We start from the raw sequence: 140,151 nt of genomic DNA on the forward strand, positions 1-140,151 counted from the left end.
AGGGTTTTCCACTTGTCATCGGAGCCGAGGGTGACGCAGTGCGCGCTGAGGCTGCACCAGTGCTCCCAGCTGGGGGCAGAGGCCTGTGAATGTGTTTCTGGGCCCCGGGCAGCCCGGCCCCAGCCTGTGATAGAGTGTGGTGTCCCCTTCCCAGGCAGCAGCTCAACTCCCAGGAGAGGGAGACAGCCTTTGGACAGCTCTCCCCACGGCCTTGAAAATAACGTGTGACTTTGAAGACAAGGACCCTCACGGGAACAGTAGTGGATCAGATGTGCATACCCTCTGGAGTGTCTGGTGGTCTGCTGGTGACCTCTCAGCTACCTCCCTTTAAAGGAAGGAGGTTCCTACGGATAACGTGATGTTGGCCCCCTCCTGGGGCACTGAAGACCCAGCCAGACTGCAAACCAGTCTCCCAGGAGGGGAGGCATGCTAACCTTTGATTCTTGTTTACATGGAGCAGGGAGTTAGTTAGCCAATCAGATGGTCTCTCAGTGAGAGCCGCCACTGGGAGGAGGGTCCCAGCGGGGGGAAGCCTGGGGTCTGAGGCTTAAGGGCTGGGTCTGGGCAGGGGAAGCCATGCACGGCTCTAACACCAGCTTCCCTGGGCTGGTGGGGAAGGGGCTTATATGCTCTTGGGGGCCAACAAAGAGAAGAGTCGCTGAAATGAGACACTTGAATGGTTGACGCTCCTGCCACAGTAAAGGTTTAGGTCCTGGGACTGTGTTCTCTCCTCCCCCAGATTTGGGGGCGGGGATGTGGTCCTCATCCCGGCTCCAGGCACGTGGGCTGCTGGAGCCTGGCTCCACTGGGTGGGCTGGGTTTGGGCAGGTTCAGAAACAAGTGAGGACAGGTCGTGGCTGCAGGACAAGGGGAATCGATACTGGCTTGAACGGCGACAGTGTGACAGATTAGGAAGAAAAAGGGACTGACCAGCTCTTCTGTACTCACTTCTGCAGGGCCAGCCACTGTACAGACAGTGCGATGATGATCACATGTGCGTCTGAGTCCCCTTTTCTCATCCAATAGAGTCTCTGGGTCGAGATCAGGCAGCTCTTTATTAGCTGTTTAACCGGGCAGCTGTGTACGCTGGCCATCAATTTGCCATCCTTTCGTCCCGCCTTCCTCTCTCCTTCCCTCTCCCCCTCCTTACGAAATGTCCTGACGTCGGAGCTCACCCTAGATCAGACCAGCCTCCTGGCCTCGTGTCTGACTCTGCAGGCCGGTGTGGCTGCAGGAGATGTGCCAACACCATGGCCAGCATAAGCTGGCTGTCCTTACAGCTGCGGCCTTGCTTATAGGCTTACCCTGTGGGTCCTGCACTCAGGGCCTGTCATCACTGAGGGAAGGGCCTGGGAGACCACAGGGTGCCGGGCATGCTGTGGGCAGTGCTGAGAGTGGCCTCGTCCTTTCCCGGAGCCTGGGGCCTGCACTCTTGCATCTGTGTCTTTGCAGGATGATGAGCCAGGTCCCCAGGACAGTCCCATCTGGGGCAGCCATGGAGGGGGAGGCCACAGCCCTTCATGAGGGGCTTCAGGGTCTGAGCCTTTGGGGACACGTGGCTACCCATTTTCACCCACTGCAAGCCCAGGGTGGAAGTGTCCCTGGTGATGGCAGGAAGCAGCCATCTTTCTCTGCGGCAGGGGGCCTCTGCGGCAGGGGGCCACTGCAGCGAGGTCAGGGCCAGCTGGAACCCCAGAGCCAACTCCAGAGGCAAACCGAGCCCGGCTCAGCACTGCCTCCCAAACATAAAAGCTGGGAGGCCGTGGGAAACCCCTGCTCGGGTCAGCCCAGAGAGCCCGGCATTCAGGCGCGTTCCCGTGCGTGGAGGCCTGGAGAAGGTTAATTAAAGTTAACTGAGTGAAAAAATAATTACAGAGACTGTAGAGGGGAGAAACCCAAACCTGCAATTTAACTCTCCTCAGCCTCAGAGCTTTGCTGAGAACTGTCTAGTCCTTGGGAATCTTTGTCTGGGCAGAGGAGGGAGGGGCTTCTCTTAGTATCACTTCGTGCTTCGCGCCCCCCAGGTTGGATGCAGAGGGAAAAAAGTTAGGGTTTCCTCCCCCAGCACCTGGGTGCCAGGTCAGAGATGGGTTCCCTGACCAAAGTATTGCACCAAGGAGACCCCGGGCAGGGACCATCCTTGTGCCGAGCAGCACATCTGGTCTGGGGCCCCATCAGCCACCCACCTGTGCCCTTGGAGGCTGCTGGGAGCTGCCCACCTGGCCTCAGCCTCCCTCGGGCACTGCCCTGTGCCAGGGAGGGGCAAGTTCCCAAGGGCTCCTTGGGTGGAAAGAGGGTGGTATCCCTGGGCCCGGGCGGGTAGGACCCAGTGAAGGTAAGGGGACCCAGTGACAGCTTACTGGGCGGATTCCCCTTCCGCACCTGTCCCACCCCACCAAGCCCCGCCCCACTGCAGAAACTTACATCCTTCCCTTGGGCAGATGGCCTTGGGGCACCCCCATCTTTTTTTTTTTTTTTTTTTTTCTGGCCGCACCGCTCGGCATGTGGGATCCTAGTTCCCTAGGCCAGGGGTCGAACCCACGCCCCCTGCAGTGGAAGCGTGGAGTCTTAACCACTGGACCACCAGGGAAGTCCCGGGGTACCCCCATCTTGACCCACAGCCTGGCCCAACCGATGTCACTTGGTTGGTACTGGTGTATTTGCAATTTCTTCTACTTCAGGAGGAACGAGGGTTGGGACAAGCCACGCAGGCATGCTCTGGGTCTGCAGCGGCCAGAGCAGTGGGGGTCCATCTGCAGGGACACAGCCTCTGAGCCTGGGGTCTGTCAGAGCTGGGTCTGGCTGCCCCATCTCAGCTCCAGGCCCCAGGGCTTTGAGAGCAGGGACAACCGTGATCTGGCCAGAGCTTCAGCTCCTGCAGATGTGACTATCCACTGCAGCCTCCATCCCACCAGCCCATCCTTCAGTCTGTCAGGGAGAGAGAGCTCTGGCTGGTGGGGGTGGGGAGTCACTCAGTCCCTGACATCCTCTGGGCCTGGGAGGCTCCTTCTCGAAGCCTCCAGTTTCATGGAGACCCTTGTCCCCAGCACCCTGTAAACAGGAGCCAGGGCAGAGAGAGACCCAAGAGCTTTTCTGTCCAGCAAGCCAGTTGCGAGGGAGAAGGACCCAGATTCCTGCCTGGACGTTGCAGGGGGGTGGCCGCTGTCCCTGGCTGTGGGTGATGGGGCTCCACCCTGGGCTTCCCTGGGCAGGAGCTGGGCAGTGTCTCTCTCCATGGTTTTTCTAGGGGTGCAGATACAGGAGACCCTGGCAGGAAGCTGGTGTCTTGGCCACAGGTGGTGACCGGGCTTCCCTTCACCTCCTTGGGCTTGAAAACGTGAAAGGGACGCACCTGAGTAAGGGTGGAGGGATCCAGGATTACGCTGGTCGAGTGCCGTGACTGGGGCCCTGGGCCTCAGTGATGGACCGTCTCTCTCCTCTGCTGCTCCATAGACCGTGGCCTGATGGACACCTGGTGTGGACGATGAGGGAAGAACGCGCCTCCCACACCCGAGAGGTGACCCCAGAGCGAGCCCTGGATGACCCCGCGAGCAGGAACGATGCGGCTGGCCTGCATGTTCTCGTCCATCCTGCTGTTCGGAGCCGCAGGCCTCCTCCTCTTCATCAGCCTGCAGGACCCCACGGAGCTCGCCCTCCAGCAGGTGCCAGGTGAGCCCTCACTCTCCGCCCCACCGTCTGCTGGCCCCGGCTTTCCCGCCCGAGGGGCAGGTCTCCACGCTGCTCTGGTGCCAAGGCAGGGGTCCTGGCCTCCTCCTGGTGGTCCTCAGCCTCAGTGTGGGAACACAGTGTCTGTTGTCAGACCACCAGCCTCAGGGTTCTGGCCTCTGGCCTCTGGCCTCTGGCCTGTGCGCTCTTCTGGGGAAGGACAGACAGGCTGTCCATCTCTCAGCTGGTCATTGCCTTTGGTGAAACCCAGATTTAAGGAGGATTCTGCCACCTCTCAGGGCCCCTTCCACATGGTCTCGGACATCCGAAGATGAATGCCTTCTCCCTGAGCCCAGGCCTCCCAAATGGGACTCTGATTCTCTGCCCAGCCCTGGGGACCCCTCGAATTCAGCCTCTCCAGCCTGGTCAGGGAGGTCGGGGTACCTCCTGGCTTTGTGAAGCTGAGGTGGCTCCTGCTGGCCCCCCACCTGCTTCCTCCTAACACACTGGAGGGAAGTACCCTCCCTGACTCAGAGGTGGGGTGGCAGTGAGGGGAGAGCAGGAAGGATGGTTCTGGAGCCTCGGGGTGGACAGGATATGGAGAGGGGAGCTCAGGCAAAGCCCCTCTTGCTGGGACACAGAGAGCACGGCAGGGCTGGAGGGCATCCGGCTCGGGGCCAAGGCCTGGGATCACTCTGCTTTGGGGTGAGAGGAAAGCGTGGTTGCCAGGCCCGAGCACCAGCGTTTCCCAGCAGTGGTCCCAGAGGCCTTGTTAGGGGAGGGTCCGTGATGACGGCCCTGTGCTCCAGGACACGAACAGAGAAGGAGGTGTGGAGGCTGGGGAGTTAGGCAGAGGGATTCCTGTGCCATCCCTGCCCGCAGCCCATAGCACAGGAGTGCGGGGCATGGCACAGGGGCCCCTGGCCCTGAGTGCGGAGGGCTCTCAGGCCTGCACCCTCCTCCCCAGCACCCCCTCAGCCATGGCTCACACGCTCAGGGCAGCCTGCACCCAGGCTCAGACTGGGGGCCTGTAGGCAACACGTGGAAAGGCAGAAGGAGCACGAGGAGGCCAGAGCTGGGGCCCTGGGCCTGGCAGCTGCTATCAGAGGCCCTGGTGGGAGAGGCTGATGAGTTGATTCTCTCATCACAGAGAGTCAGCTGGAGGCAGCCCAGGTGCTGGGTCTCCAGGAGACAGTGGGTGAGTCACTGGGGCTGACCCACGCTTGGGCCGGACCCTCCTAGGGGGTGGCTGTCGAAGGTGGTCTGGCTGCTTCCTGGCTTCTGGAGAAGCAAAAGCAGGGCCCCATGACCGAGCTGGTCCTCTGCGGAGACTTTGCAGCCTCATGTGAGCCCCAGAGTAGCCGGCTCACTGTGTCAGCAGCACCGGGCTCCACAGGCAGCGCCAGCAGGGGCGCTAAGAGTTGGTCTCTGCAGTTGTGGGTTATATACGCAGAAGCGAGCTCCCAGAAAAGGGCCCTCAGACAGGGCTTGGCGTTAATGGCACCATGTATCCTCGGCACAGGTCTTGGTGAGTGCGTGTGGTTGGAGCACACGTGGGCAGAGGATCTGCATGTCCAGTGCCTGCGTTCTATGGGACGAGCCTGGGAGAGAAGGCATGAGTGTGTCTGTGGTGTCCACCTGGGTATCCCATCCGTGGTGTCCTCTGGGGACAGGTGTTATTTTCCTGGGTGGGCTCGGGGTCTGGTGGCCACGACACACACACCCCACCGCGCTGTAGCAGCTGGCAACGCAGAGCCCTTGCCCCTCATGTCTTCTGCAGACGTGGATTCCTGTCCCTCCCGCCAGCCAGCACTGCCTTGCACAGCTGCCCCAGTGCACGCACGTGCGGGTCTCCTTGATTACTGGTGGGGTGGGAGCCCACCGGATGGCTGGGGTTTCTGGGGTGGGGTGGAGTGGTGAGCAGGAGAGGAGCATGGAGCCTCAGCTGGCAGGGCGTGTAGGGTGGCAGGAAGCTGAGGTTCCCCTCCCGCTGCAGCCGGGGATGGCAACGGCCTGGCAAACCCAGGCAAGGAGCACACTTGGGTCTTGAGCTCCCTTCCTCGGGCTGTAGATGGAGCTGGACCACCCCCTCGCCACATGCCAGGTGATGGGCAACCTGGACGTCCTACGGAAATCACATCAAACACAGTCATAAAACCTTAAGTAATGCTTACATTACTTTCCCTGAGCAAAGTGTTCCTGACACAGGCTGTTTGTGTTGATTTGTTGCTATTCATTTATTCTTTCCCTGTACTTCTCACAGCAGCCTAATTGTGATTCGGTACCAAGAAAGCAATATCAAAGTAATTTTCCACAACATTAGTTACAATTTTCTTCTGATCTTTCAAGTGAAACAATCCCATCCTGTTGGCTTCTTTGAGCATATAAACCTTGATTACATTTATCTGTTGGAAACCAGTACTTACAAAGTGTATGTATCCAGTTGCATGGGTGGGTGGCCCCAAGGGCCCTGGACAAGTCAGGATTTCTACCCACGGGAGGTGTGGATGTGTGGGGTCTGCCCTGTCATCCGGATCAGGCAAGGCCGATGGTGGGGGGCACCTTCAGAGGAAATTCCACACGGGCTACTCTGGCTTTCCCAGCAGCAGAAACTTCCCTGGGAATGGAGTGTCTGGTATCCACTGTTGGTGGCACTGATCAAGGTGGCAGGGGGAGGGTGGGCAGGTGAAGATCCAGAAACAAGCTTGAGAAGGTGGGCAGAGCCTTTAGTTGTTTGTGGTCCCTTGGGGTTGGGGGTGTCCTTCAGATTTCTCCCATGCAGCTACCAGCTGTTAAAAGCACCTGAACTTCTCAGAGACCAGTCAGCAAATCTCACCTGGTTTGTGCATTAGATGCAATCCTATGGGGCTGCCAACTTTTGTAAACCAAGCGATATTTTCCAAAATGTTTGCTATATTTTAAATCAAACCTCCTGGAACATAAATCACTGCCGGTTAACCTACCTTCATTCTAAGATTAGATTTTCTTGGGTATCAGAGAATCCACCTATCCTACTATTTTTCAGTCTCCAATATTGCCAGGCCCTGAGGCCTCAGGAAACTCACTTCTTGACCCAGGAGACTACACTTGCCCCTTCCTTAAGTGGAAGAGAGCAGACCAGAACCGGGAATAACACATCCCAATGTGCTGGCCCTGGGGGTACAGAAGGTACATTCCATGTGTGTGTTTGGGCACACTGACTTTTTATGAGCTGCCTGTCTTTATTATGAACTTTGTATTATGGAGAGCTTGGAACACACACAAAAGTAGGTTAGCATAGTGCAATGAACCCCATGCACCCAACACCTAGTAGCCTCAAGAGGGCCCCATCCACAGCTCCATCCACTTCTCTCCTTTTGAAGCATATACAATATGGCCTATCAATTCAGCCATCAATTTTTTTTTTTAATTTCTATTGGAGTATAGTTGATTTACAATGTAGTGTTAGTTTCTGCTGTACAGCAAAGTGAATCAGTTATACACATACACATATAGCCAGTCTTTCTTTTTTTTTTAATTATTTTTGGCCACGCCACACCTCATGCGGGATCTTAGCTCCCCGACCAGGGATCGAACCCGTGCCCGTTGCAGTGGAAGCACAGAGTCTTAACCACTGGACCACCGGGGAGGTCCCTATCCACTCTTTTTTAGGTTCTTTTCCCACGTAGGTCATTACAGAGTATTGAGTAGAGTTCCCTGTGCCATATAGTAGGTTCTTATTTTATCTACTTTATATAGAGTAGTGTGTCTATGTCAATCTCAATCTCCCAATTTATCCCTCCCCCCTTGCCCCGCTTTACCCCCTGGTAACCATAAAGCCATAAATATTTCAATATGTTTCTCAGTTTAAAAGATAAGAACTTTTTTTTTTTTAACATTCAACAGTTCTTTAATCTCACCAAATGACCAGTGTTCACATTTCTAGTTGTCCCACAAATATCATAAGCACCTTTATTTCCAATTTGTTTTATCCAGTATCCAGATAAGGTCCACATGTCACAGTTGGTGGATAAGTCATTTAAGTCTCTCTCAGTCTATAAGAGGCCCTGCACATCTTTATTTCTCTCTTGCTATTTATTGGAGGAAACTGGGTTGCAGGTCCTGTAGGTTTCCCGCAGCTGGGATTTTTGCTGATCGTGCCTGTTTTGTATAGCTCAGCACAGACTTCTGCTCTTCCTATTCCCTATAAATTAAGTCAATTTAGCAGCTTGATCAGATGCAGGTTTGGTTTCTTTTTCTTTTTTCTTTTTTTTTGGCAAGAATTCACGTGTGGTCCTATGTTCTTCCGTTGGGAGACGCACATCTGCCCGGCTCTCTTTTGGGATGTCAGTTAGCCACTGACCCTGTGCCTAGACCGTTCATTCATTTGGGGCTGTACAATGCGATGTTCTTTTTTTTTTTAATTATTTATTTATTTATGGCTGTGTTGGGTCTTCGTTGCTGCGCGCGGGCTTTTCTCTAGCTGCGGCGAGTGGGGGCTACTCTTCATTCGTTGCGGTGCACAGGCTTCTCATTATGGTGGCTTCTCTTGTTGCGGAGCACAGGCTCTAGGCACGCAGGCTTCAGTAGTTGTGGCATGTGGGCTCAGTAGTTGTGGCTCGCAGGCTCTAGAGCACAGGCTCAGTAGTTGTGGCGCACGGGCTTAGTTGCTCCGCGGCATGTGGGATCTTCCTGGACCAGGTATCAAACCCGTGTCCCCTGCATGGGCAGGCGGATTCTTAACCACTGTGCCACTAGGCAAGTCCAGCGATGTTCCTTCTTTTTTTTTTAATGTTTTAATTTATTTCTTTAAATTGAAGTATAGTTGATTTACAATGTTATGTTAATTACTGCTGCACAACAAAATGATTCAGTTATACATATATATACATTCTTTTTTTAAAATATTCTTTTCCATTATGGTTTATCATTAGATATTGAATATAGTTCTCTGTGCTATACAGGAGGACCATTCTGTATATAAAAGCTTACATCTGCTAACCCCAACCTCCCCCTCCATCCGTCGCCCAGCCCCCTCCCCTGTGATGTTCTAATTATTATCATTCCTTCTTCATTCTTTTAAGTGGGATGGATTTTGTTTTAATGGGGTGAAACGAAGCATTGTTAGTGACCCATGAAGCCAAAGTGAACAGTGGATTGATTGGCTTATTCACTGATATATTTTAAAAATGTGACCTTATGATACAGATTCTGTTGCTGGCACACTACAAATAGGTTTTTTTGTTTCTTTGGGTTTTTTTTAAATGTTTGGTTTTGGCAGAGTGGATTTCCTTAGAGTGAGCCACCCCACGTTTTAGTGAAGTAGCTCTTTGCTTTCCCCAAAGCCATGTAGTTGTGATGAGGGGGGTCTCTGGGGACTGAGGCCAGTGCTGGGGTGCCGAGGGAAAAAGGCAGCCACCGTGATGGCTCAGCGGCCCCGAGTGCAGACAGGACAGCCTCTGATGACTTGTTGGTCCATAGCCAGGCCCCAGGGCATCCAGGAATAATAATAATAACAAAAGTTTACCACGTGCCAGGTCTTGTGCTAAGCCCTTTACATGTTTTAATGCATGTAATTCTTATAATAAATGAGGTCCTGAGACTTACAGGATGGACACGCAGAAAACACTGATGGGGGCTAACGCTCCCAGCCACTCACTGCGTGCCCACCACTAAGACAAGCACTTCACAAGTACTTAACACTCATTTAATACTTTTGGAACCCCCTGAGTTAAGTACTGTTACGCCATTTGACAGACAAGACTCATGAGGTAAGAGGGGTTACGAGCTGTGCCCAGGGCCATAAAGCTCTGGGCTTCAGAGCCCGGATTCATCCTGAGGCAGCCGGCTGTTGCCCGCGGCACCTACTGCCTTCCCAACAGCAGTGACGCTCGCTCGGGCTGGCCTGTCTGGTCCCAGAGCAGAACCTGGCAGAGAGAAGAGCGTGGATCGAAGAAGCATGAGAGAATGTGCGTGGGAAGAGCTCCCAGTGCATTAGGGGCTGGAGTGAGACCTGGGGATCCAGACTAGTGGCTGAAGACGCAGCTAGGCGCTGGGCCCTGTGAGCCCTTGGAACATTGCAGGGAGCGAGCCTTTGCTGCAGGCTCAGCAGGAAAGCTCTGGGGATTCTGAGGGTGCAGTGGCCATCAGAGAGCCCACTCCAGTGACTGCATGTCGTGGACCTGTGGGCAGGAGCAGAGGAGGAGACCACAAGTATAAGGAGAGTGTCTGGGAGGGGTTGAGTGAGGCAGGCAGGCAGGGACTGGAGAGGGTGGCTCAGGGCCATCATGGGGTCGGCAACCCCAGAGTTGGTGACCACATGGGTGGGAGGATGAGGAGGGTGAGGAGGGCAGCCATCAGGGTTCAGGGTGACTCTAGCTCAGAGTGTCTGTCTCTGGTAGATGGGGGTTAGGGTGCCACTCACCGAGGCAGACACTTCAGACAGGGAGTGGTCAGAGGAGGGAGCTGGAGACCACATGTTCTATTTTGGGCAGATGGCATCTGAGATGCTGGGCAGGGTGTGAGGAGTTGCACTGTGACTCCTCCACCCAGGGTTCCAGACCCACAGACCACAAGAACGGGCGAGAAAAGCAGGAAGCTCCCACCCTGCCCATCCCTCCTCCACCGGTATCTTCATTCACACAGGTCACACACTCACTCCTTCGCTCTCACACACCCGAGGGCAAGGTCCTGGCTGGAGGAGTCAGGAGGGCTTCCTGGAGGAGGGGAGCTGTGGATTGCTTGTTGACCTTCTCCAGGGCACAAGAGGTGACAAGATGCTGACCTCCAGCAGAAGCAGTGAAGTGGATTTGGATGAGACTCAGTGGGAGCCCGTGGTCTCTCTCCCGAGTGCGTGATGCTAAGTATTGTGCCCAATATCTCACAGGTAGAAATTAACAGAGCCAGAATTGACTTAGAAATTGACAGAGCTCCTGCTTCGGTCCCCTGGAGGCAGGGCTGTGTTGGCTGGAGAAAGCGTGGCCCTCACTCTCGGTTCCATGGTTACCAGGTTCACACGGCCCTGCCTGTGCCAATGTGCAGGGGTCAATGTCAGAGGGTTTGTCTTGTTCCTACAATGACTGTCTTTGTCCAGGTGTGACCCCTTGTAGCCCTGAGACACCACCAGGCCAAAAGCCCTGGGTGAGCCAGGGCCACAGGGGTAACTGCTGAGACGCTCTCAGCAGCTCACCCACGTGAGGGTGATGGAATAACCATAAGCGCGGTGGCCGTCCCTCCTCCCCCTTCTCTGGGCAAGGTGGCCTTGGGGTAGGGGCAGCCTGCTGGAGCCGGTGTGCCTAAGCCCACACTCCTTCCCCGGCCAGGGGAGCCAGCCCCTCCAGTTTCCATGGAGCTGTCTGCTTTTCCCAGGCAGGTGGGTTTTACTAGAATCCTCTCGAGTCTGTCTCCTGAAACCTTTTTCTAACAGCATTGTGGAACATCATATATATTTCCTACAACCCTTGTGAAACTGACACCTCCTTGTTGTGACTGTGAATATCAGAAGTGACATGTAATTGCAGTGATCCATCCTGTTAAGTAGCTGGCAATATATCATTGCAAAATCAGCAGGGCTGGGACTCTCAGAACCCAGGGTTTCTAAACAACGCACCTGCAAGCATGTGTGTTCAAACTGTCTTCGCCAAACGCCGCCCAGGGCTCACGAAGGCTGCCTCACCTGCCTCGCCTCGCCTTTCTATGACCACAGCAAAGAAAATTTAACTCTGGTTAAAGCTACCCACTGAGTTTTCGGTTCTCTGGAATGTCCGCTCCTTGTCACAGAACGCACTGGGTTCTCAAAGTCAGGGCTGCGGTCAGGATGCTTGTAGCAATGCTCCTTCCAAGCGTGGCCCTGGGGCTTCCTGTCCCCCCTTTCCTCAACTCCAGAGTGGCTTTGTGGGGTGTTCTTTCTGGTACCAGAGGGTGGGCAGTGAGCTGGGCCAGCCCAGCCATCACTGTGCCAGCCTAGGGAAGGAAACTGGTGGGGTCAGTGTGGACGATTGGAGGGTTGGGGACCAGGGGTGGCTAGAGCCCATGGCACGATGGCTGAGCCCTGCCTTGGTCAGGTGGGAGCACTGAGGCAGGGCCTACACATTTCGAGGGCACCACTCACACTGTGTTCTATGCTAATTCCAGGGTAGTGTTGATTTCAACTGTGGTGTGAAGGGCGCCCCCTGGAGTTGTGCAGAGGACAGTACTGATGGAGGGGCAGACGTGGGACCTCCACGGCAATCGGACAATGAGTGCCAGAAAGGGGGGCCATGTCAGAACACGCAGCCCTCAAGTGTGGGCACCAGAGCCCAGGGGGGCTGGTAGGCCCTGGGGCTGCTGGTTTTGGAGCCTTCTCTAAAGTCTGCTTTGGGGGGAGGACCCTCACAGAGCCCTCCCTGGGACGCCCTGACCTCAGGAGTGTCCACTGCGGGCCCGTCTGCAGTGGAAGTTACTCTGCCCCCATCCTCTCTCACCTGAGACACCGCCCCAGCCTGCAGCCCCCTGGCATCTGCTTCTCTGCTGTGGCCCCCATTTCCTGGGCTCCTCCCTCCCCACTGCGGAAGACGCCCTGGAGGCCTCCAGCTGGAGCCTCACTTTTCCTTTGGTGCGTTAGAATATGCTAAGTGAAAAATAATGAGCATGTAGGAACTAATAACAGGAATCACCTAATTAAATTAGGAAACAGACATCTTATCACTGTAATCTGAAAACTGATATTAATAGAAAATGGTCCCAGCATTGTTATGCTAAATGTTCCTAGGGGTGGAGAAAGTAAAAAGGAGAGCAGAGCAGAAAATGGGGACAATCGTATCCAATAAGAGCAAGACATGTTTTAAAGGAACTAAAGTAAAATGCTAAAAATAGAATGCAGGATCACTCTGAGGCTCTAATGACGTACTGGACAAAGATGCCTTTGAAAACCACAGAGCTCCACACACGTGTACGATGATAATTTTTTAAATGAGACAATGTGATTAAGCTTCAGTGTGCATGAAACCTAGTAATAGTTATCGTTTTTTGGCGCCAGGCACTGTCTCGGGTGCCTTTATTTCATCTTCCTTCACCCAGTGAGACGCAGGCATCATCGTCCTCAGCTTACATTCAGAGAGGTTAGGTCAGTTGCCCAAAGTCCCACAGCCAGAGTGGCCGGAGCTGGGATTCGAACCCAGATTTGTCTGCTCTCAAAGCCCTTCCGAGGCTCACTTTGCCCTCCTCACCTGTTGCTGCTGGTTAATGTCACGGTCAGCAGTTCTCGTATTTTCTGTTTTTCCACCGTCTCCTCAAAGGGCATTTCTTGCCGACACCCAGCAGATTTCTTGGCAGCCAGACTCCCTGCCCCAACCCCAAGGCTCCTCTGGCGTCTTGGTTAATAAAACCCACACAAAGACACCTTCTGAAATTACAGTGCAGCTGGGAAACTGGGGCTCCCATTGTGTCCGGGTCTGGGCGGGGCTGAGCGGCCGAGCTGGGCTGGCGGTTCGTGCCGACCCCGGAAGCCCCGGATTCAGGTTGTGTCTCCACAGCAGCTGATTGTTCCCCCCCGCCAAGCCCCCACCTGGGAGGTGAATCAGGCTCTGTTCACCTGCGATGTGAGTCACTACTCCATGAGCCCAGAGCGGGGCTCAGGTGTGGGGTGACCCCTTTCCCATCTGCCCGGCCCAGAATGAATAGGAGGGATCCAGGGAGGAGGAGGAGGGCTCAAGATCTGTGTGTGAGATGCCCCAGAAGTACCTAGTCTGGGCCACCGTGGGGAGCACACCTGGGCTGGCATTAGCAGGGACATGCACCCCGCACCTCCCCACCTCTGTGCCCATGCACCAACCAGGCACCTTCAGTGGGGGGATGGAGGGGGAGTCAGTCACCTGACATCAGAGCCCAGCCCCCCACTCAGCCCAGGAGCTCTGCCAGGGAGAGCAGGAGGGCAGGGCAAGACTTCAATCCCAAAGTGGCACAGGGCTCTGGGGGTGGCCTCCTGCTCCGGCTTGCCTCCCCACTCAGCCCCACTTGGTCTGCAGTCTCAGGGCTCTGGGAGAGAGGCTGGGGAGACAGTGAATCTCACTGCCAGCTTGGGGAAGGGTCCGGTCGGGTCCTAACATGTGCTTATCCAGGCCCTGCTAACCTTCCAGAAGTCCTAGGTTGCTAACGTGGGCAGCAGAGAAATGGTTCTCTGCCAGAACCTGGTCTAAGGACAAGGCTGTTGCTATGATTGTCATCCTTCTCCATAGCTGGTTCTTGTTTTTTTAAACCCCGAAAATGTCATGGTTGTAGTTATGACAACAGAAGTGCCGGAGGCTGATTCTGGAGGCCGATGCGGGTCCATGGTGAGGTGGGCCGATCAGGGATGCCCTCGGGCCAGGCCAAGTGGAGCTCTCACCTGGGCACCGACTGCCTGCCGGGTGGGCATGCTGGCCCCTCCTATTATGATGATGCCTTTCTTGTAGCCTTCGGGTCAGTGTGGGTCTCCTTCCCGAAACCTTTGCAGGCAGTTGGGTGCTCAGGCAGATCCCATCTAAGCCAGAAGCTCATCGTTACGTGTCTGCCGATGTTTTCATTGTAAAGCTTATCTCCCAGGATTTATGGCTGTACAGTTTTAACTTGAATCATGGTAGAACTCCAGTGGACAATTCTCGCTTTTAAAATTTTTTATTTATCTGGGAAAAATAGCTGAACTTAAATGGGTTCCATTGTCCCCAACAGCTGCTGCTCAGGAGCCCCTGCGCAGCTGGCTGGCTCCTGACGGAGGGGTGAAGAGCCCCGGGGGGGGGTCTTCCCATTCTCCGTCTGGGGTCCAGGCAGGAAGCTGGGGGCTGCCTCTTACCACGCCCTGCGGCCTAGCCATGGCATTTCCCAGCCCTCCTCAGCAGTCCTGAAGACCGGCCACCATAGAGCAGACTCTCCCCGTCCAAGCTACCTGCTCACCCCAGCTTGCTTGTCCTCAAAGCAGGCCAAGGGTCCAGTCCCTGGCCAGTGGTTCTCAGCCCAGGTGGTTTCCAAGCTAGGTTGGACCGAGGGGGTGATCTGTGAACCCCTCACCACGTCTTGGTTGTGTGTCTGAATGTGCTTTAGTCCTGGGAAGAAAAGGCAGCCTGGAAGGAGTCTGGGACCCCCACCCTACCTCTCCAAAGGCTACAAGCATCTGTGGGTGCTTTCGACCTTTGCCCTCAGGGTCTGGGCCTGCCCCGCAGGGAGGGAGATAGGAAAGAGGAAGGGATGAGGGGGAATGTCAATAAAAAAAAAATGGTGTGGGGTCACCAGGCCCATCAGAAAATGTATCAGTGCAGAGCTGCCAGGGCCGGGAGACCACAGGGAACAGGGTGGGGGAGGGGAGGGGGGAACAGATGGTCCCTGGCTCCTGGGGCAGGGCCGCTGCTCAGCTCCAGCCAGGAGCGCCGTGTGGAATGCGGGCCCAGGGTGGCCAGATCCTCCTTTTTATTTTTTAGTTTTTCAAAGAAACAAGGAATCTGTAACATATAATTATATCATTTCTTCTGATTTTTAAGTGGCAGCTCAAACTTTAGAAGGTGTTTTCAGAGTTGGTTGGTCACGCTTGTCACTGCCTGTTGGTTGGATGGGTTGGAAGGAGAGGCTGTGTCCACTCTCCCGCCCTCCCTCAGGCTGAGACTTGCCCCCTCCCACCCTCCCTAGCTACTCCCCCCACCACCACCGCCCCAGGACAGAGAGGTAATGGGTCTCCCTGGTGGGCAGGGAACTTGTTATCTTTCCAGCCCCAGCAGGACTCACTTCAAGCCAGGCCCCAAGCGAGTCCTGGGCAGAGCTTCTCCAGGTGTCTGCTGACCAACGGTGGCTTCACAGAGCCCGAGGGGCCCTTGCCCAGTTCAGGGGGCCAGGAGCCCTGCCAGATCACTGTTCACCATTCAGGCCTGGGACCTGGGGTGCCCAGAAGATGACTGGGTAGTGGAGGTGTCAGGGAGGCAAGGGCCAGGGAATGGCAATGGCACTGGGGCTGTGAGTGGGACCTGAGAGTCCCAATAGCACCCAGGGAGGTGGCACCTGGGGGTGTGTTCTGGGCAGTGACGATGGTATGAGTGCCAGGTGCCTCCTGTGTCCCAGGCACTGCACTTTACCTGCTTTATAGATATTTTCACACTGAAGCCTCACAGCTGCTTGTCTCCATTTTATAGATAGGGAAACTGAGGCACAGAGAGGCAAAGTCACTTGCCCAAGGTTACACAGCCAGGAAGTAGCAGTGCCTAAACTAGAACCCGGGTCTTTGGATCCCAAAGACACAGGGTCTTATGGGTGACTCTGACAGCCACTCAGAGCTGAGACACACACTGTTGGAGGGCCAGCCTGGGGGCCTGCACACAGTGCCACGCTGATGTGTGGGGTGTACTTCATTCCTGTGTGTTGCAGACACATTCTGGTTTGTGCATAGATCTGCTGGTGAAGGACGAGGACCTCTGTGAATGTGTGTGTGTCTGGCTCTCATCCGCGATCCTGTGTACAAGTGTGTATGTGCACAACCATGAGGTGTGTGCACACCTCGGGCTCACAGCTCACATGGGGAACACTTCCCACTGAAGTGTGGGGCTGGGTCCTTGGAGTGCACACTGACGTTGCCATCTGCCACAAGCAGGCGTGGGACACACACAATCAGGGCCTGGGCTGGGGCAAGTGACGTGGGCACCAGGGTGGGAGTTGTCTGCGGGTTGTCACCACAGAAGTGGGTGAGGAATGAATTGCCATTCCATCAGGAACTTGGCAAAACCAGTTATTGTAACCCCCTGCCCGCGACCGGGTCAGACCAAATAATGAAATTACATTCTTAATAGGTCAGGTCGAGTGACTGCTGCTCGAATTAGTTCCTTCCCAGAACCCAGCCAGAGGTAGCAGCAGTAATTAAAGGATTTTCTGGGCTTAATCCAGGTCCGCTCGTCAAGCAGGTACAATATACAGGGCTTGCAAAATGTGTGTGGGCCTTGTCCCTTCCCGGGGACTGGCATGAAAGTCGGCGAGAGCAGGAAGGCTGCTGGCCCAGAAGGAGGTGGGTTCTTACTGCAGGGGGCACTTTTCCACTTTCATTCATTCATATGAGAAATGTTGAGTCCCAACGTGGCCGGGCACTGGGATTCTGCAGCGAACAGGACCGTGAGGTCCCCGCGCTCACGGAACGCAGCAGTGAGTAGGGTGATGGAGAAGTCCTGGTGTTCCCCACCCCGACTCCCGCCTCCTTCCCAAGCAAGCTGGTCCCAGGAGCCCTGTGATGTCGAGAACTGCCTCCTTCCACCTGGGGACCTGTAAATTAGGGTCTGAGGCTGAAACTGGGCTGGGACTTTCCACGCACCAGAGAAAGAGAAAGGAAGGGTATTAGCGTGGCATGACCCCCATCTGACCCATCCTGTGTCCTAGAGAGAGGGAGAAGGGAGCCAGATCCAACACTGGGGGTCAGTTGGAGCTCACACCCAGGCTGGAACATCCCTCCCCCAAGCCCGTTTTTCATTTCTTCCATTTGCTTCACTGAGAGGAACACACAGCCCTCCTCAGGGAGCAGAAAATGCCAGAATCCCAAGAAAGCAAATATCGATAGTGTGGCTGACAGAGGTGATGTGCCCACCCACCCTGGGTAAAACAGAACCTACAACTTCCTTAAAACTCCAGAAGGAAAAGGAAATCCCAGGAGCCAGAAAATGAGACGGATTAGCGAAGAAGCAGAGAGTGCCAGGGGTCGCCTGCCACCGAGCCTGCAGCTAGAGCCTTTTTTACAAAACAGCTTTATTCAGGTATAATTTACATGCCATAAAATTCACATATTTTAAGTGTACACTTCAGTGGTTTTTAATAAATTTACAGAGCTCTGTAATCACCACAATCCAATTTTAGGATATTTCCACTGTCCTCCGCCCCGCCCCCAATTTCCATCCCAAATCTCTCAGGCGCTTTGCAGTCACTCCCTGTTGCCCCAGGCAACCACTAATCTACTTTCTGTCTTTATAGATTTGCCCATAAATGTAATCATACAATATGTGGTCTTTTACATCTGGCTTCTTTCACTTAGCCTCAGGTTTGTGGTCACTTGTCATCATGTAGCCTGCATCAGTAGTTCATCCCTCTTTATTGTTCAGTAGTATTCCATTCCATGGATTCTTGGTTTACCCATTCACCAGTTGATGGACACTTGGATTGTTTATACTTTTGGGCTGTTATGAATAATAGTGCTATTATTGAACATTCACATGCAGGTTTTTTATTTCTCTTGGGTAGATACTTGGGAGTAGAATTGCTAGATTGTGCTAGATTGTTTAGTAACCTTATGTTGAATTTTTAAAGACACTGTTGCCAAAATGGCTACACTGTTTACATTCCTGCCAACAATGTATGAGGGTTCCAATTTCTCAACATTCTCATCAACACTTGTTATTATCTGTCTTTTTAATTATAGGCATTCTAGTGAGTGTGCAGTGGTATCTCATTGTGGTTTTAATTTGCATTCTCTAATGACTAGTGCTATTGAGCATATTTTCATGTGCTTATTAGTCATTTGAATATATTCTTTAGTGAAATATCTATTCAAACCTTTTGCCCGTCTTTTAAATTGAGTTATTTGTCTTTTTATTGAGTTGTTATTTTTATTTTGTAGATACAAGTACTTATTAGATTTGCAAATAGTTTCTCCCATCTGTGGTTTGTCTTCATTTTCTTAATGGTGTCTTTCAAAGTGCAAAAGTTTTTAAATTTGAAGAAGTACAGTTCATTTTTTTTTCTTTTATGGATCATTCTTTTGGCGTTGTATCTAAGAAATCTCTGCTTAACTTAAAGTCATAAAGATTTTCCCCGATGTTTTCCTTTAAAAGTTTTATAGTTTTAGCTCTTCCATCTATGTCCATGATCCTTTTTGAGTTAATTTTTGTGTTTTGTGTGAGGTAATGGTCTTTTGCACGTGGATATCCAATTGTCCCAGCACTGTTTATTGAAGGCTATCTTTTCCCCATTGAATTACCTTGCCACTCTGGTCAAAATAAACTGGCCTCGAATGTAAAGGTTTGTTTCTGGTGTCTTAATTCTATTCCATTGATCTATTTGTTGATCCTTACACCAACAGGACAATGCCTTAATTACCATGGGTTTGTAATAAGTTGTGAAATCAGAAAGTGTAAGTCCTCCAGCTGTCTTTTTCAAGATTGTTTTGACTATTCTGAGTCTCTGTAAAGACAGTGTAAGTTCCCACGTAAATTTTAGGATCAGCCTATCCTGCCAACAAAAAGCCTGCTGAGATTTTGATAGGTATTGCATTGAATCCAACAGTCAACTTGGGAAGAACTGCACCCTTAGCAATATTGAGTTTTCCAATCCGTGAATGTGGAATGCCTCTCCATTTATTTAGATCTTCTTTAGTTCCTATTAGCAACGTTCTATAGCTTTCAGTATACAAGTCGTACCCTTCTTTTGTTTAATTTATTCCTAAGTATTTTATTCTTTTTGATGCTATAGTGAATGAAATTGTTTTTCTTTTTTTGGGGGGGGGTGCTGCATTGGGTCTTCGTTGCTGAGCGTGGGCTTTCTCTAGTTGCGGCGAGTGGGGGCTACAATTCGTTGCGGTGCGTGGGCTTCTCTTTGCGGTGGCTTCTCTTGTTGCAGAGCATGGGCTCTAGGCATGCGGGCTCAGTAGTTGTGGTTCGTGGGCCCTAGAGCACGTGGGCTTCAGTAGTTGTGGTGCATGGGCTTAGTTGCTCTGCGGCGTGTGGGATCCTCCTGGACCAGGGCTCGAACCCATGTCCCCTGCAATTGGCAGGCGGACTCTTAACCACTGCGCCACCAGGGAAGTCCCTGAAATTGTTTTTCTTAATTTCATTTCTGGACTGTTCATCACTAATATAGAGAGATAAAATTGCTTTTTCTATGTTGATCTTGTACCTTGCAACTTGGTGATTAATTCTAGTTCTTTTTGTGAATTCCCTGGAATTTGATAAATACAGGGCTATGTTGTCTGCAAATAAAGAGCATTTTACTTCATTTCCAATCTAAATGCCTTTTTTTTTTCCATGCCTGATTGTACTGGCTAGAACCTCTAGTACAATATGAAATAGAAGTGGTGAAAGTGGACATCTTTGCCTTATTCCTGATCTTAAAGGCATTCATTCAGTCTTTGACCATTAAGTATAATGGTAGCTGTAGGATTTTTGTAGATCACCTTTACCAGTTTGAGGAAGTTTCCTTGTATTGCTAGTTTGTTGAAAAAAAATTTTTTTTACCCTAAATGGGTGTTGGATTTTGTCAAATGCTTGTTCTACATCTATTGAGATGTTTATATGGTTTTATCCTTTATTCTGTAAATATAACATATTACATTAATACATCAACCTTGCATTCCTAAGGTAAATCCCTCTTGGTCATAGTACATAATCTTTTTTATTTGTTACTGGATTCATTTTGCTAGGATTGTGTTGTGGATTTTTTTTTTTTTAATATTTATTTATTTGGCTGCACTGGGTCTTAGCTGTGGTGTGTGAAATCTTCATTGCCGTGTGCGGGATCTTTAGTTGCGGCATGTGAGATCTTTTAATTGTAGCATGTGGGATCTAGTTCCCTGACCTGGGATTGAACCTGGGTCCCCTGCATTGGGAGTGCAGAGTCTTAGCCACTGGACCACCAAGGAAGTCCCTGTGTTGTGGAATTTTTTAAGGGATAGTTGTCCGTAGTTTTCTTTTCTTGTGATGTTTTTTGTCTGGCTTTGGTACTGGATTAACATAGGTCTTAGAATTAGTTGAGAGTATTTCCTCCTCCTCCTCCTTTATTCTTCTAGAAGAGTTTGTGAAGGATTGGCATTATTTCTTTTTTAAATGTTTAGAAGAATTTACTAATGAAGCCATCTGGAGCTGGAAGATTTTTAAATTACTAATTCAATTTCTTTGCTATAGGTCTATTCAGATTTTCTGTTTCTTCTTGAGTCAGCTTCAGTAATTTATGTCTTTCTAGGGCTTTGTTTATTTCACTCAAGTTGTCTCATTTGTTAGCATAAAAATGTTGATAGTATTTCTTTATATTAATTAGTGATGGCCCCTCTTTTGTTCCTGATTGTCAATTTTGTAGATCTTTTCAAAGAACCAGCTTTTAGTTTCACGGTTTTTGTCTTTTTTTTTTTTTCTGTTTTCTATTTCATTGATTTCTACTCTGATATTTATTATTTCCTTTTTTCTCCTTGCTTTGAGTTCAATTTGCTCTTCTTTTCTTTTTCTGGTTTCTTAAGGCAGAAGCTTAGGTCATTTATTTGAGATCCTTCTTTTCTAATATAGATATTACACCTATAAATTTCCCTCTAAGCATGGTTTTATCTGTAGTCCACTTTAGTTGTCTCATTTCCTAGATCTCACTTTAAATTTCTGCATGGTTTATTGCTTCCCTCAACCCATATCACAACCTTGGGCTAGCTGAGAATTTGGAATTATTATTTTCAGCAACATTCCCGGACATGGAATGTTTCAATCTTCTTGGCCTGCTCTACCTTGGTAGAACTTCAACCACCAGGGAACTGAGTCGGGGTGATGGAAGCAGCCCCAGGCTAAAATGCCATAGGCTTACCTTATTCTTCCTAGAGTTCAGTAGAAGTTCTTGAATAAATGTTTCCTAATATGTTGTATACTGTTGGTCAATTTCCAGAGTTCTTAAACAGTTGTTTTGATTTTTTTTTTTTTCCTGTTCTGTCATTTCTTTGGGGGAAGGAATTTGCCGAGCTCCTCACTCAGTCATTCTAGACGTCCCACCTCCAGGACTGGGGTCTTGATGTCTACACAGACAGGAGGTGAGGTCTCTGGCCTGACTAAGGTGCTGAGCTGGAGTGCAGCCTCTCTATAAATAGCACCCTCAGAAGGCATCAAACCCTCTGCCCATGGGTCCAGTTTGCTTGGGACAGCCCCGATTTACACCTGTGGCCTGGTGTAATTATCATCAGCACTCCCCTCACTCCCAGAAGTGGCTTTATTTTGATGATAAGTCACTGTGTAAGTGTAATTCTGTAAGAAGAAAATTTAACCAGAAAGAATGGGATGCAAGAAATAATGGTAAGGAAATAAGTTGTAGGTATGTAGATAAATGTAAATAAATATTTACTGTAAAAAAATAAACACTCAGTTTGCAAGTTTAGGAAGTGCAATAACATGGAAGTGTGTATGGGGACAGTAATTGGATTTAAGCATTCTAAGATCTTAATCTTGTTAGGGAGGAAAACAAAGATAGTAATAAACTTTGGACTTTATTTTCAAATGTGGCTCAGCCCTGGAAGTATAATGTGTATCTTCTGAGTCTCTGCACTGGCCCCTCTCATTGTAGCCCCACTCTTAGAGCTGGGCACCTGTTTAATCACCTCCTGTTCACCTCATTGGTAAAAGAGGATTCCCAGCCTATGGTTATGGGGATGGTGAACCCTCAACACTGGACAGATGAACTCAACAGCCATTGATTAGTCACTCATAGCCTGGGGGAGAAGGACACTGCATGCCTTGCCCCTATGGTCACATGGAGAGAGAACAAGCAGGGGCTGTGGGAGGCAAGCTAGTAGTATCAAGAGGGTGGGGTGCCCCCTGGTTCCCACGGGAGGATGTCATTGATTTGTTTGAATAATTCCATGGGCTGGTAGGGCACAGAAACCTGCTACTCAGGGTAAGCAGAGACTGTGCCTGGTCCCCTTGATAGGTGGTTGTTTAGCTAGGGGACCTCATCTGCAGGAGCAGAGTGGGGAGGGGACTTGCAGTTGGGCCATCGGAGGCCCTCCTGATTTCACCAGGTGTCAAGGCAGCATGTGATACTGGGCCTTAATTTTAGACCTTACTTTAGGCAGACTGACCCACAGAAGCCTAAGAGTGGAAACACCTCACCCTGAGTGGGGGCAGCCCTGAGCCAAAAGCTGGAGAGAGGGCTTCCTTGCTGTAGTCTCAGGACTCCCCTCACCCCAGCTAAGGTGCTGGAACCCTGCTTAGCTCCTGCCCTGGTCACCCTCTGCCCTTGCATCCTGCCTATCTGTATATCCATCTCTCTCTCCACCATCTGTCCAGCCTCATTTATAGGAACATGCTATAAAACCCCATAGCCCCCTAGTTTGTGATTCCTTCAGAAATGATGTAGATGGAGACTGGCCAACCAGTGTGGGCCCTCACCCCATGGACAGCAGCCAGGAACCAGCCATGAGCCCCTGAGCCCAGCATTGGGGTTTCTGGTACTCACAGCCCCTACCTGCCATTGGTAACCCCAACATCACCTGGCGCAGGTCCCTGCATCCCTGACACACGTGAAGGGTCTGTAGCCTGGCCATGCTCGCTGCTGTTTCAGGAACCAGTGTAGCTCAGTGGGTGGGTGAAATGAGGCTCCACTTGCCACCTGTGGCTTCTCCCAGTCTACAGGGATCTGTGGAGGTGCCACATCTTCCAGTATCTTCTCTCCAAGCAGAAGAACAAGGATTGGTGGCCCTGGCAGGTACCGTTGCAGCAGTAGTGAAGTGGCAGGCTCCCTCCTCAGCTGTCTTTGAGGCACCACCTCAAATGCCACCAGGGCGCACTCACCAGCACAACCCCCTTTCCCTCCCCAGGGTCTTCATTCTTTGAGGCATGTAGCTACAAGGCAAAACCCGAGCATTTCAAACTGTTACTGCTGGAGAGGATGAGATTGGGGTTTTGAATCTGCCAGGTTTTTTGAGCCACGGGTTCCAGACAGAGCCTGGCTGAGGAGTGAGGGCTGGGTGAGAGCAGCCTGCATGCCACAGCTTCCATCTACCCTGGCACCAGGAGGGGCAGCCACAACTTCGAATAACAGTTCTCAGCCTGGGCTCCGTGTTAGAGTTACCTGTGGAGGTGTTAAAAAGCTGATGCCCAAGCTGCCCCATGCCTAAGACCAATCAAATCTGAATCTCTGGGGGAAGAGACCCAAGCAGCAGAAGTTTTCAGCGCTCCCCAGGCAACTCCGCTGTGCAAGCGATTTTGAAAGCTATTGGATTCAGAATAGTGTTTCTCAGAATTTAACATAACTACAGATCATTTGGACAACCTGTTAAAATGCAGATTCTGATTCTCTGGGTCTAGGTGGGGCCCAAGATTCTGCATTGCTAGCAGCAAGGGTTCATCATTGGAATCATGCTACTTAAAGTGTGGCTGTGAACCGGCAGCATCCGCAAAGCTTGGGAGCTTCCTAAAGATGCAGACTCTCGGGCCTGCCACCAGATCTACTGAATTAGAATCTGCATTTTGATAAGATTCCCAGGTGGTTTTTTTTTTTTTTAACATCTTTATTGGAGTATAATTGCTTTACAATGGTGTGTTAGTTTCTGCTTTATAACAAAGTGAATCAGTTATACATATACATATATCCTCATATCTCTTCCCTCTTGCGTCTCCCTCCCTCCCACTCTCCCTATCCCACACCTCTAGGTGGTCACAAACCACCGAGCTGATCTCCCTGTGCTATGCGGCTGCTTCCAACTAGCTATTTACTTTACGTTTGGTAGGTGGTTTGAATGCACTTTGAGGTTGAGACACACTGGTTTAGGAGACTTTTATGGCCCAGCAAGCCTTAGAGAGAGGGGCAGGCTGCTTCCAGGCCTCATCAGAGGTCACAGGCAAACACCTCTTCGTCATCAGATGACAAAGCCCAGGCTTGGGTCCTTCCAGAATCTTGACAGCTCTTTCATTCTCTTGCTCTCCTACTCTGGGACCTGACCCAGCTGGGTGTGGCCCTCCCTTTGCCTTCCCCATGCCCCCTGCTCCAGCCCCTCCTTCCCTATCCTGCCTGGTGTGGGATCCTGACACCAGGCTTGCTTACACGGCCCAAAGCCTCAGAACTTTGGCTCCGGCTTCGCAGAGCAGCCTTGCCCATCGGGGGAAAGCACAGCCTGCTGACACACAACACTCTCTCCAGCACAGTGTCCCCACTGCACCCTCCCTGCAAACCCAGCCAGCCCCTCCCTCCACAGGCCCCTAACCCCAGCGCCAAAGACGCTGGCTGCCACCTTCTCCCACACAGCCACTTCTCTCTAGACGGCTTGTCCAGGATGCTTGCCCTGCTGTTTTCATGTTTGCCCTGTTGCCATCTGAGCTGCCCCTCTGCTCCAGCCAATAAAGAACTCCAGCCCTGTCTTCAAACAAGTCACTAGCTCACCCTTGGTCCTCCCCTTCCTCACTCTCCCAGGGCTGCTGTTTGGTCCAAGCCATGGGTGTTCTGTGAATGGCCTCCAGCTCCCAATTCTCTCTCTGGCTGTGCCATCCCATGCCTTGTCCCCTGCATGATCTGAGCTCTTTCAGGAGCTGGGACTCCCATTCCCAGGGGTGGGGAACCTAGGGGTCTTGGCTGGCGTCTTGCAGCTTCTCCTGGAACTGGGGTCAGGGAGGGAAAGCAGACCCAGAGGGCTGGTTTCTGAACTGATAGGGACAGGCCTTGAGGTAGGGCTGATAGGGCTGTGATTTAAGAAATGGAAGATAAGACTTCCTGGGACTGTCAGCTCTGCATCCAGCATGCTTCTGGTTGCCTTGGCAACTCAACAGGTTCAACCTCTTTTCTGGGCATCGCTGTCTGCTCAGACGGGAGGTGACAGGAGTCCTAGAGGTGTGCAGGTCTTCAGCAGGCAGACAGCTCAGCGCCCAGGATGCCCCTCACCTCCTTGCTGGGTTAGCTGACCTCAGTTGTCATCTTGCTACCTGCATGATCATGTGATCGTGTCCAACCAGCCAGCCATCCTCCCATCCATCCATCCATCCGTTTATCCAGTGAGCAGTCACTGAGCGTCTGCTGTGTGCCTGGCCTCATGCTGGCTTCTTCAGGCAGGTATGTGAGTTCCTGGGTCTCCAGGTCAAACACGAATGCCTCTATGGGTCCAGAGGTAACTGGGCAAGACTGGAAGTCAGGAAAGCCATAGACATTTTTTTACTATCACATGTGTGAGTCCATTTAGAAGATATTCTCAACCCATAAACACTGCAAGCCTGTCTACCACCCTCTGCCAGGCCCTTCTTATGTGTGTGTAATTTGCATAAATGCAGTCACATTCTGCACACTGTAATCTATTTTCTTTCACCTAATGCTACATGGTGGACCTCTTTCCACATAGACACACAAAGATTATTTTCACCCTTTTTAACAGCCTTATGGTATTCATTGTAAAGATGTACCATTGGTTTATTTAACCAGCTCCCTACTGATTTATGTTTAAGGTGTCTGCAGTTTTTGGCTGGTTCATGAATTATTTCTATTTCCTCTAGGGTCATCTTTATCTGTTTGCTTCTTTTGGTCTCTCTCGTGTTGGAGGCTGTCCTCAGATGCTTGATGACCCTTAGATATCGATTCATAGTTGAGAGCAGGTCACCAAACACCTGATTGTTTGAAGTAAGGTCGGGGGCAGGGCTTTACTTCATGAAGTGTGGGGAGGAATCAGCCATCCACCTGGAGTCTTCCAAGGGAGAGTGTCTTACCTGCTAGGGCTGCCACAAACTGCCACAGACTGGGGGGTGTAAACAACAGAAATTTATTCTATCACAGTCTTGGAGGTTAGAAGTCCAAGATCAAGGTGTCAGCAGGATTGCTTTTTTCTGAGGTCTCTCTCCTTGGCTTACAGATGGCTGTCTCCTCCCTGTGTCTTCACATGATCTGTCTTTATCTGTATTTGAATTTCTTCTTCTTATAAGGACACCAGTTATATTGGATTAGAATCTACCCGCATGACCTCATTTTAACTTCATTGCCTCTTTAAAGACCCTATCAGTCACATTCTGAAGTACTGAGGGTTAGGACTTCAACATATGAATTTTGGGAGGACACAACTTAACCCATAACAGAGAGATTTGCAATCTCCAGCCTGAGGGGGAGACCCCTGGTATGTGCAGTTAATCCTCTTATTTCAGAGCTGCCCTGCTCCCCTCCCAGCCTGGAGTCCTCAGGCCCTTTGCAGTTTCATCAGAGGTGAGATCTTCCATCTCCTGCTGGGGGGGTCAGGGTGCGGGTGGTGATTAGGGGACAGTTTGCCTGGCTGCTGGGCTTTCAAGCCTACACGTCAACCCTGGCAGCTGTGCTTCTCCAAGTCCTGGCTCCCGTGACACAGATCAGCCCTCCACACGCACCTCTGCAAGCTCAGCTACACATCTCCTTCACCTTGTGGGATCTGTGACCACCCTCCAGCCACTTTCCAACTTCCAAAAATCTGTTGGAATCTGTCATCTGCTGCTGTCCCCCTCCAGGTCTCTGCTCCCATGGGCCTCTATCTCTTTTATTCCTTGGCTGTCATTACACTAGAATCTTGGGAGGACGATGAGATAAATGTATACGTTCAATCCACTGTGTCCACCCAGAAGCCTCCTGGTCTGCAGGGGAGGGCACAGAAGCAGCGCAGACTCAGCCAAGGGCTCTCGGGCCCCATTGGACCCAATGGGGAGGAGCTATAGCCACCTGGGGCTTGGGGGGAGTGGGTTTGGGGTGAGACCACGGCTGTGGGTGAGGCCTATGGAGCTGCCCTTTGAATCCTGAATCCCTGTTGCTGCTGGGAGCGAGGGAAGGAGATTCCCAGCTCTTGCTGTGCGTGACGGTGGGCTCTGGACCCCAGGCTTGGTTCCAGGGCCTGGAACTGCCTTGCCTGCCAGCCCCTCTCCCCCCGGTGGTGTTACAGGTGTGACACTCTAGAGATGGGGGTGGGGGGCGTCTGACACCTCCAAAATAATACATGTTTTCCAAACTGTTGCTGAAGCTGCTAAAATGTTTTTTAAAAACCGTTTACACTTCCCTTGATATAAGGCAAATACCTTCTGTCAGCCGGATGTGGGTCGGGAGGCGGGGCGCCTTAGACTGGAGAAGCAGGGTCAGAGCAAGGCCTCTCCACGGGGGAGAAGGACAGGCTTGGAGGGAGACACAGGCCTGGGGTAGGGGGCCCTGTGTCTGTGAGGGAGGGGGGCCTGCAAGGCAGGCAGGAAGGGGCTGTGCTGAGTTGCCGGATAAGCCATGGTGACAGTCATCTGTGTTTAGTCCCAGTTGAATTTTTCCTTCCGAGTCTCTCTGTGTCCTTGTGAGGGAACGGGTTTGTATCTGAGGAGACACCCCCCACCCCTACTTTTTGCTTCTGTTTTGGAAATCCTGAGCTCACTGAGGAATTGTTCTAGGGAAAAGGAACGGGGAATGTCTTTGAAAGATGTGAGGCAGATTCAGCGTCCAGAGCTGAGAGGAATGGAGTTTGCCCAAGGCTAGGAAGGGGTAGGTGTTCGGGGTTCCCTGGGTAGGGGGTGACAGGCCCAAGGAGGTGACAGGACAATGGGGGACACCTGAGGAGACTGGACAGTGCCTGAGGGTTAGACTTCCACCTGCCTGCAATGACCAAGGAGGACAGAAGGCAAAGGACCTTCCCTGGACACTCCAGACTCTGTGGGCCTGGGGGCTTCTCAGGACCCTCGAGAGGAAGCGAGGGGGACACACATGGCTGAGCCTGAGCCTCCCCTCAGCAGAGTGGGGCCTGGAGCAATTTATTTTGAGTCACAAGAAATAAAGAAACTTGTGCAGGGGAACCAGAACCACGCACAGCAAGCCGGGCTTTCCACGGCCTGTGACTGTCCTGCAAACATCTCTCCAGCCAACCAGAGAGGCCGCCGGCCTGTGTCGTGACAGTGCCAACCGCACACTCAGCGTGTCAGCTGCTGGGTGACGATGGGAAGGCTTAGGGCCACAAGGAGACACTTGGGCTCCGGCTTCCCCGCTGCGGGAGCTTCAGCACTGATTTCTCCACGGGCAGCGTTTGGGAGGTGGGGCAGCCCCGCTGTCTGCCTCGGTGGCTCTCTCCTGCAGTTTCCACCCTCTGAGCGGTGGAAACTCCCAGCCAGACCTTCCCGACCAGAGAACCGGCCTGACAGAGGAGGGAAAGGACCTGAGGTTCCTGGTACCTTGGGAGGGGCAGGGAGGAGCTGTGTGGTCCCTGTGGTCCACACACACCCACACGTGTACACACACACACACCCCGCATCACACAGTACATCACACACACATACATACACACCGCACTCCATCCCATTGGCTGCGGTTCACCAGCCAAAGTCATGCACAGCCGAAGCTCTGCTGCCAATCCTGGTGTCTGCTCGCTGCAGGGGGCAACACTTTTCCCACTTTTAACCCTCTGGGGCTCCCATGTTGACTGCAGCACCTGCCCTGATGAGAGCTGGGCAACATCTCCACTCCAAAACCATGAGGATGCAGCAGGCAGGGAGCTGGGCAGTCAAAGGTGTGCAGGGCCAGAGCTACCAAGGGCAGGACCCTGCCTGCCCATCCTAAATGCCACCCCTTGGTTCCTTTCCCCCTGCAGGGTCAGCCTAGCCTGGGAACTGGGGTCAGAAGTGGGGGAGCCCACAACAGGGATGGCCGTGCTCGTCGTTGCTGTGCTCTGGCTCAGCCTGGACACAGGGAGGAATGGTGCTTGGACCTGGCCCAAGCAAGGGCGGCCGAAGCCATGTTCTGTTCGTCCTCGGCCTGTGCCTATGGCCATCCCCAGGTTCAAAGCCATTTGTCCCAGATGTGACTGGTGTGTAGCACCAGGAAGCCCAAAATCCACATATCCACAAATGAAAACTTTGTGGGAACACTGGTGGTCCCTCAGGACCCTTTCTGGGAGTCCTGTGACCACCCGCTGAAGCCCAGTTCCAAGGTCCCTGGAGCCCGCGTTGGCTTTAGAGCTGTGCATGTGCCTTACCACCAGCAGAGGGCGCCCTGAGCCTGCTCACAGCAGTCTAGTCTACCCTCAGTTCTCCGTCCTCTGTCCTCCAAGACTGGGCACCCTCAGGACAGGGCCCAGGTCTGTTCCTGCCTCTGTCCACCTCCAGCCACCTTCTCACCTCCCATCACCATAAAGGATGCAGGACTTAGCACCTGCTAAGTGCTTAATAACTGTTGAATGGACGGAAGGATGGATAGATGGACAGATGAAAGCAGGAAGGAAGGCAGGGAGGGAGGGAGAGAGAGAAGAAGGAAGGACCTATGGATGGATGGACAGATGGGTGGGTGGGTGGACGGGTGGGTGGTTGGACAGATGGGTAGGTAGGTGGATGGACGAACAACTGGATGGACAGATGGACAGATCAACAGTTGGATGGATGGGTGGGTGGGCAGGTTGGTGAGTGGATAGATGGATGGATGGACAGACAGACTGATGGATGGATGGATAGGTAAATGCACTATAAGAAGGAAGTCAGAGGGAGGTCAATAAAGGCTAATTGATAGACTGAAGCTATAACCCTGGCTGTGGACTAAATTCTTTCAGGAGAAAGAGAGAAAGCTTAATTTTTCCAGCATCTCCAGGAAAAAGGCCCAAATGCTGACATTTCCTCACACCCAGTGGTCTTGTTATCAAGTTTCCCTCTGTTCGCTGGTTACGCCCCTTCCCCTCTCCAACCTGGGCTGGGCCCTCACGGCTGGGACACAAACCTGGAAGGGGCGTGACTGCTGAGATGAGGTTTCTGGGGAGAAAGGACTGTTCCCCACCCGAGCGTAACTGCTGACCCAGCACCCCGCCCCTCACCCGCACACGGCCCTTTCCTTCCCTGCTCCTTGAGTTCTTAGCTCACCCCGGCTCGGGCTGCTGGTATGAGTACACTAAGTGGATCAATAACGTGTCAGCTCTTTGTCAAGAGCAAGAGGCATCAACCAAGTGCTGAGTGACAGCTAGTCATTTTTCACCGGGCACTCACCCTTCCCGAGACCCACGGCTCTCCTCCGAGGCCTGCTGGTGACCAGGAGGCAGTGGCAGGCTCTGTCCCACTCCCCTGCAGGCCGAGAGTGCTCCGCCAGGTCACACTTCCTCTCCCAACACGCAATCCCACCGTGGCTTAGTGGGAACGTGAGCATGCCCTGGGCTCGTGAGTACACATGTGGGTGTGAGCAGCCCAGAGGGTGAATGCCTGGCCTTTGGGGTGTGCCTGAGGGCTTATCTGTAAGTGTGTGCATATGACTGTGAACATCTGTTTGAGAATGTGTGCGTCTGTATGTGTGTGCGTGTCTGTGCGCATATCTCTTGAGTGTCCGTGTGTGTGCGTGCACAGGCGTTTAGAAGCCCGTGTCTGTGAGTGTCTGTGCATGTATGTGTCTACGCATGTGTGTGTCTACATGAAGGTGTATGCCAGGTGCCTCTGTTTGTCATCAGGGTGCTGCTGTACATGCCAGAGGCTGCAGCCCCCTTGGGTACCCCTTTTGAGTCCTCCCTCCGGGAGAGGGGTGCCTGCAGGATGCCCTACCCTGGGCCATCTCATTGTCGCTCCCCCCTTAGCTGGTGCCTGGAAGGGAGGAGTGGTGGCTGGAGCTCTGTTCTCACCCATTGTACCTTTCCTGCTGGAGAAAGCAGGTGCCAGAGAGAGGAGGAGAATCCGTAGGGAGAAGGGTCCTGGGTTGACAGGGACATCTCAGTTGACATGGACGGCATCAGGTAGGGCTGTATTCAGGTGCTGTCTCCGTCATCAGAACTCAGCTTCTCTATTCTTCGCCTATGCTTTCCCTTTATGGGCTTCACTCCCAGGCAGCCTCTCCCCAGGGGGGTGGCCCTAGCATCTCCAGGCCTCCATTATCATCTAGCTTTGTCACTAAGCTGGTCAGTCCAGCTGGATCACATGTCCCTCTTGGTGTGTGTGGTGTTGCCCCATCCAAACTGCAGGGGCTGAGAGTGTGGAGGGGACAAAGTGGGTGTTGATGGGATGGGAACGGGGAGACTGGGTGGGCAGGAACAGGATGTGGGCACTTTTCTCCTTGGTATAGGTCTCACGTCCCGGGCACGAACAGGTGCAGTCTAAAGGGCACTGGGTCTGCCTCCTCAGTGCCCCAGCCCTTCATGGGGGCTCACAACAGCCACTCTGTAGGCCCTGGGTGAGGCCAGCTCCTCTGGCTTCAGGCTTTCCATGACCCTGGCCTTTGGCCACATGCCCTTGACCAAGCTCCCCTGGTTACCAGCCACCCGGGCCCTAAACTGGCTCCTGCCCATGAAACCCAAACCCTACCCCAGACTCCCTGACCAGGTCCCATCTTGTCTTCTGCTTTGTTGCCTCCTCCTCCTCCCTAGAGACCCTGACCCACAGGTAGTATCTGCACCCTGGCGTGCGGCCCCTAACCCCATGCAGCCTTTCAGAAGGGGAAGATGCTGGGCCAGCCCCTCTCTCCCCGTGGACAGCATGGGGGGCCTCGCCTTCCCAGTGGTCCTCCCATCCTGGATAGAGACACCCAGGACCCCTCTGGAGTCCTGCCAGAGGAGCCGGAAGCAGCCCTCCGCGGGTGGCTGCCGGGTTGCTCGCAGCAGACAGGCAGCTCTTCCAAGTGTCTATGAATAATTGAAGACACCTTAAAATGTGCGCCTGCAGCCTGGAGGACGCCCCTCCCCCACTGTGTGCAGGAGCGGGCCCAGACGGTGCTGCTGCGTGGGCCCCATCTGCCGGGGATGGCCCTGGAGATGGTGGAGGCCAGGCCTGGGCCTGCCCCCTGCACCAGTCTCCTTCCCGCCTGCCCCCCTTGGAACCCTCAGGGCAGAAGAGGGTCTGCTGAGGTCCTGCTGCCTACGGCAGGCCTAGCAAGCCTGGAGTTGCCCAGAGCGGCCGCTTGGGGGAGGGGGAGGGGGAGGGGCCCGGGCCATCCCCAGCAGCCGCTCCTCTCCGCGGCTGTTCCAGGGGGCCCAGAGGGAGGGGCCCCACCTGGGCCAACCCCAGCTAGGGGCCAGGTTGGAGCAGAGCCAGCCAGCAGCTGCTCCAAGGCAGATTCCTGGAGAAGGGACCCAGCAGATGATGCGGAAAGGGGGCCGGTAGTGATTTCTCCGAGCTCTGGGGAGCCGTCCAACTCAGCTGTGCGTGTGACGTGCCGGGGGTGGGGAGGCAGATGTTACAAGGGCCGGGAGTGTGTGTGTGTGTGTGTGTGTGTGTGTGTGTGTGTGCAGGTGTGTCATACTGTGTGGATGTGTCAGGAGCTGGGTGGCTGTGGGTGTGATTGAGGGGTCGCAGGTGGGTCTCTAGGTCTACAGCTCTGCATGTCACAGAGCCTTGATCAGGGCTAGGAGGTCCCGAGCCTGGAAGGGCATCTCCCTTTATCTCCAGGCTGAGCCTTCAAAGCCCCAGAGACAACCCCAGGGCATCCCGTCCTGGAGCGCGTCCCCTGGCCGCCGTCGGGGCTCCTCCAGACCCTCATTCTGAGAGCTGAGCCTGAAGTTCTAATCCTTCAAACCTGGAATTTTCGGTAATGAAATTTGTGAAAGGTGAAAATTAAAAACCAAGGGGCACACTCCTTGGTCACTGCGCCAGCCTGGGCTCCCTGCTGGGCCCTGGGTGGGGTCTTGGAGGTAGTGCATGCCCTTCTCTGACAGCTCCTCCCCCCTGGCGCCTTGGTGTCCTCCTTAGTAGAAAGGAGTGACTCTTCCCTCCTTCCCTTCCTCATCTGTTCCAAATGCCGCACGAGTGAGAGGATTTCTCCTGTGGCTCTTCCTCCCCCTGACCCCCCACCTGGTCCTCACCTGGGACTCTGGGGGTCTCCGTAGAGAGGTGTGAGCAGGGAAGGGGTTGGGTGGGAGGAGAAGCCAGGAGAGCCAGGCTGGGGCATCCAGCCACAGGTGACCTCTGGCCCCAGCATTCCCTGTCCCTTTGTGTCCCCTCTTCCGGTCATGGTAGACACTTTGGGGAGGCTCGGCTCAGGGTGGGCTGGGCGGGGGCCTGGGCTCAGCTGGACTTGCCACTTGGGACGCTTGGAATGGGGCCCCTTGGGACTCTCTCCTGCAGGTGGTCCTGCTCTCCTGCCAGTCCAGAGAGAAGCAGCCGGGATGGGGCAGGAGGGTCACTGCTCAGGGGGTGGGGGCATCCTGCACAATCCCTCTTATTCCCTCCCTGGACCTGGGAGAGAGGGTGGTCAGCTGGGGACTAGAGTTGACCTGACTCTGTCCTGAGGCCTTCGTGGACCTGGGCGGAGGGTCCTCAGGCCACTGATCTCTTGAGATGACTGTGCTGCCCACTGGGAGTGCAAGGTGGAGCTGTGGGTAGGGCAGAGGACAGAGCCGGGTCACACGGGCCTGGCCACACTGGGCATTGGGCCGCCTAAATGTGAGGCATCAGCCTAGGGGTGGTAGCAAGGTCTCGGGCCTCAGATCTCCCTACTGGGTGGGAAATAGAATGGAGCTGGATCCGTTTCCCCAGAGCAGAGAGACCCACCAAATACTTGCCTCTCCACAACGGCATCCAGCCCCACTCTTGGCAAGGGCGGCTCTGGGTTTGCATCTTCATCCCAACTGCCACAAAGGAGGGGCTCCCCTGGCAAGGGGCGAGGGAGACGTGGGCCGAGGGTCGTGAGCAAAGGGAGGCGGAAGAAAAAGTGACAGCTGGCCCCGCATTCGGGCCTCCCATCTGCCAGCCTCAGCGCTGCTCCCAACCCACACCAGCATCAGACCTGGCCGCACTCCCCGATGGTTCCTGACCTGACGGGTCCCCCTCCCAGCGTGTGCACCTGCTGGGACGATGCACTCTGTCCAGAGTCACGTGGGAACCATTGACGGCCAAGTGTCCAGCTCCCCAGCCGCGCCTAAGTTATGATGCTCCCACATCACCTCCCTTTCTTCAGAACCGTGTGTTTCCTTGCTCTGAGGCTGAGTCTGTGTTCCTGCCAGGGGAGAGGCCTGGTACTGTGGGCATCCCCTCCTGGAAGTCCTCCATCTTCATAGCTTGGGATGGAAAGGCAGGGCCAGACCACAGTCTCGTGCTAACCTGGGAGGCTGGACCAGCTCCCGTAGCAGCTCTTAGCACCACCCGAGGAGTCCTGCCTATGAGAGAGACCCGAGGACGGGGGGGTGGGGCTGGGGGCCTGCAGGCCTGTGGGCAGGTGCATCCATGCACACGAGTTTCAGTGCACGTGTGTGTGCCACATAGTCCAGGAGTGGGCCTCAGGGGAGCCGAGAGTCTGCGGCTGACTGGGCTCCTGCTCCCAGCCCGAGGAGCGGCGCTGGGGGCAGGGGGCTGCTGCTTGCTGGGGGTCGTGCATCTTGTCTCGGCTGGTTTCTTTATTCATCCATTTGGTGAGCAGACTCGGAGTTCATGTTGTGAATCCGGCCATTTGCTCCTCTTTCCTCCGTGCCTCCTGGGAGGAGGAGCACATGTTAAATATTTGCGGTTTTGCTGCGTTAGGTTTTAAAGTTCAGCTGTAATTACCGTGACCAGGTGCCAAGTGAATCTGCTCCTTGGGGATGCCTTCCGCTGTAGCAGGCTGGTGGCTGCATTCCAGGCCAGCCTCTGTGTGCTGTTTGCAAAAACCTATGTGCCTCCCCTTGCCTTTCCTTCCAGAGTCCCGCTGCCCTGGCCCCACTGAGCCCCGAAACCAGCCAGGCTCCACCACCTGTGGTGGGTCATGGATGGGTGTGTCCTCAAAGGGTCAAGGGCAGGGCCGTGGGCAGCCGAGTACAATGTACAATGTACTCCAGCCAGCCTTAGCCTCATGGCAGGGTCACAGCCCTACCTGTGGCAGTCAACAGAAATTCTGGCTTAGCAGGCAGAACTTTATTTGCAGAAGAGATCTGAATTGTTTTGTTCTAGATCCCCCAGCCCACCTCGTGCAGACTGCTTAGCTACTCTTTCAGATAAATGCAGCCCAACCCATGATTTCCTGGACAAATTTGGGGTAATAAACACGACCCCATCCCGTTCAGAAACCTCTCCTGGCTCCGGCCGGGCCAAGGGTGGTGTCTACGGCCTCCATCTGGTCGTATGCACATGCTGCTTTGGGGGGTGGTTCCTATTACAGGGGTGGTGGTGCCCCTCAGCTTTCTGGGTAGTGTCTGCTTCTTCCCCTGGCTTTTCCCAGGACTACACATCACAGTCCCCAACAATGGATGTCCTTCAGAGTAGCTGCCAGATCCAAAGAAGGCAGGTGGAGAAGTAGTGCCAACTGGTGCCAGGTGAAGAAGGGGCACATTTGGGCTGGACCTCATATAACCATGCCTCATGCAGTCTCAGGAGAGAGCTCCCAGCCTATCCCCTGATACTTGGGTTTGGTTCAATCAGCATCCTGGTCTCTCCTCTGGCCATGCCTGGCCTGGCTACAGGTACCCAGACGTGCACCTGCCCTCAAGAGGCTCACAGCCCACTGGGCAGAGAGATGTGGGGGAGCACAGAATGGGGTGGGGGGGGGAGGGAGGGAGGCAGACCCCACCCCTTCCAGCTGCCTGGGAGACTGTGAGCTGAGGTCAAGAGGAGCTGGGGCCCCCAGGGAAAGAATGCATCCTAAGGCAGCCTTGCCCCCGAGGGAGCTTTGGGCCTCGGGATGGAGGCAAGCTCACACACCCGTGGTGTCAGCTGCTCTAGTCCAACTTCCGGCCCCACCCTCTGTGGACCACATCTTGTCCTGTAGGAGGGGCTGGGAACAGGCAAGAAGAGCAACTGACCAAGTGCTGACAAAGCACAGGGAACTGGTCTGCTGGCATCTAACAGGGGTGGGATGGAGGGGAGATGGGCCCGCCCCTGTCTTGTACCAGAGTGCCCTGCTATGTGGGCATCCCAGGAGCTCCAGACCTCAGTCACCAGTGGAGCTTAGAGGGAAATCCAGTGGACGCTCAGAGCAAAACGGGCCACAGTCAAGGTGTAGCTGGTGCAGCAGTCTCATCTGAAGGTTTGACTGAGGGTGGATCTGTTTCCAAGCTCAGCCAAATGGCTGTTGGCAGGAGTTATTCCTCTCAGGCCTGAGAACTCCCTCAGTTCCCTGCTTGTGGGCCTCTCCATAGAACAGCTCACAACACAGGAGCTGGCTTCTTTCAGAGCGAGGAAGCAGGACAGGGCAGACCGAACAGGCATCTCAGTGTCTCTGTAACTTACCCTCAGAAGTGACATCCATCACATTAGCTGTCTCCTGTGTGTTGTGTGTTAGAGGCTGGTCTCTCACATGTGGGGAGAGGGGATTGCAAGGGAAGTTACCAGGCAGGGATATCTTTGGGTACCACCGCGGGGTCTGGAGGTGCTTTCATAGGAAAATGACATGTTCTGATTTACTTTGTAAAGGATCACTCTGGCTGCTGTGTGGAGAAACAGTTGGGACGGGGCAAGGATGAAGCAGGGAGACTTTACTTCTCTGAGATTCGTTTCCCTATATGTAAATTGGCTGTAAGGTTAATCACAGAGCCTTCCTCACAGGTCATTGTGAGAGTTAAATGAGATAATATGGGGACCAAGCTCAGCATGGGGCGATGCAGACGTGTAATCTTTTTCCTTCGGACGTGTTTTTGCCCCCGCCCCTCCCAGGGTCTGGCATTTGCCGCTGCCCCCTTTGCTGTCGAACCCAAGTTTGTGTGCCTGACACACAGTGAAGCCAAATGAACCAAATCATCAGAGTTTGGAGGAGAGAAATATTTCTTGACTGAGAGAGCACCAACCGAGAAGATGGGAGACATAGGCTTGTTTCAAATCCATCTTCCTGGCTGGTCAGGGCATATGGTTTTTAAAGGTATGATGGGGGTGAGGGCTGCAGGGGACATGAGTTTCTTCTGATTGGCTGGTAGTGTTTCAGAAATCTTAATCATCAACCTCTGGCTCCATCCAGTCTGGGGTCTGCATGCTTGTCCTCAGCATGTGGTCACCACCCTCCACCTGGTGGGAGGGAGGGGGGGTTGGTTCCTGCAGAACAACCATATAGCCTTTGAGGAGGAACTAGGACCTGTTACTGCGGAACTGTTGTTTCTTGACTGCTTTTCCTTTGTTCCTGCCTTCCCTCATTTCCCTCATTAGTAACTGCTTGAATCTGCTCTTTGGAACTCAGGGAAGGCCTTGGAGACTAAAGCCTTTTTCTACAAACAAGAAACAGAGGACACAGAAAGGCCTCTGTACCCAGGAGGGCCCTGCAGGGTCTTGCTCAGCTTCAATCCCCCTTTTCTTTGATATTCCTCAACCCGGAGGGGAACAGGTGCAAGACCAGAAGGGGAATAAAGTTTTGGATAGAGAGGTTAATCATAAACTCGGCAGGGGAACTCAGTTTTAGGGGGACTCGGTTTCACCTTCATCTCACTGGATGTGTCTTTATGTGTCTAGATGTCTGCAAACAATGATTGGAGATAAGTTCAAGTTCTTCCCCTGGAGCTCTGGGCCCTGTGCAGCCAAGGGTGGCCCAGTTTTCTGGTTTGCCCAAGAAGACCCTGGGCAGAGGAGAGGTGCGAAGACATTCTGTTTTCCTTGCTGGCTGCCTCAGACCCCATTTCCACCTGAAGCAGCTCACAGTCTCAGGGAACCAGGAGAGGCATCTCAGCACCTTGATCACGTGGAAGAGATTGGGGTGCGGGTGTGTGGGGGGTGCCTTCATCCACACGCTGGGGCCGCAGAGCCTCCACTTCAACCCGGCCAGGTCTGCCACCACACTGAGCGTTGCCCTGTGAGTGCAGCTGGATTTGCTGCCTGTGATGCTGCCTCTTTCTTTGGAGGGTCTGGAAAAGAGCCCCCTGAAGTTCATGATTGCCTTTAATTTAAGGATGAGGTCAACAGGAATCTTTGTTCTGTGTTGGCTCTTGAGAAGCTCATGCCCATGTTCTGTTTCTCCCGCCACTGGGAGTGGGGTGGGTTCTACAACACAGTTCTGACTCTGACACCCAGAGTTGGTGTCAGACCCAAGTGGAGGGCAGAGTCCTGGGCTTCCTGCAGACACCAGCCACAAGTGGGGTCCCCGGGCCACCCACCCTGCTCACCAATGGGCTACAAATTCAGGGGTTCCACGATCCCCTCAAGTTTGATAACTAGTTAGAAAGACTCACAGAACCCAGGGAAGTGCTATATTCACAATTACAGTTTCATTATAAAGAATGCACATAGAGCAGGTCCGGGAGGGTCCTGAACCCAGAGCTTCCATGTCCTTCCCCATGGAGTCAGGGCACAGCACCCTCCTGCCACATCATTGTGTTTAACCAGGAGCTCCCCTGAGCCTCGGTGCCCAGAGTTTTTACTGAGGTTTCAGAACAGAAGCAGGATCAATTAATCATTGACCAAACGATGGAACTCAGTCTCCAGGCCCCAACCCCCCCTCCATCAGGTGCTGAACTTTCCAACCCTCTAATCGGGTGGTTGACCTGTCTGGTGACCAGCTCCCATCCTGAAGCTCTCAAGGGGCCCAGCAAGAGTCACCTCGTTAGCACAACAAAGACCCCTACCACTCAGGAAATTCCAAGGGAGTTTGAAGCTCTGTGCCAGGAACCCCAGGACAAAGACCAGTTATATTCTTTATTATATCACAGCCTGTTCCCAAGTGAATATACGTCATTGTGAAATGCAACTTTCAGCTTTGCTTCTGGACCCGTTTATAGCCCCTCACTTGTTTTCCCTTTGTCAGTCCCACTTTTAATTTATGCTGTCATTTCTCGTATGCCATCTTCAACCCTCTCTGCACAAGGTGCAGTAGAATAGGTAAATCATCCCTGGTTCTAGCTTCAGCTCCAAAAGAACATGTGACCTAGGAGTGGAAGCTTCCTATGTGTGTCACACCTGACATCTAGGAGCACGGTTCTCAGGGGGCCCCCACTCCCCCCCTGCTGCTGAGACTTCAGTTGATGATCTTGTAAATTCTTCAAGTCAAGGCTCATTGCTCTGTGAGCAGACAGCAACAGGGTGTGTCTGCTGGGGTGTGCCCCCAGAGCGTGACTCGGGGTGCTGCCCTCAGGTGGGGTGGAAAGGAAGGGGTGGGTGTGGTGGCTAGCCAGGCCAGACCCCAGGCTCCTAACTCCAAGGAGTGTGCCCTTCCTTTGTCACCCCAACTGCAGGAGCTCAGTGAGGGGAGAAGGAGGGAGGGCACTTGTGCCCAGGCAGGAGGGACACCAGCAGCAGAGTCCGCTGGGAGTGGGGACCCAGCTTCCTGTTCCCAGAGCGGCCCCTCCCACCATGCCCAGCCCCCCTCCCTGGGAGCTTGGACTTACCCAGGGTATCCTTCCTGCCCAGGGTGTGAGGGAGTGGGTACAAACCCTGCACGGTGAGTCGGGGATGAGGTCCCAGTGACGACTGTGAATCCTCCCGAGTTGGTCCCCGAAACAGTCTCCGCTCCCCTCATCAAGCTGAGCAGAGGGTGAGTGGGGTCTCTGTCCGAGGGTCCTCCATGCCATGGCCTAGAGGCTGTAGTAAATTTCAGGTGGGGAAGTCTGTGGCCCGGGGGGAGGAGGAGGGCAGCCTCTAAAGGCATGTGCTTTCTGGCAGGCAGCAGTACCAGACCTGGCTTTCCTTTAGAAAAATCCCAGCTGTTGGCAGAGATGAAGACAATCCCTGGACACAGCCTGGCTGGTGAGATGTGGAAGAGAGGCGGGGACAGCTTTGGGCCCCCTCCCCCCACTGGCACTCATCCCGCCACAGAGGCCCCTTGCTTCTCAGCAGGGGGTGAGGGGGCACATCCAGATGAGGCTTCAAACACCTCACATGCATAGTAAGCAATTGAGCTGGAGAAGGGAACTCACAGACTGATGGGGAAAGACACGAAGTGTGCCCCTGGCAGCGTGAGAACGTGGCTGTGAGAGGGGGCGGTGCCTGCCTCCCGCTGAGTGCTGTCTCACCTCCTGGTTCCCCAGCCTATGGACAGCCAGGGGGTCTTACCTAGTCCGTCTCCCTCCCTCCTTCTCTCTCTCTCTCTCTCTCTCTCTTTCTCTCTCTCACACACACACACACACACACACACACACACACTTTGCTCTACACCAGCCATAGAAAATCAGACTCTCTGCCTTCCACCAGAAGGATCACTCACACCTGTGAATGGAATCGAACGTCTCCTCCACCTGTTTCTAATTAAGGATTGCGCGTTTTCAAAGGTACCATCCCACCACCAACGAGGAGGACGGCTCCTTGCTGAGGGGCCACAAGTGACCTCAGCTCAGCCAAGCCAAGAACTTGTGGTGACCAAGACAGACACCTGAGCCCCAGCCTTCTCTCAGAAAGGCCTCTAGCCTCGCTCCCCTGCATGGACTCTCAGCCTGGGGACAGTCTTGGAGGCCTTCTGGGTGGAGGCGGTCTCGGGAATCCCTTCCTAAGCCTGTGCTCCTCTGAGTTCCTAGCGGCAGCCCAAACTCTGCCCTCAGGCTGAATGATTTGCTTTCATTCCTGTCCTATCAGCTGTGCTTACTGAACTGAGAAGTGGACCCCTCAAGGGCAACAGAGGAGTCTGGAGGACGGATTAGAGAGTGCTTCAAAGTCCAGGTGCTTTTTGGAAACCAGCAGTGAAGCACCAGCCAGGAACTGATTAAGCCAGACTCAGTACTGCCCTGGGGTCCTGCCTGCCTTCCCGGGTGCCCTCCAGGACTCCACTCCCAACTGCTGTGGAAACCGCCTTTCTTCGTCAACTATGAGCATGATGGGGTTGGGGGGTGGGGGGAGGAGGCATTAGTCGAACCAGGGGCTCTCAACCCTGGACGCACATCAGGATCACAAGGGGCTCTCCCAGAAGATGAAGGGGAGGGGTGGGTGGCGCTTCCTACGGGCACTTAGAAAGGCTCCCCTGCTTCCCCTCCCCTGCACCTGGCTGTTTCTTTAGCCGGGCACTGCCATCTCCAGAGAGCGGGGCTTCACTTTTACAGAGAAGGGATCCCTCTGAGGACCCTTCTGAGGCACTCTGGGGGGTCTGCTTGAGCTCAGACTAGATGCACAGTCCGTACCTGCCAGGCCAACCTGGGTGACTGCTTCCTTGGCAGATAAGTGTGTATGGGCAGTTTGGGGACCTGGGACACTGCAGAGGTCCCATGTCCTTAAGGCTGTCCAGACTCCCTTCCTGTTCCTGAAGAGATGGTCTAGCACCAGCAGACACACTACCCTGCCCCCCACCTCCTTACCCCACACCACAGAAGTTGGGGGTCTGTGGCCATGTAGGATACAGCCCACAGCCCTGTCCCCAACGTACATGAAAGAAAGAATGTGTGGTGTGTCATTGTCATTCTACACCCAAGTGCAGGGCCAGTGGGACATCCATTCAGAACTGTCCCCTGCAGTGGAAATCGACTGCCTGGTGACCGGGGATAAAGGTGGACGTGATTAGAGCTGAGACAAATGGGGGAGACAGTTCACTTCCCCTTGCCATTAGATCCTGACAGTCAGCTTTTCAAGATCCAGAAAAAGGCCACAGGACAGAACTCCAAGAAGGAATTATCGCCAGGGAGTGCTTGGGCCTGTCACGCTCTCCTTCCAGGATGGATGTCCTAGCCATCTCTTCCCCTGGGGCTCCCCCTGGGCCTTCTCCAGTTTGTTCTCAGCCCAGCCTATCCCCCTGCCTAATCCTGGGTTCTCCCTCTTCCCCTGACCACCTGTCACATGACCTCTGCATTTGATAGCCACGCATCTGGCCCCTGGGCTGTGACTCAGCATTTATCCCCGAGTCCTGGAGAATTTTCTGTCATCTTTAGCAACAAGTGGTTGCACTTTTCATTATCATAAGACCAAAAAAAAAAAAAAAATGTAGCTGAGAAAATAGAGATGTGCTCTCCACCCTACACTGGGAACATCTTGACATTTAAATCCAATTACCCTTTTCCCATTCTTGATGAGGATATGACATGCAGCTAGAGAACATTCTGCTAGATAAATGTATCATAGTCTCTGCCTGCTTATAATTTCCCAGGGCTGATCTGGGGACTCTGTGTCCCCTGGCCACCCTCGGCCTGTGTGAGAGGATGGAGTCACGAACTGGGTGCTTCAAAAGGCCCTGAAAACGTATGTTTGGAAAATTTGGGCAGCATTTGATCTCTGCCCTTCCCCGAGTCATTAAAATTAATTGGGGAAATGGCACAATTGCAGAGGCAGGAGGACTCATGTCAACCTTTGTAAAGATTCTGCGGTCGTTCTGAGCTCACCGTCCCCCGGCTTTTGGCAAAACGCCGCAACCCAGGTGGCTGTAGCAGAGTGGAATTTACCAAACACATTCCCATATTACTTCAAAACTTCAGTTCTGTCAGATGCAGGGAGTCGTGGACTCCAAATGAGCCAGAAAGCCAGTACGGACCCTTGTGCTGTTATTCTGATGTCCATATTAGTTCTCTTGGACATCCGGAGAGATGAGGCACAAGTTCTTTAGCAAGGCACAGATGGTTCCACAGAGGAAATTGCCAGGATTAATTAAGGCTGTGAGAGTCCTGTCTCCTCTCCCTTCCAGCCAGACTCCCTGGGATGGGCTGTGTCCAAGGAGATCAGACACAGCTCCCCCACCCAACCCTGCAGAAATCCATTTACCACTTAAACTCACAGGGCGTGCCTTGACTCTCCTCTCTCCATTTCCATCTGCAGAGAGAGAGGGAGAGAGCAAGGAAAATGTAAGTTCATGGAGATTTAGAGTCTACTTTTAACTTCATTCCAACCACCTAATCTCTTCCCCAGCCCACTCCCAGCCATGGCTACTACCAGCCCGAGCTGATTCTTCTCCCACTCCCACGAGATGGAGCGATAAGAAGCAGAGAAAGGTTATCCCCACCCCGACGTCACCCATCCCCCCAGAAGTCATGGAAGCAGAAAATCTTCCCTCCCCTTCCTTCAGAGCTGAGTGACCAGTTGTCTTCCTCCCCTGAGGCTCTGATCATCCTCAGACATCTCACACGGTGTCTGGACTTGTTCATCCCAAATTACACTGTTGTTTTCTCCTGTGTGCTCAGGGCTGGTTAATAAATAGAAATTAAATCATTTATTTACTTTTTGCTGCAAATCACAGTGTGAGACTCGAGTGGTACTTACATTTGTGAATGCATAGGTGTGAAATTTTGTGTCTGCTTGCATGTTAAATGGAATTCAAGGCTCATTCCATCAGCCCCAAAACATCGTTCCCAAGAGTTCACAAGTATTATATATTTTTATAGAAACACATTTGTCTCTTCTAATATTCCCTGAATGCTTAGGTAAGAGTTGAAAATGAGATCTCTCTTCTCTGACATCCAGGCTCTGGGCACCTCTCAGAAAGAGAAGGTCAAGGGATCTAACGGGATTTGGGGCTGATAAACAAGGAGCCATAGAGAACTAGACAAGCCTACATCCTGGCAAGTGGTGCCACACGCTCAAGGCTTTGGTCAGGTGCAGCCTGGTTACAGGAGGTTAACTCTCAGAAAGAAGGAGGGGTAAGAATGAGGCCCCTGTCACTTATAAGTCCTTCCATACTACTTTTTTAAAGAAATATGTGCTTTAAAATTTTTTCTAAATCAATTTGTAATAAATGCCAACCACTTGTCCTGGAATTAGATGCAAATATGAGGCTGTGCTGGAACCATCCAGCAAACCACAGGAGCCCTGAGTAGAGAAAGTCAAACCAGGTCATAGAGGAGACCTCTCGCAGCTCCCTCCAAGAATGCCTCACGATGGTTTGTGGGGTCCTTGGTAGAAATTCCCAATCCCTGAAGGTGAGGGGACCTCTCCAATGACCCTCAAGGGTGAGAGTATGTTTGCAGAACTGTGTCATGAAAACCATGTGCCATACTAAGTTCAAAGTCAGCAGTTACCAAGCTGAGAAGACACAGGTTTTCCCCACACAGCACAGGCCGTGTGGCCGTGTGCCATGGGAAGGTGAGTCTGCGACAAAGACACTGCTGGACTATGTCACTTTAGGGAATTAGTGGAAACACCCTTTCCAGGGAGAGGAGAATCACTCTGAAACGGGCCTAGGCTGGCAGTTTAAGACATACTATTAGACTCTCGTGATTAAACCACAGCATGGAGTTTCAGCCAGAGGAGTGGATCCTAACATTTTGGGGCCTCCCTCCTCCTCTCCTCTCCTGTTTGTTCTCTCACTCGCTCTCTCTCTCTCTCTCTCTCTCTCTCTCTCTCTCTCTCTCTCTCTCTCACACACACACACACACACACACACGCTGATGGCCAGGACCTCACCTGGTTATCCATAGTGATGTTTTGACAGACTTCACACTGTACATTTCCAGGGACTCCTGGAACCAGAGACCAGAACACGACCTGGGGCCAAACCTTGGAGACGGAATGGCATTGAGAGCTGTCCATGGTCCTGAAAACAGCCACCCTTCTTCCAGTTGGCTGAGTTGCCACCACAGGGTCCCATTTTCAGGAATGTCTTAGTGCCAGACCTCAGCCTGATTTCAGTCACCTAATTGCTAGTTGCTGTGCTTCTTGGTGCAGCTTAGATTCTGGCAAGAATCTGGCCTTTTGCTTCAGTCATGCTCCTAGTCCTTGCAGCTGTTGACGTGATCCTGTCTGAATCAGCTCTGCCTGTGACCTCAGTCTTGCCAGGCCCTGAACCAGGGTTTGGCCTCTGATTGCAAAGCTGTATTTCCATTTCATCCTATTGCATGCTTGGTTCCTTGGGAAAGCAGACTCTGAGACAGAGATTTATGTGCAGGAAGTTTATTGGGACTATATTATGACAGAGGACAGGAGAGTTAAAATAGCTTTGGAGCAAACTAAATGTCTACTGTTGTCCATTCTAAGTCAATGTGAACTGTTTCTGATACTTTTTTTTGACAGAGATGGAAAAGAATCTATTTGTCAAACCATGGTCATATACCATGTACCCAAGGCCACGTAAATCTAGCAGATACCACACGACACAGTGATTACAATTGGGGCTACAACTTGATAGAGTTTGCAGCAATCTCCTGTCTTCCTCCAGGACTCATTTGTCATTTGTAGGGACTAGACTAGTGAATTACATGGCAATTTGATGGTTTGACTACTCCTGCATCTTTTAGGTCTTTAAAGGTAGCACTAATCTCTGCCGTTTCCCCAGGAATGGCAAAATTGAAAATTAAATATTACCTTTGATTTAATATCTTGGCTCACGGGATATGGTAACTTCCAAAGGCTTCCCAGGTATTCCTTACTATGGTAGCTCTTATCCCATGGGTCAAGGACATAGGGGTTCCGCCAACTATCACATATGTCCATTTCAATTGTACATTCAGAGATGGGGAAAATGATCACTGGGGTGGGAGAGTCTGTGAACCTGACTTGAACCAGATATGGGCCATTTATTACCTGGTCCCTATATTCCCTCACTCTACCTGAAAGGCTACATGTCAGGTTGCCAAGAGCCAAGTCCCTAGGTGTAAATGTCAACTGAGACAAAAATCTAGAAAAGTTTAGATGTCATTCCCCCCAACCCCTGCAGTGTACATTTATCCAAGTAAATGGCTACCAGTCACTTTGAGGAAGGACTACTGTGTACACTTGCCATGATGACATAAGGTTCTTCCTCTTGGGGACCCAACCTCCCCTCAGTCATTGAGTTCTGGATTTGAAAACTGGTCCAGGGATTGTGCCATTTTATTGGATCAGCGGCCCTCAACCTCCTGCTTGTCCATCCTTGGTTTCTTTTGGTTGTATATATTGGTCAATACCCTTGTTGGCTGCCCATCTTTCTTGCCCTTGGGATGCCATGTTTTATTAACCTTCTTCATAGCTTTCTGCAGACCAGCTTCTCTTGGCTGACGCTCTGACATTGCTGCTCATTAAGGCTCGTTTATGGTGGTTAAGCACCGCCACGTGGGTTGTATTATTTCAGGAGCCTATCGTCTCCCATTGATATCAGGGAGTCCTGATCTATGATGGCATCTCTCTATTCAGCCCTGTCCTACACAGGAGGGCCACCACTGAGCTTCTCATTGATGCTGGTGCCTGTCTCACCAGTGCATTCTCTATTGCTTTAGATGAGGGAGTACCCTGCAGGTCCTCCTACAAAACTCAGTCATGTGGTGAGTTCTCTAGCCTTTCATAGATCAGCTGGCATGATCACCTTTGTGAGCCTTTTGATCTCTTCCTCCACTGTCTGTCACAGCAATTCTATCATTTCTGCTTCATTTGTGTGGGCCATAGCCTTCTCTGTGTTTCTAAGAGCCATCCTAGCAGCATGATAACATCATCACCTGGGGTCCTCGCCATACTCTTAAATCCTGTATCCCAAGAGAATGCTCCCCTATAAATTGTTCCTCCTTATCCAACTTGATGCTCTGCTTTCTTATCTAACATCCGCAGAATCTATGTATACTCCTGGCTCCTGCCGGTGCCTGTTTTATGGATCCTTCACCTCTCTCAGGAGTATAGTCCCTTTTCTCCTCACATACATCAATCCAGATGTCCCCATCCCATTTCTCAGGCTCCCGTTCCTTCTCCATCAGGTGCCTGACATTGCTGAGAATGAACCGTCTCTGCAGCTCTGCTGCTCCTACTATGAAGTCCTGGGGCTGGTCCTCCTGCTGCAGAAGATGAGAGTCTCTTGATAGGCTGCCAAAGAGGCAATAGCCAACCAACTCCATTGTCCCTAAATTACTACTTGCCCCATATTTCTCAAACTTCTCATACATTTTTGTATATACCAGTGCATTTCCTTCCACTGGTATGCCATCCTAGTTCACCACCAGAAAAAATTTTAACAATTTTATTACTGCCTCTTGCCAGGGACAATCTGTTCCTCCAACTACCACCAGGTCCGGGGTCCTCGTTGCTGGCTGGCCGGCCATCAGGTGATTCAACCCTAACAATTCATCTTAGCATCTGCTTTCTCAGACCACTGGCACCAACTGTCTGATTCCTTTGGAGCAGACTCGGAGGAAGTGCAGGGAATGTGTGGCGGAAGGTGTTCTCTTGGATCAACACCTGTGCGGGAAGGGAGAGAAGCAAGAGTGGGCAGAGGAAGAAGTCAGACTGTGATTTAGTCAGCCAGCCCCATATGGAGCTTTGGAGCAGGGATGGCCCTGAACTGATGCAGGGATCTGGAGCCTTCATACTCTGCATCAACCAGTTACTGGATGCAGGCAGCCCCAGGGAAGATGCGACCTTGGGTGAGGCGACTTTCTGCAGCCGGGAGTAATCTCTGGAGGGAAACTCGGGGAGCAGTTTTTCCAAATTGCTTTGCTTACTCAAGTATCATTGAAAATTAGCCATAGCTAATGTTACTGAATTCACTTCTTTTTTCAGTTTTATAAAAGCCTTTTTCTTCCAGGAATTGCTGTTTGGTTTCTGAGATACAAGCATGATCTCTAAAACGGAAATGGCAGGTTTTTTTTAACATGGCACTTCAGAGTTCTAAAATATGTTCACACAATTTTTTATCAATTTAATTGAGGTATAATTTATACACAGGAAAACACATTCATTGTGCGTTCTGACAAATGTATACCATCATCCCAATCGAGATATACAACATTTCCTTCATCCCAGAACCTTCTTTCATACGCCTGCTCACCCAACTTCCTCCGCGCCCCCATCCCCCGGGCAACCACCGATCTTATTCTGACTCTAGAGATTAGTTTTGCCTGTTGTAGAATTTCATGTAAGTGAGATCCTGCAGTACGTACAGTGTGGCTTCTTTTGTTCAGCGTGAAGTCTGTGAGGTCTGTGAGCTCGTCCATGTTGCCGTGTGTATCGGTAGTTTGTCTCTTTTTACAGACTGTAGCATTCCATTGTATGGATATGCCACAATTTGTTTATCCATTCATCTGTTGGTAGGCATGTTCTTAGAGTTTACTGTCACGGCATACCTGGACACAGGTAATGCGGTCCTTAGTGAAGTTCAGTAAAGGGGTGTGACCTTACACAGCCGTGCAGCCTTGAGTAGCTAGGAGGGGGGCTCCATGAGCCAGGAGACCGGACATCACTTCACTCCAGCATCACTTAAGCAAAGAGCCCTAGGAAACAATGCTCTGGCCACATAACTGGTGCATTTTGTAATTTCTTCCAAGGCATGTATTTTTCTAGAAGATGCTCTAGACATTTTCTTTGGATGCTACTTGAGTTAGTGTCCTGCCAAGCAATATTAATTCTCCTTTTTAATTCAGGGTAATAGTAATTGAGGGGCAGACCTGCAGAGCAATGGGTTTGGGCACATGCACGTCAAACGGACTATATATCATGACATCAGACATTTCGGGAAAATTGCTTTTCCTCCCTGAATGCCAAGTCATAAATAATTTCAGGTTGGGAAGAGCTCTGGTAAGCATGTGCTTGACTCCAGGGAGTGGCCTGTAAATATTGTGAGCCATAGAATAAAAAAACGAGGGGACAGATTTGTGGGGTCACTCCTAGTCTGGATCTTGCTATAACTCTTTGCCCCGCCCAGATCTACTTTCCCAGTGATGCACCCATCACCCGCCACCGTTAAGTGTGGGCTGCTGATGGCTCACAGCTGCACCCTTAATTCGGAGATTTGACTTCGGCTGACAGGAGACTCATCTGGAAGGTGATGCCTTCCTCCTGGAGGTGACCTACAACCAGACACACCCTGGTTAACATGCTTTGGGTGCAGGGGACAAACCGAAAAAGCCCTGATTTGTAGCACCTTCCAATGTCTGTGGTGTAACTACTCCCACTGTGGCCAATTCCAGGCTACCTTGCAAAAATAAATAAGTTGCTTAGGAGTGTAAGCACATGCCAAAAAAAAAAAAATGACATTTAAAAAGCATGGGAATGATAAACACAGAATTCAGTGTAGTGGTTATCCTGGCCAGGTACCAGGGATGTCTGAGAGGGGCTGAGGGAGTCTGGGTGATACTGATACTATTAATAAAGCTCTGTTTCTTAAGCTTGGTCGTAGATACCTGGATGTTTGTGCCCTTTTTCTTTGTACTGTGTACATTATATGTTATATATCTTCTTTTGCGTGAATGAAATGTTTCATGACAAAAGCAATTCTAAAGAAGCCTTTTAAGCTTTGAACTCGTCTTCACCTACACACATAAGGCAAGGCTTTTTGGTAGAGACTGTGGAAGCAGCTTGAAGGCTGGTCTTGACTCTCCCTGCGTCTGCCTGCTGGGTGCAGCTACAAAGTTTACACCCCTAACAAGCTCTAAGTGTGGTCCCGTGGATGGAGATTCCCATTTCTCTCAGGATGGGCAGCAGGAGGAGATGAGTGAGGGCCTGTGGACAGAACTGCCCTGTGCAGCACCTCCTCCCATCGAGGACCAAGGCATGCTGCCCTCAGGCCTGAGGCTAGATCTGCCCCCACCTCACCCAAATCAGTTCTTCTTTTGACCCAGAGGGGCTATTAGAGCCAGGCCATCCCACTGTGTGATACTTAGCATTCGGATCTAAATTTGCCGCAGGTACTTAGCAGCCCTGGGCACTCTGCTTTTCATCTCCCGTGGATGAGCTCCTGCCGCCCTCCCCAGAGTCCCCCTTATCATCCCATTTTCCACGTGAGGAGATGCAGGACCGGAGCGAGTCTGGAACCAGGCAAGGCAAGAAGTGGAAGCCACAGCTTCCGGCAGGAGGGCTTGCTCTTGCAGCCACATGGTGCCACCTGCATTCTGGTGCCAGCGCCACTGAGCGGCTGTGGCCCTGTCCCCTCCAGCAGCCCAGGTTCCCTTCACCAGAGCTTTCCTTCCCCGGGGTTCACTTCTGCTTGCAGCCTGGGTGGGGCTCCCAGCTGAGGAAGGGAAGATGGAGGGTCTGGTCCACACCTGGGCACCCAGGGGCTCCTACCATCTGAATACAGTGGCTGCATGCCCCTTCACCAGGTTGTTCATGTTGCCCTTTCTTCTGGGAGACACATTTGTCTGTGGGTACCAAGCCACTGATTTCCCATTATAGAGTTGGTGAAACTGAGGCCACAGGCCAGTGAACTGCTGCCGTTCATGGGCTCCGTGGGGACTCTCACAGCTCAGACCCTCAGGGCCAGGCCACCTTCATTAATGCAGAAGCCAGTGCAGTGAGGGGGAAGGGACCACAGCCCAGGGGGAGGCAGCCAGGACTGAAGGCAGACAGCCAAGGAGAGTCTAAAGAAGAAACTCAGGCTGGGAAACTCACGTCCCACAATTGCACACAGATGCCTGAGGGCGTCAGAGAAGTTCCAGAAGCTGTTTCAGATACGGCCCAGGCTGAAGCTGGAGGGAGGCAGCAAGGAAAGTCCCCACCCTGAGTCAACCCCCTGAGAGGCCGTGCGGAGTGGGAGTGGAATGGGGGAGCTGGGTGCTGAGGAGAGGGAGCAAGGGCAGCCCGTGTCCGTGCTCAGCAAGACCCTGAGAAAGCAGTAGGCAGGGAGGAGAGCAGCCCCTGGGGCCAAGGACCACTGGGTTTAAATCCCAGTTCAGCCACTGACCAGCTGTGCGCCCTTGGGTGGCTTAACATGTGTGCATCTCTGTCTCTTCATGGGTCAAGTTGGGTCAAAATAACACCGACCTTGTGGGCTTCTGTAAGGGTCCAGAGCTTCTACAAGGGTACCTGGAATCAACAAATACCCTCACTGACAAGGACAACAGGGTCGGTGTGGGAGCAGAGTGGGCTCTTTCCTGGGTGGCCCCCAGGGTGGTCTCTGGGTGCGGTGGGTGGGCTGCTGAGGTGGGAGACCCAGCCTTCTAGGATCAGAGCCCCAGGGAAGGGAGGCAGGGGCCCCTTGCAGAGGGTGGGCACGTGTGGTGGGCTCACACAGTGCTGGGGTCTTGAAAAGATTGGGGTCATTTCACACATCAGGCGAGGAGGGGCCGTACCAGGCGCTCAGATGGGTGGCTCCTGCCCTTCCTCTGTCCACAGGCTGCATCGCCTGAGTCCTGCAGGGCCCAAGGGCCTCTGTGAAGCCAGAGCCTGGGTTAAGGGTGATCCCAGGCAGCTGACGTGACTGAGGGGCCACAGCACCCAGACGCAGTCCTGAGGGGTCAGGCCTGGAAAGACCCAGACCCTGCACCAGGGTGGTCTATCAGGCCTGCCTGGGAAGTGGGGTCTCTCCCCAAGGACGAAAGACCAGGGGTCTGGAAGCTGAGAGAGAGAGAGATGAGGCCTGAGAAGGGTATCCTGAGCAGGGTGGTGACAGCATGGGGGCACTAAGGAGACCCTGATGGGGTCAGGGAGTCTGTGACTAGGGGAGGTTACCGAGTGGGGTCAGTGGGGGTTGGAAGGATGCGTTCTTGGGCGGGGGCCTGTCACATGTCCATGGCTGGTCACAGCTGAACTCAGCTTTTCCAGCTGCACACAAAACTAGATGCCCTCACCGGGGGCTCTGGTCCCCAGCAAGGGCATGTACTGGGACAGACCCTTTCTCCTTAGAGTCTCTTGTTCATTCCTCTCCAGAGCTGCCTGGGCCACCCCTCCCTCCACAGCCCCCTCCCCCAGCCTTGGACCAGGCCATCCAGTCTGCAGAGAGTCTGCCAGAGGAGAGTGCCACAGCCCCACTCTGCCAGCAGCCAGGCTCCTGGGGCCCACCTTCTCAGCTCCCTGTCAGGGGCCCAGAACTATTGATTCTCTTAATTGGTTGCTCATAGAGGACCGAAGGGAAAAAAATAAGCAAAGCAAAATAAAACATTCCTTTTAGCTTTCCACAAGTGTGGGCACCAAAGCCTCATGGTTCTCCTATGAGACCCTGGACACCGGGTGCCCACCCCCAGAGGAGGGAGAGGCAGCCATGGGCACTGGCCCAAGCCCCTCGGACTGAGCTTCCCGCCCAGGACAGCCCTTACGTCCCTCAGCCGCAGGTAAGTGCACACCCTGCCAGCCCCCGACCCTCCCAGCCATGCCAGGGAGGGCCTGAGGATTTCATTATGAGCTCAGATTATTATCAAGTACAAGGGGGAGTGAAGGGGACGTTATAAGCTCTCCTTTTAATGATGAATCCCATTTCCTCTTGCAGTTGGTTTTCTTGCAACAGATGCTGTTGCAGAAAATGGAACAAAATGGAAAAGACGAAAAGGCGAGTAACTCAGCCCCAAAGCATTCCCAGCAGATGTCAGGGATGGCAGGGCACGGTGCCCGAGGCCCGCCCACCGCACCCTCGCCTGGCACAGAGGCACGGCTGCTGCCACGGCGACCCATATGTTTGGATGATTCTCAGCTTGGCTCGGTATTGGGGAAGCTCGATATTGGGGAAGTGTGGAGCTGCCCTCCCGCTGTTCAATAACTGATGACCATTTTTCTCCAATTAAACTGAAATTGAAGGATCCTCAGACTTAGACACCCAAGTAAAATAATTAGTGCTTAAAATGTTAATTGTGCTCAGATGTGCCTTTGCCTCTGGAAGCTGTCTGCAAGTGAGCATGCAGGAAGGCAGTCCTTGGTGGAGAGAGCTCTGCCCCCGTCCACCCCCTGCCACTGCCCAGCAGGCTGGCCTCCCCAGGAACCCCAGAGTGGGCAGCACAGGTGCTCATTCTGTCCATGTGATGCCAGTGTGATGGCTCTGTGAGACCTGCTGTGACCCCCTGCCTGGCCAGCCCACTGTCCCCAGACACAGACAGGCAGTGTGGTATAATGGTTAGAACAAGGGCCCAGAGTCAGACGGGTCTAGCCTGGACCCCGGCTCTGCCACCCACAGGGCCAGCAGTGTGGATGCAGGCAGCATACGTGACTCTCTGAGATTCATGCTCTCATTCATGCAAAACGGGAGTAAGACCTCCCCTGCTGAAGTGCATGAGACACCCTTGGGTCCTCAGCACCCACCAGGTCCCAGATGATTCATTCCAGAAGCAGTGGACCCCTTTCACCAGGACCAGGAGGGTTGGGGGTCGAGGGCAGGGCCATTGTGTTCTCTCCTTGTGAGCTGTGCAGCCTGCTTCCCCTGGGAACGGCTATTCTTCTGAGAGGAAAGGGTGTGAGGGCCGCCCACACCCTCCACGGTCCCACCAACCTGCTCGCCAACTAGGGGAAATATCTCCCTGCCTCTGGAGAGGATTCACCCTGCCCCAGGCATTTCCTGCTCGTGACTCTGGCCACTAGTGCGCCCCAGTTCTATTCTCTGCGGAGACGACACGTGTAAGAGGCTTAGGCTCCTTCATGCTGTGCGTCCCAAAGAAATCCACTTAGATATTCCGTGTTCCCTGATCCCCTGCATAATAAGATTCCTTTATCTCTTGTTGTCATGGGAAGTATATATTAACTGATTAATATTAATGTGTTGGCCAATTAATATTAATACCGAACCGGTTCATACTTCACAAGGCAGGGATGTTGATGAGCACTGCAGAGCCCAGACAGCTGTTGGGTTTCGGCAGATCCCGGGGGAGATGCTGACCCTCTCCGCCGCGCCTCATTATGGACACCATGTCATTAGCGGTGTTTGTCAGAGCTGGCATAGAAGTGTGTTTGGACTCTGAGTGTGGCAATTAAAATCCTTGCCATCCAAGACAGCATATTTTATCATTTAAATAGCATTTTTACATTCTCCTAACATATTTTCCCAGTAACATTGTTCAATTAGGTGATAAAAGGTTATTTCTTGCTTCTGAAGTTGAAATACGTTACCATTATTCCTTATCTGCCCGGAATTAGAAAAGTTTTGGTATTATATGTTCTGAAGGTTTCATTATCAAAATTTGCCAGATTTTATAAGACAAACAACATTTTTGGGGGGGGGAGGCCCTTGTTTTAATCAAAGATGGACAGAAGCTTTGTTTTCTGACATATTGGAGATTGCTCTCAGCATTTGGTGGAAAGGGAAGTGCCATCTTTTGAAGCGGCCAGGATGTACACTCAGGGCTCAAGGGGGGTCAGAAGGGGTGCCGGCTTACCTTTGATTTGGAGCTGTTACCTAAGCCACCTCCTGAGCATCAAGGAAGCCAAAGATGGTCAGGGACGGAGCTTCCCGTGCATCTTACCCACAGGGAAGCCACAACCAGAGGCTGCATCTTTGGCCAGTGGGGCTGGACTGGAGCCTGCCTGTGTCTGGGTAGCCTCGTCATCCGTCCGTCACCCCTCCAGCTACCCACCTGTCCAGTCCTTGCCCAGCATCCATCTCAAATCCCTTCCCTGATTGACATATACACACTACTATACATAAAATAGATAACTAATAAGGACCTACTGTATAGCACGGAGAACTCTACTCAATACTCTGTAATGACCAATATGGAAAAGAATCGTAAAAAGAGTGAATATATGTATATGTGTAACTTTCACTTTGATATACAGCAGAAACTAACACAATATGGTAAACCAACTATACTCCAAAAAAAAAATTTTTTTTTTGAAATCCCTTCCCTGGACCTCAACCCATCCATCCACTATCCACTTTCCATCCACACCCCCATCCACTAACCATCTACCCATCATCCATCACCACCCACATGCCATCCTCCTTCCTTCCCACCCACTATCCTCTGTGCTGTCAGTGTGCCACTCACGTGCCATCTCCCCAACCATCACCTGTGCTGCATCGCGTCTGATGTGGAAGACACCCTCTGTGCACCACATGAGCCTCCCCCCATCCTGATTTCCCCACCCACACCTCCCAGTTAAATGTGCCATGAGCAGCGGCTGGGGCCAATACCTGGTCATGCATCACTTTTCCCCAGTGCCCAGCATCCCTGAGTCACCCCGTCTCATGACCTCCAGCGGGCACACTGTCTTTGATGTGGCATTTAAGGCCATGGGGCTCCTCCGAGAACACATCTCTCTGCCTAGGAAGAGAGTGCCAGAAGAGCTGCTGTGTTCCCGTGGGATCAGCAGACCTCCCCCCAGAACTTGACCCCAGTCCTGCCTCCTCCCATCGCCTTTCCTCCAGTTTGATGCCAGGGACAGGATTCATTTTACCAACGAAAAGGCTTGGACTCTCACAGACTTCCGGCCAGAATCGAGCGTCAGCTGGTCTGGTGGGAACTGTCCAGGTTGCTCTGTGGCAGCCCCTCAAGTGTTCGCCCTCCTTGCGTGCCAACTCCAGCCTCTGCCCTGCCTCACAGGGACAGCCATTCCCAGCCATTGGGGGCATGGGTGACAGCCTCTCTGACAGAAGACTTCAGCGAAGGATGGGAGCTGGGGAAGCAGGGCTGTGGGTTTCTTCCTGAGTCCAGGCTGGGGTCCTATCTAAATCCTTGGCCAACCTTGAGGTTGACTTCAGTTCCTCTGAGCTCTGCTCTGCAGGGTGATGTCTCGGGGGAAAGAGATCACTCTCTGTTGACCATCTGAGTGAGAGATGCCAGCCCAGGGGCACCTGTCTGCAGCCCGATTGGCCCTCATTCTTCCCAGAAGCTCAGCCCTGCAGAGCCATTCTAGCCTGGCCCATCCAGGTCCTCTCCCCACCCAAGACAAGGCTGCAGACTGGCAAATGGCCCCAGTGTGCTCCGGAAGCTGTCCAGTGCGCAGAGGAACGGCATACATGGGTTTCTGGGCCCTGACCTCAGCTGGCTTGTGCCCTCAGTCGGGGATGCAGCAGGGGAGACAGTGGTTGAAAGCTGGAAATGATATTCTCAGGATGTCCACCACCCGTGGGCCTCCTCCAGCGCCCAGAATAGTGCCTTCCTGTGGATTTCCAGCTCTTCTGAAACCCCTGCCATCTCCAACCACAAACTCTCACAAAAGCCTCAGGCATTCAAGCATCCCTCTGCCTGATGCCACGTGTGTCCTGGGCACTCCCTGCCCCACATGAGCTATTACACAACAGCCCCTCGTTCTGTAATCTCCTCCCTAACAAACAGAAAACACTCTAGTCGCCGTTGTAAACATCCCTGGTGTGATTTATTGCCATCATCACAATATTTTGTTTGGAGCTGTAAACCTCCAGACCTAAATCAAGTCATTAGAAGGAATGATGTTTAATCCTGCAGAAGAAGCCTCGGTGGGCTGCGCTGCTCTCACCCAGCCAGAGAACCATTCATTCTAGAGAGGATGGCCCCAAACACACCCACATGGGCAGCCCCTCAGCTGCACCGCACACAGGCATAGAAGGACAAGGCACGAGCCAGGTTGCTTTTGTTTTGTGGGATTGCACATTCTCAACTGCAAAGAGGTGCCCAAAACGCACGCCCAGTAATCCAGACAGGAGTCTTAATTCCGAAGGAAATGCACACAGCCGGGAGGGGCTGCATCTGTGCCTGTGATCCGTGCTCGTCGTCCTGAGAGCAGCTGCTGGTTGGACTTCAAAGGAAGCAGAAAGACAGCTCAGAATATCTTCTTCAGCTTTCTGTTCACAGTGGCCCTCGCCACCCTGTGAGCAGCTATTACACAGGGACCACGTTCTATTTGTAAAGCGGGCGGGTCTAACTTCCAGAGCTTTGCTGCCAATGTGCAGGCCAAGGCTAAGAGGAGAACTGAGCCTTGAAGGGAACGTTCGGGGACCTCAGACAGTGCCTGCCAGGAACCCAGCAGCCCCCGTGCCCCACCCAGGCAGTTCCCTGTGAAGGGTGTCTCTCAGAGTTAAGGTGATATCCCCAAAATGCTGCTGGCCAGAGGGGCACTGGCGTCTCTGCTGCTTTGGCAAATTCTAAGTACACATGACAGTTGTGAAAATGCTGGATGATATTTCCAGTGTGTGGTTCTACTTAATATTCTTGTGCTCAGAACTAAGAGGGTATTGTTATGCAGTGTTATGTTGGCTCGTGTTTCAAGGATGTTGGAAGTTTGGGCTGGGTTGTGTCTAGACACTGTTTCCAGCTTCTATCTGTAGGCCTTACTCAAGTCTTGGGTCTCTGGTTCACGATGAACAAACCCAGGGTGTTGTCTTCCCCCGGTGGCTCCTCCCTCCCCCTGGACCTCCCCCAGACAGCATTATGCGGGGCACCCCAGACACCTCCCTCATCCTCACCCCTCATACCCATGACTCACCAAGCCCTCCAGCCCTCCCACCTGGCGGTTCTCTAGAATCTACCCTCCCCTTTCATCTCCCTGCCCTGCCTGAGTTCAGGCCCAGCATTGCTCGTCTACATTAGGGTTTAAGAATCCCGATCAGTTTTTCCTCTTCCTTTAGGCCTTCGGTTTCTGCAGGCCATTCCCCAGTCACCTCCAGAAAGATCTTTGAACACGCAGCCCGCAGGGCCCCTCTGCCATCCTCTTTTTTCTCAGCCATGCAGTCAGTGCCCCAGGATTGGTTACCTTTCGTGAGCTGGGGGCTGGGGACACAGGGCCTGTGGGTCTTTGCAGGATTGCGTGATGCGGGTGTAGAGCCCAGCTCCAGCATGCTGTGATGGAGCAGTGGAAGGCTAGGTTTTCTGTGCTCCCCAGGATGGCTGGGGATGCCATGGTCAGCCCCCAGCCAGCCAGGTCCACTGCTGGCTGGACCCCAGGGTGATGAGCTGGGCAGAGCCAAGAGCTGGCCAGACAGAAGGGAGAGTGAGTGGGTCTTAGCCAGATGTCCAGGGAAGGTGGCGTCTCCACAGCCAGCCTCTGCCAAGGCCAGGATTAATGCCTTACCTCTTGGAGGACCCGGCCAAATCCTCAGGCCGAAGACTTCCTGAGCTGCTGGTGGCCCGGTCCTTGGCTGGACCGACTCCACTTTCAAGGCCCTGCCTTGGGGTTAGGGTTAGCTGTGGACTGCAGCTCTCCAGACCCATGGCAGAGAACCGCTGGATTGACTGCCAGGGCCCCCTGCCTTGCCCTTGCCATCTGTGAGTCACCAGGGGCTCAGTTCTGCTCAGGGGCACACAGGATGATCCCTGAAATGCCACTGCCCCTCGGGGAGGCGGGGGGGTCCCGATGGTGCTGGAGGAGACACTGGAGAGAGGATGGGCCTGGGAGGTGCTGGAGTCAGGGCCAGGGGCCCCTCCGGGCACGATCAGTGGACAGCGTGACTACCAATGCACGGCCATCTGGGGCGGCCCTCTGAGGATCCGCGCATCCATCCCTGAGCCCCTGGGCGGCCCTTTGCAGTCTCAATTGCAGGAGCCCGCCTCCCCCCTGGGAACCTGGGATGCCTCCCTCACCGAGCGGCCCCTGCAGCAGGTGGGGGGCCCTTCAAGGAAGCACCAGCTAGGACGGATTTACTGTTGTGGCTCTTCAGGGTATCGCAGGCAGCAGCTGTGATGCGTCTGACAGCCACAGGCCAGCTCAGTAATTGATGCCGCGGCCGGAACGTCACATCCTTAAGCCGGCTTGAGCCGGCCCGATCATTATCTTGTGGCCAGGCCATCGCGGTAATGAGGCTGCCCCGCCGGCGGCCTCTGATGGCCTGACTCGGCTCCAGTGAAGGAGAGTCTGTCACAGGCCTGGACCAGTCGGTGTTGTTGGCATTTTCCCTGCAAACAGGCAGCCCCTCAGTGGGGCCATCTCAGCCTCAGGCTCCAGCATGACCCACTCGCTTTTATTTTCTGGCAACCCCCAGCAGGAACTCACCAATATTCAAGCCAAATTAAGCCCCTTCCTGCAGAGCTGGCTGGAGAGCAGTCACCAGGGGCCCCTGACAGCCAAACAGGAGGAACGTTACATCCATCCCATTTAACCTGGTCACAGCAACTCAGAGCCGGAGCCGTGGCTCCCCGTGGGCTGTGGACAAAGGCAGGACTCAGGCCAGGCCCACTGCCTGTGCTTCAGGTAATTGGCTGCGTCTGCCCTGCTTTCTGTCCTCTGGAAAGTGCCGGTCCCACACCATCACCGACCCCAGAGAGCCACAGGCCATGGAATGTGCCCCAGCTCATACACCTGCCCCCCATCGTCCCTCCTTCAGCTGCCCTCTGGACATCTGCACTTGGGAGACCCATGGGCATCTCAGCCTCATTGAGGACCTGCGCCCCTTCGCAGGAAGTGCCACCAGCACACCCCTGCCGCTCAAGCCGGAAGCCAGGATCCCTGACTCCGCTCCCAGTCAGTCCCCAGGTCCTGCTGACCCAGGGGCCCACTGGTACTAATCCACGAGGGCCCAACTCCACATTTACATCAGTAGCTTGGCATCTGCCATGGTAGGAGTATCTACACAACGGAAATCAGCAAATACTACAAGTTAGGCTCCTCCCCCACCCCGCCGCCCACGGAGCCAGTTTTTAAACATTTACCAGCACACCTCCTACTGCCGACTGTTCCTCCTGAAATATTCTTCACACGTTTCCCCACTTTCTACCGTCGTCACCTGGGGCCAGGCCTCAGACATGTCCTGCCCGGATGATGGCAACATCCGCGGACCAGCCTTTCCGCTCTGGCTTCAGCTCTTCCTCTCAGAATCACTCAAATGCAAAATAACTCGCAGCTTAAAGCCCTTCTAGGCTCCCCTTGGGGCCTTAGGAGAGAAGTTAAGGATTTGCTACCTTTGCTGGGACCAGACGGCCCCTTTCTTGCTGGTCCTCCCTGCAGCCACCATGGTCCTGCCATTTCTGGACACCCTTCAGTCTCTGCATCTCTGCATCCCATGAGCCGTGCTGTCATGGTCAAGGCCATCGACCTCTGCCAGGAATGCCCTCATTACCTTCAGGTGTCAATTAACTGTCACTACCTAAGGGAGACCTCACCTGATGCCCTGGACTTGCTGGCGTCCCCCTCCACTTGCTGCCTGCCACGTCCTCTGTGACCGCCATCACACGTGGAACCACTGTTCAGCGCCTCACCTCCTGTAAACTCCATGAGGGCAGGGCCACGACTGTCCCGTTCATGGCCAAGATGCCGTCACTGGTGCCTAAGACACTGCCTGGCACATAGAGTGGAGTGAATGGACAGACGGTGGTGGCCTGCCTGACTGTGTTCTGCCACCAGCTCCCACGCTGCAGGTGCCGCCGGGGGGCACCGTGACCTTGCCGGCGAGTGTCACAAGCTTGGTTCTTTCTCATCTGCAGCAGCATTCACCAGCTCCTGCTTATCCTTCCAGGCCTATGTGTGTTGAAGGAATACGTAAAGGGAAGGAAAGGCATGGCTTGCTCTAAAGCATGTGCCACGTGCTCTCAGAAACCGTACATGGACGTGAACATAGCCTCCCCGCCCAGCGCAGGCCGCAGCACACAGCAGGAAGCGTGCGTGTGTGCGGCACAGAGATGTGGTGTGATGCATCCCCTTGGCACACATGGTGTAGCAGCACGACGTACCAGGTCCCGTTCCATGCAACGTGCCTATGTGAGGCGCAGAGCAGAGCATGGCACGTGTGCTGGGGCCACATACACACCCTGAACGTGGTGGAGTCACCCCCAGGCTCTGACACAGGAGAGCCTCGAAGTGGGAGCTGGGGACCCCTCCCCTGTGGACAGGCGGGCACACGGAGGATGCCCAGGGACCCCCCCCCGCACCCAACCAAGTGATGGGCAGATGGGTAGGGGTGGGGCGGCAGGACAGCTGTTGGCTTTGCAGACCCTCTAACTGGCTGGCTGGTTGACTGACGGGCAGCTCCAGCGCTCCACTCTGACAGCTCCAAGGGAATTCACAGCCAAGGCTGAGCGGACAAGGAACTACCCAGTTGAAATGTGGATTCTAATCTCAGAGGCGAGGGAATGGAATCGCTAAACAAAACAAGTAGCGGTCTGAGCTGTCAGGTGCCCATCAGCCCAAGAGGGGAAGATTCCCGCTTCCCTCCCCCGCAGACAGGTCCCAGAGGTCCTGCGATCGTGCGGGAGCTGGGCTCAGGGAAACTCAGCCGGGGCGAAGGTGTCCATTTGATGGGACTACCAGGGGCCGGTGGCTTCTATCCTGTGTGCTCTCTCTAGGCCCACCGCTGTGCATCGTTTCATTTACACATTTGTGGAACTGGGAGAGGGGTATTTTTATCCCATTTTCCTGGTGAGGAGACTAAAGTTGAGTGAGGTTAAGGTCACACAGCAGTGTTCTTGTTTTCTTTTTTCCTTCTTTTTAAATATGCTGACCCCTTGTTAAAAGCTGTGACTCAGAGTGGAGTCTCTAGGTTAAGGGAGAGGAAGCCCTTGCTCTGGTCTGGGGCCAAAGGTGACCCCACTGTGAGTCTGGTTGTCTCAGAGCAACTTGAAGAAGTTCTCCCCACCCCCCAGAGGCTGAGGCAAGAGGACAGAGCCCTGCAGGGCCACCTGCTGTCCCTCCCGGGAGCATGTGTGGCCTGACCCCCGCCTTTCCCCAAGGTCCACACTGACTACAGAGCCACCTTTTGGTTCCAGGAGCAGCCGGCACCTTTGTCTGGGGCCCCCTGCTGCCTGGAGCCCCATTTGCCTGCCCTGGGCCCTGGGGGCAGCAGAGGTGGCATGGCTGTGAGCTGAGGCTGTAGCAGAGAATTTAATGAGTTGAATTTTCCAGTGAACACAAATGAGAATTTAAGGCCCTTTGATGAGGCTTCTTCCGTCTGAATTCTGTGCCTTGAGTCCAGGCTGCCCTCTAATTGCTGAGTTTTGCATCAAATCTGCATAAATTAACAATCTGCCCAGATGAAGGGAGCAGCTCACAATGAGGCAGACAGAGGCCGAGGGGGTGGTCAGGAGGGCTTGCCCCTCAAAAGGGCAGAGTCTGAGCTGGTGGGAGAAGAGCCAGAGGAGATACAGCCACTGCGAGGACCCAGGAGCAGGCCCTGGCCAGGTGGCCCCCAGGTGGCAATGGGAGGGAGCCAGCTGGGTGTGTCCTAGTTCCGATCACACAGACCCCACACAGCCGGGGTGGGGTGGACAAACCCTCAGCCGGCACAGCTCCTGTCTGCATCCGGCTACTCGGCTGGCACCTGCCACACAGACACAGACGCTTCTCAGGCTACCAGGACGAGCCAGAGAAGCCCAGCCGGAACCCTGGGCTGCAGAGAGAAGCCCAGCACCCATCCCCCTCTCCAGGGCCAGCTCTCAGTCCAGCCAGCCTCGGCTTTCTCACAAGTGTTTACTGAGCTCCTGCTGTGTGCCAGACCTTGTGCCAGACTCTGTCTGACACAGTTTCTGCCCCAAGAGCACGGAGAACACAATCCTTCGTTACTAATTGGACCACCCAACCCAGCAAGGGAAGTGTTTTCGCACCTCCTCCAGGCTATTCCTGCCCAGTGCTCTTAAAGCCCTCTGAAGTCGCTTCCCCCCATTATGAATTGAATTGTGCCCCCCCCCCAAATAAGCTGAAGTCTCAGCCTCTAGTACCTGTGAATGTGACCATATTATAGGCTCTTTGCAGATGTCATCAAGGTGAGGTCATTAAGGTGGGCCCTAATTCAAAACGACCAGAGGAGAAGGGACAGGTACATAAGACAGCCATGTGAAGACAGAGGCAGAGGTTGGATCTAAATTGCCACAGCCAAGGAACATCTGGGGCAGCCAGAAGCTAGACGAGGCAAGGAAGGATCGTCCCCTTGAGGCGCCAGAGGGAGCAGGGCCCTGCTGATGCCTTCATTTCAGACATCTGGCCTCCAGAACTGTGAGAGAATAAATTTTTGTTATTTTTACACCAGCCCGTTTTGTGGTACTCTGTTACAGCAGCCCTAGGAAACTAATACACCCTCTGTGAGGGTTAAGTTTATATGTCAGCTTGACTAGGCTGTGGTGCCCAGATGTTTGGTCAAACACCAGTCTAGATGTTACTGTGAAGATATTTTTTAGATGTGATTACCTTTATTTTTTGATGTGGACCCTTTTTAAAAGTCTTTATTGAATTTTTGTTACAATATTGCTTCTGTTTTATGTTTTTGGTTTCTTGGCCCCGAGGCATGTGGGATCTTAGCTCCCCGACCAGAGATGGAACCCGCACCACCCCCTGTGTCGGAAGGTGAAGTCTTTAACCACTGGACCGCCAGGGAAGTCCCTAGATATGATTACTTTTGAATCAATAGACTTTGAGTAAAGAGGTTACCCTCCATAATGTGGGTGGGCCTCATCCAATCAGTGGAAGGCCTTAGGAGAAAAGAAAGAAAGAATTCTGCCTCCAGACGGCCCTCAGACCTGAGCTGCACCATCAGTTCTTCCCTGGGTCTCCAGAACGTGGCCTGCCCTGCAGATTTCACCCATCCTCCACAACTGCAAGAGCTAATTGCTTAAACTAAACCCTCCTCCACATATATATATCCTATTGGTGGTTTCTCTGGGGGACCCTCATTCAGAAACCTTTCAGACTCCCTGCAGAGTGGGGCCTCGCAGCTCCCTCAGGGTCTCTCCCCTGACCCGAGCAGCCAGCACATGCACCCTGGCTGCCGTTTCTTCTGCCAGCATCCCAGCCTCACACCTTGTAGCTCATCACCGCTTGCGTGAGGTCCTGCACACTGGCCAGCCAGGCAGGGCCGCCCCAGGGCATGAAGGCCTTTCTCCCAGTACACATGGTAGGTACAGGATCAACTTCTTTCTAATTGGGATATGGAAACAGCAGAGCAGGGCAACGGTGTTCATCCCACCAGATGCAACTGCCAGGGAATCTGGGGTGGGACCGATGCTTGGATGCAGGATCTCACACGTGGGGCAACCAAGGTGCAGTGGGGGACTTGCCTTTGGTGTCTCTCCTGGCTCCGCCCAGCCTGAAACCCCTGGAGTTTCCTGGCCTGATGGGCAGCATAAGTGAACATGTGGGTGGACAGCACAGATGGGTGTGGGGATGTCCATCATGCAGACTCATCCGCCAGAAGAGCCAGGCTGTGGAAAAGGAGCCAAGGAGACCCAGCTCAATGCAGGAAACTCTGGGGAATCCAAGGACCACGAGTCTGAAACTGCGGACAGGGCAGGGACTTCGCACTTGCACTCATAGCCTGTGGCCCCTCCTGGCCCCTCCAGTTCTCTCCCATCTCTGTCCCTCTTTGTGGCTCTGACTCCTTCAGGACAGCCGTGCCTTCCCCAAGGCTGCAGTGTTTAGAGTGACAGGACCCTCCCCCCTGCCCATCAGGGCCCAGGGCTGGGATTTGAGCAGCCAGAACAGCAGTCACTCTCCTCAAATGACCAGCCTGGGGCTAGAGGGTCAAGGGCTCATGAGGCAGCCCTTTCTAGGCACTTGAGTCCTGTTTTGACCCACGTCAGTGTCACCTGTCTACACAGCCAGACCGAAAGGCTGGTCCCCAGCCCCCACCCCCAGTGGGTCCTGGGCATCCAGGATTGGGACTTCTGAACTGAACCCAGCAGGTCTCCCTCCTGTGATTCAGAGAGGAGTGGTGGGCTAGGGACCGTCCTCCCCAACAGCCCACGTGCCAGTGACCCCCCTCCCCAGCTCTGCTGCAGACCCAGGCTGCATGGCCTAATTATAGGGCTGGCCTCTCACTCTCATCAGTCGCTGCATCCCCTTGGCAGGCAGCCAGGAAGCTTCTTCAGCCAAACGCTCAGAAGAAAACCTTCAGCCAATGGGGGGCTCACAGTGTGGAGCGCACTTGGCAGCCCCAATAGCTCACACCTTGTTTACTCTCACCGATGTTCACTGCTGTCGTACTGCATGTGCTTCAACCACTCTGCGAACCTCCTCTGTCCAGAAAGAGAAAGTGGTCATTTATTTCTTTCCGTACAGGGGGATAGGGCTCCCTTACAGGTTGTTAATATTATGCTGAAGGGAGAGGACAGGTGACTCAGACTCTGAAAGCAGAGGGTGTACATGACTGGCCTTGGGGGTTCCTGTTGCAGGGTAGGCGTGAGGGAGACAGGCGAGGTGAGACGCAGCATGGTGACATTGGATGGAAGAGAAGGCTGGGGGCGTGGCTTTTATCTACCTCTTAGACTTATTTGGGGGCTGGGCAGGTGGTGTTATGTTCAGGCCAAGTCCCCCATGGCATGGGTTCTGGGGGCTCCTGGTGACAATACCTTCCTGGTGGTGCAGCAGAGGCAGGGCCCTTCCCGGGCTGCTCCCTGGAGCTGTCCAGGGTCCTGAAGTGCAGCTCTCTGGGGAATGCGCAGGCCCCAGGCTCAAGATGCCCAAGGCTCCTCCTGGCCGTCACATGCTCAGAGCTGGGAGTGGTCTTTGCTTCAGCCTCTATCTGAACAGTGTGTGAAAGAGCAGCTTCCTCCAAGAAGAAGGTAGGGACACTGGGACCCTGGCCAGTGGGGCCATTTCCGGTCATTTCTGTTACATTTCCTTCCTTAAGTTTCTTTATTCCAAAGTGGCCATGTGGGATAGGCTCACAGTCTGCAAACAAGCTGCCATACGTTTAAGGGTCACGAACATGCAACTTGTGGCAAACTCAGGCTCCACATAAGATCTGTTGTTGGGTTTTCCACAAGATAATTGTTTTTTTTCAAAGGGGACAATTGCAACCAGGTTGGCTTCGTTGGGCAAAAGTGGCCAAGAGCTCAGGAGACTCACCCAGCCCCGGGCTCTGTCCAGCAAGAACTTTCTCTCCAGGCTGGGCTCAGAGCTCTGGCCTGACCTGCCTTGGAAACCCTTCAGGCTCAGAGCCCTCCTGTGCAGTCTGCACAGATAAAAATGGGTCAGACCTCACAGCCCACCACCCTCCAGGCTGTGGGGATAGAGCTGGTGGGAGGTCACAGCCGTAGGGGCTGTGACTCTGTAAGCACATCCTCATCTGACTTCACCTGCTGGCAAGATGCCTTTTGTAAGTGGCTCCTCAACCCCATTCTCGGCCAAATCTGGCACGACTCATTTGCTCCAGAAAAGGAATATAAATAAGCACCATCGCACCTTGACAAGTTGACAAGATTGACAAGCAGAGTAAATTCCTGTGTCTGAGGCTCTGAGGAGGAAAGGTGATTTAGCAGAGCCAGCTGCCATCAGGAAATAATTAAGGAAACCCGGCAGCATGAAGGAAAACTGAGTGTGCAGAGGGTCCCTTCTGGTGAAGGGATCTGTGATCATTGGCTGCAAGAGGGAACTTGCACGTATCAGAGGGAAATGAGCACAGGAAGCTCATGCTGGGGACTGCCACCTGAAGAGATGTGGAAGGGCGCGGGGAGGGGGGGCGCGGCAAAGGGAAGGAGGCTCTGGGCTGAGAGGGGGACCCTTTGAGGGGCTTAATTCTAAGAGGCTCCTGCCTCAAGGTCAGGCACCCGCTGCTCACACCCCATCCCCTGAGGGGTGCAGCCAGTTCTACATGGAGCTTCCCCCTCTCCATGGAAGAGTCTGGAAGGCCTGTTTCAGGGCTCAGCCACATGCACACACACAAAATGCACATAAGCTGGGGGATGCCCAGGAAGGTGTGGACACTCTGCCCTTTGCCCAGGGAAGGGTCATCCTCTGGGCAAAGAGGTCAAAGAATAGTATTGCAGAGAAGAAAGATGCAACATAAGTTGTGCCTTCACCTCCACCTCTCTTGGGACTTGGAAAAGGTCCAGGCAGGCTCAGGGAATTTAGTTTTTCCAGCCCAGGGGTGACCTCACGTTCCCCCCACTCTCACTTGCAGATGAATGAAGGAGAATTGTGGGCACATCCTCAGACTGACCAGTATAAGGCCAGGGTCATAGCAGTGGCTGAACCTGTAAAAATGGACCTCACAAGGAATCAGCAGAGTCCCTGGGTCAGGGACAGAGGACCTGGATGTCCCCTCGCCAGCTGGGCTCCAGCCACTGGACCTCTGCCGTGTACACAAAGACAGCAGGGGAAGTGCCTTCAGAACAATCCCCACCCCCAACAGCAGCCAGAACTCAGTCAGGTGTGGTCAACATGGCGCCCCATTGTGCCAGCTGGAAGTTGGAGCTTTCCGCTTGTTTAAAGGATGGCCGGTTCTGACTGTGACTGTGGCTTTTGGCAAAGCCTCAGAGCAGAAATGTCCACTCACATGGCACAGGGGCAGGAAGAACCCCGATGCCTCAGAGGCCAGGCTGGGATGGGGAAGGAAGCCAAGACTCCTAAATAGGCTCCCCCAAAGGAAATCCTCTCGTTCTCCTAGGACCTCCCCTGAAAAGGACCAAACTAGGACCAAACGGACCAAAGCAAAATCCTCTCCTCTGGTCAAAGATTCGACTCCCCAGAGCTTATCCTGAGTGGCCCCCGCCCCAGTGCAGGCAAAACACCTCCTTGGTGGGCAGAGCGAACAGTCTGGAGTGTGGCCAGTGAGGCACTGATCTCTCTCCATCTCCCCCTAGTCTCCAATAAAGGCTCACCAGGCAATCAATCACTGTGCTGGCCTCTCTTCAGCCCTTTGGAGGAAACCAGGGTGAGCAGGATGAAGCCAGCTCACCCCGGAGCCCCAAGACCAGCTGAGATGGCCAAAATCGCAAAGCAGATGCCAAGGTGAAGGAACTTTCTGGAGCCAGTGGGGAGGCCCAAGTCGGAGGGGAAAGAGTGTGTTGCACTCCCAGGCCTGTGTGCCAAGGTATGGGGACGAGTGTGTCATCTTCAAGCACAGAAAGGCTACAGCTAGGGCAGGGTATGAAGAGAAGATGGACAGATCTTCCCAAAGGGCCCTTCCCCATGACTTAATGAAAGTGTGAGGTGGGGGCAGGCTGTGAGGTTCCTGGCGGCTCCACTGGGCAGGTATGTGGGCACACTTGGACAGGGCGCCTTCTGGACCCTCCTGATGGTCACATCAGGAGGTGGGACACCCAGAAGTGAGCATCAGCTGGGAGCCAGTGGGACCAAGTCTCTGCTGCACTCCCACTCTCTGCATGGGTAGGAGAGTGGAGGGGCACTTGCACCGTGCCATGCCTCTCCTCCCACCCCACCCCGCCCCGAACTGCCTTTTCCAGCCCAGGCACCCACAGTCAAGAGCCTGTAAGCAGGTCCCTGTGGACCACGTGATACTTCCACTGCTAACACTATCCTCTCTGTTTGCTTTTCAGGAATAAAGTTCAACATCAGGCCACAGGAGCCCCACAGCGTGAGTTCTGAGAGTCTGATGAATCTCAGCATGGGCAACCTGGGGAAAGTTGGGGAGGGCAGGGAAGAAAACTCAGAGCTCACAGTAAATCCATTCTTGGAAAGGAAAATGTGTCCTGTCTTTCCCAGGAGCCTTGGGAGCAAAGCCTGGGACCTTGGACCCATGAATTTCCCCTTCCCATTGGATGGCGACTTTGGCCTGTGCTGATAGAAGCATTACCTCTGAGCCTGGCTCCTCCAGGCCACCAGCTCCCCCTGCCCCACGTCACCAGGAGGCTATTCCTGGGAGACCTGCGCCATCTTGTGGCCTAAATGACACTTGCACCTCACACCACGGCCTCTTGAGGGGAGAGGGGGTTGTGGGGGCTGTTATGGGGGCTCAGACCGAAGGGGTCGCGTCCTGCAGGGCCAGCCTGTCCCCCTCCCCCTCACCTGGGAAAAAACGCAGTCTACAGAGGGGTCAGGGACCCCGGCCGTGGCAAGGGCCTGACCTGTGTGACCCTCAGTGCCAGCTGACCTGTCCACCCTGCTAACCAGTTCTCTTCTTGCCCCAGGACCTCCCATCAGGCAGTTCCCAGGATGGTGACTTTAAGGCACCCACAGAGAGGGTCACCCGAGACTTGCCCAGCCGGGCCCCGAGGGGCCTGAACCTACAGGTGTCCCAGCAGCCTCAAGCCCACCTAAACGTGGGGGCCCGTCTGCGACCCCGGCAGCGCCGCCGGCGACTGCTTATCAAGAAAATGCCAGCTGCGGCGGCCATCCCGGCCAACAGCTCGGCTGGTACGTTCGTCCGGCCAGCACCCCGGGCCCTGGACGGCCGCTGGGTCAGCCTGCACCAGAGCCAGCAGGAGCGCAAGCGGGTGATGCGGGAGGCGTGCGCCAAGTACAGGGCGAGCAGCAGCCGCAGGGCGGTCACGCCCCGCCACGTGTCCCGCATCTTCGTGGAGGACCGCCACCGCGTGCTGTACTGCGAGGTGCCCAAGGCAGGCTGCTCCAACTGGAAGCGGGTGCTCATGGTGCTGGCCGGGCTGGCCTCGTCCACCACCGACATCCAGCACAACACCGTCCACTACGGCAGCGCCCTCAAGCGGCTGGACACCTTCGACCGTCAGGGCATCCTTCACCGCCTCAGCACCTACACCAAGATGCTCTTCGTCCGCGAGCCCTTCGAGAGGCTGGTCTCTGCCTTCCGCGACAAGTTTGAGCAGCCCAATAGCTACTATCACCCCGTCTTCGGCAAGGCCATCCTGGCCCGGTACCGGGCCAACGCCTCTCGGGAGGCCCTGCGGACGGGCTCCGGCGTGCGGTTCCCCGAGTTCATCCAGTATCTACTGGACGTGCACCGGCCCGTGGGTATGGACATCCACTGGGACCACGTCAGCCGGCTGTGCAGCCCCTGCCTCGTCGACTATGACTTTGTGGGCAAGTTTGAGAGCATGGAGGACGATGCCAACTTCTTCCTGAGCCTCATCCGCGCGCCGCGGAACCTGACCTTCCCGCGGTTCAAGGACCGGCACTCGCAGGAGGCGCGGACCACCGCGCAGATCGCCCACCAGTACTTCGCGCAGCTCTCCACCCTGCAGCGGCAGCGCACCTACGACTTCTACTACATGGACTACCTGATGTTCAACTACTCCAAGCCCTTCGCAGACCTGTACTGAGGGGCGGGGCCAACTGGCCGTGGGCGGCCCAGCCCCACCCACTCGCCTGTCCGCAGGGGCACCCCATGCTCCATGGCTTCTCGCCTGGGAGCTGAGATGCACCCAGAGCAACAGGGCTCTGAGGAGGCGAGGAGCCGTGCCTGCTGGGTGGTGCAGGCCCTTCAGGATGGGACAGAGGCCCAGGCCTTGGATGGGGACCCTGGCCTCTGTCCCATACCCGCTTCCATACTCCTCAAATAAGGAAGATGCTGGGGGGTGAGCTGGACACCCCAGGAGTCCCAGCTGCCCATACCCAGCTCTACCAAGAGTCAGGATGACCAGGGAAGTCTGAGGCCCAGAGGACAAAAGCCCCAGCTGTAAGGGATTTCCCGCATCCCTTAGCCATTGCCTTGTACCAAACCACAGGGTTTGCAGCTTTTCTATGACCCGGGGGGAGGTTCCCTTGGAATGAGGTTCCAAATAAAGCACATGGTTTCCAGAGCAGCCGTGTCCATACTCTGTGCGTGGGTGGGGAAACACAGGGGCCCTTCCCCGTGCTTTCTGGGGCTCCTTCTCTCTCCTGAGGACAGCCTGAGCCCCGCGCCTGCAGACCCCGCCCAGGGGAGCCCAGGGCACGAGCACAAGAAGCAGAGGACCGAGCAGCTCACTTTCAGGGTGCCAGCAGCATCTCGCCTCAGGCTCCCAAGGCCACGTCTCCATCAGTAGGGTCCTCTCGTCTTGGTACCGGCACGTTCATCCCCAAAGAAGATAGACCTGTCCCCGTGGAGGACCATTAAGGTCCCTTTTTGTCAGTGCACTTTGTGGGGGGCCCTCTGGGGACTGCCAGAGCAGTGACAAGCTCTCTGGGCAAGCTGCTATTTGGGGGCTGCCCCTGGGGTCAATGGGACACTGCACATGGGTCTCAGGGGGTGTGGCATTTCCAGGCAGGGAGTGATGCCATCCTTGGCTTTCTGAACCCTGGGATAAGCAGGGCTTTGGCCGAAAGATGTCATCTGCAGACCCCCTGACCTGGCCTTGATCCCTGACTGCATTCCCTGACAGAACCACTTCAAAGCTCCCAGGATTGCTTGTCCCCATGTGAACCAGCTCTGGGGCAGGAGGAGGAGGAGCTATAGAGGAAACTTCTCCTCCAAACGCATACACTTTCACACGCAGAGATGGTCTGAAGTTGTCAAAAGGCAGGGTGATTCTTGAAAGGTCTCAGAGAAAGTGTTTGTGGGAGCTTTGAGTTTGGGTACGACTGTGGCTGTCTTGGGGTCTTGTCTGTAATGGGAAGTGCTGCGTGGCTGTTTCCAGGGGCTGTCTGCCTGTCTGCCACTGTTGGGTCTCCTCTCTGTCAGCCTGTCTGCCCGCAGTCTGCCACATGCCCTCCTGAATCTTTCTGCGGCCTTTCTCTCCCCAGAGCTTGCTCTCTGTCTGCTCCCACTTGCTAAGGGAGATGCTGCCAGACCCTGAGGGGGCGCTGCTGCTCCCCAGGGTGGGACATCCCAGCCAGCTTCACACTAGCATGAGCGGCTCCATCTTTCTTTCTGGGCTCTGGAAAGGTATAAAGGCAGAACAAGGGGCTTGAGGCTGCCAACTGCCTGCTCAGGGCCACGTGTATCCAAGAAGCCTGAGCAGGGTGAGGCCTCCGCTCGGGTTCCAGCTGAAAGTGGCCTGGGCCATCGGACAGAAGGAACCCAGAGGGGCAGGGAGGAGGCTGGGGTCAGGGCCTGAGGGATTCACAGGTGTGGAAGGCAGGAAGGCAGATGGTGAGAGGTTCAGAGACGCCTCAACACCTCAGCCAGGGCCAGGTCAATGTGAGAGGAGGCAGGGAGGGGCCTGGCTGACCATGACCCAGAAACAGCTGCCCCTAGGCTGCGGTGCTCACAAAGTGAGGTGGAATTCCTAATGCAGAAACAGTGCCTCTGGTCAAGGATGCATTTGGCGAAGACTGTGGCAGCGTCACTGGTCTTCTACTCAGCAAGAAGACACCCAGAAGCCCGGCTCGGGCAGCCTGCAGGGCACCTTCACCCACTGCTGCTGCTTGGAGGCGATCAGGGTTGCCCAGGGACCATCCTTCCATGGTGTGAATGAGTGTGTGTGTGTGTGTGTATTTGAGGGTAGGAAAAGACATCTTGTGTCATCTCTCAGAGACAGCCAGGCCTGGGTTGGGCAGATGTACACACAAACACGTCCATCAAGAGGGGCTTTCCTTCTGGGTGGCGATGGCAGAAGCACAGTCCAGGCAATGACCATGACCACCGCTTGATGGTCCCCAGGATGAGCTCCAGAAGCCCAGCCCTGAGACCTCACCCTGCATCCACTGAGATGGTGCTGGACCCATCTCCAGCCCCCAGGCCCAGCCTCATATAGCCCTAAGGACAGTGGGCTTAACTGCCAACACAGGAAAGTGTGTGTGTGTGTGTGTGTGTGTGTGTGTGTGTGTTTCTGGGGGGCACATGGTGAGCATGTGAGTCTATGTGTACGTGTATAAGTGTGTGTGAGTGGTGTGGTAGGTGTCAGTCTTATGGGCATCTGTGTCTGGGGTGAGGGGGTGTGTACACGTGTGTGAGCCCGTATACGTGTTGGGAGGATGGGGGGAATGTGGGCCTTCCTCCCTCCTCTCTGGGACCATCGCGTGCTGCCCCTCCCCTGCTCCTCCCGCCCCATTTAACCTGTTTACCACTTCGTGGTGAAGGAGGGGGCCCTCTGGGTCAGGGACCCAAGAAGGGGTCACAGGCTCCTCCCAGGGGCCAAGCCGGCCCATCAAGTTGGGAAAATAACCACTGAACTCCCAGTGCCCTTTGCCAGTTTGGTCCTCCAAATAGGCCCTCTCTGGGGCAGCCCACAGCGAAGTCCCTGCAGCGGAGACCTCCCTAGACATGAGACCTGCTCTCTAAGTGGTGAAGAGAATAGACATCCCCAAAAGCCCTAGAGTCCCCTGGGGAGATGAGATGTGAGGTCCAGCCAGATGGTCAGATATGAGTTTCAGTTACCTCTGGCCTCCTAGACATGACCAAACCATCCTATCTGCTGTCACTATGGGCCTGGCCACTCACAAAAGGGCCCAAGACAGAGGTGGGCAGGCAGTGGACGGAGGGACAGTCATCCAGAACCCCTATCCCCTCCCAGGCAGGACCTGTTTACCAATTTCATCCTCAGGGTTGAGACCCCTCAGTGGGGGAATGGGAGCCCCAGGAGAGCTCTGAGGGCAGAAGGTGGTCTCCCCTCACTCTCCCCATCCTCTTAGCCCTTTCCTCTCTGGGGAGCACCCATGGCTAATCATGGGAATTTTGTCCTGGTATCTCCCCCGACCTCACCCAGAGCTGGGCACAAGGGGATTACTGTTGACCTATGGGCCCAGGAGTGGACCAGGGTGGTCTCCAGGAACTGGGGGTGGGCAGTCTGGGGCTGAGCAGGGCTGAAATAATCCTGCCCCCATCTCCGGGCCCCATGCTGGTGGGTACAATGACCCTGGCTGAGGCTGGGGGAGCTGTCCCTGGCATGGGGAGTGTGCTAGCCCCAGCTGATCTTGCTGGATGGAGGGGGCTCCATGGTCCACAGGCCCAGGCTCAGGGGAGGGCACGTGACAGCCCTGAGCTATGGTTCTTCGGGGCGGCCTGGCCTGGCGGTGAGGCCTGCGCTGCTCCCTGACTCTTCATGCTGCCCAGAAGGGCCCTTTGCACAGGAGGTTCAGCTGTAAGAAGACAGCAGAGGGTGGCCAAGGGGGCCGCTGGGGTTGGGGCTGCCTGGGAACAGACGTTCCCGCCCCCTCCCCGTCTCTGGGCCAGCCTCCAGGAGGGGAGGTGGAGAGAGTGGGCTGGAGGTCTGCTCCCAAGATCACTTGAAGCCTAGGGCAAGGGTCAGGTGTCAGAGGTCAGAAGTAATTCCATGGGGCCTAGGGTTTGCCACCGCAAATCAAGCGCTCCTGATGGGCTAGTGCCGTGATGCCCTCTCCCATGTGCTGCCTGATATACCCTCCCAGCAGCCCTGACCATGCCTTATCCTACTTTATAGGTGAGGAGACGGAGGCACAGAGAGGCCTGCCCAGAGCTGCACAGCGGCAGGACCTGGAGCTGAAATCCCACCCAAGCAGTCCGGCTGAGACCCCTCACTTTTGGGCCCGCCTACCGCCCCGCCCCTGGGCATCTATACTGTTAAGGAGTGGGGGAGCGCGGGAGAGCGCACATCTTCTCAAGCAGAGACAGTACTGGGCCACCAGAGGGCGCTAAGCCCTCACGCCTGAGCATCCCCGGCAGGCCCACGAGGTGGCAGCAACACCCCGATTGTGTGCCGCTCACGCGGGTCGAAGCATCCCCCAGAACCACTGGAGACTGCGTCGGTCTTCTGCCCTCTGTTCCTCTCATCTATAGGGCCACGGGGACCCTGCCTCTCCAGGTCTGTCTCCGGGCAGACCCTGGAGGTCGATCTCAAACCCTCCAGCTCCAGAGGACACATCTGCCCTAACACCAAACATCCCCAGCGCCCCTACTGGGCCTAATGGGGCCGGAAGGTTTCAGGAGGCCCTGGAAAGCACAGACTGGTCAACACGAAGGACACAGAAAGCAGAAGGGCCAAGTGTCACTAGGAGTGTTGGCGTGGGGTGGGGTCTGCCATCACCCCTGCTGGCTTCACTCCCTTCTTAGATTTGGGGTTCATCCTGACCCATCTTGGCCATTGTTCCTTCTGTCTCCTGCCCCTGGCAAACCCCAGAGCAGCCAAGCCCCTCCAGCCTGCCCCCTCCACTGCAGGAGGAGAGGACTCACTGGGCTCTCCTTACACTCACCATCCAAACCTCTCAGGGCCACCAAACACCTGCTGGCGTTTGTCCTCCACTCTCCATGAGGGTGACGCAGACCTTCTGTGACTTCAGCCACATCACACACACATGCTCACATGGGCACAGACATACACAGACATGCACACACACACACACCCCTTCTCACAAATACATACACATCCAGACCTGGGAACGCATCCGCAGAGGCATAGGTACAAACACACATGCAGACACACACACAGACATATAAGCATGCACAGAGACCCAGGTGCACAGGGACACAGAGAGACACACATCCACACACTTACACAGACATGCACACGCACGTACACACACACACACACACAGAAATGTGCACAGCTCACGATGTGCCTCTTACTGCAGTGAAAGGAAAGGGGAGGACCAGAAAGGCCTTCACTGCCTCATGTCAAATTGATGCTCTGTGTGCACTGACCCCGCTTCTCACTCCCCACTGCCCTACCAGGGTCAGCCCTCCAATGCCTCTTGGATCCCAGCCCTTTGTCTCCTCCTCAAAGACATGGCCCTCTCTCTGCCGGCTCATCAGGCTTCAGCCCCCTCTTCAAAACTTCACATCCCCTCCAGCCCTTGCCCCATTTCTGTCCTCTCCTTCCCAGCAAAACGTATCCTGCTGCCTCATGCCTCCACTAGCCTTTTGCTCTTGAACCCACCGTGGTCTGCCTTCCAGTGCCCCCCCCCACAGAAATGGCTCACTTCAGAGTTTCCAACTACCCCACGTTCTGAATTCGACAGACACCCCTTGATCTACAGACTCCCTGGGCCAGCTCAGCCAGCCGCACTCCGCTGTACAGCTGGAGCCCAAATCTGCACCTCCAGCCCTGACCTCAGACCCCACACCGCACCTCTGTCGGCATACCTCAGGGCACCTCACGTCTCACGTCCCCACCAAGCCTCCCATCTCTCCCGATCGGCCCTGGACTCCTCCTTTTCACATATGTCATTCTCTCTGTCCCCTAAGCATATACTCAATCCATGTACTTCACTCTCTGTCCAGTGCCTTCACCTTAACCCAAGCCGCTTCTCTCCCTCCTAGGCCCCCGAAGCAACATTAAGAATTCTGGCTTTACTGCTTTACCGGAGATTGCTCTAAGCATTTCGTATATACTAGCTTATGAAATCTTCACTACAACCCTGTAAGGTAGATACAGTCATTATCCTCCCATTTTTTACAGAAGAGGAAAGTGACACACAGAGAGGTTAAGTAATTTGCCCAAGCTCACACAGTTATAAAAAGGATGTTCCAGGATTCAAACCCTGGCCTTTTGGCCCTGGTGTCCCCCAGTGTGGTGTGTCGCTTCTCTAGCAGCACAGAAAAGGTTAGAGCTGGGCTCCTCCTAGGCACGTGGGGTGGAAAGAGGGGAGGGGAGAGAGAAACAGTGGCCCAAGGGATCTGGGGCAGACAAGGAGGGGCATGAGGACAAGAAGGGCTGATGGCAGAGGGCAGGTGGGAGGGTCTGTGGAGGAAGTAAGGTGGGAGTTGGGGATCTATAACCTTGGGGATGGTGTGGTTTCTGTGTGACAGGGACAGACTGTGGCAGGAGGTGTATGTGGGGCAGGGTGGGCAGAAGGAAAGGTTGCCGGACAGAGGCGACCTCAGTTCCAGAGCTTGTAAACAAGTCCTGTCCCATAGACATACCTTCTTCAGCCTCCTCTTGGGTCCAAAGATGCCACCATTCCACACGGGTGTCTGCACCCAGCCCCATCGCGTGACCGCGGGCTACGTGGCAGTTGCCTGGGCTATGAGCCGGGCCTCTATTTGGGGACCTGGTGGGAGAGGATGTTGAGGGGTGGAGCCAGCACCAGCTCGTGGGGAGACGCAGGCGCGTGAAGGGCAGTTCTGGCAGACGCAGGGAAGAGGACCCAGCCTGGCAGGAAGGGCCAGGGCAGCGAATGCAGGTCAGCAGGGAAAGCTAGCGTTCTCACCCTCCAAGCCGATGTGCTGAATTTTACTTTTCCTTTTATTTATTTCTTCTGCTTAAATCCTGTTTCTCTCCCCGAGGCATCTAATCTATTATTTAACATTGGATTGTGCAATTGAACTCCCAGGCAAATTGAAAATTATTTGTGTTTGAGGTTTCAGGCATGAAGCCGAGGCGAGCATTTCTGGGAGATCCTGGGAACCTGGGTGAAGGTGAAGAGCCCGCAGCCCTCCTCCTTGAAGGGGCGGGCGGGGGGCTGGGGGGCGAAGGGGGTGTCCAGGCCACGGAGCTCCCCCGCCAGCTCCACCCAGGCCTTGCGCGCCCAGAGCCCACAGCTCAGGGGTCATTCATCTCCACGCGGCATTTCACTTGGGAAACGCCATCCACACCACCCACTGGCAAAGTTCTGGCAGGCCAAGCAGGTGCCATCCGTCCCCCAGCCCCGCACCCACCCTGGGGGGAGGCCTCAGTCACAGGAGAATTAATGGCACAGGGACAAAGCTCGCCATCATTTTTCAGGGCTTGGGCTTTCCGTGGGATTGCAGCCAGGGTTGCCGGCCTGATGGGGGTCTGTGTGGCGTGAACTGAGGTGGGAGGGGCCAGCGTGGGGCTGAGGGCCCTGCCCCGGGGGGCGCAATCACAGGCCTCTGGAGCCCGAGGGCTGAGGGGGCATGTGACCCCGCAGGGCTGCCCCCAAGGACAGGAATTGGGGCCACCCCCGAGGCAGAGAGCGCTTGAGTCTGGGCAGGGTGCATGCCTTCAGCACGTGTGCGGGCTGCGGAGGGCAGAACCTCTTGGCCGCGAGGAGGAGATTGGATTTTGTGCTGGAAACAACGGGGAGCCAAGCTTTGAGACAGGGAGATGCGACAGGTTTTCTGTGTCAAAAAAAGACCCATGATAAGGCAAAGGCCGTCGGCGCCCATCCACTCCACGTTTCCTGAATGGTCACATGTGCCAGGCGCCGTGCTAGGGACACGTGGTGATGGCACCCGTGTGCTCCCGCCCGGAACCAGGGCCCAGCGTGTGGGATGACAGTGGGAGTGGGGATCCCCACATAGACCCTCGGCCACTCAGACGGGTCACTCGAGCTTCCGCTGCTCCTGCAGGAACACTGGGGGGGGCGGCCCATGGGGCACAAAAGAATCTCCCAGACCAGCCTGCTGCCAGCCCCTGCCACAAACCCCAGAAGCTGCTCAGACCCTGATGCTGCTTCCCCTCAGCCCCTCATCCCAGGCCCCTCGGTGCAGCGATCCCCCACCCTACCCCGCTGTAGCCGCTGACACCGCAGGCCCTGCACACAGGATCTGGCACCAGGTCTGAGAGTGTGCTTGGCCATGTCACCCTCCTTCCACCCCTGACCCAGAGCCAGGCCCGGACACCCAGCCCGGCCCCCTGCCAGGGCCAACAAGGGGCTCACGCTGACATACTCATAGTTAGCATAAATATAACTTTGCACCCCCCAGAGAATGCATCATCTTTTCAGAGACCTCTGGAATATATACAAAAGTTAATCACAGATCCCTCCGTCTCTCTCTCTCTCTCTCTCACACACACACACACACCCCTCATTTCCCATGGAAGGAATGTAAAATGTAAAAGCCACATATTTAGACAACAATGACAAGAATTGGAACTTATAACAGCTGGGACCTTTTGGTAGCAAGTATAAGAAATCTGTTGGCACCAATTTCAGGTGAAGGAGGACCTGATGAGGGGTCCAGTAAGATGGGGACTTAACAGCAGGACTGCAGAAGCCCAGGGCCTGGGACCCTGAGTGCCACCAAGGCTCTCTCTATCGGGCTTACCTCCACTCCCTCGGTGGGCTGTTTCATGCTTTCCCATTGTGAACCCACTTCCCCTGCTCTTTCTGTGCCCATGGCAGAAACTCAAGCAGGGGACTCACCAGGGGAGGGACTGCTGCCCAGGGAGGGACAGGCCCCTTGACTCCCAGTCCCAGCCTCAGGGACACTCTGATGGGCCCAGCAGTTCCATCTCTAGAAATCTGTTCTGCAGAAACTCCAGGCAGGGAGATGAGAATATGCATGAAAAATGTTCATTGCAGCATGATGTGAACTATCAAAGGACTGGAAACAGCCTGAATATTCATCAGTAGGGAAGTAGAAGGACCAAATGCAATCCACTCGTGTTGCCAAATATGATGGATCCACCTAATGAAGAAAGCAGTAGGTCCTTTCATTCACCTATTCAATAAATACCTTCTGAGCACTTGTTATGTGAGGCCCACTGTGCTCAGTGAAGGGGACACAATAGTGAGCAAAAGCAAACCCCATCCTTGCCTTGCAGAGCTTGCTCTACCTGGGGAGCCTGATGCTAACGAAGGAGTAATGCTGCAGGTGTAGCATCATGAGCTTCAGAGGGCAATGGTGGAGATGACCTAGGCAGAGAAGTCAGGGAAGACTTCCTGGAGGAAGTGGTGATGGAACCAAGATCAAGACAGGTGGCAGAGCAAGGAAAGAGCATGTGCAAATGTCCTGGGGTGAAAGATTGTGTGGGCAGGTGAGGGAGGGAAGACGGTTGCTGGGGCTGGAGCAGAGGGGCTGTGGTGGATGCCATGATGAGCCTCCCAGATCCCCTTCAGGAGTAAAGAACCTCCAGTGTCAGCAGTGCTGCTCGCAGGCAGACCTCTTAAGGGATTGGCTAGGCTAAAGACAGCTGCTTGCCTAAGGTCACAGCGCACCCAATATCTAATCAACATGGAAATAGAAAGGCCCAGTGTCCTCACCCAACAATTCTGAAGGGTTATCCAGACTCAAAGCTCCACATGCCTGGACAGAATAACAGCCCCCAAAGATGTCCACATGGTAATCCCCAGAACTTGTGAATATGTTAGCTTACAGGGCAAAAGGGATTTTTTCCACTACAATTAAGGATCATGAGATGGGGAGACGATCCTGGCTCATCCAGGTGGGCACAATGTAGTCACAAGTGTCCTTATAAAGTGAGGCAGAGAGTCAGAGTCAGGGAGGAGAGGAAATGATGGAATCAGCGGTCAGAGTGATGGAAGGAAGAAACCACCAACCAAGGAATGCAGGAAGCCTCCAGAAACTGTGAAAGACAAGGAAACACATACTTCCTAAAGCCTACAGAAGGAATACAGCCCTGTTGACCCATTTTCAACTTCTGAACTCTGGAACTGTAAGATAATACATTTGTGTTGCTTTAAGGCACAATATTTGTGGCAATTTCTTATAACAGCAACAGGAAACTGACACAGCGTGAGAGCCCAACTTCTCCCTCCATCTAATCCTGCTTTCTTCCCCTCCATTCCACAAGTGCTGATGCCAGGAACTCTCCCTTATAAACCTCTTGCATGCTAATGAGTTCTGCTTCCCGGAGAACCCCACCTACAGCAGTAAGGGCTGAGGAGTCTGAGAAAGCAGATGCTGGGGTGGGATTCAGGAGCAGATTCACCCATCTCGCCTGCCTGGTGACAGTGGTAGGTGGGTAGCTCCTCTTACAACAAGGTGACAGTGCAGTTGTTATCACTTTCACCTTTGATGAATTGAGATCGTTTACCTGTGGAAGGAAATGCAACGCTGAGGGCAACTATTCAGACACCTGAGAAATATCAGGGGAAAGCAAAATCGGTGGAATTAGGTGGCTATTGCCAAACTTGACTAACACTTTGAAAAAAGATAACCAAAGGCTAAGAGCAATTAAGAGTTAAGTGTGAAATAATTGAAGTATAGTTGATTTACAATGTTGTGCCGAAAGGAGGTCCCTGAGTCCTGTAGCGGGAGGGCAGACAAGGTGGAGAATCTCAGAGCAGCCAAGTTCCAAAGAAGATTAAACTTGGGGAATTCCCTGGCAATCCAGTGGTTAGGACTCCGCGCTTTCACTGCCAAGGGCCCGGGTTCAATCCCCGGTTGATCCCTGGTTGGGGAACTAGGATCCCACAAGCCGCACGGCGCCACCAAAAAAAAAAGCCTTGAAATGATCAAGGCTACAGCAAAGAGGATTAAACTCAACCTGAGTAGCTCTGTGTCAAGATCATGCTCTGATGGGGAGAGGATGGCACCCTGACGTTTCAGATGGGACATCTGAGTTGATGCACCCCAAATCTGAAATCCCTAGATTGTCTTGAACCCTCTGAGCCTGCAGAAGTGATCCGTTCTTCCCTATTAAGAACTAATGCTCCACTATTCCTTGAAGAAATGCAGAGATCTCTGCTCTGCAAGACATTATACAGCCCCTCCAGGATCTGCCCCCACCTCCCCTTCTGGCCACTAGACCTATTAATTAGGGGTCAAGTCACACCATGACTGGGCCAAGGCAGTGCTGGACTTGATAAGGAAGGAAAGGAACTATAGCGCCTGGGTCCTGGCAGGAGCCAGGAGAGCACAGGTGAGACTGGATTTTGAAGGTGCATCATCCAAAGTCCACGGGGGAGCAGGGAGAGACACGTAAGGTTGGAATGATTAGAGAGCTTATCAATGTGAGAGCACTTTCCTGGGATGCAAGATTCCCTAGCAAGGACCACGAGAGATGGTGCAAAAATTCTGCTAGAAGCATGGAAAAAGTCATGGTGGAAAGGGGACTTAAAGGGCTCTGCAAAGTGGGCGAGCTGGAGTGAATGTGCTAAAGCCCCAAGGCAGGGAAAACCGGTGGAGGACTATGTTGGGTAAGGGGCGGACACACCACTTACCCAAGCAGCAGGGAATGTGTGCGTGAGAGGAGCGCCAGCATCACTGAGACGATGGGTGCCGGCTCCCCTCTGGGCGCTGGGCTGCTGGTAGGATCAGCTCTTGTGGCACAAGGGTCACTGACAGCAATGAGGGCAAGAGAACCCAAAAAAAATAGAGGTCTAGTGGTGACATTTACCCATCTGAAGAGAGGTGGATGCAATCTTTATAATGGGTGGTCCGGTCAGAGTGGCCCCAGGTGACCTGGCCTACAGCAGGTCCTCGAGAACAAGGTGTTCCCTGGAGGCAAAATAGATGGGCAGCCAACAAATGTTACACTCAATCTGTACAATCAAAGAAATCAAGAATGGATAATCAGGAGCCTAAGGGCAATCCTCCCAACCAAAAAAAATGTCATGATTCCTTGCCCAGTTTCTGGAGGTAAGTCAGTTTTCAGACCAGAAAACCAATGACTGAAGGAGAAATCAAGCTTCCAGGATGAGCCTGTAACATAAAGCAAGTATATCTAGTAATCATACCCCCAGTCCTTCTCCAAAGATATCCTGGGGAAAGAGGCTACCCAAATAAGTCTAGGACATTGGACAGGGTCCAACTTGATATAGCTATGCTGAGCTCTGATGTGTCATGGCGGCCCTCCATTAGAGTGGGGACATACAGGCCAGGTAACAGATGGAATGCTGGCCCAAGCCTGGCTTACAGTGGATCCACTGGATCCACAGATTCACCCAGTGGTCATTTCCCCACTCCCCAAAGTGTAATTAGAGACTTAGTAATTGTCACAAGCCCCACTTTGACTCCTTGGCCTGTGGAGTGAGAGCTTTTGTAGTGGGGAGGGCAAAGAGGAAGCCTCTGAAACTGCCCTCTGTCCGCTTCCAAGACAGTATATAAAAAACAATATCGCATGCAAGAGGGAGGAGATATGGGGATATATGTTTATGTATAGCTGATTCACTTTGTTATACAGCAGAAACTAACACACCATTGTAAAGCAACTATACTCCAATAATGATGTTAAAAAAAAACGAAAAACAAACAAACAAAAACAATATCGCATCCCAATTGGGGGAGGGGGAGGGTGGTGGCAGATATTGGAGCTACCTTTTTTTTGGCCGTACTGTGGGGCTTGCAAGAGTTCCCGGACTAGGGATTGAACGCAGGCCCTTGGCAGTGAAAGCGCAGAGTCCTAACCACTGGACCACCAGGGAATTCCCATGGTGCTACCTTTTAAAAGCTAAAGGATCTAAGGGTAGTGGTCCCCATTATAGCTCTGTTGAACTGACCAGTTTGCCCCTGCAAAAACGAGACAGATCCTGAAGGATGACAGTGCAAACCCAGCCAAGCAGTAGTCAGAATCACAGCTGCTGTGACAAACATGGTATTCTTGCTAGTGCAAATTATCACGACCTCAGTACATGGTACTTGGTGATTGATCTGGCAAATGCATTACTTTCTATCCCTATCAGAACAGAGGATCAAAAACAGTTTGCATTCAGTTGGAATGGATAACAGTGTACATTCACAGTCTTGCCCCAGAAATACATTAACTCTCCAGGCCTCTGTCCAGTTACAGGCCCCAAAGATCTGGATTGGCCCCACATCCTGCAAAATATCATATTGGTCTGCCATATCAATAACCTCGTGCTCATCAGAATGAATGAACAAGAAGTGGCTAGTACATTGTGGGCCTGAGTAAGACCCACACACTCCGAAGATTAGGAGGGTGAACCCAGTGAGGTTTGAGGGGCCTGTCATAACAATAAAACTTTTAGGAGCTGCAATGGTCTGGAGCATGCCAGGGCAACCAAAGCGTAGGACAAATAATGGCATCTTGCACCTTCCACCTCAAAGAAGGAAGTATAATGCTTGGTAGGCCTCCTTGGGTTCTGAAGGCACCATCCACATACATGTGGTCTGGACTACTCCAGACCACATACCAGGAGACATGAAAAGCTGCCGGCTTTGATTCAGTTCAGAGGTGGAAAGGACTTTGCAGCAGGTCCAGGCTATGATGCAAGAGAAGCCAACTCAGGCTGTGCGACCCAGAGGATCCTATGGTATTGGAGGTATCAGCACTGGGAAAAGATACCATGTAGAGTTTTTGGCAAGCCCCAAGGGGAGGATTACAATGCAGACTCTTAAGGTTCTGTCACAAGGCCATGCCATATGGAAAATTATAAACCCTTTGAAAAGCAGTTCCTAGCATGCTATGGGCCCTGGTATAGACCGACCATGGGACACCAAGTGAAAATGCAGCCGTAACTGCCTGTCTTAGTCTGTCCAGGCTGCTATAATAAAATACCATAAACTGGATAGTTTATGAACAGCAAATATTTATTTCTCACAGTTCTAGAGGCTGGGAAGTCCAAGATCATGGCACCAGCATGCCTGGGTGAAGACACTCTTTCTAGTTCATAACCAGCATTTTCTCACCATGTCCTTATGTGGTGGAAGGGGCCAGGGATCTTTCTAGAACCTCTTTTATAAGGCACTAATCTCATTCATGAGGGCCCCACCCTTATGACTTAAGAATCTCCCAGAGGTCCCACCTCCTAATGACATCATATTTGGGGGTCAAGGTTTCAACATATGAATTTGGGGGGACATAAACATTCAGACTGTAGCACTGCCCATCATGAGCTGAGTTCTGTCAGACCCACCAAGTCAGAAGGTCAAGTGGACCCAGCTGCATCCATCATAAGACAGAAGTGGAACATCTAAGACCAAGTATGAGCAGGATGAGAAGCCATAAGCAAGGTGTGCGAGCAGGTAGCCTAGACTACCTTGTTATCCACCACTGTTGCACCGAGGCCTCTCCATTGATTCATACCTATGGCCCCATGGTGAGGGGTATGACCAGCTGATGAAAGACCAGCTTTGTTCACAGAGGTGTTGGCTTGGTATGTGGAAGCAAGTAAAAAAAAATAGGTGGTACCTGCACTGCAGCCCCACTCAGGATTGACCTTGAAAGAGCATGGTAGACTGAAATCTTCCCAATGGGTAGAGCTGTAGACCTTTGGGCAGAGCACCTGTGATCCTCTTTGATGGAAATAGAAACCCAATAGAAACCTAATAGGGTTTCTAGTTGGGAGACTAGAAGGAGATTGATTAGAAGCTAGGCTATCTGGGGCAATCATGTGGATGGGACTTGGCACAAAGTGTGAAGCTTTCTTTCTCACTGGAGAGCATCCATCATGGAAGAGGCACTAAACAACCAAGTCAACAGAATGACTTGGCCAAGTGACGTCAACCAGCTCCTGTCATTGACCTCTTCACTGCCGGCCCAAGTGGCAGGGTGGAGGCTATGAAGAAGTCTAACAGCATGGGATTTCACCCAGCAAGGCTGATCCAGCTGCAGCTGCTGTGGAATGTTCAGCCTTCCAGCAACAGAGGCCAAAGCTAAGTCCTACACACAGTGCCATTCCTTGAGGACACCAATCTACAGATCCGAGTTGACCACACTGCATCCCTTTCATCCTGAAAGGAGCAGTGATTCATTTTCTTAGGAGTAAACATATATTCTGGGTACAGATTTGCTTTTCCTGCCCACAGGGCCTAAGCCAGACAACTATACAAGGGCTTACAGAGACCCACACAGGGTCCCACACAACATTGTGTCATCAATGGAGGTATGAGGGGAGGCAAACGACTATAAGTTGCACTGGTCATAACACTTCCTATATCACCCTGAATCTGCCAATCTGATAAAGCAATGGAAGGGCCTGTTACAAGCATAGCTAAAGCACCAGCTCGGAGTTAATATTTTGCAAAGATGGGGTGCCATTTTCCAGAGCAAAGCGTACACTTTAAATCAACAATAGGTCGACATGGGTCTACTTGTGTGTGGTCGGCAGAATAACAACCCGTTCCCCCAGAGACGTCCATGTCCTAATTCCCAGAACCTGTGAATATGTTCCCTTTACTTGGCAAAAGGGACTTTGCAGGTGTGATTAAATTAAGGATCTTGAGATGGGGAGATTATCCTGAATTATCTGGGTGGGGACAATGTCCTTCTAAGTAAAAGAGGGAAGCAAGAGAGCATCAGAGCGATGCAGTGTGAGGAAGATTCAACCAGCCACAGCTGGCTTTGATAATGGAAAGAACCATGAGACTAGGAAAGAGCCAGGCTCTAGGGGTTGGAAAAGGCAAAGAGATGGCTTTTCCCCTAGAAACTCCAGAAAGAATGCAGCTTGATTTTTAGCCCAGTGAGATACATTTCAGACTCTGACATCCTGAACTGTAAGATAATAAATTTATTTTGTTCTAACTCACCAAGTTTGGGGTAATTTATTACAACAGCAATTGGAAATGAATACACTATGTTGCAGGTAAGATGGGTCTGGGAACCAAGGAGTGGAAGTAAGAGTGTCCTGCTTGCCATCACTCCTAGCCACCCGCTTGGGAAATTTGTGCTTCCCACAATCTTGGGCTCTAAGGGTTTAGAGAGCCTGGTTCTAATAAAGAATGCTTCTGTCAAGGACCACAGTAAGAGTTCTGTGAATTATGGCTATAGATGCTGCCTGGGCACTTGAGGACACTTGAGGCTCCTTGTACCAAGGGACCAGCAAGAAAGAAGATTCACCATCTTGGCAGGGGTAACGGACCCTGATCATCAGAAAGAGGTAGCATTTTTGTTATACAATAGGGAGCAGGGAGAGATAGATTTGGTGCCTGGTTAATCCACTTGCTTGTTGGTATTTCCCAGGCCAATTTTGACAGTAAATGGGCAAGGGCAGCAACTCTGGCCTGAGAAGGTCATGTTTGCCAGGGTCTCAGACCCCTCAGGGATGAGGGTCTGGTTCTCCACCAGGTAAGCCACTGAGACCAGAACAGTCGTGGGGGGAATCCAGAATTGATAACGAAGGCAAAGGAAGATGAGTATCGATTGTAGCCTCAAGACCAACTGCAGCAGTGGAGGCTGTAGTTAATCTCACTAACTCTCTCTTCCAAATTCCCCCAGGGAGAGGCACACCAGAATCCTGGAGGAGCTGCTCCCTGCACGTTTATGAAAAAGCGGAGCCTGGTCATGCAAGGGATGGACTGTGTCGGACATTTCATGCACCACCAAATCCCCCTTCAGTACGAAAGAACTTATTCCCCCAACTTCTGGGAGTGTTGCCTGCAGAAAGCCTTTAGCTCCCTTCAGAGAATGCCTCGGGTGAAGAGAGATGCCTTGCCCAAGGTTACACCCCACATCCAAAGACACATCCAGCCACCAATATGGCGGCACAGAAGCACAGCACACTTGCCCCACGTGGGGGACAACTCTGCGCTCCTTGTGGGGTCAGCTGAGACCTCTGTAGAGATTGATACGAGCTCAGCTTCTCCCTCTGCCCACTCCTTCCTTGCCCTCCCTTTCACAAATGTTGATGCAAAAGCACTCTGTAAGAAACCTCCTTTGATAATCTCCACCTCCGAGCCTGCTTCCAGGGAGGAGCCTTCCCTGAGGGGGAGCAGGGAAGTGGGGCTAGAGAAGAGGTGGGCCAGTCTGCATGCACCACTGATGGTGGTGTTATCTTCTCTTAGAGCAAAGGAAGTCTTGGCAAGGTTTAAGCAAGCAGTTACACGATCTTTTGAAAAGATCCTTCTGGCTGGCATGAGGAAAATAAATTGTGAGAGCAAGATTGACAGCAATGAGGACAGAAGGATAGTCCTTCAAGCATCCAGATGAGATGAGAAGGCGGCTGGACCAGGGTGGTGCAGGTGGTGATAGAGAAACGTGGATGGGTAATTTGATAGACCCTGGTGATGGACGGAGATGGGAAATGGAGAAGAGGGTCAAGGAGAAGGAGGTTCCTGGATGACTCCCAGGTTCTGGCTTGCACAAGTGAGTGGCAGGGGAAGATGGGGACACCAAGGGGAGGCCAGGTTTGAAGGGGGGGGCAAGATCATGAGTCTGAGTCAGGATATGTTGAGTCTGAGGAACCTCTGAGACATCCCCCGGGAGCCATCAAGTGGGCAGGCAGCGGGACCTGCAGGTGGGAGGAGGTGTAAATCTGTGAGTCATTGTCATGCAGAACTGCTGTGAGTGAGATTATGGAGGGATAACATGTGAGAGGAGAGGAGAAGGAGGCCTGGGAATGGCCAGATAGGGGGGCTGAGCCAGCAAACAAAACTGAAAAGCAGTGGGCTGAGTAAGAGGGGAAAGAAACACGTGTGAGGTTTGCTCTGCAGATGTCAAGGGCAGCAGCCAGTCCAGGGGCAGTTATGCTGCATAAACGAATATCCCTAAAATCTCAAAGGCTGAAAAAGACTAAAGTTTATTTCTCCCTCACTCTATGGGGCCAATGTGGGTTAGCAGGGTCTCTGCTCATCATGGTCACTTGGGAACTGGGTTGATAGAGGCTCCATCTCAAAACCAGCTTCCACAACTGCCCAGGCAGGGAAGGCGTGTGGCGTGGCACACAGCTCCTCAGGCTTGTCTCACATTTTGGGGGCCTCCCCTAACCTCAGAGAAGGCAGGGAGGGAGTTCACAGAGGAAGAGAGCTGGGAGCTCTTGGGCGGCACAGATCACCATCAAGCTGAGGAAGGGGAGGAGTGGCTGGATGAGCCAAAGGCTGCTGAGAGGTGGAGTAACGTGAGGGCTGAGAAATGGAGGTGATGTAGGTCCTTGGTGACCTGAGAAAGAGCTCTGTGGTGGCTTTAAGGGATTAAAGGCCAGAAGCATCCCACCCCTAGGCATATATCTGGAGAAAACCATAATCCAAAAAGATACATGCACCCCAATGTTCATTGCAGTGCTGTTTACAATAGCCAAAACATGGAAGCAACCTAAATGTCCATAGATGGATGAATGGGTAAAGAAGATGTGGTACATATATACAATGGAATATTACTCAGCCATAAAAAAAGAATGAAATAATGCCGTTTGCAGCAACATGGATGGACCTAGAGATTATCATACTAAATGAAGTAAGTCAGACAGAGAAAGATAAATATCATATGATATCGCTTGTATGTGGAATCTAAAAAAATGGTACAAATGAACTTATTTACAAAACAGAAATAGAGTCACAGATGTAGAAAACAAACTTATGATTACCAGGGGGTAAGGGGGGGGGGGATAAATTGAGAGATTGGGATTGACATATACATACTACTATATATAAAATAGATAACTAATAAGAACCTACTGTATAGCACAGGGAACTCTACTCAAAACTCCATAATGACCTATATGGGAAAAAAATCTAAGAAAGAATGGACATGCGTATATGTATAACTGATTCACTTTGCTGTACAGCAGAAACTAACACAACATTTTTAATCAACTATTCTCTAATAAAAATTAAAAGGTGGATCTCCATTTATGCTCTTGTTCTGGTCCCTGCAAATGTTAGGGGTGGGCCAAGGTGTATAATAAATTAACAAACATATATAATATACACACATATATAATTTTATATACTATCTATGTTATCTATAATCTATAATAAATATATATCATATAATTATAAATCATAGAATAAAATGTATCATATCTATGTATAGTATATACATTCCCACTCAAATTGGATTGGGATTGTACACACACACACACACAAAAGGATACAGTTTGTATCAGTCAGCTTTTGCTGTGTGACAAAGAAACACACAATATCAGTGGCATACAACAATAAGCATTTATTTCTCATGCGTCATGGTTGCTGGTGCAGCCCCACCCCACGTGTCTCATTCTGGGGCTCAACCTGGAGGGTCAGCAGTTGCCTGGGGCATTTTCTTCCTACTGCAATGGCGGAAGCTCGAGAGGCAAGCTCAGCTGCAGGAGTATACTTCAAGCCTCTGCTCCTTGTGCTGCATCTGTTAACTTCCCTTTGGTGAAGCCCAGGATTGGGGAGTGGAGGAGTACATTCTGCCGAGCATGGTGCCATGGCAAGGGTATAGATGTCTAAAGCCACTACAGGGCAGGGAAAAATTGGTATCAATAATTTAATCTATCACATACCAAACTGAGGTTCCCTAGGAAGAGGAATATGAGATTGCCAGGGTGTGTGTGGAGGGGAGGGGGGCTAATTTGTAACTAATTCTAATTACTAAAATAACAAGTGTTTTAATTTTTTACAATTTACCTGTAATCCCACATTCCTCTGTTAGAAAGCAAAAATAAGACCTCGATTCTCCCCAGTCCCAGGCAAAAGCCTAATATAAAATTTTTACTAGTTGATTCACCCGAAAGACCGGCTAGACATTTTGAAAAACAAATTCTTTTTTAGATCCTGACCTCAAACCACAAACAAAAGTTAATTCTAAAAGGGCAAGAGACCTAAATGCAGAAACAGAACTGTCAAAATTAGTCTGGAGATAATATTTTGAGATATATCAAGATGCCTTTTCTTTTTGCACTTCCTTGGGTGATCTTCCAGCTTTTCAGCCAGAGGCTTGCATCGCCTAGAGGTGGAGGGAGATGGAGGGAGAGAGGGAGAGAGAGAGGTGGAGGGAGGGGGAGAAGGGGGGGGAGAGGAGAGAGGGAGGAGGAGGATGGGGAAAGGGAGGAGGGGGAGAGGAGGGGAGGAGGGAGGGGGAAAGGGAGAGGTCAGGAAGCCGGAGGAGGAGGAAGGGAGCAGGGGAGGAGTGGACCACACCCATCCAAACACCTCTTCCAAAAGCAGCCTGCTGGGAGGTGGGAGGTGGAGGTGGGGCCGTTCCTTCCCTCTGACACCACAGTGGCCAGAAACCACTGTTTTCAGCAAACGCATCAAAGACCCAGTTCCAACGGGGGAGAGGCCTTTGGGGGCCCTTGGCCTATATACACAGAAGAGCTGGCTGAGGGATGGGGGCCAGGGCAGGAGGCAGAGGCCACTGCATGGATCAAAGGAGCGACAAGGGGGGGCACCTACCAGGCCCAGGGATGTGAGAAGAGCAAGTGGCCAAAACACAGTGCAAGAGGAGGCACCCGTTGGATACCAGTTATGTGAAAGTTTAAAGCAGACACAAATGTCATCATTGTTTATGAATACATTCATGTGTCGCAAAAAGCATAAAAAGGTGCTCAGGCATGTGGCAACTTCTGGGTAGCAATTACAGGGTGGGGGAAGAAGGGAGGGGTTTTAACTGGTCTGTATCGTTTCATCTGATTTTTTTTTTTTTTTTAATAAATTTATTTATTTATTTATTTATTTTTGGCTGTGTTGGGTCTTCGTTTCTGTGCGAGGGCTTTCTCTAGTTGCGGCGAGCGGGAGCCGCTCTTCATCGCGGTGCGCAGGCCTCTCACTATCGCGGCCTCTCTTGTTGCGGAGCACAGGCTCCAGACGCGCAGGCTCAGTAGTGGTGGCTCACGGGCCCAGTTGCTCCGTGGCATGTGGGATCTTCCCAGACCAGGGCTCGAACCCGTGTCCCCTGCATTGGCAGGCAGATTCTCAACCACTGCGCCACCAAGGAAGCCCATTTCATCTGATTTTTAAATAGGGATCTGAAGCAAATATTTGAGCTGTTGATATTTGCCATGCCTGGGTGGTGGGTGTATAGATATTTGTTAGATTATTTTGAAATACACAGAAGGGGGAAGACAGACTGCGGATTAGTATGAGCAGTTTGATGCCACAGTTTAAAAACCATGTGCACATGTGCATGTTTGCATACTTGCTTGGATGGTGTGCACACGACGTGTCTTTGGTTCTATGAGACTCCATGTGTATCTGCGCCTGTGCAACATTATGTGTGTGTGCGTGCTGTGTGTCCCTTTGTGTTTGCCACTAGCATGAGATCGTGTGTGTACCTGCATATCCGTGTGTGTGTCTCTGTGCAACTGTATGTGTATCTGTGGCTGTATGTGTCTGTGATTGTGTTTGTGTGTCCTTGAGTGTGTGTACGTGTGTGCATATCTGTGCTAGTCTGTGTAATTGTGTGTCTGTGTGTGTACATGAACAGGAAGACGAATGGCTGGACAAACACCAAATTACTGACTCATTGCTCTCCAGGAAGGAGAAACCAATTTTTGTTTCTCCTTTGTACATTTCACCGTGTGTGTGTGTGTGTGTGTGTGTGTGTGTGTGTGCGTGTTTTACAATGATCATGCAGTGTTTACTGAAACTTAAAATTACTTTTAAAAAGACAGTAAAGAGTTTCACAGTTTGAAAAATGAGAAGAATTTATCAGCAGACCCTTGTTGGCCTCTGGGGCTCCTCTTTGCCCCCTGGGTCCCAACCTGTGATTCCATTCACCCCCAAGCGCCCTGAGTTCAGAGGAGCCTGAGGACACTTCCTAGCCCCACCCCAGAGGCATGGCCCAAAGCAAGTATGAGATTTCTCTGAAGTTTTGTGTTTTATCTTTAAATGTTAGGCAACTTTTACATTCTCCCCTTTAACGTATACATGTTTATCTTAATTATACAATCACAAGGTTTCAACCCCCAAATCCTGGAGTCAAGGGGCCTCCGTCTCTCTCACCCTCCCCAGCTTCTGTGTGTCTCCTGTAGGTGGGTGTTGGGCCACCAGCACCTGGAGTAGGATCCGGGGGTGTAACTACAGCCCCACCAGAGATTCTAGGAAGGTCAGTTGGAAGAGGAAGCAACCATCACCCTTCCAAGAGCTCTTACACTGGCCTGAGCCGAATTCTCTGCATCTGCTCGCACCGTGACTTCTCCCAGCAAGGGCATCAGCGCCTCATCGATACTATTCTCACGTTACACGGGAGGACACTGGGACTCTGCGAGATGAAACCCAAGGTCACCCAGTTGTACTCAGACTTCCAAGTTCATGCCATGCACAGACTGTCTCCCTAAAGCCTAGGCCCAAGGAGAATGAGTTGCCTGTGACATGGAAGAGGGTCAGTGTACGGAGCTTTGGCCAGAGGAAGGAGCCCTGGGCAGGGCTGATGACTGATCAAAGGCTGCCTCACTGTCTCAACTCTTGCTTTCCCTCAGGCCCAAGTAAATGCATCTGTAGGGCCCCTAGTCCTGTGACCCCAGGGCCACTTTGGTGGTCACCTGGAGCCAGAGTGGCAGCCACACAAAGTCATTTAGGGACAGGACTTGGTATTGAAGGCTGTTCTCCCAGGGATCTGAGCCAGCCTGACATTGATTGAGAGACCTGGAGGACCCTGGAGAGGGCCTCACCGGCCCCCAGCAACTGCAATAGCCTCATCTTTCTGGAATTCTTTTCTGTGTGTTGCATGGGGAGAGCAACACATGCTGATTGCCCTGATGAACGCCAGGTGCTTTTGCAGGAAACAGCCTCGTCTCCATACCTCGAAGGGCTGCTGGGAGGACCTTGGGACTTCACTGATGCAGCTCGAGAGAAGGAGCCCTGAGAAGAAGCCAGAGGTGAGGAGGTCAGAGGGCCTGGGGTCAGTGGCCTGGCTTGGTTGCCTGGGGGCAGCCATACTCTGCCAGGTCAGGTGTCTCCTGGGACCCTAGAAGGATCTGGAGCATCATCTCTGTTGCAGCCTCTCTGGAGGTGCCCTTTGGGGTTTGGGGGCTCTCTTTCCTGTTTAGTTTCTACCTTCCTTCCAGCTCAGGGCTGTGGTCAAGAGCTCTTCACCTTTGGGGCCCCCAGCACAAAGCCCATCCTCTCCTCCTTCCCCCAAAGCAGATCCTGACTGTGCCCAGGGTCTACCTTCCTCCCCATGGCCCAGGGCGGCAACCCCAGCCCCTCGCAGGCCAGGGCTAGACCTGATTGGTCCACGCTTTCCCCGGGACTGGCTTGCAAGTTAGCCAATGGTGTGCCAAAGAGGGCTGTGAGGGCCACTGGATCACTTCCCTGTTCTCCACGCATGTCCGGGGAGATAGTAAGGTTTGAACTACAATATCTTGAGACCAGAGAGGACCTGGCGTAAGGACAGGAGAACATGCAGAGGATGGCAGGGGAAAGTGGAGAGAGCCTGGGTCCTTGAATCCTCCGCTGAGTCTCTGAATGGACTCCAGGGCCACTCTGCCTCGCACTTGCCATTATGCGAAAGAATCCACTTTCCTTATCATGAAGCCCATTGTGAGGTAGGTTTTGTTAATTGCACCCAAACTCACACAGACTCTTTGAGAATCTGGTAAACATGCTGAAACTTCTCTTGGGAAGAAGGCTCAGATGCAGAATATTGATCAAGTTGGGGGAGGGGGTCCTGGTCCCCCAGAGGTCATCCACAGGCCACCACCAGGTTAGGATTCCCGGTCAGGAGATCGCAGTCTTGTCTCATCGCTGTCACCCTGATGCTGGCTCCCGGGGAGGGCAGGTTTGTTTGGTTCTGGGCTGCAGGCAGAAGGCAAGAAGGAGGGGGTGGTCTGTAGCCCCTGGAGGCAGGCCCTGCTTTCCCTCCCATCGGAAACCAGAAATCCCACTGAGCATAGTGCTGGGGACTGAGCAGAGCTCCGTGAGAGCTGGCTGGTCTTGATTTATGAACTTCAAGGACGGGCACTTGGCCCCCACCTGCCACCCCTCAGTCAAGTTTGGACCGCTGCTCTCCAGGGAGCCGGTCACCTTGCTGACAGTCAGGAGGCCCTGTTTGCAGGGTGCGGCACTAACAGTCCCATATTTTATCACTCCCTTTAGTTTCCAGATTCACTGGGGTCCTAGAGGGAAGACTGGGGGATTCCTGGAATGGAGGCAGAGGCCAAGCGGATGTCAGACTGTGATCTCTGGGCCAGGCTGGCTCTGTCCTAGCCTGGTCAGGGGCCATCTCTGAGTCTGGAGGTGGGCGCAGACCTGGGAGGGCCTGGCTTTCACCCCAGCGAGCCTGGGGGTGGCGGAGCAGACAGCCCTAACACCCCAGCCTCTCCCCATCCCCCTACCCTCACACTCTCCCCTCTCGGAGGGCAGCAGCTGTGTCTCAGCCTGTTCATCTGCTATCTGGTCACCGACTTCCTGAGAAGGTTGAGTTCAGCAGACTTTGGGACCTCATCTTCTTATTAAGGTCTTGATCTTCAAATATAGTCTGCACACAGCAACAACAAAATACAAAGTCACACCGGAAGCCACTTTGAAACATCTGGAGACTGAGGTCTTGTCCACAACACCTTGATGCAGGGCCTGACCCGCATCAGCTTCATGTGAGCTCATGCAGAGCAGCCTCAAAGCAAGCTCAGGGTTGAACCCACTTTTTAAAATATGTGAACCATAATGGCTCAAGTGCTAGTCAAATCTACTGATAAAGCAAGTTCCATTCTGATTAGACTCACATCCAATTTCATCTCTTGGACTATAGTAATGAAACAAGATGTATTTCACAAGATGTTTCAGTATGTTTTCAGTCCTAATTATACATCTTCAATTAAAAAAAACAAAACCTCACCACTGCATTATATACCAAAGATCATTAAATGCCTATCACAGCCCACGTCCAAGTCTCTCAATGTAAAAGATCGTTGACATTTAGCTGGGAACTTTTAAAACACTTGAGAATAAATTATGGCCCAAACTTACTCTTCTTAATGACAAGTATAAAGTTCAGCTCTTTAATAAAAAGATTCAGGAATATGAAAACAAAGTTCCCAGCAATATTAAGGAAATAAAGGTCTTTCAAAATGGTCAGTTCTTATTTCAATTAAACTGTGCATTTTTAATATAGTTGGTATAAAGTGAAACTCTTAAAAAAACATCGAGGAATTTAAAATGAAATGGAACATCCTCTTTGCAGGGTCACCAGTACCACAGTGAGATTTGTCTCTTAAACAATGACACTTAGTATCTCTGTAGTTCCATGAATACTTTTGAAGTGTCATATTAAAACCAATCTCATGGCCTTGAGGCAAAGAGAAGCAATTAGTCTTGGAGTTGTGAATAAATAAAAATCCATTTATACACCCGTCCTTGACATGTACCTTGCAAATCTTAGAAACTTCATCTAGTGGGAAAAGAAATGTTAAATCATGAATACCAATACTAATCACATCGCCATGTGGCTTCCTAAAATAGTTTAGTTTATACCCATCTTCTAAGTATTAATTTATATGTATATATTCATCCATATTGAACACAAAACAAAGAAGCTCTAGCAGGCACCTAGCGGGTGAGGGGAGAGGGGTGAGGGGCGATGGGGTCACAGGGGTGGCCCCATGACAAGCAAGTTTTCAGTGGGTCTCTGCTCCTCAAACGGGAGCCTGGAGCATTCTTCCTCATGCCTCCCTCTTACCCCCCAAGCACTCCAAGGCTTGAGAAGGGGGAAGGTTCTTTCCCTGAAGAAGTGTGGGGTATCCACACACGCCTTTCTCTATTTGTGACCCCAGCCAGCATTTTAGGGAGGACACAGGAGGTCAAAGTATTTGGATACTTGTTTCACTTCTTATTTGGGCCCATCCCTTCAGTGCCGGGTGGGGTGGGTGTAGATGGGGGCTTTGCTGCTCCTTGGCCTTGCGTAGCCCTGGAGAGACTGGGGCAGTCACCAAGGAGCAAAGCAGACCTGCTGGGCCTGGCCGAGATGTAGAGAGCAGACAGTGGTGCTGTCAGGCCCGAGCTGGGAGCCAGAAGCCCGGGGGCGCCAGGGCGTGGGGAGCAGAGTGGGCAGCCCATGGGCCGTGCTGGAGCCGCTGCACAGATCCCTGACCTACTTCCAGGGCCCCTTTCTCTTCAAGGAGCAGCTAAGAATCCATAAATTAAGGAAATGAACTGATGGGGCCTGCGGCATCTTTGTAAGCTATTTAAATCTATAAATTTACAACATCTTCTGCATATATCAAGTAATTGAACTAACTGCAGGGATGTAACTTTAATGAGAAAATTTCCCCCTTCTCCTGTAGTTCGAGCTCTAAAGTAAATAAATAAATAAAACCTTCCCTTAGGAGGAAAGTTTCTCCTTATTCCCGCGTGGAGAAGTTACAGTACGGCGGTCCGGGCCCTCTTTCCACGCGCGAAGTCTCCTGGTCAAGGGAGGCAGGCCCCCACCTTGTCCTCTTTCCACCAGCGCCCCTCTGCCCCCGCTCCGGGCCGCCCCCAGCGCCCCCCGTGAGTGAAGCCGCTAGAGGGCGTCCAGGTCCGGCTGGAGCTCGGGGTGGGGGCCCCGGCGCCGTTCCCGGCCGGAGCGCACCGGTCCTCCAGCTCGAGCCTGGCTCTGGCCCGGGCGTCCCCGGAGCCGGACGGGGGCGCAGTGCAGGCCGGGCGCACTGCACCGGAGGCTCCGCGCTCCGTTTCCTAGGAGCCGGGAAATGGTCCAGGAGGAGGAGGGGGGACGGGCGGGGCGCAAGGGAAACAGGAGAAAGAGGAAGGGGAGGAGGAGGTAGAAGAGGAGGAGGAAGGGGCAGCCGACTCGGGGACCAGGAGGGACGCCCCGGGCGCAGGCCTCGGCGCCGCGGGGAGTCTTGGCGGTAGACATCTCCATCGCGCCGCGCGCGTAAAGGAAATGGCGCGTCTGGCCGCGGGGGGCCGGCCGGGCGCCCCCCGTGCGCCCCTCCCCCGCGGTGGCTGACCCCGTGTCCGCAGACGTCACGGGCGGCGCTGCTCCCCGGTAGAGGGGCAGCCGGGGCAGAGACCCGGGGAGGAAGGCCAGGGAGGGGGAGGGGCGGCACCGGCCCCCGGCTCCTCTCCAGCCCCGGCCGACTCGCAGCCCAGTTTCTTCCCAAGTCCCGCCCCTACCCCCGGGCGCCGCGGCGGCGGCTGCTCTCCTCTTTGTAACCGAGGAGTCAAGAAATGTGAGAAACGTGCCCTGTGTTACTTATTTGGGAGCCGAAAATTTATGCCCAGCTGAAAGCGCCCGGGGAAATATTACATCAGATGAAATGACAATGATTAAAATCAGCTTCTCCCCCGCCCCCTCCCGAGCCCGGAGGAGGCCCGGGCGCCGCGTGGCTGGCCGGCGGGGGGCGGGGGGCTGGGCGGCGGAGGGTGCGGGGGCCTGGGCGCACCGCTCCCGGGAGGGTCCTGGCGGAGGCCCCGGCGGGAAGGCGCGGACTCCGGGGGAGGCGGGTGGTGATCGCCCGGCTAAAGGAAGGGAAACGGCGCATTTTTGTCGCCAAGCGCGGCAGGCGCGGGCGCGCGGAGCTAATTGCGACTCTAATCCTCTGCCCCGCGGCGCAGCCGAGCCCCGAGCCAGGAGTCGCCGCGCGCTCCCGCTCGCGCTCGCAGCGCTGGGTAATTTGGAGCCGGATCGCTGCCCTTTGCGTCCGGGCTCGGCCGCGTCGGGGCGCAGGCTACGGGCTAAGGTGGGGGGCTGGCTTTCTCGCCAGCAATCGGGGAAGGCCGCTGGAGAGAGAGGAGGGAGGAGAGGAGGTGGGAGCGGCGGGAGGGCAGCCGGAGAGCGGCGCGAAGAGGAGGCGGCGGCGGCGGCCGCGAGGAGGGGAGGAGGCGAGGGGAGGGCGGGGAGGGGAGGCCCCGGCGCGCCGCGCCGCGAGGGGCCGCGCGAAGCGGGGGCCGGGGCGGGAGGGGTGGGTGGGGGGAGGGTTGGGGGCGAGAGAGAAAGTAACTCCAGGACGAGACCGGAGCGACCCGCGCAGCGAGCAGAGGCGGCGAGACTGCGCCCGGCGCCCGAGACCAGCGGCTGCGCGGGGCGGGGGCTGCGCCCGAGTCCGATCCGCCGCTCCGGCTCCGAGGTAAGCCCCGCGCGGGCGGCCACCGCTCAGCGACGCGCACCCCTGTCCCTAAAGTGGCTGCGATACCCAGAAAGTCGCCCGGCCGTGGTTCGGACGTGGGAGGGGCGGCTGCTTTGTCCCGGTGCAGGGCGGCGGGGGCTGGCGGCACGGGGGCACCCAGCACAAAGGCCTGGTGCGGGAGGGGGGGGACTGCCCACGTGGGCCGGCCCTGGCCCCGGGTGGACCCTCCCCACGCGGGCGGGCACCGAGCTTCCTGCCGCACCGGGGTGGTGGGGGTGAGGGGGTGTTCAGGTCCCGGCACTCGGGCCTCAGTGCAGGGCCGAGCGCCCTGCAGGGCCGGCGAGTTTCCGGGGTCAGAACCCGGCTCACGCAGCTGGGGCTTCGGCTGACTGGACCCGGCTTGGTGTCCAAATCAGAGAGAGAAAAAGTCTCCAACGGGACAGATGTGCGTCCTCTGACGCCCACCCGCGAGTCCGAAACGGAGCGGGAGGGGCTGGCGGTCTGGTGGTCGTCCCAAGCGCGCGGGGTCTGGAGCCCCAGGCGGGCCGCGCGGAGATGCGATCGCCGCCTCCGGATCCCCGATTCCCGCCGGTACCCCCTGACCTGGACGCGCGCACCGGCACACTCGCAAACAGCCCCCCTCCCCCGTAGCTGGAGCGCGTTTCAGTCCTCCCGCGCCCCCCACCTCCGACTGCAGAAAGATCAGCTTCAAGTTTTCACTCCGCGTCTCAAATGTGCATGAAGGAATTTAACTGCACGATTGAATAACAGCATTAGTTCAATTAATTTTTTTTTTAAATCCCGGCAACAATAAACTTTGAGAACAAAAGCGCTTTTACGTCCTTAATTAGGCGAGCTTCCCATCTGTGGTCTCTAAGTGTCTACCTCTTGATTTAACTTTGTCTTCCGCCCCGCCCGTGCCGCACACCCTCGCGGTCCTGCCAGGCGCTTTGCGTGCCGCGGCCACCGCCGCCCGCGGCGCCGCCGGCCTGCACCCAGCCGGCTCCGGCCGCCCCGAACGAAGTTCACACCGGCCGGCGGGCTCCGCGGCCGGGCTGGCGCGCGCCAGGTGGCCCGCCTGCCTCCCTTCCGGCCCGCCCCCTGGACAATTCTGCAGGCCCCTGGCCCTCTTGCCTGGGGCTGGCGCCCTGGGCGCAGACCTGAAGGGAGTTCTCGAGCCGCCTTCTGTTTACCTTTTATGGTTAAAATAACAGCTTAGCAAAGAAGCGACTTCACGAAGAAGCGATTTAGTGAAATCGTCTCAAGCTGCCGCAGCTCAGCCAGTTTAATCACCCCCAGAGAGCTGAACAACTGCGAGCACAATGGGACACAAAATCATTTTGTGTGTAAATGAGCGTGGCATTCTGCTCGCTTCCCTCTGCTCGGGCGGGCGGGGCTCGGTGGCGGGCGGGCGCGGGACCCCGGGCTCCCGCCGCAGCCTGGAGAAGCGGGTCAATACCCAGCCAGTTTGGAAACCCGCGGGCCGGGCAGCACACTACCGCCGAGGCCCCTGCAACAGGCGGTTTGGCTGAGCCTCGGGAGGGCCGTGGCGAGCTGGGGCTGGTCGTGGGTTTGATGCTGGTGCTGGCGGAATGAACTTGTGTCTCTTCCTGCACCCACTTTATGCTTCTGACCTTGGCAGTGGTCTCGGGGAAAGGGTCGTTGTCCAGCACAGATGCGTTTGTCGGAGGGAGCAGTGGAGGTTCGCGGCAAGGCGTACAGCCTGGGGCTTCCAGTGGTGAGTTTCTGGTGTGCCATGAACATCAGGTGGTGCTTGCGATGGAAAAGTCTGGGTGAGAACAGGATGGAGCAGCTTTTGTGATGGGTACTTGGTGTTAAATGTCACTTCTGAGTAGTGTCCTGGCAGTAGGGCCGGCATTGTGCAGTCCGCTTTGATAGACGTTCCATCGGGATTCCTTCCAGCACAGTTTATCCTCAGTGTGGCTTTCCTTCTGACTCCTCCCTAGCAGAGCCTCCCAGGGCAGGATAGCCCATTCCTGAGATATGTTTTGGTTTCTCAGAACTTCCTTGAGATAAGTGACCTGGTTTTCTTTTTGAAGCTTGCGGGAACTCAGGAATGCCCAAAGCAGCAGACCCTGGACAGCTAGAAGTTAAACATCACTGTCTGCTAATAGCCACCCCTACCCGTTTCCTGTCAGAGGACTTGCCAGGACACCGAGGGCAGGACAAATCCTGGGAGAGTGACCCGGCTTAAATTTGCAGGATTTGATTCTCATTGGACCTTGGTTCATGTATTAAAACTGGATGTTGAATTTCAAGGCACAAAGTCAATCCTTGAGAGAGGTCCGGTTAAACCTGCAACGGATAAGTCCAGGTTTAGGTATGTGGCAGCCAGTGGGGGCGGGGGGCATGATAGCCACTGTGCACGTCTCCCCCAGCCCCAGGTCAGTGGAAGGGTCTGCTTAAACCCGCTCTTCTCCAGCTCTCCTGCATAGGGCCTGCAGAGTGTTCTCAGACAGCTTCTAGAGACTGTGGGGCAATCTTATTTCAGGTGTTTGCGGCTCAGAAGAGACTGTGGGGAGGGGCAGGAGAGAGTGTTCATTAGCTGAGCTGCTGTCTCCTTCTGGCCAGCTTTCTAATGCCTTGGGGCTGTGATCCCAAAGGGATCTGGAATATATTAGGCACAGACAAGACCATTCCCGGGGTCTGGGGAGAAACTGCAGAGGTGCAGGCTGGGCAAACAAAGACAAGTTTTCTTCTCTAAGGAGCCACAGGGGGAGCGGTGGCTTCCTAAGTGACTTTCGCTCTTCCCTGGCTTCTCTGTGTCCAGCCAGTTGCAAACTGCATCTTAACACTGCAGAGACGGTGTTCAGAGAGGTCCTGGGGCTCCCCAGCCCATGGAGGGTGGGGGGATCCTCTCTGAGCTTTGGTTCCCAGGGTTCTCTCTGAAGCAAGAGGAGACATGCTTGGTAACGTGTCTCGAAAGCAAAATACCAAGAAAATCGGATTTGTTCGGAAACATTTTGGGGGCAATCATGGTGAGCATATGTTTCAGTACTGTCATTAGCTGAATTAGCAGACATGGAGCTGCCCTGAAAACACATGTGTGAGTGAGTGTGTGTGTGTGTGTGTGTGTGTGTGTGTGTGTAAGTAATCTCCTATGGCCTGGAGGCTTGCTTTGGGGTGTGGGGACAGGATAGTAGCGGGCAGTGTGGTAGGGCATGGGGTCCTGGGACGCATGTTCATAAAGGAGGATTGTAAGCATCTTTGACTGGGAGACACGGCGCCCAGGACCACTGAGGAGTAAGTCCTGTCTGGTTGTGTTGGTCCTTCCCACAGATACTCTGGGTAGCGATGGAAGCCTAGATGCCTCACCGCAAGGAGCGGCCGAGCGGGTCCTCGCTTCACGCCCACGGCAGCACTGGCACCGCGGTGAGAGCCAGCAGGGTGGGCTGGGTCAAGGGCTGGTGTCCTCCTCTTTGCCCTCTTCCCAAGCGCCAGCTCACTGGCTGCCCTTCCTCGCAGCCGCAGCCGTAGCTGTGGCATTCAAGAGATGGCTGTTGACTGGCCGTACGATTATATATATTTTTTTGAAACAAAAATGCTCTTAATTTGATGTGAAATTTACTACATGTATAAAACTCAACGCCTTAGGTGCTGAGGAAGTCACTAATTTAGAGGTGTCTCGTTACTGAGACAAACTTGCAAAAACCCCTGAATCCCAATTCACAAATTGGTGATTCGTTTGTCAGGGGATATTTCACATCTAACACATAAGCCCATGACCTTTAATTAGAATTTTGCAGTTTGTTTTATGCCCCTGGAGGCTGACACCTTGAAAAAAATTTTTTTTCTTGATTTCTTATTGCTAATAAGCATCTTTCTTTTTTCCCTCTGGTACTTTGAAGAAAATGATGCAAATACACTTAATTACAGTGGTGGCCATAATTTGTCAGCTGAATATGTGATCAGGCACAGGCAGAAGTGATCTGATTAGATCTGTGATCACACTGGCAATAAAAGGAGTGCATAGCTCCATCGTGGAGAAACCCTTGTTTTGTGCCTTGTTTCCATCTCCAGGAGGGAGGAAGCATGTCTCGGTTGTCTCTCACCCGGTCGCCTGTGTCTCCCCTGGCCGCCCAGGGGATCCCACTGCCAGCCCAGCTCACTAAGTCCAACGCGCCTGTGCACATCGACGTGGGCGGCCACATGTACACCAGCAGCCTGGCCACGCTCACCAAGTACCCTGACTCCAGGTAAGAGCCAAGCCCCTCGTGGCACCAGGGCGTGCAGTGGTGACAGGCAGCATCTGTAGCCTGCTACCAGCCAACACGCAGGGCTCTCCAAGGCCCCCCTGCTGCTAGACCTGGGGAACTAGGGTTTAGGAAGCTGAGTCTCCCTGTTAATGGCTGCTTTGCACAGGGACTTGTGACCCTGAGCTGGTGGCATTAGTAGTGTTAGGTGGAGTTCCTGACTCACTGGCAGAGGCCACTTTTCAGAGCCAGCCCCACCTGCCGCTGGCCAGCAGCTGGCTGGGGAATCTCATGTTCCATCATGTTACTCTTGAGCGAGACTCAAGCCTGGCCTTTGCAGGGGACCATTCGTGAGCAATGCTGCATACTTCTTGGGGTCATGCCGGGGAGAAATAGTTCATCCTATTTCCGAGTCTAATCCTTGGGATAGAGCATAAGGGGAAGGATGAGGGGGAGCTGCAATTTGTCATCTTTGCCTGTTTGGGTGGCCACTGCTGGACTCTAAGGGCTAGCAGCAGGCTCCCTTGGATTTGGGGGGGTTGCAGTGACTGGCTAGGAATTCCATGATGTTCGGGAATATCCACAGCTATGGATAAGCGTGAGCCACATACCGCCATCAGTGGGCAAAACGTCTCCGACCAGGACCCTCCCTACAGGGAGCTTTACACTCTGCCCAGCTCCCCGGTGCTCCTGACTCCTGGACTCTTCTTTGGGAGGCGCCGGGCACTGCTGACTCTCCTGCTTTTGCCTCTCAGGCATTTCTCTCCTAGGGGCAGACCTGGTTTCCCCCTATAACAGCAGGGCTGACCAGAGGTGGGATGGGTCTCTGAGCATCTCCTGGAGATGATGCCGCATGTTGCTTGCTGAGCCTGGGACTGCTTGCTCCTGGTACAGCGAGGCGGCCACCACTGAGGGCTGGCAGCGGGAGGGCCACGGCTGCAGGGCATCACCTCTGTTTTAGACGTTTAAAATAAAAAGAGGAGTTAATTAATCCCCCAGACAGAGAGGGGGGTCGGTTCTGGGAAGCTTTCTGATCAGGCTGCCTCGTCGCTGGTGTGGCTGCTCAGAGCACGGAGGATTCATAGTGTGTGGAAGTGGCGGCTTTGGGAGCTCGTTGGAGGCCGGGGTGGCGCCCTCCAGGGGGGAGTTCTGGAGGTGGATGCAGTGTCTCGTTCAGAATTTGGGGAATTGGGTGCAGGTGGCGGTTGGAGCTTCACTCCCTCAGCAGACAGAGGCTAGGCCTGGGGCACTTGTGACCTGGGGGCCTCGGAGGGGGCAGCATCCGGAAGGCCATGTCAGCTGTGTCGGCCTGGCACTCTCTGGCAGAGCCCTGTCTAGGATGGGAGATGGATTCTGCTTATTTAATTTCAATTTTGCCTTGTGCGGCATTCGTGCGTTGTTTGAGATAGATCATCCCTTAATCGGTTGACGACGTTTGCGAGTGAAATTCATAAAACCCTTGCCCACAACCTCTCTGAAGAGTGTTTCCTGAAATCAGACACTTGCCTTTCTGGAGTCATCATGGCCCAGGCCTGCGGGGAATGGCCTCCTCATTCTGTCTCCAGGCTGCTGCCTGGAGCGGGGTGGGCAGGGGGGTGGTCCTCCCCTCCCAGACCCACAGCCCTTCCTCACCCATTGTCCTGCTCTGACGTGGGGCGGGCCATCTTGCCGGGGGGCCATGACCTGTGGGACCCTCGGGCCAGCAGGATGTGCCCAGAGGGGGTGGTGGTCTGCATTCTTCCCTGGGGCTGAGCCTCAGGATGAACCTGTTGTTCTGCCTGGATGGCTTCCAGCTCACAGGAGAGCTGCTCCTCGGGCCTGAAGCTTTGGCTTAGAGGCGGGGGAGGGGGGGGGGGGCCGGGGGTGGGGGTGGGGGAAGGACCTGTAGGACAGTCAGGACAGTGGGTCAGGCCAGGCCTGAGAAGTGGGTTGGGCAGCTCTGCTGGCCAGAGCCCCTCAGATCTCTCTTGTCCTTCATTGAGTAAATTATTAAAACTAAAAAACTGTTTTTCACTAATTCTGGAAACAAAGATCAATCCCTCACCCAGGGTCACCGATGTATAGGTCACCTGGAGATGGAGAATTGTGTTAAGGTCACCCGGGGTGGAGGGAGTTCTGCATGTCAGCAAAGTCTCACCCTGGGCAATGCTGGGAGACCCCCCACCCCCTCAGGTCCCGGTGCCCACACAGCTATGCCTGGGCTTCTGGTTCTTGGCTGGTCAGGGTGGCTGCAAGGCAGGGAGCGCCAACGGGTCCTCGCCCAGAGCCGGCCCCGCCCAGCTGCCCGGTGCTGGGAGTGGACTCCTGTGTCTGCCACCGCACTTGCTGGACATCGTTTAGCTCCTGCCATGGCAGCCCCACGCTTGCGTTCATCCTCACTGTGGGAAGCAACAAATTAAGATGTCCAGGAACTTTAGAACTAATAAAACCTGCCACTGAAACATGCAGGAAATTGGAGCCAAAGCTTAAAGAAAGAAAGAAAGAAGAAGAAAAAGAAGACAACCCCTATCAGCTGGGGTCAGAACTGGCCAGCTTATTCTGTGGAAGGCTTCTGAGATTGGTGCCCCGAACCTGCAGCCTCCCTCAGAGAGTGGCCTGGGGTGGGAATGGACTCTTAGCACCACACACGTGTAGGGAGCTCCCTTTGAAGTGACTGTCCTAACCTTCCCTCAAGCTGCTCATGTCCTTGATAGCTTCAGACCCTGAGGGCATGAAAGGCCTTAGTCTGTGAAGAGACACCGAACCGTGGAAAGACCTAGAACCAGCCAGTCCTGAAATAAGGCAGATTGAGAGCCTTCTAGCCTTGGACCAATAAGACAACCTAGAACCCAGGAAGCCCTGGAATGTGGTGGATTGGGAGTCCTCCGGACCAACAGGTCTGGAGCTTCACAGCCTGATGTCAGGAGGGATTTGCAACACAGACAGCCGTGGAACGTTGCTTGCTGCACACAGCGCTTGAGCTCAGCCAGGAAGGGTGGAGAAACTTCTGCAGGGGGGCTGAGGCTTCACACTTGCTGGCTAAGCTATGGAAATGGCGCTTACTTCTTCCTGCTGGTGCCACGTGGGGTCCCTCAGCAGTCTGCTGATGACTGCCCATGGCACCTGGCAGCCTCGCTCAGTCCTGTCTGTCTCCAGGGCTGCAGCGTGGCCCTTATTCTGACATCTGGATGCCCAAGCTCTGCTGAGGTTAGGTCTTGGGGAGTTTGAGGCCTGGAATAGGCCATGGAGCCCACAGAGCTTTCCAACGGGGCTGTGTTCCCCAGTATCACTGTCACCAGGCCTGGGGGTGGATAGGGCTCCATGGCCTTTGGAGCTCTGAGATGAGTTGTATCTGGGTGACCGCAGCACTGGTTCCACAGGCTCGGGCCTCTCCACACCTCCCCGTGGGCTCTGGCCTGCTCATGCCCATCTACGAGGCAGCCTTGCCCTTTATACGGCCCCGCTGGGCCATGTCCCCAGAGTGAGAACAGGTTAGTCACTCTACCCCTGGGCAGACCCTCCTGGCCGATGCCTGAAGTGTACCAGGCCACCAGGGTGAATGGTGTCAATGGGAGGCCCCGAGAGAGGCTTTGGGTGCCGTGACCCCTCAGCTTCTGCCCAGCTCATTGCCCTGGCGCACGGTGGCAGGAGTGGGGCAGGGCCTGAGGAGCAGTGACCCGGGGCAGACGGAGGAGTGGGCAGCTGAGGGAGGGGGGAGCCCTCCTGGGAGGTCTTGCCAGTGCAGGCAGAGAGTGAGGGGGCTAAGCCTCAGCTTGTACAGGTTGGGCTGGAAGGCCTGGGGCCCAGGTCGGGGCCACCCTTCTCCCAGGCTGTGCAGGGTCCAGCTGGGGACGTGTGTGTGGCCCTGCCTGTCTGCCGAAGGATGTCCGGCGGTGCTGCCCCTGGGGAGACCCTGCCGACCGCCCTGCGGTTCCCGAGTCAAGCTCTTGGCTGTCCCCACCCCTCTTCGGGGTGTCCTAACGCTCCCCACCGGGGCCTGGGGTCTGCAGGGGAAGTTAGCCAAACCAGAGACTGCTGCCCTGGGAAGTGGGGAGGCCTGGTTCCTCCCCGCTGGAGTGGAGGGGGCCAGGCATCAGGGTGCCCCGAGAGCCTCCTGCAGGCCCTGTGCTTCTGTCAGAGCCACTGCCCTGCAGAAGATGGGGTGCTGGGACCTGGCCTCCCCTCGCGGTCCCCTCCCTGGTGCGCACACGCTGTAGCACGTGTGCACACATTCGAGCATGTGTGTGCACTGTTCCGTGTGCATCCACACTGGTATGTGTGTACACACTGGGGTATGCGTGTGTGTGTGTGTGTGTACATGCGTGCACTGTAGCTGCACACACACGTGCTGTCCCTGGTGCCTGCCTCTGTTCTCCCCTAGGGTTCCCCGAGCGCAGGGCTGTGGGTGGTTCGTCTGTGAGTTTGTTGAGTGTACGTAGCTGTGTCTCTGGTGGACCCGTGCTGCCTGGTATGTCCCTCACCGGGATGTGTCTGGGTCTGCCTGTGATTTGTGTGTTGTGAGGGAGGGGACCATGTGACGCTGTGCCTGCTGCCCGGGTGTGTCCTGTCCAATGCTCGTTCACGCGGGTTGGGTGAGGTGGATGTGTGTGACCCGGGAGTGTGTCAGCTGGTTTACATGTGTTCACTGGGCGGGTGGCTGTGAGCTGGCATGTCTGATGGTCAGTGGGGGTCTTCTGGGCAGTTCTGTCCGGCAAGGGTTTGTGTGCGTGGGATGAGGTGTCTTGTGTCTGTGTCTCGCTGTGGTTTTCCAGGCCTGTAATCTGTGTCAGCGGGCAGGCGGGTGTATAGAGCTGGGTGTGTCTCTCTCTGGCTGTGGCTTGTGAGTGTAGGCGGGCCGTGTGCACGTGCTGGTGTCCCGGCTGACTGTGGCCTGGCTGCCGCTGGCATGTGCAGACATCCTTTTCAGTCCTGGCGCAGTCCCAGAGTCACCCATGTAAGGCCCCTCGCCCCTCCAGCAGGGGGAGCTCTAAGGAGTCGGGGTGGGGCAGGTGGACCCGCCCTTCCATCCCACATCTCCGCCCCCATCTCTCCCAGAATAAGCCGCCTCTTCAATGGCACCGAGCCCATCGTGCTGGACAGTTTGAAGCAACATTATTTCATCGACCGGGATGGGGAGATTTTCCGCTATGTCCTGAGCTTCCTGCGGACGTCGAAACTGCTGCTCCCAGATGACTTCAAGGTAAGTCCGCAGCCGGCAGCTGCACGGCACACTGCCTGTGCGGTGGCGTTACACAGGGTAGGCTGTGACTTAATAAAAGGACCCACAGTTGTCATGGCAACCATAAAAACTTAAACGATGAAGCCGAGGGCTAAATCAGTTTTTCTAAACTAATTTTGTTTTCTCACATTTTTAGCTTATTTATCAGGGTGTAACAACAATTAAGCAGTGGCAGTGGCGCTTACCCCGGTTTCATGTTTGTCGTGTTGAAGGACTGTCGTGTGCCGGAGTTACAGGAGTTAGAGGTTCCCAAATCTGTTCCTTGTAGGCATTTGGCAGGGGGAAAACTGATCCAAACCAAACACCCTTACACAGAAGGTTGCCCCCAGGTCTCCGGGCGAGCCTGTCTGCGGCAGCCGACCTGGTTCCGAGAGTCCTGCCTCTGGTGCTGGGCCGCTCACGGCACGGGGATCCCGGAGGCAGGAAGCCCATGCCTGGGCTACCTCAGCTCCAACCAGCAAATGTCCTTCCTTTCTTTCTTCCTGCCGGCACCCAGAGGACCCAGTGGCCCTGGGGGTGTTTTATCCTTCATTCAATTCAGTTCCTGGGTGCCAACAGCCGAACTCGGGCTGAAAATGCAGTGAAAGACAAGGCAGACATGGGTCCTGTCCCCACAGTGGTTACGGTCTAGTGGGAAGACAGATGATGAACAAAAAAACACTTGAATTCCACAGGGGCAAACGCTTCAGAGAAGCAGAGAGTACTGTGAGAGTGAACCACGCGGAAAGCGGGCCTGGGAGGGTTTGGAGGCAAGGCTGTTTCTCTGGGTGATGGCGGAGGAACGGGGGCAGACGGGTGTGAGGGCCTTGGTGGGGAGGGGCGAGGGGAGGGCAAGGAGCTGGATACGTGGCAGCCTGGGACCATATGAACTGGGAAGGGAAGAGCAGGAAGGAAGGCTGCTGCTTGGTGTCAGGACCTTGGTGGCCAGCTCAGCATTTGGCTTTTTACCCTGAATGCAGTGGAAGGGTTGTGAGTAGGGGCATGACCATCAGATCTGTTGTGTGGAAAAGGATGCGGGGGGGAGCAGGAGGGTAGAGGCAGTGAAGGTGGAACAGAGTGGTAGATTAGATTCACGCTTAGGAAAAAGATGCAGAAGCCACGGGTGTGGATGGTGAGGGTCGGGGGCTCTCGAGGGTGCCTCTGGCCTGCAGCTTGAGTCCTGAGTGGATGTGTGGAGGCCCAGGGTAGAACAGGCTGGGGGAGAGTGGCACCGCAGTCCTGTGTGGAAGAGCTGGTGGGGCGTCAGGGGGAGATGTTCTGGGTTATGAGGAAGGAAGTGGGGTTGTTGGTTTGCAGATATCATTTCAGACCTTGCGTGGATGAGAGCAGAGGCCCGGCCTGGTGCCCTGAGGAACCCCTGTGGAGGGACAGGATGGGTTCTTTTTAATTCTTGAATTTTATTTTATTTATTTTTTATACAGCAGTTCTTATTAGTTACCTATTTTATACATATTAGTGTATATATGTCAATCCCAATCTCCCAATTCATCCCACCACCATCCCCCCCCCGCCACTTTCCCCCCTTGGTGTCCATACGTTTGTTCTCTACATCTGTGTCTCTATTTCTGCCCTGCAAACCGGTTCATCTGTACCATTTTTCTAGGTTCCACATATATGTGTTAATATACGATATTTGTTTTTCTCTCTCTGACTTACTTCACTCTGTATGACAGTCTCTAGCTCCACAGGGTGGGTTCTTGACTGATGATAGGCCTGGGGAGGCTTCCCTTGGGGTGACTCCGAAAGCTGGGGTCAGTCAGCAGGAGGAACGGACTTAGGCACAGTGGGGTGGGCCCGGCTTTGGGGGTTGGGCTTCCTTGCCTCCCCCCAGGGGTCCTCAGGCTCACCAGCCGGACTTGAGCTGAGTGGTGTGGTCACGGGTCCTCAGCTACTCAGGGCTGGGGTGGGTGTGGGTGGACATGTGTTTGACCGGGGCAGTGGTCTGATCATCAGGGCCTGAGGGGTGGTTGGTGTGAGCCCACCAGCCCGGGAGTGGGCTGCTGGTGAGAGGTGGGTGTCCCCCCAGACACCTCCTCACACTGCCTGCGAGGGCAGGGGCCGATCTTGTTGTCCTTTAAGCTTCACCCCCTCTTTGAGCTGGGTGTTTACATCCATTTTATAGATGAGGAAACTGAGGCTCAGAGAAGGTCTGGTAGATAATGATGCCGAAAATCCAACCCAGACAGGTCTGTTTCGCCTCGTGCTCCGCAGTGAGCTCCTCCAGGGCAGGTGAGGACGGGGCTGCCCCATGCCTTGCTGAGAAATCAGCAGGTTTCCAGGCATCTGCACAGCCTCTGGCTCCTCTAATCTAGCCTCCGGGTTTATCCAGAGGCTTCTCTCTGCTTCAGGGGGATGAAGCCACCCCCAGTGCTGGGGCCGGATGGAAGAGCTCAGGGGGTCTTGGGACAGGTGCACACCAGCTGCTGCCTGGATGGAGGCAAGACCTTTTTTTTTGGGCACACATTCACCCGAGCCTCGTTTTCCCCATCCCTACAATGGGGACAACCATCCCAGACCACATTGTGCCCTGGGGGTGCGGGGTCTCAGAGGGGGGCCCCCTGGAGCCGGAAGGGCAGATCCCCACCTCCCCCACCCGTGTGCGCGTGCCCGCAGGACTTCAGCCTGCTGTACGAGGAGGCGCGCTACTACCAGCTGCAGCCCATGGTGCGCGAGCTGGAGCGCTGGCAGCAGGAACAGGAGCAGCGGCGCCGCAGCCGGGCCTGCGACTGCCTGGTGGTGCGCGTCACGCCGGACCTGGGTGAGCGGATCGCGCTCAGCGGCGAGAAGGCTCTCATCGAGGAGGTCTTCCCCGAGACCGGGGACGTCATGTGCAACTCGGTCAACGCCGGCTGGAACCAGGACCCCACGCACGTCATCCGCTTCCCGCTCAACGGCTACTGCCGGCTCAACTCGGTGCAGGTGAGGGCTGGCCGGCCGCTGCCTCCCCCGTGCCTCCCCGACGCCCTCCGGCGGCAGAGGGAGATGGAGGGAGGCTCGGTGCCTGCAATGGCGAGGCCCTCCGTGCCATCTTACAGAAAAGGCAACAATGTGTCGATGCATAATTTATGTCCCGCTCATAATTAAATGATGGCGCCTGGGGGATGGACTTAAAAAAATTGATCTATGCTTTTTTTTTTTTCCCCCCCGAAAGGATGTTCTATAAAAATGGCCTAGAGTATTTTCAACAAAGTGTGCTTCATTTGACACCCAGAGTCTGACTTTGGATTCAAATTAAACCCAGGCAGTGGGAGCAGCAGGTCAGAGGCTGAGAGTGCCGGCGGCCTGGAGCCCCCCTCCTCCTCATGCTGACTGGGGCCACCAGCACCCAAACAGCCGCCCAGTGCGTGTTTGGACTGCCTTTCCCCAGATGGGTCTGAGAGCTGGGAAGCCCCACATGGAGTGGCCTATTTTCCATCAGCTCTTCCAGACCCAGGAGCAGACTCCTATTTCAGGCTTGGGGCAGAGTGGACTTTGTGGGGAAAATCCCGCAAGCTGTCCGTCAGCACTTGCTAGCTGCAGGACCCAGGTGTCAGACACAGTGACCGGGCCCTGCCCTCACAGAGGCACAAGCCCGCCCACGTGGACACGGAGACCTGCAGAGACTCAAACATCAGGAGGACGCCTCCTCTCCACCCCAAGCTCCCTTGGGCTGATGGGCCCCCAGGCCTCCAACCATCTGGGACTCACAGCTCAGGGAAGCAGGTGGCTGCCCAGAGGCTGGGGGCAGGGTCTCTATTACTGGGGCCTCAGTGAGGGAGGGGGACCTGGGACCATGTATCTGGAGACAGAGGGGCCCCTATCAAGGTTGTGGACCCCTGAGGGCAGCAGGGTGGTCGCCCATCCAGGTTTGGCTGTTTGAGGGGCCCTGGGGCCTGGCTGCCCCTGTCCCTTCTGTGGCTGCCCAGCTGGACCTCTGTCAGCAAGCAAGACGTGTCTTAACAGGAGAAGGTAGCTTGCCCTGGCTAGTGCCCACCTGCCCGCCAGGCAGGGCAGGCAGACTCTTGCAGCTGGGCATGACTGACCCCTGTTTCTTCCCCGGCAGGTCCTGGAGAGGCTGTTCCAGAGGGGTTTCAGCATGGCTGCGTCCTGCGGGGGTGGCGTGGACTCCTCCCAGTTCAGCGAATATGTGCTTTGCCGGGAGGAGCGGCGGCCGCAGCCCACCCCCACTGCTGTCCGAATAAAGCAGGAGCCCCTGGACTAGGCCCTGTCTCAGCGCCCACCTGAGGCCTCTGGGCCCTGGGGACACTCCAGGGGCCAGGAAACAGTGCTGGGGAGTTCTGCCTATGCCTGCTTAGCGGTGGCCATGAGACTGAGGGTGGGGCTGGAGGGTCCAAAGCCTGCCCAGAGAGCCCCAAGGCCCCACGTGTCATGGCAACAGAATGTGGGATGCTGGAGGCATGTCCACTGAAGGACTGTTGATGTGACCCAAAGATGCCAAGGTGGGAGAACTCGGCCACCAGTTGTCTGGGCCCCTCGGCTCCTAGTCCGGTCCTCGCGGCGCCACACGTGCCAAGGCAGGGTCAGCAGAGGCCTCCCCAGTGCACTCCGAGGAGCTGTCCATCCTTCGCCACGCGGCAGACTCCAGTGGGTCTCCTTGCGTCAGAGATGGCTTATTTTTCTACAGTATTTAAGACGGAAGTAACTGTCAGTGCACAAGTCAGAGAGGCCGACAAGGACCAATGCTTCTTTACCTGGTGCTCAGCTCAGTCGGACGCGCAGCATGTCTGCATGGGGGGTGGAAGAGCTGCCGGACACTCGGGCCCAGGTGCCCGCAGAGCAGGGCTTGGAGATTTCTGGTCCCTGCTCTAGGGGCAGATGCAGGGATGGCAGTGTCACAGGGGCTGAAACTGGGCTCCCACGGGGTGGGGCTGCTGGGAGGAGGGTGGTACAGGCGTGGGGGATGGTTAGCTGTGGAACCACTTGAGACCCTACCTTTGCTGCCGCCTGGGGCACAGGCCACACTTGAGAACCACCTGACCAACTAATGCCCAGGGCCTTCGATTCCTATCTGTGCGTGCGCACACCTGGGCTCCCAGAGAAGTCATCTTCCCATCAGGACCAGCCACGGGGCCACAGCACATCCTTACCTCAGGAATGGGCCCCACGGTGAAGGGGCCCATCTGTCAGCAGCATCCTCTGGGTCCCCAGCTCAGGAAGCCGTCCCCCACTCTGATTTTCCCACACTCATATGCACACTGAATTTTAATTAGACTGTTGTTACACTAGCTTGCCAGTAAGACCCGGACAGAGTCATACCTTGGGTTCTTGGCCCCGGATTCCAACGAGGACTGCCTCTGAGGGGTCCTCACAGACCTGCTGCCTCTCAGACGACAGGCCCAACGATGGATACCGCCTGCCTTGTCACAGTTCCCCTCCCCTCCCGAGATGGCTCTTTCCTGGGTTGGAGAAACCGCAGAGAACTGCTGGGTGGGCGAGGCGTCCCGGCCAGCACTGCCCCTTGTACGATGCCTGTAGACTTGTATATGACTCCTTTAATATTGTAAAGATGCTGATGTACAGTTGTCGCGTGTTTGTGTAAACACATTATGTTCCTAGTTCATGCCATAAATGATGCTATAAAGCGAAAGACTGAGGCTTCATCCTGTACAGAAGCGGCAGCCAGATTCCAGCATTCCATGCTGTGCAGGGAGGTTTGGGAATGGGATGCCTCCCTCGGTTCCTTCAGTTCAGATGAGGAAGAACCAGCAGCGGTAACTGGGGGAGGGGCAGGGACAGGGGTCCTGAGCTTGCTGTTGTTTATTGCATGTGGGTGTTTCCTCACTGCTGTGCCTGTTCCCCCTGGGCAGCACAGATTCTGAATTCTGATTCACAGCCCCTAACCAGATGCAAGCTGGGGAAAGGCACACCCAAAGTGTCCAGGGGCTTTTGAACCCAGTCTTCAATGTTTGTGATTTTTCCCTCCCTCTGGTTTTTGGTTGAGGTTGACGTCCTCTTTAGAGCCCCGCAGAGCAATAGGAGAAGGTGGCAGGCAGTCCATGCGTGGCTCAGGCCAGCCAGGGGACACGCAGCCCTTCGCATGAGGACGGGTCACCCTAGCTCAGCACAAGACCTCAATGCGTCTCTTTCCGAGGAGTTTGAATGTACTTACGCAGGCCTCCAATTTTAATGAGCCTTTTTGTATTTTTCCTCAAAGTCCTTATGTTCTAACTGACCAGGACCCTTTCCCATGCCAGTAAGGGCCACCAGCCTCTCCCTGCCTGGGGACGGGCCACAGCCATGCGCTGTCTGAGGCCGCAAAGCGGTCGCCATCCCACTGTACGGTCAAATTTGCTGGACAGACTTGCCCGCCTTCTCCTTTGCTCAGCAACATGCCTACAGTTGGCACATGGGCATTTTGGCATCTGAGGTTCACATCTGAGAGGAGGAGAAGGTGTTGTGTTTATTAGAAAGGAAGTCTTCTGGAAACAGCTCAGTGCCGCGTGTGTTTATGGATTTTTATAGTATGATAGCCAGCATGGTTGCCGGTTGGTGGAGATTCCCTAACATTTTCAAGCAAACTATCATTTTGATTAAAACTATCATTGTGCTAAAAAAAAAAAAGAGTAACTACCTTACTGAATGTTACTCTTATCATCTCCTTACTAATTAAGACAAACCAGGAAGTATGATTTAGGGAATTTCTAAATTTGTAGAGAAGCGCCATGTTCTCAAAGTGATGCTAAAATTCTAAGATAGTCCCCATAAACAATAAGTACAAACATTTTTTATGCTTCCTGGAATGAATATACCATATTGTAAGTAATCTCTTGATCAGTTGCCAGTGATATAAGTGTTACTTCTGCTCTTCATAAATTATTCTTGATTATAAGCAACTGGACAGATAGCTGTGCCAACACTTCCCTGTTCCCCACCAGACCTCTGTCCGTGCAGAAGAGAATTCTGCAAAGCTACAGCAGGTGGCTTTGGCCGCTGTCCTGCTGACACGGAGCTCAAAGTTGGGTCACGACACTAATATCTTTTAAAAAGCTTTTTTTTTTTTTTTTTTAAGCTACCACTTGACTGTGTTCCATAGAATAAATAAAGGATATTTTATAAATTATACACCCAGCTCTAGCACTTCGTTTCTAATCTACCGAGGCAGCCACAAGAAGGTACTCTGGCTTGAGTGACTCTTGAGCCACTGCTCCTCACACCTGGGACTTGGCTTGACCACTGAATCAGCACCTTGAGTAGCCCTAGTCCCAAATACTGAAACTTCCTGATCTAGGTGAGGAGTTGCCGTGGAGGGTTGGGCCCTTTTGCACTATATTCATTTTGTGCACGTGTATATGTAAACCAAACCACTAACACATTTGACAAAGGGGCAGAGAAGCATGGACGTGAGAAATGGCTCCATTGAGCCCCTGACCAGGGGAAGACCAATTTGGTTGAGTCTAGCAGAGCTTAATTAGAGCACAGGGTTGGAGATTACCCTTTCTCCCATCCAGGAGGCAGACCTGTGTTCTCTGGAGAATGCTACCTGCCAAGATGGCCCCATCCCATCAGGCCCTGTCCACGCTCCTGACTCCCCAGAGACAGGACGACGGCTGCAGTGGCCCTGAAGGACCCACAAGATTGGAGTTCCTCCTAAGTGGATGACAAGATGGAACATACAAATGCAGGAGCTGCCAGAGGATTTTCAGTTCGAGGCAGGGCACTTGGTTCAAGCCAATGGGGAGTTCTAGACAGAGCTGGAGGGCCAGCTCTTGGCTAGAGAGCACAGCTGCTGCCCTTGAGCCTGATGTCTGGGCTGATGAGGGATGTTGTAAGAACTGTGATGTCACAGTTTGATGGTCTCGACTTCTGTTGACTTTAAGGTGGGTGGGCAAATGTGTTTAGCACAAAGACAGCCACATAACACCTGGGCCGTGGCTCAGATGTGATGAGGACATGGCTGGCCCTCTTTCTGCTCACCCCCATGCCACCCAAAGGAGGCAGCTCCATGTAGAGAGAAGGCTTGCCCCACCTGGAGATTGAGGCTCATGAGGTAGCCCTTTGTGGACCAAGAGAAAGAAGAGAGTATGGGTGGCAGCTAAGGGCATCTTCCTGCCAGGAGCCAGACTAGCAGTGACATTCTCTCAGAAGAATCAGAGTGACCCAAATGGAACCCAACCCCAGGGAGGGTTGAGGGTCAGAAAAGGATCTCACAGCCCCTGCCTCAGTCCCTGCCCTCAAGTCCTCGGTAAGTCCAGGGGCATGGCTCTGAGAGCTGTTAGTGGAAGGAGAGCCCAGCCCCTGGGAAGCCCCCCAACCTCACCCCCTGCCCCCGGCTGATCTTGTTTGGGAACACCAGATGGCAGCTCTCTTCTCCCAAGCCCCAGAGCTGGAAAAACAAGACACCTGCTTGACCCATGGGGAGCTCTTCAAACCTCAGAGCCTCAGGCAGAGTGGGGGCCAATCCTGGGATATGTATCCAGGCGTTGCTGCCTGTAGGTAGTTGTTTATTCACAGGGAAGAGGCCCCCTGTGTTTCCAATCTCACCCTCTTACCCCCAGTGGAAGGATGTCTTGGACAGTATTTGTGCTATTTTGGGGTCATGTAACTTTGACTTGAACAGTGGGCTAACGTGGCTGCAGAGGCTTTGGACCTCGGTCAGCAAAAGGGTCCTGCTTACTGCAAAGATCCTTATCTTCCTGGCCACCCGTGCCATTGATGGATTGACAGCCAGCATGTGCCAGCCACTGCAGGTACTTGGAGGACAAGACAGCCCACAGGGCTAAGAGAAGACATCTGTTTATCCACAAGAATTGTTTACTTGAGGTCCTGTAAAGTTATCTGGAAAAGAACTTTCCATATTACAGTTTTCAAGTTTGTCATAACATCGAATATAGATTACCCGCAAATTCCTTAACTTGCAAGTAGAGCCAGCAGCCTCTCCGGCCTCAATGACTGGCACCTCCGTAGTGAACAAGGCTTCTCTGAAATTCTAATGAGAGATCCAGGGACAGAGGCAGGCACACTCCCAAGGGGGAACACAAAGGAGATGGCTGGAGGTCAGTTGCATTTGGATTCTCCTCTTTGTTTCCATTACACAGAACAGCCAATCCTGACAGCCATCTCTGGGCCTGGCGGCCGAGCTGGACAGCACTCTTACTTGACTGAGTCATGGCTCTAGGATGACAACAGCTGGGTCATCCAGGCCTTGACTCCCAGGACCTCCTCACACAGACATCACAAACTGCGACAAAGCCTTAAAAGAGCAGGGCCGGAGCCAGGGAAGCGCTGGGACGCCCAAGCCAAGCCCCTGGGAGGATGCCCGCCCTGCCCCTAGGAGAACATGGGTCCCCACATCCCTGGCTGGACGGGGTGGGAGGTGCGCCACCTGCCACGGGCTTGAGCTGCTCGGGGGGGCTGGCCAAGGCTGCTGTTCAAAGCCCATGTCTAGAATGTCACCAGAGCTTCCTCCTCTGCGTCCTGGACCCGGTCCAGGGCTCCCGCGGAAGCTGCGGTTTGGGGCAAACAGCCTGCACCAACTGGGCGGGGCGGCTGCTCCCACTCCGGACGCGGGCCACGCCCTCTTGGACGCGAACACACCCCCATTTCCCGGGGCCCACGGAGACACGCCTCTCCCTGCAGCCAAACAGCGTGAAGGCAGATTTGTACGAGTATGTACAAGGTCCTGGAATTCTCGCCCGGTTGCACACAGTGTAAGGAGCATAACTGGGGGAGGTTATGCAACTGCCCGAGGAGCCGGGGTGCGCTGCCAGGGCTCTCCAAGTTCTCATCACAGGCATCCAGGGAGCCTGGGACGGAGCCAAACGCTAACAGTGCCACCTTTGGTGGCACTGATGGCCTCGCTCCGGCAGGGCAGCAGTATGGCTCTGCTGAGAGTTGGGAAGCCCAGGTCCCTGCTGGGCCAGTGGGGGTGAAGCTTAGGCAGAGGGGACCGTGCCTGCAGCCAAGGCGGCAGAAGCCGAAGCAGTGGCAACAGCCCTGCCTGGCAGTGCCCAATGAGCACAGGGCCGCCCCCAAACCCCCAGTCTGGATGCACACCAGATCCTGAGGGAGGGCAGTAGGGGGAGCACTGGGTGAGGTCTACCCAACTAAAGCAGGAGACTGACAACCCTTTCCCCACCCCGTGGGCAGCTGGGCTGCATTCTCAGTCCCACAGAGCCCTCATGGGTGGGTCCAACCCCGGGGCCCTGTGAGTCACTTCCCCAGGCCCTGGAGGCCTCACTTGAAGGTGCCTCCCTCTCAAGCAAAGCCTCCTTTGTTCTCCTGCTGGCTTCACTTCACAACCCTTTCCTCCCCTCTGAGTTACAAACTCAGGTTCTGTGGGTTATATAGGGGCACCAGCTGTGAGCAGCACAGAGATGGACAAATGGAAAGTGGTCTGGCACTGCAGAAGGCTGGAGCTTGCTTCCTTGCTTCCTCTGTCCCCTGCTCTCTCAGAGCTCAGCCTCTCTCACTGCCCCAGACATCTGGGGAAGCCCCCACCTCCCTGCTCAGGTAGTGGGTGTGCAGCCTCAGAAGCTCCGATCCTGGAAGAGTACCAGGAGGGAGGGCAGTTTGGATGCGCTCACCCTGGCCGGCACCACCCAGAGCTGCTGAACTGGCCCCTGACACTTCTCTTGCATCACAGAGAGGCTTCCTTGGCTCAGATGACTGCAGCACCATCACTCACTCTCTTGGTTCTCCATCCCCTTGCCTCCCCTACTTTCCCATGCCCTGGTGGAGGAGCCCAGTGGAAGCCCAGCTCAGGAATGGAATTCATCAAAGTGACTTCAGACACAGCCTCTAGTCTGCCTTCTCTCCCCTCCTCACCTTCCACCTCCAGCTGGGCTGACCACGTGGGGCCTCACTGTCCTGGGAGGTGCTTAGATGCCGGGTGAGCTGAGCCATCCTGCGCTGAAGGCAGCCATCTGCTTGTGTGTGGTGAGCACCAGCCTTGCAGCCAACAGGGGCCCTTGTTTTGAAGAAGTAGAAGACTAATTTCAAAAAAACAAAACAAAACAACAACAACAAAAAAACTGTGCACAAAGATTCTCAATTTTTAAAAAGATTTAATTAATTAATTTATTTATTTATTTATTTTGGCTGCACCGGGTCTTAGTTGCGGCATGTGGGATCTTCTAGTTGCAGCATGTGGACTTCTTAGTTGTAGCATGCGGTCTTCTTAGTTGCGGAATGCAGGATCTAGTTCCCCAACCAGGGATTGAACCTGGGTCCCCTGCAATGGGAGCGCAGAGTCTTACCCACTGGACCACCAGGGAAGTCCCAAGATTCTCAGTTTTATTAACAAGAGTAAAAACGAAAATAGGGAGAAAGCCCAGTGTTCTAAAAACAGAAGAAAGATGAAGTCTATTATGGAACATCATTTGATGAAATGTATTTATCCTTCCATAAATATGTACTGTCTACAGTCTACCAGGCACTTGTAGGGTCTATGGTCAAGTCGAGGGGCTACTGGAAGCCAGGCTCTGAGCCATGTGCATGTCATGCATGAGCTCACCAAATCCTTAAACCACAGCTGGGATGAAGGAGCAATCAATAGTCTTATTTACAGAGAAAAAGAAAGGTGCAAGATCCCCCAGATAACAAGGGCCAGAAGAGCAGCCTCAACTGGCTCCAGAACCCATGCTCCAGCCGTTAAAAACAACAGCTAGTGTATTAGTTTCGTATTGCTGCTGTGACATATTACTACAAACTTAGTGGCTTAAAACAACACAGATTTATCATCATGCAATTCTAGAGATCAGAAGTCTGAAATGGGTTTACCAGGCTAAAATCAAGGTGTCAGCAGAACCACATTCTTTTCTGGTGACTCTAGGGGAGAATCTGTTTCTTTGACTTTTCCAGCTTCTAGAGGCTGCCCATATTCTTTGGCTTGTGGCCTCTTCCTCCATCTTCAAAGCCAGCAGTGTAGCATCTTTAAATATCTCTGACTCTGACTCTTCTGGACTCACGATAACATTGGGCCCACCCAGATTATCCAGGATAATCTGACTATTTCAAGGTCAACTGATTAACCTTAATTCCATTTGCAACCTTACTTCCCCTTTGCCACATAACCTAACATATCTACAGATTCCTAGGTTTAGGATGTGGACATATTTGGGGGCATTATTCTGTCTGCCACAGCTAGGCAGCCACCTTATCCAATCAAAAACTATTCATTGAACACCAACTATATGCCTAGCATTAGTTTAGGTGCTGCCGGCATACAGTAGTGAATGAAGAAGACAAAAATCCCTAACCTTGTGAAGTTTATGCTCCTGTAGAGGGAGATGGACAACAAACAAAATAAATAAGCAAAATATATCATAGGTTAGATGGTACTAAGTTAAGGGGAAAAATTAAGCAGAGAAGGGGATAGGCAGTATGTGTGTATTGCTATTTTGGCTGGTGTGCTGGACATCTACCATTTGTCCCTCTTTTTCTGCCTTGTTCCTTGTGGGCTGACATCTGTGAACAGCATGAAGGGGTTCCCTTACCCTCTGGCTTCCTTTTGGTCATGGCTGATGAGAAACACCTTCAGGAGACTGGAGGGCAGAAGGCAACTGAGGTCAGCCTCCCTCATCCCTCCTCCAAAGGCCTCACCCCCTATTAGGAGTCTTCTCATACAGCCCACCCAGCTCCAAGAACACGTCCTTTCCTTGCCGTTTCAGGCCTCGGTATGGTAACTATGGCTGCCTTTATTAGCCCCAGGGCAAATTACCCCCTTCCAGTTTCCCTATACCCTGTCTACCCTTTGTAAATAGTACTTTATTAAACTCTCTTCAGATTGTCCTAACTGGAGGGTGCTACCTGTTTTCCCAGGAAGGCCTTGCTGAGCTGGTAACATTTAGATAAAGCCCCTAAAGAAGGTAAGGTGAGAGACAGGCAGATACCTGGTAGAAGAGCACTTTGGGCAAGGTGGCTGCAAGTGCAAAGGTCCTGTGGTAGAACCATGCATGACGTGTTTGAGAAACAGCAGGAAGGAAGCTTGTGTGGCTGGAGTAAGTAAAGGAGTGAGAAGTGAGAGGAGGTGAGGTCACAGGGGTACCTGGTATAGGACAGAAGTCGGAGCATGTAGGGCCTTTGAAGAAAGTGCTGCCAGTGCCCCACCTATATCCCTTCAGCACTGTCCATTGGATGCACGCAAACCCTCTGGCTTCCTACTGCCCCTGCAGCTCTCTGTCTGAGGGCCTCTTCTGGCCACAGGAGTGCAGCAGGGCAGGCCAGGGAGTCAGTTCCCTGGGAGTAGCCCTCAACCAATGTGGAGTTGGTGAATAAATACCCAGGTACCTTGCTGCTTGCATTTGACAATTATGAGGCATGCCCTAGGCAGCCTCCCAGAGGTCCCCAGAAGCATGGAGCTCTGGTGCTTACAGCGGTAACCCACTTATTAACACACCTTGTATTGGCTTCCTTCCTCTCCTGTCTCACTTCCCTGTTTATCACCCCCTGCTCCTGGGAATCACCTCCCAAATGAACCACTTGTACTCAAGCTCTTGTCTCAGCATCAGCCTCTGGAGCATCCCAATCTAAGATAGCCTGTGGGTCATTATTAGGACTTAGGCTTTTAAGAGAGTGAGATGAGCATCCACTGAAGAGTGGTCATTAGAGGAGTGACATGGACTGAGGGGGCAAAGGGAGAGGCAGAGAGACCAGTTAGATGCTATTGTAATAGTTCCGAGGAGTGGTGAAGGAGCAGGGTAGAAGGAGTGGTGGTGGTCAGAGATGGTTAGATTCTAGATACTCTTTGAAGGAAGAATCCTTGTGATTAGCTGTCTGTTCAGATATGGGATATGAGAGACAGTAAGGTGTCTAGGGTGATTTCAAGGTTTTTCCCTTGAGCAAAGGAAGGATGGAGTTGCCTTTTACTGGGATGTGGAAGACTATTGGGGGGAGAGCAAAATACGGAAGGCTGGGAGCTCAGGTTTGGACATGTTGAGTTGAGATGTCTGTTAGGCATATGAGTGGAGATGGTGAGCAGGCAGATGGTCAGGTACACAGGTGGGGAACTCAGGAGGAGTCCAGGCTGCAGGTAGAAGTTGGAGGGTCATCTGTAGATAGGTAGTAGGTAAAGACTGGATGAGGTCTCCAAGGGAGTAATGGTAGAAAGCATAGGGAAGAGGCCCTGGAACTGAGCTTTGGGCACCCAACATCTAGGATTTAGGAGAGATAAGAAGGGATTAGCAGAGAGATGTCCGAGAAGGAGCAGCCAGCAAGGTGGGAGGAAGGTCAGGAGGCTGAGTGAGGAAGAAGATATCAACCTGCCAGATGCCACTGATGAGGCAAGAGTAAGGTGCAGCCTGGGGCTTGACTGCTGGATTCAGGAGCATAGAGCTCATCGGTGACTTTAACACTCGCCCTATCAAGTGGGAATGAGGAGGCAAGAATCTAAATGGAGAATATTCAAGAGAGAAGAGGAGGAAATTGGAAACAAATATGGAGAGCCCTTGAGGGAAAATATATCAAATATTTTCAATTAATTTTGTTTCATTTTGAAACAATCCCAAACCCACAGAAAATTTGCAAGCACCAAGCAAAACTATTTTTTTATGAGCCATTTTACAGTAACTTGTTGGCATGATGCTCCATCACCCCCAAATACTGGTGTGTGTTTTTCACAAACAGGGACATTTTCCTATATAACCACCAAACAGTCTCCAACATCAGGAAAGTACACCGATACGTTACCAACATCTACTCCTCTGACCCATTCAGTTTCACCAACTGTTCTGGTAGCTTCCTTAATAGCAAGGCAACCAGTCCAGGATCATGTGTTGCATTTAGCAGTCATGTCTCTTTAGTTCCTGCATCTGGGAAATTTCCCCCATCTTTCCCTAACTTTCATACCCTTAACGTTTTTGATGATTACAAGCCAGTTATTTTATAGAATGTCCCTCAGTTTTGGCTTGCCGATATTGTCTCATGATAAGAGCAGGATATGTGATTCAGCAATCCCACTTATATATTCAAAAGAATTGCAAACAGATGACCAAACAAGTACTTGTATAGCACTATTCACAATAGCCGATAGGTGGAAACAACCCAAATGTCCACCAGTGGATGAACAGATAAACAAAAGGTGGTATATCCATACAGTGGAATATTATTCAGCCATGAAAAGGAATGAGATACTGATACATGCTGCAACATGGATGAACTTCAAAAGCATTATGTAAGATGAGAGAAGGCAGACACAAAAGATCACGTATTGTATGATTACATTTATATGAAATATCCAGAACAGGTAAATCCATAGAGACAGAAAGCAGATTAGTGGTTTCCAGGGGCTGGGGGGAGGGGGTAACAGGGAGTAACTGCTTAATGAGTAGGGGTTGTTTCTGGAGTAATGAAAATATTTTGGAACTAGATAGAGGTGGTAGTTCTACAACGTTGTGAGTGTACAAAATGGCACTGAATTGTTCACTTTAAAAAGATGATGTTTATGTTATGTGAATTTCACCTTAATTAAAAAATAAAGATTCAGGTTATGCATCTTTGGCCAGAATATCCCAGAAGAGTATTCCTGTTTTTCTCCTTGCATCCTATCAGGTGGCACATGATTTCTATTTGTCCCATTACTGATGATGTTCACTTTGATCATTAGATTAAGGTGGTATCTACCAGGTTTCTCCTCCTTAAAGTTACTCCTTTCCTCTTTGTAATTAATAGTACTTTGAAACTATGTAATACCCTGTTCTTCATGGAATTTTCTATCTATTTGTTTATCGGTTTATTCATCCATTTCTATTCTATTCATTGGGTCATAATCTGTTACCTTATTTATTTTGGTGCTCCAGTTACCCCAGATTTGGCCAGTGGGAGCTTCTCTATGCTGGCTTTCATATTCCTTTGACATATCCTCATCATTTTTAGTACCTCCTTGCTTCCTGGCATAACAAGATCATCTTGTATTTTTCCTGCTCCAGTCCTGGAGTCAGCCCTTCCTGCAAGGAACCCTGGTTCCTTTTAATGGAGAATACCATTTAGAAACCAAGATATAGGGCTATGTGTACTCATTGCTGTTGGGGTATCACTTCTCCCAAACCTTCTTAGTGGACAATGCCAGGGAATGTAAGTGTGTGTGTACACATATATACTCATGCTTTTATGCATATTATGTATATATTTCTATATATATAGAAAATCATGAGTTCTTACCAATAATTCTAATTCCAGTCTAAAACACCCCACATTCCAGTCTAGTGTTCTCCCTTTTCCAACAGTGAGAAACACGGCTCCCCTAGGCTTAAAGTATCCAGTCACTGCCTTCCCCCCAAATCCTCAGATGCCTTCTTCATCCTCCTTGGGCTCTGACACATGTGCTAGGCCACACCACTGCACAGATGTTCTCCTCATCCAGCGTGGGTTCAGACACCCCCCAACCTTGCACTGAACTACTCTCCTCTGCAGATGTCCTGTTCACCCCTCAGGGTACAAGCTGTACTTTGGACCACCACAGCTTCCTCCCTTGCTCAGCCCCACCTAATAAATGTTGGCCTGAATTGTTAAGGAAAGAAAGAGAGATAGAAGAACTCTGATAAACCATCAAGCATAAAAAGCAGATGAACAAACTATATACATTCTATATTTACAGTTTTAAATTTTGGATGGAAAAAAGACTGTAGAAATTATACTAAAATTATAATTGATATGATTGTAGGTTAAAATTATGAAGGTTTTTTTCCTTTTCCATATTTCCCAAATTATCTGGGAATAATTTGGTAATATGGTTGTATTACTTTTCAATTAAAATACTTCAAGAAAAACATAACTTAAATAGCACTTTCTAAATCACCCCAAGCTGCATACTGTGTGCTCAGGATTCATGCTGATGGTCCAAGAATATACCCACAATTTTAATAGAAGATCTGGAGAAAAGCAGTTTTATATCAAAACAAACCTGGATCAGAATACAAAGTTCTCATAAATTTTAAAATAAAACTTGAGTTCCAGTTCTGGAGAAAGATGATACTTTTCCCTGCTTCTCCCTGTGCTGTAAGACTCACTATTGTGTGCTGCCTTGACATCTGGTAAAATCAGGAGGCCCTCAAATGGCATAACTGTAAGTTCCCTCCTCACTCTGCTCCCACAGATGAGGTCCCCTAGCCAAACAACCTCCTTATCAAAGGGACCAGGCACAGCTCCTGTTTATTCCTGAGTATCGGGTTTCAGTGCCATACCAGCCCATGGAATTATTCAAATAAGCTAATCACATTCTCCTGTGGGAACCAGGGGGCACCCCAACCTCTTGATACTATGTAGCCTGCCTCCTACAGCCCCTCTTTGTTCACTCTGTTCCCAAGTGCAACCCCCATGTGACCCTGCATGGCATGTGGTGTCCTCCCTCAGGCTACGACTATATGTGACTATTAAAACGCTGTTGATCTCATTTGCCCAGTCTCAGCAGTTGTGTATTCAACCATCCTCACAAACCTAGGGCAGGAAGACCTCCTCCACCAATGGAGTAAAGAAGAGGTGTTAAAACACTGCCCTCTAATTCTAACTAAATATCTTGGAAATTATTTAATAGACAATGATTAAAAGACTCTTAAAGCCAGAAAGCTGAAGGTGGACTAGCTAGGGGATTCAGGACTTGAGGAACTATAACATAGTGAATTTCCCCAGTTTTCTTTTTTATCTCTCATATACCGAGGAATAGGTACCAAAGATTCCTACAACTCAGAACCACCAACGGGCATAAAAAAAAAACAACAACAACCAAAAAGACAAGGAAAGTCCACTCTTTCTGGACAAAGGACAAGTAAAGAAAAGCCCCAAAGAGACTAGACCTAGTGGGGACCCCCAATGCCTGCTCCATGACAGAGGCACTGGCAGGCGGTCTGAGCCGGTGAGGTTGGTGAGCCGGTCCACCTGCAGGGGCAGCATCAGCTAGTGGCATAAAAAGATCCAGGCCCAGCAGCTTCTGTCCCCCATCCCCAACCCTCCAGCTGAAGAAGTTGTCCCAGCAATACCAGGTGGCCTCAGGAATGACATCAACAAATGACGTCAACAGAGATTGAGCAGTAGCCCCAGCAGTGCTAGAAGAATGAAGCTAAAAGACTAGAATCACATTGAAAGGATTCTGATAAGCAAACCGTCACTGGAACTAACACATATAGATTCTGGTATACATATATATCTACATATGATGAATATATACCAGAACCTACATGCTAAAATAGATTTAAATAGGTCAAGAGTATCATAACATAAAAACAAAAATATCTGGGATACAACTGAAAATCACTCATCATTCCAAAGAACCACAATTTGAATGAGAAGAAAACTGACTCCCATAACTGGATGAATCAGATGTCAGAACCACCTGACAACAATTTTAAAGCAGTGCCATAAAAATGCTTCAACAGATACAAATTCTCTAGAAACAAATTTAAAAATTAAAAATCTTAGCATAAAATAGTAGTAATAAAAGACAACCAAATGGAAATTACAAAACTAAAAAATACAACAGCTGGAAAACAAAAACTTGCTAGATGGACTCAATAGTAGAATGGAGATGACAGAGGATAGAAGTGATGAACTTGAAGACAGCTCAATAGAATTTACTCAATCTAAACAACAGACAGACAGAAAACAGACTAAAAAAATTACAGAGCTTCAGAATTCTGTGAGACAATAACAAAAGATGTAACATTCATATAATCAGAGTCCCAGAAGGAGAGGAGAAAAGAGTGTGGGACTGAAAAGTATGAGAAGAAATACTAAAAGAAATCTACACCAAGATATTATTGTAATCAAACCTCTGAAAACTAAGAACAATGAAAAAAAAATCTTCAAAACAGTCAGAGAGAATCAATACATTACCCGTAAAGGAAGATCAATTTACATGACAATGAATTTCTCATCTGAAACCATGGAGGTCAGAAGGAAGTGGCACAACATTTTTCAAGTGCTGAAGAAAAGAACCGTTAACTACAAATCCTCTATCCAGTGAAACTATTTTTTCAGGAATAAAAAGAAAATAAAGCCATTCTCAAATAAAGGAAAACTAAGAGCATTTGTTGCTTGCAGATCTATCCTTAGAGGAAGCTCTTCAAACAGAAAGAAAATGATAAAAGTAGAAGACTGAGTCATTCAGGAAAGAAAGAAAAATGATGGAATGGGTAAAAATAGAAGCAAATTCAATAGACTATCCTTCACCTCATTAATTTCTTTAATCATATTTTGTGGTTGAAGCAAAAGTTATAATACCACCTGATATATATAGAGGAAACTCTTAAGTCCATTATGTTTAAAGTGTGGGGATGGTAAAAGGATCTAAATGGAAGTATCATTTCTATCCTTCACTTGAAGTGGTCAAACGCTGACACCAATAGACTGTGATGTTATGTATGTATATGGTAATACCTAGAGCATCACTAAGAAAGCTATACAAAGCAATATACTCACAAACATCATAAAGAGTTCAAAATGAAACTCTAAAAATGCTCAAATAGCCCATGGGAAGGCAAGAAAAAGAGAAACAGAACAATGAGAATCAGAGGCAACAAACAGAAAACAAATAATAAAATGGCAGACTTAAATTCTAACATATCAATAAGTACTTTAAAAATGAATGTTCTAAATTCACAAATTAAAAGACAGAGATTGACAGAGTGTGTAAAAAAGCACAACCCAAGGATATGCTGCCTACAAGAAACTCACTTCAAACATAACAACATAAGGAGGTTAAAAATAAAAGGATGGAAAAGATATATCATGCAAACATTATTTTTTTTTTTAAATTGGCAATGATTTCTTAGGTTTGACACCATGAGCAAAGGCAACAAAAGCAAAAATAAACAAGTGGGACCACATCAAACTAAAAAGCTTCCGCACAGCAAAAGAAAATATCAACAAAATGAAAAGTCAGCCTACAGAATGGGACAAAATACTTGCAAATCATGTATTTGATAAAGGGTTAATATTCAAAATACATAAAGAACTCATACAACTCAATAGCAAAAAACCAAACAGTCTAAGTTAAAAATGGGCAGAGGATCTAAATAGACATTTTTCCAAAGAAGACATACAGCTGGCCAACAGGTACATGAAAAGGTACTCAATATCACTAATCATCAGGGAAACGCAGATCAAAACCACAATGAGATATCACCTCATACCTGTCAGAATGACTATCGTCAAAAAGACAAGAGATAATAAATGTTGATGAGGACATGGAGAAAGGGAACCATTGTGCACGGTTGGTAGAATGTAAAGTGGTACAGCCACTATGGAAAACAGTATGGAGGCGCCTCAAAAAATTAAAAATAGAACTACCATATGATCCAACAATTCTACCTCTGGTTATTTATCTGCATAAAATGAAAACACTAACTCAAATATGCCCCAATGTTCACTGCAGCCATGTCCATATACTAGCCAAGACATGGAAACAACCTAAGCATTCATTGATGGATGAATGGATACAGAATATGTGGTATATTTATACAGTGGAATATTATTCAGCCATAAAAAGAATGAAATCTTGCCATTTGCAACAATATGGATGAAACTTGAGGGCACTATGCTAAGTGAAATGAGACAGAGAAAGACAAATACCGTCTCACTTCTATGTGGAATCTGAAAAACAAAACAAAATTGAAATAAGCAAACAAAAGCACACCAAAATCATAGATACAGAGAATAGATTGGTGGTTGTCAGAGGCAGGAAGTGGTGGGTGGAGGAAATGGGTGAAGGCAGTCAAAAGATACAACCTTCTAGTTATAAAATAAATAAGTATTGGGAGATGTAATGTACAGTATGGTGACTATAATTAATAATGCTGTATTATATATTTGAAAATTGCTAATAGAGTAGATCTTGAAAGTTCTCATCACAGGAAAAAAATTGTAAATATGTGTGGTGATAAATGTTAACTAGACTTACTGTGGTGATCATTTTGCAATATATACAAATATTGAATCATTATGTTGTACACCTGAAACTAATATAATGTTAAATGTCAATTATATCTCAATAGAAATAAAAGGATGGAAGAAATATATCATGCAAAAATTAATTTTAAAAAACAGGAGTGACTATATTAATATCATATAAAGTAGACTTCAGAACAAAGAAAATGACTAGGCACAAAGAGGGATATTACTTAATGATAATAGGATTGATCCACCAAAAAATCTAGTTATCCTTAATGTGTGTGCACCAAAAAACAGAGCTTCAAAATATATGAAGCAAAAACTGATAGAGCTGAAAGGAGATAGGCAAATTCACAATTCTAACTGGGGACTTTAACAGCCCACTCTCAGCAACTGATTGACATACTAAATAGAAAATTAGGGAAGACAGAGAACTGAACAACACTATGAACCAGCAGGATCTAATTGACATTTATAGAGTATTTCACCCAATAACAGCAGAACACATTACTTTCAAGTACCCATGAAACATTAACCAAGACAGACCATATCCTGGGTTATAAAACAAATCCTAACAAATTTAAAAGAATTGAAATCATATAGAGTGTGTTCTCTGACCATAAGGGAATCAAACTAGAAATCAATAACAGAAAGACAACAAGAAAATCTCTGAACACTTTGAAATTAAACAGCCTACTTCTAAATAGTCCGTGGATCAAAGAAGAAGCCTCAAAAGAAATTTTAAAAATATATCACTGAGTGAAAATGAAAACACAGCATGTCAAAATTTGTGAGATGCAGCTAAAGAAGTGATGAGAGGAAAATTTATAGCACTAAATGCTTAACATTAGAAAAAGGAAATGTCTCAGATGAATCAACTATGCTCCCATCTCAAGAACCTAGAAAAAAAAATTAAAAGCATACAAATCGGGATGGAAGAAATAAAACATTCTCTATTTGCAAATGACATGTTGTTGATGAGTAAAATCCCAAGGAGTTTACAGAAAAACATCAAAAACAAAAATTTAATCAGCAATTTTTTTAATTCAAAGATTTAAAGGGAACATAATGAGACTAATGGAATGCATAAAGAGAAGAGCCAGATTGAACTTCTAGAGATGAAAAATTCACATTTGAAATGAAAATTTCACTGGATGGGATTAATATCAGAGTAGACACTGAAGAAGATAAAAATCAGCAAACATGAAGACATTGGATTTGAAGACATAGAATAGAAATAAATTGAAGCAGAAAGAAAAAAAGACTTTACAAAATGAACAGTCTCAGTGGTCTGTGGAAAAATATCAAGCAGTATAACACACCTGTAAAAGTAAACAAAGAAGGAAGTGGGGTTGGGATTATTTTCAAGAAATAATGATCCAAAACTCCCAATTTTGGTGAAAAATGTCCACCCATAGACAGAAGAATCTCAAAAACCCCACATAGGATAAGCACAAAGAAATCATACTAAATGGTTGAAAACAGGTGATGAAGCAACTATACATATTTTTTAAAGGCAGATTACAACATTACATACAAGGATTACAAAGATAATTAATGCTGACTTCTTGTCAGAAACACTGCAATCAAGAAGAAAATGGAATAACAGCTTTAATTGCTGAAAGAAAAAAATGTCAATTTGTAATTCTACATTCAGCAAAGGTAATCTTCAAAAATATTTGTCTGAAAAATGTCTTTATTTTGCTTTAAATTTGAAGGTTACCTTCGCAGGATATAGAATTACAGGTTGACCTTTTTTTCAGCATTTCAGAGAATATGTCACTAGCAGACCCTCACCTCAAGAAATGGTAAAGGACGTTCTTCAGGCTGAAGGAATACCATACAAAATGGAAATGTGAATCAACACAAAGGAGGGAAGAGAAGTTGAAATAGTAAATAGGTTGATAAATATACGCCCTCTCTTTTCTTGCTTTTTTAAAAAAAATTCTTTAAAGATACTTGATTTTTTAAAGCAAAACTAAAGATGCATTTGAGGTTTATAACATATATAGAAGTAAACCATATAATAACAATTGTACAAAGCACATGAGGCAGTAAAATGTAAAACTGTATAGTTCTTACATTATACATGAAGTAGTATAACATTAGTTGGAGGCAGACTGTAATAAGTTAAAGATGCACAAAATAAACCCTAGAGCTTGACTGAAAATACAGACGTATAGCTAATGAGCCAACATAGAAGTGGAATAATAAAAAATTTAATCCAAAAGAAGGCAGGAATGAGGAACAAAAGAACAATAAAGATGGTACAATAAGAAAAACAGCAAGATGGTAGACTTAAACCTAATCATATCAATAATTACTTTAACTATAAATGGTCTAAACACTAAAAGGCAGAGATTGTCAGATTGGATAAAAAAGCAAGATGAAATTATATGCTGTTTAAGAAACACTTTAAATATAAAAACACAGATAGGTTAAAAATTTTTTAAAAGAGAAAGAAAAGATATACCATTTAAATACTCATAAGAAACCTGAAATAGCTATATTAATATCATACAATGTGGACATCAGGACAGAGTATTATTAGAGATAAACAAGAACATTACATAATGATGAAAAGATCAATTCATCAAGAAGACATCAAAAATCTAAAATTTTTTGCACTAAGTAACAAAGTTTCAAAATATATAAAGCAAAAACAAACATACCTAAAAGGAGAAATTGATAAAATTACAATCATAGTTGGAGATTTCTACATTCCTCCCTCAATAATTGATAAAATAAATGGAATATCAGTAAGGATATAGAAAACTTGAACATTATGAACCATCTTGCCATAACTGACATTTATAGAACACTATACTTAAAAATGGAAGAAAACACATTCCTTTCAAGTGCACATGAATCAGTCACCAAAATAGACTATTTACTGTTATATAACACAAGCCTCAATAAATTTAAAAGGATTGAAATCATAGATGTTTTCTGACCACACAATGTTAAATTAAAAATCAATAAGATATCTATTAAATACCCAAATATTTGGAAATTAAGCAATACAGTTTTAAATAATCAATGAGTAAAGAAGAAATCACAGATAATTAGAAAATATCTTGATTGAATAATAATAATGCAACACACTAAATTATTGGTACACAGCTAATGTGGAGTTGAGTGCAGTTGAATAGTGCTTTGAGGAAAACTAAGATCTTTCAACGCATATATTTGGAAAAGAAGAAAAGTCTAAAGTCAATGATCTATGATACCATATTAAGAAACTAGAAAAAGAAGAGCAAATCAAACCAAAAGAAAGTAGAGTGAAGGAAATAATATAAATAAGAGTGGAAGTCAATAAAATTGAAAATGGACAAATAACAGAGAAAAATCAATGAAATCAAAACCTTGAAAACATCAAAAAAATTTAAAACTTCTAGTTAAACTGATCACACAAAAAAAGTGAAGACAATTACCAACATCAGGTATGAAAGAGGAGTCATCACTAAAGATCCTACAAACATTGAAAGAATAATGAGGAAATATTATAAACAACTTTATGTCAATAAATTTGATAATGCAGATGAACTGGAAAAGCTCCTTGAAAGATACAAAGTATCAAAACTGACTCAGAAATGGAAAGTCTAAATAGTCTTCCATCTGTTTTTAAATTTCGGTTAATTAATAACTTTGAAAACCTCTGACAAAGAAAATTATGGGGCCTAGGTGGCTTAACTGAGGATTTCTGTGAAACACTTAAGGAAGAAATCATTTAGAAGCATACATAAATTCTTTCAGAAAATACAGAAGGAGGGAACCACTTCCCAACTCATTTTATGAAGCCAATATTAACCTGATAATGAAACCAAACAAAGACATTACAAGAATACTCGAGGCTGATATACTTCATTAACATCAGTGTGTAAGTTTTCAACAAAATATGTGCAAATTAATTCCAACAATAGATTACCAAATGAGGTTTACCTGAGGAATGTAAGGTTGGTTTAACATTTCAAAGTCAATCAATGTAATTCACTATATTAACAGAATAAAGGAAAAAAAATCCATATGATCATCTGAATAGATGCAAAAAGAAGCTTGTGACAAAATTCATCATTCATTCATGAAAAAGAAAAAGCTCAGCAAACAAGGACTTAAGGGAACTTCTTCAACCCAATAAAGGGCATCTCTGAAGAGGCTACACCTAACATCATACTTAATCATGAAAGATTGAATGTTTTCATCCTGAGATCAGGAATAACAAGATTTCTACTCTCACCACTTCTATTCAACATTGTACTGAATATCCTAGTCAATGCAATAAGGCAAGTAAATGAAATTTTTAAAATATACAGCTTGTATAGGAAGAAGAATTTTTTTTCTTCAAAGATGACATGATATCATACATAAAAATCTTAAGGAATGTCCAAAAGCCTACTAGAAATTATAAGTGAATTTAGTAAAGCCTCAGAGTTCATGCTCAATATAAAAAACCCAGCTTTTTCTCTGCATAATAGTAACAAACAATTGAAAAGTGAAATTTTAAAAAATTTACAATGGCATCTAAAACCATGAAATTATATAGGACTAAATTTAACAATACATTTTCAAGACATTTATACTTAAAACTACAAAACATTGTTGATACAAATTAAAGAAGACCTAAATAAGTGGAGAAATAGTCCATGTTCATTGATTGAAGACTCAGTATTGCTAAAATATCAATTCTTTCCAAGTGGATCTACAGCTTCAAAGCGATCCCAATCAAAAATGTCAGTGGGCTTTTAAGTTTGGGTTGAAACTGACAAGCTTACTCTAAAATTTATATGGAAATGTAAAGGCCTAGAACATCCAAAACAATTTTGAAAAAAAGAAGAGAAAAGTTGGAGGACGTATACTAACTGATATCAAGACTTTTGGTAAGACTATAGTAATCAAGACAATGTGGTACTGGTGTCAGGATACATATATAGATCAGAGGATATAGATTCTGAAATATAGATCAGAATAGAGGTCCAGAAATAGACCCCTTAAAGGGTTACTTGATTTTTGACACAGGTGCTAAGGTTATTTGATTGGGAAAATGATAGTCCTTAGAGCAAATGGTGCCAGAACAATTGGACATCTGTATGGAAAAAATCAGCTCAACTCTTATCTCACAACTTACACAAAAATTAACTTGAAATAGATTAATAGACGTAAATGTAAAATATAAAATTATAAAATTTCTAGTATTAAATATAGGAGAAAATCTTTGTGAACTTGGGGTAGGCAAAGATGCGTTGGACAAGACATTTTCTTTTCATAAAAGAAAATTTTGATAAACTGGACTTTATCAAAATGAAAAGAAAAACTGCTTTACGAAAGACACTGTAAAGAAAATAAAAGTTCAAGACATAAACAGAGAGAAAATATTCTTAACACATATCTTTTGAAGGACTTGCATAGTGTCTACAAAGGACTCACTAAAACAAACAACCCAATTTTATTTTATTTATTTATTTATTTTTGCTGCGCTGCACAGCATGCGGGATCTTATTTCCCCGACCAGGGATCAAACCCACGCCCCCTGCAGTGGAAGGGCGGAGTCTTAGACCCTGGACTGCCAGGGAAGTCCCAACAGCCCAATTTTAAAATCGGAAAAAGATCTGAACAGACATTTCACAAACTAAGAAGCACATAAACAGATGCTCAACATTATTAGTCATTAGGGAAATATAAATTAAAACCACAATAAGATACCACTAAACACCCACTAAAATTAAAAAGACTGACAATACCAAGTTTTGGTGGAGCAACTAGAACTCTTACATTTCAGAAGTGTAAACTAGTTCAATTTCTTTGCAAACAGCTTAGCAGTTTTCATAATGTTAAACATATACTGATTGTGTGAACCAGAGATTCCTTACCTAGATATTTACCCAAGAAACAGCAAAATATATATACATAATCAAGACCTGTACACAAATGTTCATAGCAGCTTTATTCATAATAACCCCACTGGAAATAACTCAAATGTGTAACAGATTAACTGGAAAAACAAATTGTGTTATATCCATACAATGGATTACTATTCAGCAATAAAAAAATGAATGGTATGTGACAACATGGATGAAACTCAAAACCATTATGCTGGGCAAAAGAAGCCAGAAGTCTATCTATGTGCCGTATATTTTATTTAAATGAAATTTAGAAAAGTTAAAGCTCATTTATAGTGACAAAAAGCAGATTAGTCATTGCCTGGGTCCTGAGGGTAGGAAGGCAGCTTGTCTGGGCAGGTGTGAGGGAACATTCTATATTTTCTTTGGGAGGTGGGGTTACTCGGTTGTACACATTTGTCAAAATGTGTCAGGCTCTACACTTAAAATGGATGCATTTTATTGTGTGTAAATTATACTTCAATCAATTTGAATTAAGAAAAAAATATAGGAAAATATTTTTATGTCATTGAGGTTAGAGAAGAATTTTTTGAATAAGATAGAAAACTTATAAACCACAAAAGAAAAGGAGACTCCTACTACATTAAAGTTCAAAAATTCTGCACATCAGAAGACACCACCAGCAATGTTAAAACAAAACCAAACAAAAAAACAGTCCACAGACTGGGAGGAGATATTTACAGCCCATATAACCAAAAAAAAAAAAAAAAAAAATCATATCCAGAGTGTTTCACAAACTGTTATAAATAAATAAGAAAAATACAAATAATCTAGTAGAAAAATGTCAAGATATCATCAGGCAATCATAGGTGAGAAAAATGAGATAGTCCACAAACAGGTGAAAAGATATTCAAGCTCACTATTAAACAGGGAAATAGGAATAAGAATGGCAAAATGTAATCATCTAATAACAACAACTGTTGGCAAGGATGTGGGAAATGGGACCAGTTATGTGTTCCCAGTGGGAGTGTACTTTCACGGTACAATTTGGAGATGAATTTGGCAAGAGCTAGAAAAGCTGAAGATGCACTTACCCATCACCTGAGAGTTCCTCATTTAACTACATACCCCAGAGTCCTCAACGCCAGGTACACACGGAGACATTAAAATGCGTTAAGTGCAGCATTGCTTATTAGCCCCAAAGTGGGACAATCCTAAATTTCCATTAATTGAGCAGTGGATAAATAAAATGTAGTAAGTCATATAATGAAATATATTCAGTAATTAAAATGAATAACCTAGATCTATACACATCATCATGACATATGTTTATATAGAGAGAGGGAGAGAGATAGTGTAAAAGCAAGCTACAGAAAGATATATACCACCCAGAAGGGGAGGGGCTTAGCGGGACCCTGAGAGGGGGTCCCCACTTTATGGAGAAAGAAGGGGGACCTGCTGGGTGATAAGGTGTCTCCCAGATTCGTACTTCCCAAAAGAGACCCAATCCAAGCCCTCCACCAGTAACACAGGTCTTTTGAACGTGTGGGATGCTGCTGCCCGCCCATCTCACCCGTGGCAATAAGATATGAACAAGCGCTGGGAAGCGTTGTGATCTCACACAACCCGAGCGCTGCAGAATTCCAGACGAGCGGGCCCACAGGGCCTCCTGCGCCACACCACATCACGACCTCGCCTTCGGTTTTCTTCTCCGCTACCATTCCACTTACTTTGGCTCCACGGACTTGCTTTGAGGTTTGGCACTTTCACATTTTTAATATAAACTCAGATTCTTAAGACACCAGCATCAAATCAGAAAAAGAAAAGAAAAAAAACTGCTTCCTAATTTTCCAACTGCCCTTTGTCTCCAAAAAGACATGCATATAAGAGCAGCTTGTATGCTGTAGACTTTTAACTCAAAGAGAAAAGAGAAATCTGCTTTTTTCCTTCCCATGCTCTCTGACCTGGATAATCCCAAACCAGCTTGGGGATGGAGCCTGGCTGTGATTTTAAACTCCTGACTTCTGATCCCCTGTTTGAGGCTGGGGTGTAGTAGGTTGGAGGTGGGGATGTCAGAGGTTTGTCTCTGAGCAGGACCCTACCTGAGTCCATCTTTGTCTGTCTTCTGTGGGGAATTTAAAAAGCATCAGAATCTGAGCTGGATGGAAACGGCAAAGCTGATGAAGGCCCTTTTTGTACCTATCAGAGAACACTGCTGAGAAATGGGAACCACTTCCCTGCTTCCCAGGAGAGCCAAGCATGCTCCTTTTGCACTTCCAGATCCCTCTGCACCCAGCTCTCCGCCCTCAGGGCTGGCCCAGGGGGTCCACATTGATGGGCTCTTTGCCTCTGGCTTCTAGTGGGGGTCCAGCCCCCAGGCTCCTCCAGCTCAAGATTGGAATGAGAGAGGAGAGTGAGAGAGGGCATTTATTCCCTACAGGGCCACCTACGGTGAAGGTCACTGTCCAGAGGGCTATCACACGGCCCTTGTTTTCTCACACTCACAACCAGCTTCTTGTGACAATATCCTAAAAGTAAAATAAACCTGCATTGCCATTTTCTTAGCAATCCCTCTCTATGTATTAGGAAGAAAGCTCAGTCCTTCCTCCTCCTTCCTCTCCTTTACTTTTCACATGGAACACTTCACTTCTAACGCTTCTGGTCACCAGATGTGTGTGGGAGGGTTCCCACAGCAAGCAATTCTGCAACACCAGCTGGATGTCCTACAATTTAACTCAATTCTGCCACTATCTCCCTGAAGATATCGTCAGATCCCATAGGTTAAGGGCTCAGTCTCACAAGGCTGCCCCCCACCTTCAGATGCCAGTTACAAGTCCAGGTTGTCACCTGTGCTTCTGACGGATCAGCTATAAATCAGAAGCTCCCACGACCCTCTCCTTGGGTTTGATTAATTTGCTAGAGCAGCTCACAAAAGTCAGGAAAACAGTTACTTACATTTACCGGGTTATAAAAGGATATGATAAAGAATACAGATGAGCAGCCAGATGTAGAGATACATAGGGCGAGGTCTGGGAGGGTCCCAAGCACAGGAGCTTCTGTGCCCTTGGAGTTAGGGTGGTTCACCCTCCTGGTACGTGAATGTGTTCACCAACCTGAAGGTTTCTGAACCCTGTACTTTTGGGATTTTTGTGGAGGCCTCACCACGTAGGCATGATCTATCATTAACTCCATTTTCAGCCTTTCTTCCTTTTCAAGAGAATCGGAGGTGGGGCTGAAAACTCCAAGCTTCTAATCATGGCTTGGTCTTTCTGGGGACCAGCCGTCATCCAGGAGCCCCGCAGAGTCACCTCATTAGAACAAAAGACACTCTTACCACCCAGGAAATTACCAGGGTTTCAGGAGCCCCGTGCCAGGAACCGAAGGCAGAGACCAGTATGTATTTTCTATTATCTCACACTCTCTCTCTGTCTCCTTCTACTCATTCATTCACAGCATCTATTTATGCAACACCTACCATGTTCTCAGCATTGGGCGGATGACAGTAAGGAGTTGGATGCAGTCCCTGCCTTCCAAGAGAATGTGGTGCGTCCAGAAGAGAAGTGCAGATACAGAGCTGCGAGGGCCAAGAGGAGAGGAGGGTTTGGCATTCCTAAGTAGTAATATCAGGCACTCGAGATTTACGGAGCACTTGCCTCACCCGTAACTTGTATAAGTGCCTCGGCATTGGGGGCAAGTGTACGAATCGGAGAACAACCCCTTCCCTTCCCTCTTGAAGATTACGGTCTACTAGGGGATGTCAGCTGAGTGGGGCTGTCTGATGAGGAACGATTTATGGTGGGGAAGCAGCCAGTGGGTACTGGGGGGAGAAGGAGGGATTCCACTTATGCTTTTCTCATACTAGGAAGGGGCTCCTTTAGTGAAAGTCCATGAAAGTGTTTGCAAAACAGAGTGGCTTCAAATAATACGAAACACTACTCCTAAACTCTTGAGTCATCCAGGGACTAATCAGTTCCTGACTAGTGTTCAACTGCTAGGAAGTTACCACCTGTTTCCCCAGGGGGCCTCGGGACCAGCTCCATAAGAAAGACCTGTGAGCGGGCCCAGGAGTGATGGATACAGGCTGCCTTTGTGGGAGAGCTTGGCCCACTCTTCCTTCTCATTAAAACCAACACCGAAACCCATAATCACAAAGCAATCTACCAACAAATGTTACCCAAATACCTGCCATCTCCACCTCTGCTGCTACGCTGACAAGGCCCCTGCGCTGAGGGTTCCCTGCCTTCAGCCAGCATGAAACCATCCATCAGAGGTGCAGAAGGAACTCCATAAGGAGGAAATGATCCCTCCAAGGAAGCTGATCAGTGGGGCAGAGACAGAACCATGCCCTGAGGCCAGGTGGTGTTTGGAGAGGTGGTAGTAACAATAATAAAGATGATGATGACGGTCAACAAATGCTAGCTGTGTCCCGGGTGCTGTGCTAAGGGCTTCACGTGAATCATTCCCTCAGTCCTCCCTGAGCTCTGCGGGGTAGACATCATCATCCCCACTGACAGGTGAGGAAACTGAAGATGAAGCAGGTAAGCGACCTGCCCACGGTGACTCTGGTGGACTGTGTACTCTTCACCACGGTGCCAGACGAACTTGAGGGAAAATTCTGCACAGAGAGCATAGCATGGGTGATGGCCATGGCCAAGGGGTGGGCAGCACACAGCAGGTTTGGAGATGGGCAGGAAGCCGGTTTAGCCAGAGCAGAGGCCCAGTGAGGGGTGTTCAGAGGCAGAAGGAGCCCTACGGTGAGTGCTTCCAGGGTCAGGGCTGGAGGGGGAGGTGGGAGGGTGGGCAAGCCCAGGAGGGCAGCCCTGCCAGCTGTGGTGCTTCAAGCAGAAGTGGCTCCCCCATCAGCCGCTTTTCATTCACATAAAGCTGGGTTTGTCTCCATTTATCTGCTTGGCTTTTCAGCCAAGATGCTGTTAGAAAAACATATTGCTCTAATTTAATCCACATGTGCATCCCCAGGACAGAGTCTAACAGGAAACTTCAGGTCCTGAGTCTCAGGCCCAAAGCCTCAGCCCTGTGCATGTGGCAGAGAAGGGTCCTGGCCTCAGGACTGATCCGGGTGCACTTTTCAGGGCCCCTCCTGAAGCGAGTCCACACCCCACCTGTGTCCTGGGTGAGCAGGAGAGGAGCATCTTGGGAAAGAAGACTTGCAAGGAAGCTTCTATGGCCTGTACCCTATAGAACAGCATGGGCACAGGGTCCGGGCATGAGGGGTTTGACTCTAATCAGCTCCTTCTACTCCCTTTCCCAGGATCAAGTTCTTAAAACCCGGAAGCAAGCAGGGGTGACACGAGGCAGTTTATCCAATCATGCAGGGGAGATGCTGTCTGCAGGAGGGACCAGGGATAAGCCAGGGCCAAGGCTCTGCAATGTGACACAAGACCACATGAGATATATGTGGAATCTCAAAACATGATACAAATGAAAGTATTTACAAAACAGAAATAGACTCACAGATGTGGAAAACAAACTTATGGTTACCAAAGGGGAAAGTTGGGGAGGGGGGAGGAATAAATTAGGAGTTTGGGATTAAAATATACACAATACTATATATCAAATTGATAACCAACAAGGACCTACTGTATAGCACAGGGAACTATACTCAATATCTTGTAATAACCTATAATGGAAAGGAATCTAAAAAAGAATTTATATATATGTGTGTGTATGTATATATATATATATATATATGGTATATGTATAACTGAATCACTTTGCTGTATACCTGAAACTAACACATTGTAAATCAACTATATTTCAATTAAAAAAAAAAAGACCACATGAGATCTGTCCCAGCATCTGGCTGTGCATCGTGGGGCGTGGTTTCGGAAACTCATTTCGCAGCCCCCCCTCACTGGCAGAAAGCCAGCAGGGAACAAAGCCAGAGCACTCATTTCAATACTCTCTTCAAATTCTGCTCCCATCACATAACTTATTTTGAATATAATTATATTACTTGGAGGAACCAGTTGCCACAAATTAGGAAACAGGACCTCTCTCACACAGATGTTTATTCCCGATTGGGATTGGAGACACAGCACGGAAGGACAGAGCCTAAATGTCCGACTCTGATTCAAGGTCTAGGACCTCTGGGTGGCTTCCGTGTCAGGGTCTTAGGGAATGAATAAATCCACGCAGAAATGCTGCTCCTCCTTTCCCAAGCTGGCCACCTCTGGAGTTGCTCCCTCTACCCCAAAACTCTCCATCTACTTGGTCTGGCCTTGGCTTCCAAGCAAAGACACATTTAAATGCCTGCGTAAAAAGAAATTGATGTCTGAGGCAGCACTGCTGTGTTCACACAAGCTTACACCTGGGACCCTCAGGGACCCCTCTCACCCTTGTGGTTTCCAAGAGGTAAGCCCACAGACCCTTTAGCTGGCAAGGGGCAGGAGCAGGCCTCAGAACCCATGTGGGCGGCAACTCAGAGGATGCTGCTGGAAAGATGTGATTTGGGCAGATAATGTGGTTTTTGAATTATACTAAAATGCGTTTCCTTCAGAAGCAACAAAGGAAATGAAAACAGTATCTGAGAACATCAGTCTGGAATGGGTTTCCATTTACTGTCTCCAGATTGTAGAACAGTCCCTGGTCACGTCTGTGGCCAGGCTATCTCGTCAGGGTTTGCCAAACACAGGGCAGGGCTCCCTGGGGTCTTAGATTGAAAGCTTTGGAATCTCCCAGGCCACCAACTACGCCCCTCAATCTCAAGGCAGGGGTCCAGCTGGGAGGCAGCTATCAGGAGCTTCCTTCAGGCTAGAAGGGCCTGGGAGACTCTCCTGAGTCACGGTGGGACCCCCTCAACCCCCGAGTGCCCTTCCCAGGCAAGGTTA

At 51.7% G+C, this 140,151-nt stretch overlaps 2 protein-coding genes across 4 annotated transcripts; both read left to right on the forward strand.

Moving 5' to 3' along the window:
- The first annotated feature begins 3,539 nt into the window (after positions 1–3,539).
- On the forward strand, positions 3,540–69,388 carry CHST8 (carbohydrate sulfotransferase 8). Its single transcript, XM_061173607.1, has 3 exons — positions 3,540–3,669; positions 67,691–67,728; positions 68,282–69,388. Exons 1-3 carry the CDS (start codon positions 3,540–3,542, stop codon positions 69,386–69,388), a joined length of 1,275 nt encoding a protein of 424 aa, XP_061029590.1.
- Positions 69,389–97,081: 27,693 nt separating this feature from the next.
- KCTD15 (potassium channel tetramerization domain containing 15) lies at positions 97,082–112,168 on the forward strand. Of its 3 annotated transcripts, XM_061172977.1 has the most exons (8): positions 97,082–97,217; positions 98,860–98,955; positions 100,116–100,216; positions 100,518–100,610; positions 101,259–101,434; positions 106,466–106,610; positions 109,263–109,568; positions 110,692–112,168. In XM_061172977.1, the coding sequence occupies exons 4-8, from the start codon at positions 100,545–100,547 to the stop codon at positions 110,848–110,850; spliced, it is 852 nt and encodes a 283-aa protein (XP_061028960.1). In that variant the 5' UTR covers positions 97,082–97,217; positions 98,860–98,955; positions 100,116–100,216; positions 100,518–100,544; the 3' UTR covers positions 110,851–112,168. The 3 variants fall into 3 exon arrangements, with proteins under 3 accessions (XP_061028960.1, XP_061028959.1, XP_061028961.1); XM_061172976.1 differs by lacking the exon at positions 100,116–100,216; XM_061172978.1 differs by lacking the exons at positions 97,082–97,217; positions 100,116–100,216 and adding an exon at positions 98,542–98,559.
- The last annotated feature ends 27,983 nt before the right edge of the window (positions 112,169–140,151 follow it).

The sequence above is a fragment of the Eubalaena glacialis genome, chromosome 18 (genome assembly GCF_028564815.1).
Source record: "Eubalaena glacialis isolate mEubGla1 chromosome 18, mEubGla1.1.hap2.+ XY, whole genome shotgun sequence".
NCBI classification, from domain to species: domain Eukaryota; kingdom Metazoa; phylum Chordata; class Mammalia; order Artiodactyla; family Balaenidae; genus Eubalaena; species Eubalaena glacialis.

Coding starts and splice junctions, on each gene's coding strand:
- CHST8 (XM_061173607.1), top strand. CDS start 3,540: ATGACCCCGCGAGCAGGAACGATGCGGCTGGCCTGCATGTTCTCGTCC. Junction 3,670..67,690: donor CGCCCTCCAGCAGGTGCCAG/GTGAGCCCTCAC, acceptor TTTGCTTTTCAG/GAATAAAGTTCAACATCAGG. Junction 67,729..68,281: donor GGCCACAGGAGCCCCACAGC/GTGAGTTCTGAG, acceptor TTCTTGCCCCAG/GACCTCCCATCAGGCAGTTC.
- KCTD15 (XM_061172977.1), top strand. CDS start 100,545: ATGCCTCACCGCAAGGAGCGGCCGAGCGGGTCCTCGCTTCACGCCCAC. Junction 106,611..109,262: donor TGCTCCCAGATGACTTCAAG/GTAAGTCCGCAG, acceptor GCGTGCCCGCAG/GACTTCAGCCTGCTGTACGA. Junction 109,569..110,691: donor GCCGGCTCAACTCGGTGCAG/GTGAGGGCTGGC, acceptor CTTCCCCGGCAG/GTCCTGGAGAGGCTGTTCCA.